We start from the raw sequence: 121,896 nt of genomic DNA, 5'->3' as shown, positions 1-121,896 counted from the left end.
GGTAGAAGATGGGGTGCTGCCCAGGTCTTAGATGTCAGGCAGGGCGAAGCCCCAGGCTGCCATCATGACTGCTCAAGTCCACTGAGTGTCTGGAGAGGACCGGGGTCCTTACAGAGGAGGCTGGCCTGCTTCATGGCCCAGGGCTTGCCCCGCAAGTCCCACTTGCTGTTTCTGGGGAGTTACCCTTCTCCAGAGCCTCTCGCATGGACCTCAGCTCTTGCCTTTGGAGGCATGTGCTGACACACGCATTTCCTCCTGGTAGCCACTAAAGAGTTTCATTCTCTGAAGGCCAAGTGATGCTATATGCCCCAGACTCAAGGTAACTGTTCCTTCTGGGACCATCCGTGACACCCAGACAGAGCGGCGACACAAAGTGCAAGCTGTCCCTGCTCATATCTTTATTCATCCTGGACATGGCTGCCCACTCCACTGGAGCCACTTCTGAGGGTGTCCTGTGGCCAGCAGGGGCGCAGGCTGATAGCTCCAGAGACTTCAGGGAGTGGTGCTGTGGACAGGAGGGTTCTGAGCTACCAGACAGGGGCCGGGGTCCCTGAGGGGAGGCCAACAGGATACAGGAGAAGCACCGTGGAGACCTGGCTTCAGTACTCAAAAGTCACGGTCTTGACCCGCAGGTACTCATTCAGGGCTGCCTCTCCTGCAAGAAAGCACATGCTGTTAGGACATGCTGAGGCTGTGCATGGCTCCTCTCGGGGTATCCCTGAGATGAACACACCTGTGAGCAGCCTGGCTCTCTCCACAGAAGAGAAACCAAGGCCCTGGGGAAATCACATACCCAACCCAGGCCATTCCTGTAGTAAGCTACGGGCTTAGGCTCCAGTGCAGGCAGGGGAATGCAGAACAAGTCTGGGGCAGCCATTCTAGAACCTGTCCTGGCCCCTACTACATTGTGGTGGTAGAGGAGGTGGAATGGGTGCCCTGCTCACTATCAGCAGCCAAGAAGTATCTTCCTGCCCACCCTGTGACTGGAACCTCCTGTATATATTCTTTCCACTGCGGCCTGCTGTCTCAGGCCCAAGAGTGTCCCCCTCCCAGCAAGAACTGAGCAGCTACCAGTTATCTGGTTCAATGTGCCACTAGGGACAGAACCTGGCACTTGGTGACCTTTGACAGGAGTTTGCTGAATGAATACATGAAAGCAGACCCACTGACAGGGTTTGGTTACCCAGATCTTTGCCAAATCCCGACTGTTTGAATCCTCCGAAGGGTGCGGCCACATCAGTCTTGTTGTATGTGTTGACGAACACAGTGCCAGCCTGGAGTTTGTCACTGACATACAGGGCCTTGTTGATATCCCGGGTGAAGACACCAGAGGCCAGGCCAAACTCTGTGGCATTGGCCCGAGACAGCACGGCATCCACATCCCTGCGGGGGAAATCCAAGGACTCCCTGAGGCATGCTCCAAGCACCAAGTTTTGGCCTTGGGACATGGCAATGGGACATGGGACAATCAGAATCTGCTTCCCCAGAATCTGCTAACCCCTTGCTCCTCAGTCATGAGACCCTAAAAGGAAAAAAAACGTGCTGAGATCAGAGCAAGACTGGAGAAGGGGGCAGCAGAGAGGAGAGCAGAGACTAGGGGAACAGGGGCATATGTATTTCACAGAACAGAGCTGGGCATGGGGCCTCCTCATGCAGGAAGGGGGCCCAGAAAGGCAGCTTTGGGCAGAGGTGGACTGGACATTCAGCAGACATCAGACCTAAGAGCTGGGGTTGTGTCTGCTTGGCAGAGACAGTGAAGTCTAATGCAGTCAGCATAAGCTGGTGACAGTAGTCACATGGTGATAATCTGTTGGAAGAGGTGAAGACGAAGGCGTCATTTTGCCTGAAAAATGAGTCAGGAGAAGGTGTGACTCGTCAAATGTGTCCACAGAGGTACAGTCCCTCCACTGTGAGTGGACCCTTCCTTTTCTTTAACCTGATGGCCTGGGTGGCTCCTGGGCCAAAGGGTGTGTTCTGAGGCTAGCTCCTGAGGATCCTTGCTGCCTCCAGCTGGCTTCCGTGGGACCCAGGCTCCAGGCCAGTGACCTGAGACTGCCATAGAGAGATAGCCCAAGCCCAGATGAGCATAGCTTCTTCCTTTGTACCAGGCAAGGCCAGATGTAGCACAGAGCTGAGACAGGCTAGCTCCATCCAACCAACCTGACACATGGGCTCATTCATGAGTCAGACCCAATGCCACAGTTGTCCCAGGCCATTTGGTTAGGGTCAGGTTGGTACTCAGCAGGACACCATGAGAACAGGACCTGGCAGGCTGTAAGTAATACCAGAGAGATGGAGGGCAGACACAAGGAAGCAGGGACATAAAAAGAAATTGCCCTTTGCTCCTCTGGGCCTGGAGGCCATTCTGGCCCAGGGTAGGGAGGGCAAAGGGAGCCCCATGTGCTTCAAGAGGCCTCTGCAGGCAGCCCAGGCATTGTGTACAGGTTCTTCACTGACTCAGTTTCTTTCTCATGGACCATCTCTTAGAGCTGATGTCAAGACTCCAGGCACACAGAGAAAAAGCCCTGAGAAATCCATGCGGTGGATCACATACCCATCGGCAAACCGAGAGATGATCATGATGGGCCCAAAGGACTCCTCCTTAGCGATGTACATGTGGTCCTCCACGTTTGTGAAGACTGTTGGCTGAAAGAAGAAGCCTGTGGGGAGACAGCAGCCTGAGGCATGTAGGAGGTATAGGTCCCTGACTGTCTCCTCCCTACGCTGGCCAGGGCCTGGCTCACATAGCTCCCTGTTCAGCTCTGGTTCTAATAGGGGCACTATAGACCCAGGCGCCTTATCCTCTGCCTTTCAGGTAGAAATGGTCAAGAAGTGTCAGCCCTGATCTGTCCTGTTCTTGATTTGGATCTAGAAAATTCTCCACCCAATCGTTCAGAGAGCAGATGTGCTGCCCCCATGTTCCTGGGGGCTGCACGGGCCCCATTGGATCCCTCTCCCTGCTCTGTGAACAGTGCTTACCCCAAACTTTGCCATCCACCCCCTGCTATGGCTTGCCATACTGTTCCCAGCTTAAGGTACTCCCATGTTGGCAATACAGGGAAGTTTGTGTTTGAATGCCATTTCAGCTAAATGATAAGTTGTTCTCTGGGTGGGACATTGGGGAGCCATTTGCCAAGCTGAGGAGCAGCAAATACAGATGGCAGAAGATTAGAAGCATCTAGAGAGAGTACAAGAGATGATGGGTGGGGGTTAAGGACAAGTCACCCTGTTCACAAATGAGGCCAGGGAGGCAGTCAGGAAACTTGCCCCTGAAGCAGGAGGGCACTGTTGAGCACTGGAACCCAAGAGCTCCCAACAGGTGATAAACAAAAGGTCAGTGGCTCACGGGGACACTTGGCAGGATGAGGTGCAGAAGATGGCAGGGATGCAGGAGAGCCAAGGTATAAATGAGGTGCCAGTCTTAACAGAACCAGGAGGGAATTAAAATCAAGGGGCCAGAAAAAGGGGTGTGTCCTTTCTTCCCCTCTTCCATTCCAGCAGTCAATGAGAGCCTCTTCTGTGTGGGGTTCCTTACAGAGTGTAAAAGGCAGGCAGGGTGTGGAGCTGTGGTGTTGTGGGTAGGCAGCCCAAGGCTGTATCCATGTGGCTTCTGCTTTCCCATTTTCAGTGGCTAGAAGAACTAAGCAGATTCCAGAAAAGCAAGTGTGTCTGCGGTCAGACACTGCTGGTTTCAATGAGAATGGGCCCTGTAGGCTCATGTATTTGAATGCTTGGTCCCCAGCTGGTGGAACTGCTTGGGAAGGATTAGGAGGTGTGGCTTTGTTGAAGGAGGTGTGTATTTGGGGGCAGGCTGTAAGGTTTCAAAAGCTCATGCTATTCCCAGTTAGCTCATAGATGTTATCTCAAGATGTGAGCTCTCAGCTACTGCTCCAGAGCTAGGCCTGCCTGCTGCCATGCTCCCCGCATGGTGGCCATGGACTTGCCCTCTGAATCTGTAAGCCCCCAATAAACTCTTCAGTAAGTTGTCTTGGTCATAGTGTCTTCACAGCAATAGAAAAGTAACTAAGATGATGGTGTTGTGAGCTGATGTTGAAGCCAAGTGCCTGGGGCCATTCAGGTGGAAGTATCTAATGCTGGCTATGTCAAGAGCTCTGGATGGGTGACCTGAGCCATGTGTCTATGAAGATCTGTACCATCTCAAGGATTGCCTGCCCCAGGCAAAGGCTCACTCCTAGCTAAGGGAGCTGGCCATCACTGGAGGGACACTGTGGCATTTCCACCTGTTGCCTAGCTATTTCCTCTGAGCTAAAACACTCCTGGAGGGAGGACGGAGGTTCAAAACGCTCAAGAAGTGACACAAGATACATCAGCCCCCTGCCACCTGCTCACTAAGCCGTGAAAAGGGGGATGAGATGGCAGCCGGGCTGCATCCAAGTTGTTTGGGGGTGTTTCAGGACGCAGCTTTGGGGAGTTGTCACCCAGGTTCTGGTGCAATTGCTTTTGAACTATTCATACTGGCTCCCTAAGTAGACATGGGTGCTGTGGGATGTTCTGTATGGCAAATGTGTTGCTAATTAGTCAATAAATAAAATACTGATTGGCCATTGGCTAGGCAGGAAGTGTAGGCGGGACAAGGAGGAGAATAAAGCTGGGAAGTGGAAGGCTGAGTCAGAGAGACACTGCCAGTCGCCATGATGACAAACAGCATGTGAAGATGCCGGTAAGCCACAAGCTACATGGCAAGGTATAGATTAATGGAAATGGATTAATTTAAGCTGTAAGAACAGTTAGCAAGAAGCCTGCCACAGCCATACAGTTTGTAACCAATATAAGTCTCTGTGTTTACTTGGTCGGGTCTGAGCGTCTGTGGGACTGGCAGGTGATAGAGATTTGTCCTGACTGTGGGCCAGGCAGGAAAACTCTAGCTACATATGGGTAGGACTGTCTCTTTGGGGTGGTCACTGGTGCCCTCACTGGGGTGAGTAGGCATTAATTCATGTCTCCCCAGAAGTCACACAACCCCACAAAACAACTGTTCAGAAGAGAAACTTTGCAAGGAGGGAGAACCTTGACCTCCAGTCAGAGGAGACTGACACCATGGTAGAGTGACGCCAATAGCAACACCCTGCACAGCAGATTGTGCCGGCACTGAGGAATGTTCTGGACTCCTCATCTTTTCAGTTCCAGACCTGGGTCTAGAGGGTGACCAAACAGCCCATTACATCCAAGGTCCCAATTTGAGCTGGAGGCCTGGATCCTGACCACATAGGCTTTCAGCTATGTCCAGCTGGGGCTGGGCTGGAAACCAGAGGCCTAGTATTTGCTGCCTCAGTTTACCCAAGTGAGACGGAGAACTCTGACTGACCTGGCCTTGGGACTTGATTCCCACCACAGACCAGCGTGGCCCCTTCCTTCACACCACGCTGGCAATACTCCACCAGCTTCCTCAGGTGGGCCTCGTGGTTCTGCGGGCCGTGGTTGGTGTCTCTGTCCAGGGGGTTGCCGATTTTCATCTTCCCCACCTCCTCCACCTGCAGAAAGTCCTCGGTCAGGTCCTGCTCAGTGTCACCACAGTGTCTCACGACGGTCAGTGCTGGGACATCTCCCACCTTTCCAGTTTTATACTGACCACAGGGCCCTGAAGAAGGTATGGAAGGCATTTCCCAGCTAATGGGGCTTCCTCAGCCTGACTCCAAACCTATCTACTACAGTAGCCTCAGTGACAGACAGAGGAACACTGAACAGAGAGAAGAGTTCCGAGGCTCAAGTCTCCCGAGTTCTGCTTCCATTTTCCTCTGCTTCAACAAATCCTTTGAGAGTGGCCTCCCCTGGGAAGCCTTCCCTCTGCTTCAGCCAGCTTCAAAGTGAGTCGAGCTTTGTAGCTTAAAGATGCTGCCTGGGTGTCACCAGGCAGTGACAGAGGAGGTGATCTAGTGACTCTGGAGCTTGGATGCTAGGAGGACATAGAGTTAGGGGCTGGAGAGATGGCTCATGGGTTAAAAGCACTGGCTGCTCTTCCAGAGGACCAGGCTTGGTTCCTAGACACACACAGAGGCTACAATCATCTGTAACTCCAGGGGAATCATGCCATCTTCTGACCTCTGCAGACACCAAGCACGCACTGTACACATGCGGGAGAAACATGTATCTACATAAAATAATCTTTTTTTTTTAAAGTGAGTCAAGGTATAGGATGAAGTAAGGAAACACAGTTGGACAGAATCAACTGCCCATAAGGCAGATCTGTCGTCCTCTGGGAGAGCAGACCCAATCCCAATCTTGTATGGCCTGGCTCCCAGGTTTCTGACCTGGAGTCTTAGGATTGGGCAAATCTGTCTCACCCTCACTCAGTTCAGGCCTCACCCTAGTCTGGATGGATTGTGAGCCAGGTAAACTCAGCCACTGGGTGTTGGGTGTCATCTGTCACACAGCAAAGCTGCTTGGTCCTTTCCTGTCCTTGTCACCTTCATACTCAGACCCATTCCTGACTACTCCGGTTTGGCCCCGGTGTCCTCCCAAGGCCCATGTGTTGAAGGCCTGGTTGCCAGGCTTGGGGGTGCTGTTGGGATGTGGTGGGACCTTTAGGAGATGGGACACAGCAAGAGGGAGTAAGGTCACTGGAGTTGTTCCCTTGAAGGAGATAGTGGGACCCCGGCCCCTTCTTCTCTTCTGCTTTCCAGAGCCATGAAGTGAGTGTTTTCACTCTGTATTGCACGCTCTACCATGATCCTTTGCCTCACCACAGGCCCGACGCAATGGGGCCAAGCATCATGTACCCCGAAACTGTGAGACAGGACAAACCTTTCTTCCATATGAATAATTTATCTCAGGTATTCTGTAACACAGACCTTCCCCTCAGGAAATGCTCCTAAATGGCCATGCCACCTCATCCCTTTCTCAGGGTGTCCTAGCCACAGTGTACATAAAGTGGCAGGTAGACTCACCACCGCTACCTCTCAGCATCCCTGCACATTTCCATCGGGTTCCTGCCTGATCTCCAGGACCCAGGGTGGGCTTACAGTTACCCCAGGGACACTTCCAGCCTCAGATGCCATCGCCTTGACACCACTGTCTAGAGTGAGGATGGGTGGGGGCTCTGGCTGGGCCAACCTGTGTCCCTCCATAACTTTATTCCAACAGTTGGAGTTTTTTCCTCTCTGGTTAGGGACGTGTCGGTCTACCGATGTCAACCTCACATGATGAGGCTGGTCACAACGAAGCCAAGCCACTGAGAAACCCAAAAGTCAATAATTAAAGATATTCCTGGCTGGGGCTGGGCTCAGCGGCAGAGCAATCATCTCACTAGCCAAGGCCCTGGGCTCCAGCACCACAAACAGACAAACAAACAAACAAACAACAACCAAGACAGTCCTACAGCACCAAGAAGGCCCGCTTGTTCCTGAAGCCAGCCTCGGTCTGCCCTTTGAGGTTTTGTTAAGTTACCCAGTAACTCTAGTGGGAGCTGCTGCTTGGCACCTCTCTGGTCCCCAGAAACTGACAGTCTTGGGAGCTGGCAGAAGCTGCCCTCCTCACTCCATGGCCAGCTTGCAGCAACCACTGCCCAACACTGGAGCTGGGGCAAGACCTAGTCTCTTGATTTTGGGCACGTGCACAGGGTACTTCCTGCTCCAGGATGCTGCTAGGGGTCCGGAGGCCATGTCCTGTCCTCTCCTGGTCCCGCCTATGGCCTTACCTAAGGGGGGTCAGCCCTTGTGAATCCTGTACACTTGGTCCTCATCCTAGGCTCTGCTTTCGGAGAATGATCCTTTTTGGTGGTGCTGAGGATGGGGCCAAAGCCTGGGAAAGCGCTAGGCCACTGAGGTACCCTCAGCCCACAGGCCCTTCGGTTATGTCAATTTGAGCTAAAGACTCAAGAGAGTCCCCCAAGGATCCTCCGGTGGGTGGGACCCAGTGAGAGGAGCCCAGGCACCCCTCACTCAGCACTACCGCCTCTCTTGCAGCCTGCCCCTCCAGCTCAGACTCCAGCCTGGGACTTACCACTTTCTGCACAAACTGGTTATGGATGGAGTCCTCCACGAACAGCCGGCCTGCTGCAATGCAGTTCTCCCCTTTGTTGAAGAAAACGGAGCTCATGCCCTTCAGAGAAGCGCAGAAATGCCAGGTCACAGATCTCCAAGTGCTTCTGCCCCACTGCCCACCAGGACTGTTAACCCTTCTCAGGGAAGACGGGATGTGCCTGCATCCTGCCTTCCTCCCATGGGTCAGGCTTGATCAGCACTGGCCATATATGTCCTGTGCAATCCTCAGCCTGTAGAGGCAAGAGGTGGCAGTGGGAGGTGAGGACACGAGGCCACATGGTAGCCACACAGAGACCTCATTCCCAATGCCACACAAAAGGATGCTGTTCACATGACAAACAACAGAGGACAATATATGGAGTGAGCTTGAGCCTGTGTGGACACCCCAGCCCATGGGTAGGCTCACTGGGTGGCCCAAAAGGTACCAGGTTTTCTTGGGACCCGACTGGAGAGGTACCAGACTGCATGTTAGCAGGGGAAGAGAGAGGGGCTGAGAGGGACAGCCTGAGTTCTAGAGAAGGCCCTGAGGAGTGCAAGAAAGCTCCTAGAAGACTCTAGGAACCAAGAAGCCTATAGCAGGAGGCCAGGGGTGGGGTGCAGAGTCCAGTCCAGCTCTCCTGGTCTGCATGGTACAGCCCAACAGTTGCCACTGGCCTCCAGCTATGTTCGGGGGATCAGCAGCAGCATCACTTTGAACTGAGCCAAATCCTGGACTGTCGGGGGCTCATAGGGGACATGAATAAGGAAGGTCCTGGCCTCCCTCAGCTTCCATCGAGCAAAGCTGGACTCCCTCTTGGGACCCTGTTGGGTGTCATGCCCTCCTCCAAGGCAGAATGAGGCTTAGCCATGCTGCTAAGATAGTTGGAGACCTGGTTTAACGGGCCTGACTAATTTGCTCCCACGGGAGTGGGGAGGGGACCAAGGCATAGGAGTGACGGCACCAATGGCAAGAACCACTTCCATGGCACGTGCCACATGCAGTCACCGTCCTGAGTCCCCATTCATGCCAATCAAGAGACCACCAGAGATGGGTACTTTTCTGGCCCTGTGCACATGGGTGTGCTCAGGCCCAGCCTGTGGCTGCCCAGAGCATAGGTGGAGGGCCAGGCATGTGTGCCCAGGGTCATTGGCAGAGTGGGGGCTGCCAGTGGGGTCATGCTCGAGAAATCCAGGGATACTTGGCTTTCCACACATGCCAAGACAGGCAGCCTGTTCATTTTCCCAATCCATGTGGCTGGTTCAATGGTATGACAGTTAGGACATGCTGGGAACACACTGGAGGGCACATGCCATCCTTGCCCCAAGGGCGCCTCTTGCTATGCTACCTATACGTGTGGTGACATCATGGATGGCTATACGGGGTTAGGCTAACCATGGGAGCTGAGAGATCCTCCACACCCGTCCCTCTGCCTCTGGCCCAGTGCCTCTCACTCTTCCGCCCACCTGTTCCCATCCCCGCCCTGTCCCATGCCCAGCCTCACCATCTGCACAGCCTTGTTGAGGTCACAGTCCGCAAAGATGATAAGGGGCGACTTCCCGCCCAGCTCCAGGGAGACTTTCTTCACATTACTCAGGGCACAGCTGCAGGGAACAGAGGCCTCGGGCTAGTGTCAGGTGGCCTGGAGCACAGGGGCTTGCAGATGGTGGACTCCAAAGAGTAAACCAGACCCACCTTCTCCCCACAACCCACTCCCACCCCTTCTACCACTGGGCCCATTCCTGTTCCCGTCACACTCAGGCCAGGCCTGGTGGCCTCCTCTGCTCTATTCTATCCCCTTCTTAGGGCCATTTTCTGATCCTCCCATATAAAACCCCCACCTCCCTGTGTCTACCAGATGCTGTGTGTGTTCCACTGTGTATTTATGAATGACTCCATCTGTGAGAGGGCAGACCTCCACAAAGTAGCATGCATTTTTTTTTGGGGGGGGTCGGGATTCTATGACATCCCAGTGCCTAGCACATAGCTGGTGCTCCAGAAATGCAGATCGAGTACATCCTAAAGAGAATCATCCCTCGGTTGGGGTAGCTGAAGCCAAAGATGGATAGTTCAGGGTTTTAGTGACCAAGCAGAAGGATGCTGGGAACCACAGACATGTGCCCGTGGGCAAGACTTGAGTGATTCCACCCTCAAGTAGGCACCAAGCATGGCCTGGGAGAAGAGGTCTTCTTGTTCTGGGCCACCCAAGGGTATGGGCTCCCCTGTCCCAGCACGGCCCACAGGTGACTCAGAGGAGCCTTGTGGATACCAATGCCCTCATGCTGAGGCTCTGTCTGGACGACAATGTATATGCACAGAAGCTACACTCATCTACTTCACCCACAGCTCTCTCTACATGATATCAAGGCCTAACACCATGGAAGCATGCTGTGAATACTCGTATTGGCTAGGCAACTGTGAGATAAAGGTTTTATACATTCAGCACAAGCAAAATTGATTTTCTTCAAATATTTCCAATCTACAACTGTTTGAATTTGCCATGTGGAAACCATGGATACAGAAAGCCAATTATAATAGATTCCATTTAATCTAACTTATCAAAAACACTGCCAGGTCATCTTGTAATCAATATAAAAGTTATGAGTAAATACATTCTAGTACGTGCTGAGGCTTTAAAATCGGTGTCTTGTTCATAGTCATGCAATCTCAAGTCAGATCTGCTGACTTCTGGCACTGCTGGGTAGGAGGTGACATGGTACTGGAACCGTGCTGGGTTGTGTGGCCTCCACTGGGCAGCCCGACAGGCCTCTCAAGGGTTTGTGGAGAACTCAGCATCTGTATTAACATAGCTGCTGGGGGTGGCTATGCCCAAAATCCAAGAAGCAGGACCCAGCTTATGGGATACATCATCTATACCCAGATACCACAGCCTGAATGACCTCTCTCCCCATACCCCACCTACCTTTTCATGATGTGTTTTCCCACCTCTGTGGAACCTGTGAACCCTATTTTCCTCACGTCAGGGTGGTCTGAGAGTCTCTGGCCAACCAGCGAGCCTGTGGTAGGTAGGAGAGGTGAGGAAGGCAAGATCATCTCCGGGGTCTGGGCAAGGCACAGCTAGCAGTCCCCCCACACCCACTAGAGGGTGCTACATCATGTTCTCTACATGGTGAACCATGATGGGGGCTCATGGGGCCTTGCCCTGCTGTGGACTGAAATATGTCCCTCCAAATGCTAACGCTAAAGCACTAACCCCCGTGCCTCTGAATGTGAGTGCATCTGGAGGCAGGAGCTCTAAAGTGGTCAAAGGATGGACCCTACCCTATGTGACCATTGTCCTTATAAATAAGAAAAGGAAAACAGGGCACAGATCTACACAGAGGACGACCATGTGAGGGCACAGATACAAGGCAGGGAGAGAGGCAACGGAGGATACCGCCCATCCAACTCTTGGCTCTTGGCCTTGCAGACCCCAGGACCGTAACCACAGCTGTCTGATGAGGAAGGCCCAGGCTCAGCACTTCATCATGGCAGTACCAGAAGTTTCCCACACTTTGCATAAAGTGTGGGAATCAGAGGTGACTGGAGGTCACCTAAATTCAGTGGCTTTTAAATGTCAGAGTCAACACTTGGTGTGGTCCATGGTGGAGCATCACAGACTCAAAAGCCCACCCTTAGGATGCTGCTGGTCTAGAGTCGCTTGCACTGCTGAGTTCCCGCCCGCCCCACACTACACCTCCCTCCTTCATGCCCCTCAGCCTGGCCAATGGCCAAGTCTTTGATATCCCCCCTGGTCCCTGGTTCAGTGAGACCATAGGATGAGCTGCCCTGCAGCTGTCTTTTCTCGGGCTCAATTGAAACCCCCTCCCTCAAGCTCTCAGGTTCTTTTTTTGACATGGTTTCTGCTCTCATGTTCTCATTCCTGACTGTTCCTTCTCATCTCGGTCATTTATGTAACCTGTAAAAACCCAGGGCTAGCTTGGCCCTAGGCTCACACTTCTCAATTTACAGGGCTTCCTCAGCTGATCATGGCCAGACCTCCAAAGGCCACCCTTAGATACGTCACCTCTTCAATCTGCATCTCCTGCCAAACTCCCTGGAATCTAGAAGCATCTGTCATCCCTAGCCTACTCAGCCTCAAGCTTGGATGGTTTAGGGCCTCTCAAGTTCAATGCCTTTGAAGAGGTGCTTATAAGCTTCACCAGCCCTGGTCCCTGCCCCCAATCCCAGGGCTCTACTATGGTAAATCGGCTGCTCCATGCAGCAAGCTTATCCAAGGGGAGAACCTGGGAGTTGCTGACCTCGATGCTAATTCCAGTTTGACACCCCTGTTAAATCACTGCTTAGAGGAGAAAATGTTTGCAAAGACGTATGTGACAAAGGACTCATACCCAAAATATGCAAAAGTATTGAAAAAAACCCACTACAGTAAGAAAACAAACGACCCACTAAAAACCAGGCAAAAGATAAGCAGAGCTTCCTGCCCAACTACACAGAAAGAAGCAAGCATAAAATAACATTGCCATGGCAAGGTCTTGCTGGGTAGCCCAGGGTGGTCTCAAACTCAAAGTAAATCTCCTGGCTCAGCCTACCAAGCACTGAGCCTACAGTTGGTGCCAGCCCACAATGTGTCGTCAAAGAAATGCCCTAGTTCTGTGGCCTTCCCACAGCCATCATATCTGTGTACTTTGATAGTAACATAGGCAATGAGAAACTGTAGGAACAACAGTCTTTAAAAAACATACTTGGCACATTCTGGAATTGCTCTGTGTTTTACAGCAGTAAAGAGACGTTGGAATTGGGATGATCTCAAACTCAAGAATGACAAAACCACAACATGACAGAGCCGCAGAGATAGCTCAGTGGACAGAGGTGCCTGCTGCCAGGCCTGGCCACCTAAGCTCAGCTCCTGGTACTCGAGGGGCAGAAGCGGAGAAACGGCTCCTTAGTTGCTCTCTGACTTCCACATGCCGTGTTTCACTTGGCAGGTCGGCCACTTGGCAGCTATGACTGCGGGGTTGTGGCTCTCTTCTTCCTGAAGCCCTTTTAAAAGTGAATCCCCCAGAACATCATCTACCCTGCCCTGTTCCCTCACAGGACTTGGCATCTGAAGCCATGGCTCAGAGACTTGACCCGCAGGAAAGCTGTCTATCAGAACAGAGAACTCCAGCATTGCTGAAGGAGACCAACCTGAAAGGCGCTCTCACCAACAGAGATGTGAGGGTCCACCTCTTAGAAGGAGCAGGGGCTCCAGGAGGTAGGAAACTGTGGGTCACATGACACCCAAGAGGACAAAAGAGAAGCCCTGCAAACTCCAAAGGCTGGCATTAAGAATAACCCCTCCACAGGCTGGAGACATGGCTCAGCAAGTGAGAGTACCAGCTGCTTTTTCAGAGGACCTGAGGGGGATTTCCAGCACCCAGCTGGGTGTCTCACAACCATCTGTAACTCCAGCTTCAGGGGAATACACAGTTTCGGACCTCCACGGGCACCTACACTCCTGGGCATATACCCTCCACACACATAATGAAACATAATAAATTAAATCTTTAAAAAAATTACTCCTTTAGCTAGGTGGTGGCGGCACATGCCTTTAATCCCAGCACTTGGGAGGCAGGGGCAGGCGGATCTCTGAGCTCAAGACCAGCCTGGTCTAGAGAACAAGTAGACTACACAGAGAAACCCTGTCTAGAAAAACAAACACACAAACAACAACAACAACAACAACAAAATAACTCCTTCAAAGGGCTTAAAGTTGTAGGATAGTTTATTGCCATGGGGTTTTGTCAAAAAATGATGAGCAGGGGCTAAAGAGATGGCCCGTGGTTAAAAGTACTGGCTGACCCAAGTTTGATTCCAGCACCCACATGGTAGCTCACAACTGTCTGTAATTCCAGTTCCAGAAGATCTGATGCCCTCCTCTCGCCTCCTTGGGCACCAAGCATGCACATGGTACACTGACATATATACAAAGACCCGTGTGTGTGTGTGTGTGTGTGTGTGTGTGTGTGTGTGTGTGTGTGTATAAAATTTTACATGATGAGCACCTAGCCTGCAACCAATGGGCCAAATAGCTAAGTGACACTGACAGAGGAAGATGGCTTAACAGCAGCCAAGGAAACCGAGTCATGTGAACCCTGCCGAGACTGCTCTCCTGCCAGGAGGCTGTGGCTGCCAGGCTCCAGCTCAACCCTGTGAGGAATGATATCACAGCTACAAAATTTCATCGACAGTGTCTACTGAAGCCACTAAACAAGCAAGCAAAGAAAAACAAGCTTTGAAAAAGGAGGGAAACCAATATTCAAACTTCCTACAAAACATTGCTTAAAATGTTCACTTTCAGAAAAAAAAGAAAAAGAAAAGAAAAGAAAAATAGAAAGGAAGAAAAAGTCATGCAAAGAAACAACCGAGGTGCGTCACCAAGGAAGGGCAGGTGAGCCACAGAGCAAAGCGCAGGAGAAAACTAAAGGGCTCAACAGCAGATGAGTTGACAGAAGAACCAGTCGAGGTGGAAGCGGATCAACAGAGACGGCCTAAGCTAAAGAGCAGAGGGCAAAGGGGGTTGAGTGCTGTGGATATCGCTCTGTATAAATAAACACTGATTGGCCGGTAGCCAGACAGGAAGTATAGGCAGGACTAACAGAGAGGAGAATTGAGGGAACAGGAAGGCGGAGTGAGAGACTGGCTGGAGCCGCTGCCAGGACAAGGAAGATGTAAAGTACCGGTAAGCCACGAGCCACGTGGCAAAATAAAGATTAATAGAAATGGGCTAAATATAAGAGTAAGAGCTAGACAATGATAGGCCTGAGCTAATGGCCAAGCAGTTTAAATAATGTAAGAGTCTGTGTGTTTATTTTATAAGTGGGCTCCAGGACTGGCGGGACATGGTGGGACCCGCAGAGAAAAGCTCTCCAGCTACAGTTGATAAAAAAAAAAAAATGGCCAGAGCCTCTGGGAAAGCAGGGCACCGTTAGTTACAGCAACACACACGTCACAGGAATACCAAGAGGAGACGAGGAAGGAAAAGGCACAAAAAATGGTCATGAGTACGGCTGAACACTTACGAGAAAAACACTCATGTGTACATCTAATAGGCTGAAAGAGTTTCTAATAAGAAACGGACATGGCTGGCACACGCCTTTAATCCCAGCACTTGGGAGGGAGAGGCAGGTGGATCTCTGTGAGCTCGAGGCCAGCCTAGTCCACAGAGCAATTTCCAGGACAGCCAGAGCTACAGAGAAATCTTGTCTTGAAAAACCAAAAAAGAAAGAAAAGAATGGACACCATGAGATCCACACACAGACACACAAGGCAGAAATGCTGAGACACAAGGAAAGAAGGAGCCTTGGAAAGCAATGAGGAGGGAATGACCTGTCAGACACACAGGAATCCCAGTCAGACTAACAGCTGATTCTTATCAGAAACCAGAGGCCAGAGGCACATGGAGTGAGGGAAGGAACATGGGTGACAGGGAAGGCGTGTGGGGGTGACACACTGAAAATACTGCAAAAAGCCCAATTTGCAGCCAAGCGTTTCATGCCTAGCAAAGCCATCTACGTCTTCAAACAGTGGAGGAAAAGAAGGACATCACCACACAGACAACAACTGAGGGAAATGTGGAAACAGAAGAAATACTGAAGGAAGCTCCCAGAGATGAAAGAGGTGGTTTAGAATCAGTACCTGTCAGTGGTTAGGATTCACAGGGTGGGGTGGGGGCAAGAACCAAGAATACGGTTACTCAAATAGTATGGTGCACACGTCATTTCTCGGTCATCTTTTATGTGATTTAAAAGCAACCACAGAAAGCATCTCTACAGTTTCATTGTTGCATCTAAAATGGATAGAAATGTTCTGGTTTAGACACCAGTAACGGAAGCAGGAAGTAACTAGAGAAAGGGCTTGGCAGACCGCCTCAGATCCAGGAGAGAGAAAAAAGGGACAGACAGGAACTGCAGCAGCTGGGCCCCCTCCAACTTCATCATCAGACATGGAATGATGGAAGGTAATATCGGTATCTCTGTCAGTTGCCTCAGAACTTCACTAGTGATACAAATGTGTCTACACACAAGGTAACAGCACAGAATGAGGTCAAAGAGCTACATAGTGACTTTGTTTCCCCAGAGTCAGTATAAAGCAGATTTCTATGAATTAAGGAGTAAATGATAAGTCACAGAGTAGCTGCTAAGCAGAGAAGTAAAAGACATGTAACGGGCTAGAGAGAGGGCTCCGTGGTTAAGGTAAGAGCACTTGTTTTCTTGCAGAGGACCCAAGTTCAGTTCCCAGAACCCGGGCCTAGCGGCTCACAACCGCCATTAACTCCAGCTACAGGGAGATTCCATAGCTATGGCCTCCACGGGCACCTGTACTCATATGCACATACCCACACACCGATACAGAAACACATAATCAAAAAATAATTGATTCCAGCACTCAGGAGGCAGAGTCAGGCAATCTCTATGAGTTCCAGGCCAGCCTGGTCTAAACAGTGAGTTCCAAGCTAATCAGGATTATACAGTGAGACCCTGTCTCAAAACAAAAAGAAAAATAAATGCGCAAGTCTTACTTTTTTTAAAATCTTAAAAAAAAGTTTAACAAACACACACATATGTGTGTATGTACTTATATGTATGTACACACACACACATACACGGAACAAAAAAATCATTAACTAAAATGTCAGTCAGGTACAATGGTTCAAACCTATAGTTCCAGCACTCAAGAGGCTGAGACAGGAGGACCACTTGAGTCTAGGAGTTTTGAGACCACCTTTAGTAACACAGCACGATTCCATATTTTAAAAAAACCTAAAATATGGCATCATTCAATAAAGCAGTAAGAGAGAGATTGACAGAAGGCAGAAAGTAAAATGTAAAATGTCAAATCCAACTGTAGCAAAGTAACATTAAATGTAAATGGATTAAACTATCTATCAAAAAGCAAAGAACAGGGCTGGAGAGATGGTTCAGCAATTAAGAATACTTGCTGCTCTTCACAAGACCTGGGTTTGATTCCTAGCACCTATATGGTAGCTCACAATTGTCTATAACTCCAGTTCCAGGGGATCCAACACCTTCTTCTGGCCTCTATAGGCACTGCACACACGTTGCATAACATACATTCAGGTAAACACTCATACACATAAAATAAAAACAAATCTTGTTTTAAAGGATAAAAGAATGCAAGACTGGAAAAAAGAGCAACAGCCCTCAGATTTGATCACATATACTATCCTATGGAGCATGTTTAAGATTCAAAGGTACAAACAGGTTTAAAGTAAACCTGCAGGTAAGGAAGGTCATGAAATCATAGGCATCTCTATCAACACCAGACCAGACCTTAATTAGAAGGTACTGATTACAGGGAAAGACAAAGGAAATCACAATAAAAGGAGACAAAATGATAAAAGAATATCATATACAACTCTGCCAACAGATTTTTGAATCTTCACGATACAATTTTGCCTACAAAATAGACCACTAAACTAAGAGGCCAATGTAATACTGCGTTCCCAAGTGCTCTAAGCCTAGAACGTTCTACAGATGAATTCTCATATATGTCCAAGGGCAGACAGTTCCCAAGCCACATGATTACCCAGAGTGTAGGCAAGAACAAAACAGAAAGCACTGAAGGAGTTACGGCCCTTCAGGTGCTGTGTCTCCCCAGAGCATGTCCTCCTCCACCACAGCTCATCATGCGCACTGCCCTCCCCATGTTCCTCCGGCCATGTGTGTACCTGGATGCTGTGAGCCCCAGACCTTTCTCCACCCCTATCCTTACCGGATCCAGGGAGGATGTTGACCACGCCCTTGGGAATGCCAGCCTTCAGCGTCAGCTCGGCAAACTTTAAGGCTGTGAGTGGGGTCACCTGAAGGAGGAACAGGGAGGAAGTCTGAGTGTGGAGGAGTTTGGATGCAGGGTGCAGCTCCCTTCACAGCCTTCTCCCAGAAGCGAGCTGTCCGAATTAGGAAGAGGGAGCACTGTGTGGAACAGGAGGATGACCACAGGGAGGCCATGTCTGTGGCCAACCACAGGCACTGCCCACCCAGCTAGCATCCCCAACATCTCCCAGGAATGAGGTCTTGTAAGCCCCTAGTATGCTGGAGTCTCCTACTAGCAGCTCCTCAGCCAGGCCTGGATGTTTTCCACCCCATGCTGTCTCTTCTCGTGTGTTTACACTTAGCCCTGAAGCTGCAGTTTCAGACCCAGGCTAGCAGGCCCATCCTCAGAGGCTCAGCTCCCCCAGCAAGGTGACCCTCACCAGCCCCTCAGCATGAGACCAGCCTCTGCTCAGAGAACTGCAGGCATCAACCTACGGAGGGGCCCCTGGTGAAACTGTACTGCCACAGGGGCCCTGGTGACCAGCTCTCCACACCTCTGTGTAACTCTGCATACTGCTCCACTTCTGGAAACCAAAAGGGAGGCCATTTTCCAGCCCTTCCAGTTCCTAACATCCACCCCTCCTTCTGGTGCCTGCAAACTGATGGTTCAGTAGTTTCTTCCAATCAAGGTTAGGTCATTTCATATCCCCATGTAAACTCCGTCCTCTGCCCACTGAACAGTGGCACACACCAGCTTAGCCTCCAGGTCTCCACTACTGGTAACTGGGCACAGTCTGCTCAGCCATCTAGTGCTCATCCCTGACGTGTGTCTTCGTCCATGGCAAGCTGGGCTTTGAGGGCTAGCTCCTAACAGCAGTGTGGAGTAGGCAAAGGGTCCCCTGATAGAGTGGGTTCCCCATTCCCTTCATAGGCCACAGGCTGGTCCAGAGAGTATGTGCTTACCTGGGCAGGCTTGATCACCACAGTGTTCCCAGCAGCCAAGCAGGCTGCGGTCTTCCAGGATAGCATCATTAGGGGGTAGTTCCAGGGGATGACAATGCCACAGACCCTGCAAACAAAAGCAGAGGGCATTTGTTCCTCCTCAGCCAAGCTGCCCAGAGTGGACCCGCCAACGGTCGCTATCAAATGGTCCCGCTGAGGTAGCCCATCCCTCTCATGCTGCAGTATGGACTAGCTGGGGTGGGGGGGAGGTCAGTGTCTGAGGGGAGCTGCCTAGGGAGGAAGGGAAGCAGGGGGCAGGTACATTGAGCAGACATAGGTGTACACTCAGGCTAGGAGGTCATGAAAGCGTCATAGGTCAGCAGGGCCTGGGACAGGGTCCTTCTAAGTGTCAGGCTGGAGGCCAATCCTGCAGGAGGAAAAGATGGCATCTGTGTGGGAAGCCTGGTGAGGTCAGTCACCCCTGGGAACCTCTGGCTTGGCGTGTGAGCCTCACACTCAGATCAGTGGTAGCACAGACGTGGGGAGGGGGGAGCAGGTGTGCCGGCCACAGCTTAATCCTCTGTGGATCTGCCTCCCTTGGTTCCTATGCCACCATCACTACCATCGGGGGACCAGAAAACAGGCTTCTTAATTAGACCCAGGTACTGAGAAAGCACATGCAGAGGCCAGTGGACAGCATGACCGTGAGGCATCTCAAGGGAGGCACGGTAAGTGTCAGCCAGAGCCTGCGTGGAACAGGGCCAACAGAGAGCCTGCACATTACCCTGGGAGTGGTGGAAGGCACTGGGGTTAGGAATCTGCATCCCTTTGTCCAACAGACACCCAGCATAATAGAGGGTCTAGGTGGGTAGCAGAGAGCAGAGCCTGAGGCTGCTGGATGGTGGCCATGGGAAGAAGTGGGATTTTAGGGGATCCAAAGAAGGGAAATGTCAGAAGAGCTCCCCTAGTACAGGATGAATTATGTCCCCCTCCACAAACCTACACATCCAGAATCACAAAGGGAATGTGACATGGCCATGGAGACAGAGTCAGGGTGACAATTCTGTAAGAAATGCCAAAGGCCGTCAGCAGCTACTGGCATGCCACACAAATTTGGATTGCACATGTCCCCATGTGCGGAAGGGGCCTTGGCTGCCGTGAGGTGAGCAGCTTCCTATGCCCTGGGCTTTTGCTATGATGCTGGGCAGCCACAGGCCTGAAGCAATGGGGCCAAGTGGCCATGTGCCTCAGACCCATGGGGACGACAAGGCCTTCCCCTCATCTGTGTGCAGATGTCGACAGTGTGCGCGCAAATGTCAGCGACAGCTTCCCACACTAGGATATTTACAGCCTGAGGCTGCTCCCCTACAGAGGCCTCCCCTCCTCCTACTGAGATTAGCTAACCCTGCCTTCTTATTCAGCTGTATATATTAACCCCCCTCCTCAATTCAGATGTATAAAATGAATACACTGAGCTTCTGGTTTGCTGTTGACATGTCTCCATCAGAACACAAGGCCCACCCAATCCCAGCTTTTCTGCATGTGTACTACCATTTCTTCCTTCCCTGTCACCCAAGTGAGGTCAACCTCTAAGCCATGCAGGCCGTGGCGATTCTTAGTGGCTACTCTCGGTGGGAGGCCTCTTGCCTTTGGTTCTCCCAGTGATACCAGCTGCCCAGCGGTATCTGAATCCTCCCTCCCTCCCTCCCTCCCTCCCTCCCTCCCTCCCTCCCTCCCTTCCTCCCTGCCTTCCTCCCTCTATCCCTCCATCCCTCCCACTTCAGAGCTTCAGGAGAGCGTGTTAAGACCACGACAGTTTTTGATGGAGCCCCTACTCCTATAAAGCCATATGCAGGCTCCTAAGTCGCCCACACACCTGTGAGAGATTCCCTGTGCTTGTGACATGAGGATTCTGAATACTTACGGCCAAGATGACCCACCATGCTTTCTATTTTCCTCTATGCCTTGGGGTCCTCTATGTGTGAGAGGAGGTGCTGAGGGCCAGGCTTCCTCCGCAGCCCGCTTTTGCATTCCCCCGCCTGAGCTCTGCCCTGCAGCCTCACCATGGTTCACCCTGGCTCTGCATTTGACTGGAGTGAGAAACACTTAGGAAACTGGCTAAGTCATCCTTTGAGGAGTCATCCACTGAGCAGGGAAGCCACTCCCTGAACGTGGGTGGCAGCATCCACTGGGCTGGGGGGCTGTGCCACGTGTGACTCTTGTTCTGAGCCTTCCAGCTTCTCAGACTGAGTGGCCCTTGTCTCCCTGGACTTCCAGCTTGCAGGTGACCATGTGGCTATGGAGCCTCTGATGGTGGAGGCCAAGCCACCTGGCTCCTTAGTTATAGGTACATTCTGCTGGCTCTGTTCCTCTAGCTAACACCAACTCATTTGTATAACATAGTTCATTTTGGATGTAGACCTCTCCCATCCCCATTTATCATCATGGCTCTGATTGACAGTTACTGTACAGTTGAATAAAAGACAGTGGCCACAGCAGTGCCCGACAGAGTAGGTACTTTAGACGTGAATGGAATAGCTACCCACGGATATGTGCAGAGATGTCACAAGCTGCGGGCAGGTGTGTGGTGTCCCAGAACACACCTTGTCTCTGTGTGTCACTGTGTCTTGTCACTCACCCCACAGGTTCCTTCTTGGTCAAGGTCAGGTTGCGGTTGGGTCTAGCCTGGTTGATGGGGATAGTGGCACCCTAGAAGAAACACAGCGGTGTCACTGGGGTGGGGTGGGGGCATTCCCATCCTTTCTTCTTGGTCAGGCAGTCCCTGTAGGAGGCCCAGGAGAAGCAGGGTCTTGTTCAGGTACTGACTGTCCCATGATGAGCTGGGTAGGAGGCCAAAGCTGCCAGCCTACACTTGACAGGGACACGGCAGGAGTTCAGAGATGTCAGTTTGGACAAGCAGGAGGAGCAAAGCGAGTTCCATGTCGGGCACAGCCCTTGGGCATGAGGCTGGTCTTGGCAGGGACAAGGCTTCTTGCTCTGATATCTGAGCAGAGAAAGAATGAGGAGGCTTCTGGAGGCCAGGCTGCCCTAGACCCATTAGTGCTGAGGTGTCCCAGGGGGTCCAGGAAGAGGTGGCTCCAGAGAAGTCACAGGAGGCAGAATGGGGCATGGTGACTGACAGCCCACCTCACACATGGCCATCATGCTTCAGAGTTCTCAACCCCTAGTGGGGAGAAGAGCCTTGAGCCCTCCGCTCCCTGGGGAACCTTCCAAGATTGTGCGCTTGATCCCAAGGCAGGGCATGTGCATGATCTCACAGTGGACCTTAGGAGGTAGGGAGGACCATGCATGGGCCTAGAGGCACCACAGGCACCCCAGGACCACATTCCACAGAGGCAGAGACCCAAAATTCACAGATGACATGTTGTCATTGGGAGATGGAGGCCTCGAGCAAGGACTAGGGAGAGAGGCCCTTGCCTGCAGCCAGCACAGACATGGGCCCTGCAACACCAAGAACTGGACTCTGGCAACACTTGAATGGTCCTGGAGACAAGGCTCCCTCAGAGCCTCAAGGTGAGGCCCAGCCAGGCCATGCACTTGTCATAGTTGGACTTCGAGGGTCCCCCCAAAAGCCTGCACGCTAATGACTCATTCCCCAAAAGGGTACTACTGGGAGGTAGAGAAGTTCTTAAGAAGTGGGGCCTAGTGGGTGGAGGTTAGGTCTTGGGGGTGTCCTTCAAGGAGCCATTCCACGCCCCTCCCTTCCCCCCCTCATTTTCTTTGTAAGGCTCGCCTGCTGTGACATGAGCCATTTTGCTCTGTCACTCTTGTACCACGATGTGTGCTGACACACCCAGGAACAATGGAGTCAACAGACTGTGCGTGGGGACCCTCCAAACCCTGGGCCAACATTCACCCATTCCTTTTACAAGTTGACTCCCTAGGTATTCTTACTGCAACAGAAAGCTGAGGCACACTGTGAGACCCTGGCACAGAACTGGCCAAGCCTGCCGGACTCCCACCTGCAGAGTCTTGAGTTGCCAATGTTTTAAGCCGCCACTGTGGTAGCTGTTTGGCAGCATGCCTGGCAGGGCACCACCCTCCCAGTCACCTCCCCAGGAACCCGCCTGCCCACAAGTGAATGCACACATGGGAGATGGGAGTCCAAGCCCCACCTGGATTTTGTCACACCAGCCGGCAAAGTAGCGGAAAGTCTGGATGGACATGCCCACGTGCGTCTTCAGGGCCAGTGTGTAGACAGCACCTGCGTCCAGGGCCTCGATGGTGGCTAGCTCTTCCTGGTGCTGTTCCATGAGATCTGCCAACCTGGCCGATGACAAGAAAGGGGCAGGAGACTGGCTTAGGCTGGCCATGGTCTTACTTGCTCTTTCAATGCCATTCCTTATGGAGTGGAGGACTCCGCTCTCCACTACCAGAACTGTCATTCGGATGTGCTGGCCTCACTTTTCCCATCGTACAGATGGGACAATAAGGTCTACCTTTCTGGATGGGTGTGAGAATGACCCCCTCTGTCCCCTTCCTTTCCCCTCCCTTCCTGGGAGGCCTATGGGTTGACACCTTTACAATGTCCCCATGAAGTTGCTCTGAGGAGGTGTTCTTTTGTCCGTGGCTAGCAGCCAAGAGGCCACTGTCCTGAGAGGCCATCCTTCCTGTTTCTGGATAGCTTCAAAAGAGAGAAAGTACATCCAACCTGATGGATAGCTCAACTCAGTCATGTCCCTGAGGCTGAGGTCTAGAGGCTGAGAAGTGGCCCCAGCCCTATACGTAGGAGACACGTGTGGGGAAAGTGCTTTTCAGGCTGCTGTGCGTCTATGCTCATCAGCATCTGGTTATCCTGCTTCTGATGGCCACTGCAGGCAGCCTGGATAATGGTGTCCCTTTATTGTCAGGAGGGTTTCCTGCTAAGGGAGCAGACTTCAGTCTTGCAGAGGCACCAGGGTCCAAGTTCAAATAGATGATTGAAGCTGGCTGGTCAATTCCCACCCTGTGCCTTCTGCACACAGGCCTCGGCTGCTCCTAACAAAGACGCTGACACCCTCCAGGGCACCCCACAGTTACCCTCTTCTTAGGACATAGCTACAATCCATGTGTGGTAGGGTTGCCCTGAGATCCCGTACCAAGTTCCCTTCAGAGCTCCAGCTTCCTACCCCTTCCTGCTGGCCTTGTCTGTTACTCAGGTGACCCAGGCCTCCGACCTCAGGACCTTTGCCGGGGTACACACCAAGCCTGGGGATACTCTGCAGCTACTTCTCCAGAAGGACTGTTCTGCCTGCCTCAGGCATGCTGAGCTGAGCTGAGTTGGGCACACATACATCAGGGACCGCTGGAGATGTTTATAATGCCACAGGAGTAATAATTTCCTCTTGGGGCTGGCACTGTCATGGTGAGGAATCAGGGGTTATTATAACAGTGGCCACCAGGTGGCAGCAGATCATCTCAGGGAGGATGCTTCCAGTTGTCTAGAGTTTCACAGCTGAGACCATTGCCAGGTCTGGGAACCATGGGGTCCCTAGCTGACTCTTCCCTAAAACCTATGGCTTCTTCAGGGAGTCTGGAAACCTCATCCAGGCTGACCTCCTCAGCCTCGTCTGTCCCAACTCCACAGTCCATGCTATTCTGCATGCCACCCAGGGCTCTCTCTGGCTCCCCACTGCTGTGCCGCCTGGAATCTCTGGCTTCAGGAGCAGAGCCATGCTCTCCCGCCTGTCACCAGACAAACCTGGGCAGGCCACCATCAAAACTGGGCTCCACACTGTTCAGGGCCTCCTCAGGACACTGAGGAAAAAGTCAGGCAGATTCAACTGGCTTCCTCTGGGTCTGTTTGGCTCATCTTCCCATTACCTCCTGCTTCTGGAAATATTGCTCCCCAATTCAGAGTGTGAACTGAAATTCCCAGGGCCAGGGAAAAGCCATGCCAGATTGAATATTTTCCAAGGCAGATCGATTGATTAGAATGTGTGGTTGTGGAAGGTTGGAATGCTGCAGATCCCAAGTCAAACTGTCACAGACTAACTTTGGTCCCCTTGTTAGCCACTCACTGTCCACCTCTGTATCTGAGCTAACATTTCTGTGACTCTCAGGTGAAACCTTTTGAAATGTATGAATTTATCAGACCATTAGCTTCCACCAACCCCAAAGCTAGGGATGTCTTCAGACAGAATCTGGGATGTACCACAGAGATTTTCCCCTTTGCTCTGCCCCCGCCCTCTGCTGGTGCTTCTACTGCTGTGGGTTTTGTTCTTGTAAGATTTACTTATTTTTATTTTATGTGTATGTTTGTCTGTAGGTATGTAAGTGCACCATGTGTGTGCAATGCCTCCAGAGGCCAGAAGAGGGCATCAGACCCCAGGAATTAGAATTGCAGGTAGTTATGAGCTGCCATGTGGGTGCTGGGAACTGAACTTGGGTCTTCTGCAAGAGTAGCATGTGCTTTTAATGGCTGCGCCATTTGTCTGACTCTATTTCTGCATTTTTTAAAATGTCTTGATGTATGGCTTCCTGTTAGGCTATAGCTGTAAAACCTTATTAAGGGCTCAGTGCATATAAGTACAAGTGTGAGGACCTTAGTTCAGATCCCAGCAAGCCTGTGGTGAGATGGGAGGCAGAGGCAGGAGAGTTCCCAGGAGCTCAAGAGCCAGCTAGCCTGGCATATGCAACCATGAAATAACAAGAGATCCTGTCTCAAACAATGTATAAGACCAGGACTAACACTTGGTGTTGCCCTCTGACCTCCACCCACAAACACGTCACACACATGAACATGCACATACACCAACACACACACACACACACACACACACACACACACACACACACACACACTCACACACACACTTTTAAAGATTCATGGAACTGCTTTCATGTTGGGACATGTTATTTGGGGCATCTGGCCCCATTTTCCTCAGGATCACTCCTGTTAGCTCTCTTGCCCCTTAGGAAATGAGAGATATGTTTTGCATCAAGGGGGACTGCTGTGTCCCCTACACCATGGCCCATGGCTCTAGGGCCATCCAGGCTCCTCATACTCTCATTCTTTGGTCACAAGCTCAAGCAACCAGAAATCCAAGACTTTTCGCTGGCACTACAGGGAGAGGCCCCTTCCTCTTACTAAAACACATTATTAAGAGGAAGATGTGGGCTAGGGAGACGGCTCAGTGGCTAAAAGCCTTTGCTTGCAAGACCCACAGTCTGAGTTTGATCCCTGGAACCCACGGTAGGAGAGACCTGACTCTGGAAAGCTGTTCTTTGACCTCCATGTGCACACTGTGGCATAAGTATGCGCACATATACACACCACACACATACACAACACAACACACCATACACCACACACATCATACAACACCACACACATCACATACATACATACACACCACACACACATACACACCACACACCACACACAAACACACACACACACACACACACACACACACACACACACACACACACACACACACACTATAATAATAACAACAGTTTTTTTAAATCCTGAAAGAGGAGCTGACACCAGGCGGTCTCAGCTGCTAGGAGCCTGGCTGATGGTGAGAAGCAGACTGGACCGGCACATCTCCCCTTTGGTCCCCTGCTGGCAGGAGGCCCCAGTCCTTCTGGTTCCCATCTGAGCCAGGCCTCTCAGGCACCCCAGCCTGTGGCCCCCCTGGAGCCCAGCCTCACCTCTGCTGTTCTTCACTGCCCCCAGCAGCTTTCCTCTAAGGCCACAACTAGCTGTGGACACCTCACCCGCCTCTCCAACCCTTCCGGAAAACATCCAAGCCTTAGGCTGCAGTGTTCAGACCACTTCCCATGGCGGGACCCAGGCATAGAGCCCTCTGTAGGGTCTTTCCCAGGCCCTACTCCTAGCTGAAGGTGGTGAGGGCAGCAGGTGTTTCCTAACTCACCTGTACAGGAGCCGGCCCCGGTCACGTGCGTTAACCTTCCCCCACAGTCCGTTCTCAAAGGCCTCCTTCGCTGCCGCCACTGCCTTGTCAACATCACTCACCTGGGCCAGGGACACCTGGCAGATGACCTGTGGAAAGAACACAGACATGGCAGCCTCCCTTGGCTCCCCACCTCATCCTGAGGCCACCTGGAGGCAGGGTCCCCACCACATAGGCTGGCACTGAGGGAAGCACTGCCACTTGTGGCTAGGGAGGAATCAGCAGAGGAGGGTGGGGCCATGAGGAGGTCTCTGCACATCCCTCTCACATTCGAATGCATCTGAGGAGCCCAGGCAGTCTAGTGCTGTTCACACTGGAAGCCGAGATCCACTGGCTCTGTGAGCTGAGCCAGAAAGGCTTCTACACCCAGGGAGTCTGTATCCATGCCTCAGTCCCATTCCTGGTCTGATAGGTCCTGTGGGACGTGACTGTAGCCAAGGGGTGTCAGAGGGGCTGGACAGAGGAGTGAGGCAGCCTCTCCTTGTACACTACCATGAACAGGCTTGCCCTCCCCATCCAAGGCCTCGGGGCCTGACCATGTCACACCTGCAAGGTTGGCATCCTGGGAACACCATCCATCCTGACTGCCCCTTGGGATTTCCCTCTGTCAACTTCCCCCAGATGACCCATTTTAAGCTGCTCTATTTTCTGTGGGAATGAGTGGGTACCAGCAGATGGAAGGTCATCCCTGCGCCGGGTCTCATCTCGGAGACCCTCAGGTGTGTGGTCTTTTGTGTGATGTAGCACACGCGCTGGGTCATGACATGAGAGAGTCACAGTCAAGCGTGTTTGGCAAACACAGGGTTATATTTGAGGAAGACTTCGCTGCTGGCAGCCCTCATGCAGGAGGCTGCAGTGAGGAGGGAACCGTGGCTCTTAAGCATCCTGGGTCTCTAAAGCATATTCTGGTTCTTCAGTGCTTCCCTGCCTCCTCTCACCCTCGCCTCGTTGCCCTGTTCTCCCCTGCTCCTGTGGCTAGGCTGGAACCCTTCATGTCTGTAACAAAGACACATACATCCAGGCACAGGCCCTGGCCCGTGCCCTCTGAAGCCAGGCTGGAGGAGGGTAGGAAGGACGGGCTGCCGCCCACACTCACACTTCCGTCCGTTGGGTTGATGGTGTCATAGGTCTTGGAGCCCTCAGCATCCACGAACTCGCCCCCGATGAAGAGCTGGTGGGGCATTTGGAGAGTCAGCTTGTTCACCGCCCTTTCCACCTGGGAAGGAAGGCTCAGTGGTGATGGATGTCTCACACATAGGCCTCTGCGACAGGTACATGCCCAGGGACACACAGGGATGTACAGCCACATGAAGGCTGAGGCTCCAGGGGCTGTCCTGGACAGTGGGGTCACTGAGTGGTAAGGAGCGTCGAGGTACAGACTCAGGCGGTGTCAGGGCTGGAGGCCCAGCTCTGCCAGATCCTTGGGTGACCCTGGGCTAGGTGTGTGTATGTGGGGGGGGGGGGATCTAGATGGTAGCTGGCTATGGGTCGCAAGGTCCTTTCACCCTCAAACAGGTTTCCACTCCCACATTGTCTTCTTCACTCTGAACCCACGAGTCCCACGAACACCAGCCCCATCCTGAAATTTGTTCACTGGCTGTTTGTTCACTGTCCTGGCATCTGCCTTGGCCACCTGCACTTTCTCTGCTTTTATTCCAAACCACCAGGTGAACCAAGGACCCAGAAACCCACTCCTCTGGGGGTACTAGGCTGCCCAGCTACCCTAAGGGAGGCTGCTGAAGATCTTTTTCACAAACGGATTGACAGTCACTGTGGCACTGCCCTTTGTAAAGCTGCACACACAGGGTTGACCACCCTCCTCACTGGGCACAGAAGCCTCTCTTCTCTACCCCCTCAGGAGCTTCGGGATGTAGGCTTTGCCCATGCTTTATGCACTGGACAGCAATATTGTCTGTGGAAAGCGTTACCAGGGCTGGTGAGACTGGAGGGTGGTCACCAGGCTCCTGGCTTCCTGGTGCTCCAGTGCCCCGTGATGTCACAGCGGGTCTACAGGCCCAGGGGAGCACTCACGTAGTTAATGACACACTCGCTCTCGTCATCTTCCCCTCTCAGCTTCCTCACTAGGAGCTGGATGAAGTCCCCGAAGGTGGTAGCCATGTAAACGTCTTCGTTCTCTAACTCCAGCCCATCACACAGCTCCTTCACTTCCTCCACCAGCCTGAGGGGAAGAGAAGATGGTGGGCAGGGCTCAGCGGACCCTGTGGATCCTGTGTGAGAGGAGGTGGTCTGAACAGTCACCTTGCAGGGCTCATGAGCCCGGGACTAGGGTGGGGACCCAGGCTCTGGATGCAGAAGGTCTTGGTTTCAGACTCTCACTTGGTCGGGTACCTAACCATGGATGTTGAACGAAGGGCTGACTCATCTGAGCCTTTGATTTTACCATCCACAAAACAGAAACAATAATAGAACAGCCTTTCTCCGATTTTGTTGTTCCTATATCAATCAGACAGCACACTGAACGGCAGCTGATAAGTAATAGATTATTCATAACCTTCAAAGGACATAGTTTGGGAGAACGTGTGTCCAAACCAAGTATACAATAAAGGACTGGGGTTCAGACTATTTAGAGAACTTTCCACACCCAGTCCTCAGAAAGCAAAGCCCAGTTAGAAGCAGGCTGAAGCCTAGGGGGATATTTCACCAGAGCCGCAGCATGGGACAGATGCAGACCTGGTGAGGTGTTGGACATGTGAGCCACAAGGAGTCAGAGTGACGCACTTAGGGGAGTGTTTAAAAAGAAAAGGCCTGGGCCAGGACGCAGCTGGGGGTGGGGCAAGTGCGCTATCTAGTTTAGGCCCCGGGTTCAGTCCCCAGCATCACGGTTGCTGGTTAGTTCTTTGTTTGTTTTTGTCAATTAGACACAAGCTACAGTTGGGTGTGGTTTGAATGAGATGCTCCCCAATCGTCCCAGGCATTTGGACGCTTGGCCCCAACTGGTGGAACTATTCGGGAAGGGCTAGGCAGTGTGGCTTTGTGGTTTGGGATGTGAGCTCTCCGTTGTTACTGCCACCATGTCTCTGTTGGGCCACCACGGACTATTATTCCTCCGGAACCGAAAGCCCAAAATAAACCATCCTTCTATAAGTTGCTTTGGTCATGGTGTTTTTATCACAGCAACAGAAAAGTAACTAATACATTAGTTATTGGGAAGAGGAACCTCAACTGAGAAAATTCCTCCATCAGATTGGCCCGCAGGCAAGTCTGTGTGGGTTATTTTCTTGATCAAGGATTGATGTGAGAGAACCCAGCCCACAGTGCCACCCCTGGGCAGGAGGCCCTGGGTGTTATAAGAAAGAAAGCTGAGCAAGCCGTGGAAAGCAAGCCAGTAAGCAGAAGTCCCTCATGGCCTCTGCTTCAGTTCCTGCCTCTGGGTTCCTGCCTGGGATTCCCTCAGTGATAGAATATGACCTGTAAGCCAAATAAACCCTTCCCTCCCCAAGCTGCTTTTGTCATGGTGTTTATCACAGCAATAGAAATCCTGACCAAGACAACAGAGGAACAAAGAGTCAAATCTACAGGACTGTAAGTCCAAATCCCCTTAAAACACACACACACACACACACACACACACACACACACACACACACACACACACACAAAATCTTCCACAAGACACAAGACTCCCAACTCTGCCAAGCACAGGGACCCAATTCATCCCTAAAACATGTGCTAGACTGTGGGGGCAGACCAGGCAGTGCTGAAGCCCCACCCCTTCACTCCTGTTCTGCCCCTTCATTGATTGATGGAATCTCCTACCATTAGGGGGTTGGTTCCCTCCACTGATTGATGGAATCTCCTACCATTAGGGGGTTGGTTCCCTCCACTGATTGATGGAATCTCCTACCATTAAGGGGTTGGTTCCCTCCATTGGTTGATGGAATCTCCTACCATTAGGGGGTTGGTTTCCTACCCCTCGAAGCTGCACAGGTCCTGGGACACACTTCAACTGGCAGAACATGGTGGGACATGATGCGTCCACACTAAACTCTGTCTCCATGAACACTTCACACTTCTTCTGGTGCCTTCCTGTCACCAGCCCAGGAACAAGTGAGGACTGGTCTCTGTGGGCATCCCCAGCTGACCTGTTCATGAACCCTATGACGCTGGTCAAGCCTGTCCAAACCAGCTGAACCCAGGACAAACTCTGAACCAGGGATCAGGAGGCAAATAAGTGGTGTCAGTTTAAACCATGGTTAGGGGGTGACCTGCTACCCAGAAAATGGGTCTGGCATATGGCCCACTTCTCATGACATATAGTCTTCTTCACCCCTCTGTCCTGTTTCTACCCAGAACTTTCTTTTGGAAGACTCCAGTGGCCCCACCTTTCCCCGGAGTGCAGGTTTCAGAGACAGGGAAACCTCTAGGGTCGTCTCTCAACTGTGCCTATGCTCCCCCACTCCCTAGCCATGCCCCCACTCCCTAGCCATGCCCCCACTCCCTAGCCATGCCCCCACTCCCTAGCCATGCCCCCCACTCCCTAGCCATGCCCCCCACTCCCTAGCCATGCCCGCCACTCCCTAGCCATGCTCCTCCCTAGCCATGCCCCCCACTCCCTAGCCATGCCCCCCACTCCCTAGCCATGTCCTCACTCCCTAGCCATGCTCCCCACTCCCTAGCCATGCCCCCCACTCCCTAGCCATGTCCCCACTCCCTAGCCATGCTCCCCCACTCCCTAGCCATGCCCCCCACTCCCTAGCCATGCCCCCCACTCCCTAGCCATGCTCCCCCACTCCCTAGCCATGCCCCCCACTCCCTAGCCATGCCCCCCACTCCCTAGCCATGCCCCCCACTCCCTAGCCATGCTCCCCCACTCCCTAGCCATGCCCCCCCACTCCCTAGCCATGGCTTCTATGAAGGAAGTAATGGAGGAGCCCAGATGGTGCTTCCTGGAGACGTCTATGCACACAGCATTGAACACCACCCTCTTCCTCCTTTCTGTGCACAAGCTTTTCCCCACTTAAGCTCTTCATCTTCCTTGGAGCATTCTTCAAGATAAGCAACTCCTCCCTGAAGGTGACAGACAGCGCTGTTTCTGCTGCTTTGACCTGTATTTCCTTTTCACAAAAGCGCCTGCATTTCTCAACTGCAGGAAGAAGGCAGTCAACTCAACTCTTGCCCCCAGGGAGTGGTAGGCACACGATCCAGCCACGGCCAATCAACCTGTGCCTCTCCCTGGCCTGTAATGGGCTCTTACAGGGGTGTATGACTGCATAGAGCCAATAAAATTAACATTTGAAATGCGTTGAAGCCCCATGAAAGCAAATGCCCATTTCACTGGGACTCTAGCAAGATACAGGACCAGACTGCAGTGACCATACAGCTGTATTATCACCACGAAGACAAATCCTGCCTGAAAATGAGCCAGTGTCCAGCGTCCGGGAAAGAGACGGTGGCAGTGGGATATAATGCGAGCCTCTGTGGTCACTCAAGAACACTAACTGCGGATTTGCTGTTGTTTTCTTGTTTTATTTTTAAAGATCTGTTTTTATTTTATGTCTACGAGTGTCTGTCTGTCTGTGCACCATGTGTGTGCCTGGTGACTTCAGAAGGGGACATTGGATCCCCTGGAAGTGGAGTTACAGATGCCTGTGAGCCACCATGCGGGTTCTGGGGACTGAACCCAGGTCCTCTGCAAGGGCAGCCAGTGCCTTGAACTACCGCGTCATTTTTCTGGGTTCCTTAAGCCAATTTGGGTCACCTTACTGTTCTGGGGCTCACGCAGCATAGGCCAGCTTGAACTTGTTGTGTTGCCAAGACTGGCTTTGAAATCTCAATCCTCCTGCCCCCGCTCCACCGCTGCATGGTGCTAGGATTACCAGCGTGCTACCACCTCCAGAGCCTCAAGTTACTCTTCCTTACAAGCAAGGGCACAGTCATGCATCCTGCTTCCTTCCTTTTGTTATTGTCAGAACGTGCCACTGTTGAACAACAAGCAGGGCCACTACAGCAAAGTCAAAGGACAGGCAAGAGTCCAAGGGCAGATCCTTGGCTGGTCATGGAGGGCGGTTGCCACTTGTGGTGTGTATACTGCACCCTAGTGTTCGAAACAGCAATTGCACCTCCCCTCCCTAGCTACCACACCCTTGAACACACACACACACACACACACACACACACACACACACACACACACACACACGCAAGCACACAGGTGACTGTGAGCCTGGGATTATGTTCACATCCTCCTTTTTGGGGGAGAAGGGGTCAGCTCTCTGTCCCCACCCTTGGCTTGGGATGGCTGGCAATCATCCAGACAGCAGCTGTGACACAGTGAGCTTCCCGGGTCACTACATCTGCCTCCCTGGCTGGCACTAATGCTCTTGGGACTATGAGCCACCACATGTGAGTCCAAGTCCCCAGTCTGCCATAGCCAGCTGAATCAGCCAATGGTCAGCAATGACAGCTGGGCATCAGCTGCCCTTCTGGGATGAGAGACCCCTTGGGGCTAGATGTTTGGGCCCAGACTCTACAGTGGTTCCTCTCTGCCCATAGGGCCCTTTCTGATCTCCTCACGCATGATACATGAGGACAAACAACAGTGGCCTCGGTGGGCACACAGTGGATGCTTGGAAGAGACCTCGGTGCCCCTGGCCTCACCTCACAACATCTACTGATGCAGCCCCCGACTTGAAGAAGTCTGTAGAGTCTTCTACCTTGGGGACGTTGGGCAGGATTCGCATCCAAGAGCTCTGGAAGACAAAGGCCATGATGGTCAGAGGTGCTTGGTGAAGTAGGGTGCCATTTTCACTGTTGACTAAGGGTTCTACCTTCATGGTCTTCGAGGCACTGTATCTACTCTAGGGCCCAGAGTAGGCCACAGCTCTGGCCACCATGACACTAGGCTGCTGGCCTCCTGCCATGTGATTGGTCTCCCAGAATAGTGCAGGCAGGAGAAGATGAGTGGGTATCAGAAAGGCTCATGCCCGGCCTTGGTGCGGCTGTCAGTGTCCTGGTATCCCCAGCACAGCACTGATATGGCAGCATGGGATGCTTGTGACATGAAGGCCGGTCACAGTGAGGGCCTCGTGAACCTGAATCTTGTCTGCTCTGAGATACTGGCTGGCTAGCGCTCCTCTGACCTGGGACCTATGAAGTGTAACAGAAGCAACAACTGGCCTACTGGGCAAGTGAGATGTCAGAGCCACCAGCCCAGTGGCCAGCACTCCCATTTACAGAAGGCCAACCAGTGGGCATGGTAGGATGGCTGTGCCTAACAGATGCCAGACTGAACCGCCCAATCACAACATCCACCAGGAGGACTTCCACCCCCTCACACAGGCCTCCATGGTAGTCATCGTAAGCAAGCATCTTTGGCCCGGAGCCTGTTGGTCCAGCTGGCCTAGGAACCCCAGGTAGGCTCAAAGGCAGGGCCAGAGCCACAGCAGCTTCAGGAATATTCTGGAAATGTCTTTGTTTGCTTGGTTTCATGTTAAAGCTAGCGATGTGGAGCTCCTCTTTCCCTCCTCCCTTCTCTCCCAGACATTTACAGTGCCCAGAATTCCTAGGGAAGACACTGGCTCTCTGCTGTCCACGCAGCACTTCATGTCTGCCTCTTGTAGAATCTTGCTCTTTAGTGCTAAAACACCAAGGGTCCCAGCTGTGACCTGACCCTGCCCACCTCACGCAGCTCTTTCTCTTGTTCCTGGGTTATGGCAGTGGTAACCTCCTCAAAGACAGCTGTCTCCACACCTGTGGGGTCCCTGCACCTGTGGGGTCCTCACACCTGTGGGGTCCCTGCACCTGTGGCATCCCTGCACCTGTGGGGTCCCTGCACCTGTGGGGTCCTCACACATGTGGGATCCCCGCACCTGTGGTGTCCCTGCACCTGTGGGGTCCTCACACCTGTGGGGTCCTCACACCTGTGGGGTTCCCGCACCTGTGGTGTTCCTGCACCTGTGGGGTCCCCGCACCTGTGGGGTCCCTGCACCTGTAGGGTCCTCGCACCTGTGGGGTCCTCGCACCTGTGGGGTCCCTGCACCTGTGGGGTCCCTGCACCTGTGGGGTCCCCGCACCTGTGACATCCCTGCACCTGTGGGGTCCCCGCACCTGTGACATCCCTGCACCTGTGGGGTCCCTGCACCTGTGGGGTCCCTGCACCTGTGACATCCCTGCACCTGTGGTGTCCCCGCACCTGTGGGGTCCTCACACCTGTGGGGTTCCCGCACCTGTGGTGTTCCTGTACCTGTGGGGTCCCCGCACCTGTGGGGTCCCTGCACCTGTAGGGTCCTCGCACCTGTGGGGTCCCTGCACCTGTGGGGTCCCTGCACCTGTGGGGTCCCTGCACCTGTGGGGTCCCCGCACCTGTGACGTCCCTGCACCTGTGGGGTCCCCGCACCTGTGACATCCCTGCACCTGTGGGGTCCCCGCACCTGTGGTGTTCCTGCACCTGTGGGGTCCCTGCACCTGTGACATCCCTGCACCTGTGGTGTCCCCGCACCTGTGGGGTCCTCACACCTGTGGCATCCCTGCACCTGTGGGGTCCCTGCACCTGTGACATCCCTGCACCTGTGGTGACCCCGCACCTGTGGGGTCCTTGCACCTGTGGGGTCCTCACACCTGTGGCATCCCTGCACCTGTGGGGTCCCTGCACCTGTGACATCCCTGCACCTGTGGGGTCCCTGCACCTGTGGCGTCCCTGCACTTACACTCCTCTGCTCTAAAGTTTCTCCAGCTCTTTTCTCTGCACCCAGCTCTCAGCCTCCCTCCATCTAACGCCGACCCCAGCTCTGAGGCCTTGTCTCACAGCCCCGTTCTGTGCAGAGTGTCTCCCAAAGCTGTCCTACCATCTGTACCATGAGAGCTCTCCATGTACGGCAGCTTCACCCGGCCCTCCCACCCACTGCCTGGCCATCAGGAGGAGCTCAGCAAGTGTTCCTAAGTCCCTTAGCTTATGACGACTCACCACTCTCTTCTTCACGTGGTGTGAGGGCAGTACATGTTAGGGAAGGGAGACACATGGGTTCCTCGTGCTGTGAAGCTCGTGGAATTCAGCATTCGAGGCTTTTTTCTAGGCTACCCCTATGGTGGGATCCTCTCTCAATGCCTGGAGCGGGGTGAGCTGTAACTCCCAGGCAGCCCCATGGTCATACCAACCATGCTCCACTGCACATGCTGCGGCTGAGCTCTGCACGCTTAGCGCAGGTTCAATGTACAAGATGGGTTTATCTGGATAGAGCCCTCACAGGCAGGGGAGGGAGCAGCTGTCCTTGAACCCCTGACTAAATGGATGACTCAGCCAAAACCCCTCAGTGTCATGTGCTCACAAGGCTCAGTACCACACATGGCTCTAGGGACAGAAAGACAGAGTGTGAAGGGCCAGGAACAGACCCTGGGAAGTGGCCACTGACCCAGTTTCTGGCTAGACAACCAAGCTCAGAGAAGGAAGCTATCTCTAGACCATGTAGGGACTGAGCTGGAGGGGAACCTGACTATGAATCTTATGCTGATCACCGTTTAGGTGTTGCTGTGTTAGTACCCTCTCTGGGCCAGTTCCAGACCACACACTGATCACCGGTGATGGGGTTAAGCCCCTACCTCTTTTATTACAAAGCTGACAGTTTCATTTGTTAATTGTTGGGAGTGAGTCCCTAAAGAGCCAGATTCAGGGGACCCAGATCCCAGGGGCCCAGGGACATCAGAAAGTGGACAAAGTCAATGCCGTCTCCAAGGCCAGCATATATTCCCAACTCCAGGGAATGTGAACACACAAAACACGTGTGCAGCGAACAACCTTTTGACTGGATGGTGCCACTGGAGGTGTCTCTTACCCGCACAGCCTCTGCAGTGGCTAGCTCTGCCTCTGTCAGCTCCAGGGCACTGCTGGCAGACCCTTTGAAGAACTGGGAGGCTGGCATCATCTTGCCATCCTCCAGCTGGATGTTCTTCACCAGCAACTGCAAAAGAGAGAACTTCAGTAGGACGAAGGCAGGGTGGGGATCTGAGTAGGGCATTCACACTCTCCCTCCAACCCTCACCACCAAGAGGGAGCAGGGAGCCCAGGTAAATGACGGGAGTGTTTGGAGCTGAGACACACTGTCCTAGGGACATGGTAGAAGCCACACAGCCTGTGCCTGCCCTTTATCCTAATTGTCCATCACCTACCACATTGTGCCTGCTTCCTAGATTCTGTGTGTGCAGTGTGTGTGTGCAAGTGTGTGTGTGTGTGTGTGTGTGTGTGTGTGTGTGTGTGAGAGAGAGAGAGAGAGAGAGAGAGAGAGAGAGAGAGAGAGAGAGAGAGAGGGAGAGAGAGAGAGAGAGAGAGAGAGAGAGAGAGAGAGAGAGAGAGAGAAACAGAGACAGAGAGACAGAGACAGAGACAGACACCCAGGGTCTCCCTCATGTCAGGCAGGCCCTCATCACTGAGTGCCACAGGCCAGTTTCATTCTTTTATTGAGTGATGTTATTTCTATTAAAAGGACAGCTTCTTATCAGAAAAAAAAAATAGCTGCAGAACTATTGTGAAAGTCAACTGAGTAAAAGATGGATCATTAAGCCGGGCGGTGGTGGCGCACGCCTTTAATCCCAGCACTCGGGAGGCAGAGCCAGGCGGATCTCTGTGAGTTCAAGGCCAGCCTGGGCTACCAAGTGAGTTCCAGGAAAAGGCGCAAAGCTACACAGAGAAACCCTGTCTCGAAAAACCAAAAAAAAAAAAAAAAAAAAAAAAAAAAAAAAAAAAAAAAAGATGGATCATTAATCATGTGATCACTCCCAGAAGCCCACAGAAACATCTAGAGGACAAATGTCTGTCTGGGATGCAGGGGGAGAGAAGGAGAGTCCTATAAGCCTATCTATCGCCTGCACTCTTGTGGACAGCACTCCAGACAGAGCCTGGCTCTGGCTCTGTGGAGCTTGTGGAGAGTGTGCAAAGCCCACGGAGTCACCCTTCAATGGAGACATGCCAGCCTGCTGCCAGCACATCCAAAATTATTTATCTTGTCTCCCCGCTTCTAACATTTGTCAAACAATTATTTATGAGCTAACGTTCAAATAGCTCATACAATACATTATAAAATTTGGTAAATCTGAGGTAGATATAAGAATATTTTAGAGCCACATTCTGTACCTGTTCTAGTCCAGGCAACCAGGGCTGGATACAGACTATTAGGAGATGTTCTAGAACTTTTGGCAAGCAGAAGGGCAGCTAGACCCAGCAAGCAAGCCTGAGACATGCTTCCTGAAGGCTTCTGTGCTCTGATGTTTGTATGGCTACAGTGGCAGAAGCAGCCAGGGCCCTGGAACCTGCCCCTCCTGAACGTGAATACCAGCTTCAGCTGCTGCAAGGCACTGGCCACGGGCAGCGTACTGCACACTCCCCAGTTCCTGCACTGGATGGGAAAGCACCTGTGACCGGAGAGGCCAAGGACTCCACACTACCCCGAGGACCAGAACAACAGATGCTGGCTGATGTGTACACGTGCAGGGCCGAGACAAAGTCAATGTATCCTCAGAGACAGATCAGACAAGCCCATCCCTGACCTCATGACTGCTGAGCTTGTCCCTCATAGCCTCATGGGGTTTTCCCAGAATGTTTCTGAATAATCATTTGCGGGAGAATTACCCTCTTAGATGCTATTTCTAGGGACCTCAACATGAAGGAGAGCATCAGTCTAGACATACCCATCATGCACATCTGAATGCCCATCCTCTTTAAACAGAAGCTGTCACACAGCCTTGGCCTCTCTGGAGGCATAATACGGCATGTAAATGCTGAGAGAGAGCCACGTCGGTCAGCACAGTTCTGCACACTCCACGCTACCCACACCCACGCTGTCAAGGTTGCTAAGTGTTGGAGACCCTGCCTCTCCTCAGCCCAGCATCTCCTGTGAACAGAGTCTCAGGGTCACAACAGCCTCGGAGCCAGAATGTAGGCTCTGAAGCCCAGCTCTGCTACTGACTAGCTCGAGCGACCTTGGGCAAACTTTTCAAGTCTTTGCATTGTAATCTGCTCCTCTGGAATATGCAAATAATATTTATAATTATCTCATGGGGCTGTCTGGAAGATTAAATGTGGTGCCTATTTGTTGTTTTGAAACAGTGGTTGGTGCCTAAGTACACTCCATTCAATTCAGCTACTATTCTGATGTGCAAAGTCCAGTCATATCCACCAGAGCCCAGCAGCTGTCTGAACCAAGTCACTATGCCATCCCCATTCAGTGAGAGGGAAACTGAGGCCCAGGGGTTTAAAGACCTGGTCTTGATAACACATGCAAAGTCCAAGGCCAGGGCTACTCAAAAGGCCTTCTGTCACATGGGGTGTCCAGCCTGTCATTGAAAGCACAGCCCCACCCCACAGAGCCTGTGCTCAGATTGGGGCTGTTCCCTTGACTCTTGGTTCTTCCTGTTTCTTCCAGGGCAGCCTTGGGTCTTCCTGTAGGACAGCAGTGTGGGTGACCTTGACCCTGTGACACAGGCAAGTGACTCACAACAGTGTCCTGTCACCTTACCATTTTATCATCATTCCCGAACAGGATGAGTCCTGCTTTGGTGACCAGGCCTGGACGATGGGCTCCTGGGATGGGCAAAGGCTCTCCCTGGGCCACCAGGCCAGAAGTGTTGAGTGTTGAGTTGAAAAATGTCAGCTTCTGTGGGGTCAGAGAAGCCAAGAGACAACAGGTAAGACGAGGCCCTGCTGCCTGAAGCCTAGCTACAGCTCCATAGGGCTGAGAAGGCTAAGTGGTACCGGCAGGTGGGGTGGGGAGGCTGGTGTGACCCTAGAGTGTGCAAGGCTGACTGGGCCTAAGACCAGCCTCTGCGGGGAACAGAGAGACCTGGAGGAACTGTGATCGACACAGAAGGCTGAGTAGGTCCTAGACCCAGTCTTTGGGGCCACAGATGAGACCCAGAAAATCTGAGGACCTGGATACCTCAAGCCTCAGGCATCCTTGAGACCTTTGCACTGACTCAGTGCCTCAGACCTCAGGGGCACAGACCCCCAGGAAAATCTTCTCAAGGTACACCATGAGGCCACTGACCCTTGGTAACTGCTGGCCGCTGCTGCAGATACACCCACCAGAGCAAAGGGTCGGGTGTCAGTGCAGGAAGTGAAGAGACCTCTGCATTGTTTTGTAGGGAGCTGGGTCAGGGAACTGGACAGCAGATCGTGTGGACATCAGGCTGACCTTGAGGGGTGCATAAAACCTGCACCTCCCTATCCTAAGTCCAGCTGCTGCCCAGTCTAGCTCAAAGTAAGTTGTCTCTCCCCTAGGGCAAAGTCAAAGCCTGGCCTATGGCATCTGAGAGCACAGGGGTGAGGTTCAAGCTACTCAACAACCAATTCAGCAGGTCCAGGGCTGCAGCAGGTGCCTGGGGCCACCAATGGCTGCAGACATCGTATTTTAGCTCTGAATGGTCCAGGATCTCCTAGTCCTGGAGAAGGGGGCATTTGGGAGGAGGTAGAATTAGGATTATAGAATGTCTCAAGCATTTCAAACCTAGTGGGCAGCTTTCCAGCTGGCAGGGTGGCAGCATACAGCGTCTCCTGCTGAACACCAACCTCATGGGAACATACCTGCCCACAGGCCTCTGTCCAGGCACCTGGCACTTTGTCATTCCCACGGATCCAGTTGTGGATGGCCTCTGCTGGCTGGTCCCAGTTGATCTGTGGGGACCAAGGTTGTTGTATCCTCAGCCAGCCTTTCCTAGTCCCCTGAGGACTGCGGCACAGTGGGCCTAGCCTTGCAGATAGGGTCTGGGCTTCCTCCTAGACCTGGGCCTGAGTGCAGAGTGGGTGCCCTGGTTTGGGGCTCTGACCCCAGGTCTCTCCCAGGCTGCACAGCCTGTAGAATGGCTTTGGGAAGAGGCTATCTCCTGCTGTCAAGGTGGCTGAGGCCCCCACAGAGTCCCCAGGAAGAGTGCCCAGGCCCATCCTGCAGAGCCCCACCACAGCATCTTCATGTATACAGGGCTCACGCAGACCTCCTTACAGAGACAACCAGAACCAAGCAGAGGCAGCCACGGGACTGCTACCCACTGTGGCTCCAAGAAACGTCCCAGACAACGTCTTGGAGATGCTGACACTATGGCTGGTATATGCCCATAGCCCTAGGTCTTCTCCCTCCCTGGAGTGGTGCTTGCTCCTTAAAGAGAAACAGGACCTTGTTCCCTGCACGTCCAGGTGCTCCACTGTGACCCCACCCTCCACGGCTGTTTCTATCACTGTCAGCTGTACCCTGCTTCCCTGAGCCACTGCACTCCAGCCACTCACAGGCATGTTGGGTAGCTGGGGCTGCTACTCACCCTGGCCGTCTCCTTCTTCTGAATGCCCTCATAGGTGGCTCCTTCCTCAGGCTGGCGGACACGGGGGGCTGTGCCCTCTGCGATCAGCCGCACAGCCTGCACCTGCAAGGAGACTCCACAGTCAGCTTCCCCAGCCTCAGGGTCCTGCCCACACCAGCCCTGGTGCTCACACTGCGGGGACCCGGAAACCCTACAGCATGGACACAGGGTGTGGGCGACGGGGTTTGGGAGGTGGAATGACACACAGACCATCAGCAACACCTCACGGCCTTAGCTTACATCGACCTTCTAGATCTCTAGGTGAGGAAACTGCCAAGCTCCACCAGGGATAACAGATGCACAGCCTGTGTGCCGCTGTCCAGAACCATCTTGAAGAACAGATCCCGAGCCCTGATGTGGGCTTGGGCATCTGCAGTGAAGGAGCTTCTCTGGGGTCCGGACTGAGGAGTGACAAGGAGTCTGCAACCTACCCTGAGGGAGGACCCAGGGGAGCTGCTGTTGTCAAGAAACAGTGTCATGGGGCTCGAGAGGTGGCTCAGCAGTCATAAGCACCGGCTGCTGTTGCAGAATATGTTTCCACGGTGTGAAGATGTGTCACCGTGGTTGGTTTAATAGAGAACTGAATGGCCAATAGCTAGGCAGGAGAGGATAGGCGGGACTTCCGAGAAAGAACTCTGGGAAGAAGAGAGGCAGAGAGATGCCAGCGAGACTCTGTACTTGAGCAAGTTGGCTCAAGTACAGAGGAGCAGTAACCAAGCCACGTGGCGGAAAGTAGATTAATAGAAACAGGTTAATTTAAATTATAAGAGCTAGTTGCGAAAAAGCCTAAGCTAAAGGCCAACCTTTCATAATTAATAATAAGTCTCTGTGTCATTATTTGCAGGCTGGTGGTCCTGACGAAAAAGTACTATTTCAGGCTGCTCTTGTAAAAAGACCTGGGTTCAATTCCCAGCACTCCATGTGGCAGCTCACAACCTCCTGTAATTACCGTCTAGGGAATCTGATGCTCTCTTTTGATGTCCATGGTTCACATATACACATGCAGGCAAACACTCATATACACAAAATAAATCAATAGAAAAAAATTTAAAGAAAAGAAATAGGGTATAAGAAACCATAATGCAGGGCTGCATTGTGGAATATGCCATAGTGATTAACATGGGCTGTGTTTGCACAATCCTGTAAAATGGCCAGGAACCTGGGGACCGCAAAGATGTGTGTGTGTGTGTGTGTGTGTGTGTGTGTGTGTGTGTGTGTGTGTGTGTGCGATGCAGGGGATAGAACATGGGCTCTCCCTCATACAAAGAAATCACTGTACCACAGAGCTACCTCCTGTCCCTACGTTCCTATGGAAATTAATCATAATTAATTTAAATAGACACATGCGAGCAGTGGTAGCCATGGACACTCCAGTTCTAATGGCTATCTGAGCCATATGCTATGGATTGTGAAATCCTCTTGTTTCAGGCTCAGTATTTGATAAGGTAGCTTTGCTCACCACGACTTAACACAGTGAAAACATTAAAGGTGAAACGGCAGCTGATGTGAAAAAGGACCGAGGTGAGGGGACAGATGGCGCGGGGCTTGTCGTGGTGTCTGGTGACTGGCACCTTGCTCACTGCCATATGACAAGGCTTTTTGTCTGGAAACTTCCTGGCCCGAATATCAATGACTTTGGTCCTCTCTCACTAATGTGCCCTCCAGGCTGGAACAACAGCAGCCTGTGCAGATACACATGGCCTGTAGGATGTCCCTGGGGACACCGGCTACATGTGGCACCAGAAAATATTTTCACCAGATTGTGCTGTTCTTAAATATGCCTCAAATAAACGATTCGGGGTCAGACTCTCAACAATGGCTATTGAGTCACGTTTTTCCTTCTTGCCTCCCCGGATGGACATTCTGATGGCCATGGTGTTTGCCGAGACTTCCACAAATCAGAATACTCCATTGCCCCAGCCAGTGACTGGGTCAGGAAAACCACATGACCCTAAGCTGGCCAATCGGAGCCTTCCTTGATCTTTCCCCCTTGTATCTTGGAGGAGTGGGGTTTGCCGCCCATGGAATAGGGAACTGAAAACTTGGACTTAGGATTCAATGACCTTTCATCTCATGAAGGGCACCTGACCTGAGGATAAAATGAACTAAACAGGAAAGGGACCAAATTGTGGGGTGTGACAACCCAGTGACACAGAGGGAGCTTTGGGGCTCAACAACACCTGGCCTGATGCTGCTTCTGGCCTTGTCTAGTCAATGGCCCCAACCAAACATGCCCCTTTGGGCTAATGCCCTCTTGAGGTGGGCTCTGCTCACTCTGCCCACAGTTCCTTCAGGTTCATACCCCATCTCTTTGAGACCCTGAAGAGTTCCCCTTTCACGAGTCCTGAATTTGAGGGTGGGGTGCCTGGCCAGTGGGGATCAGTACCTACATCTAGGGAAGGTCAGGAGAGCCAAGAATGGAGAACCTGTGTCAGGGCAGGCATGAGATGGGAGGGCAGGTGTGGCCAGCCCTCAGCCTTACCATCCCTTTGATGCCCTCCGGGAAGAGGAAACGGTTGTACAGGGTGCTCACGGTGTCATCTGGAAGCACCTCACACTCCTTCTGGAGCAGAAGGTCCCCAGTGTCCAAGCCATCATCAGCCCAGAAGATGCTGAAGCCCCCTTTCTTATCCCCATGAATGAGGGTCCTGGAGGGCAGGAGGGAAATGTTAGTCTGATAGAAAGTGTCACAGAGGGCACCCTGGGAGCTGCCCCTTGGCTCCTGCCACCCTCCAGGAGGCCACCTCCTCCCCAGGAAGGGCTGACACCTGCTCCTAGAGGAAAGGGAAGAAAAGAAACTGTTTATGACCACCAAAAGCTGTGCTGCCTTAGGGAATAGCCCCACGACAGGGACAGGTGGGGTGAGCATACGGAGCCCTGCCCTCGGCAGCCTCCATGACATCCTAGTACAACCCCCCTTGCACCCTCTGTCCTGTCGCAGGTGTGGCACCAGCAGAGCTGTCCCCCCTGCTGCAGAGCATGTGGTCTCTTTTGTTTTCAAGACAGGGTTTCTCTATGTAGCACTGGCCATCCTGGGACTTGCTCTATATAGCCCAGGCTGGCCTCAAACTCACAGAGATCTGCCTCCTGAGTGCTGTGATTAAAGGTGCGAGCCACCCCCACCTGGCAAGCGTGCTGTCTTGACATGCCCCCACTGTGGTTCAGGGTGACACACGGCAGAGCAGGGCAGGCACCTGCGCCACGCCCTTGACCACCCTAGAGAGATGCGTCAGGCTGAGGAGGGTGACATGCCAGGCGGATGCAGTGGGTCCTGTCTTACCAGTTGATGGCCGAAGCCCCTCGGTGTCTGGGTAGCAGGGATGGGTGGTAGATTATGGAGCCGTGCTGGGGGGCATTGATGACTTCCATGGGGATGAACTGGCTGCAGAAGGGCAGCACGTTGAGCTCGGCACCCAGAGCCTGGTATTTGGCCACCACCTCGGGCAGAGCCTGCCCTCGAGCCCGCCACCGAGGGAACTTGAACACAGGCACGCCATCCTTCTCAGCCACCAGGCCTGCGGGGAGAGCAGGCAAGAAATTGTCTTCTCCGTGCTACCCACACACTGTCGGCTGTGCCCTCCCAGAGAAGTGGCTCCTGGCCTGTTCTTGGTGTCCTTTCCCTCCCTGTTCCCACTGCCCAGCCAGGTTCTACCAGGGTTCGGGTGGGGGACTGCTAGCCAAGGGTGAGTGATGGGCAGGGACTTTCCCGCCTGGATGCTGCCTCCTGCTGAGTACTAAGGCCTCCATGTGCCTCCCCTGCTCAGGCCCCACAGGTCCCCAGCAGCCACTGTCCTCACAGTCCTCTCCAGAGGCCCAGCCATGTCCAACACTGTGTCTTTCTCTGCTCCCTCACCGTCTCTCTTTTCCCTCCCTTCCCCTCCCTCTCCTCCTCAGATCGCTGTCTTGGACACTGGGGTCCCTGGGAGCCATAGTTCTGTCTTGTCAACTGTTCCCTCACCAGGAGGAGGTGAAGAGGCAGGAGGGAGGAGAACAAGAGGGCTGGGAAACGCTTGGTCCTTCCTGTGGGGATCCTGTCCTCTGGCCACCACCAGCCCGATGCCTCACCCCAGCCACAGGAGTCCCTTCCCAGAGCAGCCGCTGAATCCCTGTTCCCAGTCTGCAGTATATACATTCTGCTCCTCACACCTGTGGTCCAGAAGCCCAAGCCTGGCCTGCCGGGCCCCTCCTGCCTCCCGACAGGCCTGAATCATAGGCTCCACTTCCTATGCGGCCCCAGCCCCTTCTATCCTCAGCCTGGTGGTAGCAGCTGCCTCAGGAAGGCACAGCCCCAACCCTGCAGGACTTTTTTTGGCTTCAGTGCTTGTGAACGTCTTTCGCAAGTCTCTCGAGGGAACTCCCTTGACTGGCCTGACCCTGCTGTCTGTCCTCATCTCTGCCATCATGTCCTGACGTGAGGGCTGATCTTCATTGTCAAGGTCACTGGGTTTGGAATCAGTAGGAGGGTGCTTCCAGGGTGTTAACTGAAAAGAGGAGACTCCCCAGAATGTAGATACACCATCCCAGGTGTATGGTCCCAGGCTAAATAAAAAGGGGGTGAAAAAAGGAAGCCAGCTGAACACCAGGACGCATCTCTGTTCCCGATTCAGACGCAATGTGACCAGCTGTGAGGAGAGGAGGTCAGAACATACTTCCAAAGCAGCCTCACTGTGGCCAGTGAGACACTCCTGCAGGCCATGTGTGGTCCCAACCAGGCTTGGGCTGGTGCTGGAAGCAGGAATTGTCTAGTCACGGCTAGTGTCTGTTTGCAAAGCTCAGGCTGTGGGGTCATGTATACCATGCTGTGGGGTCATGTATATCATGCTGTGGGGTCATGTATATCATGCTGCGGTCAGGTGCAAGGCTGAGGCCAGGCAGGCCACAGCAGTGTTAGAGCAGAGTCCAGGGGGTCGGACTGCAGCTGCTTGGTCTGCCCTGGATCTGGCTGGCCCCTCAGAGCCTCCCTACTAACCTCAGTTTCCCATGTTAAGCTGTGCCCTACAGTCCTTCTCCATCAGGTCTGACAAGAGCTGATGAGTGGCTGGAAGGTCTGTTCACCATATGGAGGCCCCAGCATCCTGTGTATTGAGCGCCTGCTCCAAAGCAAGCGTTCAGGACTGTGATTCTCAACTGGCTCCTCCCCCAGGAGGTAGCAGCACCAGAAAGATGCTAAAATGGAAATCTCTTAGCTCCACCCACTTTACTGTACCAGGAACCCTCCAGTGGGGTTGAACCCTCAGGGCTAAGAGAGCCCCAGAAATGGCAACATGAAGCACATCCCCTGAGCCCTTGAGAGCCTAGATGCTTGGGGTCAGAGAAGTTCACAGAGGTACGTAGGACCAGATGGGCTTCTCCATGGCCCTTGCTCAGGACACAGATCCTACTCCACAGTCAAGTGTGTGTGGGTGGGGGGGTGTCACTTTATTGCAGGACAGTCCAGCAGCCACTTGGCATCTGTGTGGACAGAGTGGAAGGTGTGTAGGTTCTCTCCAGTAAGGGCTGCACCGTGAGACCCCACACTTTACCACCTGCCCACTATGGGGCCCCTGCCCAGCAGGTGGGCTTCCCTCCATCCTCCTCCTTGCCCCCGAGCTGTTACTCACCCAGGGGATCTGCTTTCCCATCCTTGTCAGGGATAGTGAAGACACCCACCACCTCATGGCCCTCCTTCCTTAGCTGGCAGTAAACCTCCTGGCCAAACAGGCTCTGCCCGATTACCGCGATCTTCATGGCAACAGAGGGGTGGACGGCACCTGTAGAAGGGGCAGCCGAAGAGTCAGAAAGGGCTCTCTGAAGTCAGGGGAAACCATCCAGGTTCCAGCAGGTATGTCCCCTGCCCTGGTCACCCTGGGGGCTCCATGACCAGCAGGCTGCTTCAGGAAGATTGCCACTGTGCAAGGAGTCGGGGGGACATGGACACAGGTAACCCTGACATCTGTGAATGTGGAGACTCTGATGACTGTAGCTTTAGGGGGTCCCTTCATTAATCCTGGCAAACTGTCACAAACCTGGTGCAAGTCCTAGGAGACATTTTAGAATATACTGTGGAAGTGACCAGTTCTGGGACCTTGATCCAGCCACATTAGCCTCTGTTCCCTCACGGTTAGTGAGAAAGCCACCATACTTCTCTTGAGGCTACACCAGGCTTATTGCAGAGACCCAGAAGCCACAAGAGGGGCAAAAAGGAGCCTTGCTTAACGTCAGCCTCCACAGCACAGGGTGACTGGGTTGGGAGGGGCTACCAACGGGACGGGCTGAAGAGAGGGGCGGATGGAATGAAGCAGAACTCAGGGTCAATGGCTACTAAGTTCAGCACCTTCCTGCCACTCATGTCTGTAAAATCTGAGGTACTTACTGGTATCTTTCCTTAAACTGTCCATTTACCACATCTGCATGGTTTAGGGAAAGTCTGCCGTGCAGACTTCTCACACTCAGAAGTGCAGAAACTACAGGGGTGAGGTAGCCTCATGAATTTCCACACGCACAGCACACTGCTGTGACCCAGAGATGCTGTTGCTCACTAAACACCCAGAACTCCGACAGCATGGAGCAGCGGCGCCTCTCTGTCTTGGCCAGCCTCACACGTGTGCCTTTCAGACCCAAAGCCATGCCTGCTTCCCTTCCCCTCCCAGGCCTGTGGGCGTGAACCTTCAGGGGTCAGTGTGTGGACATGTCATCAGAGGCCAGGCTGGCTCAAATGTTGCACAACCTTCATAATAATCAAGTCCAAATGGATCACAGACCTGAGGTTATAAACCTCTGAAAGATAAAAAAGAGGAACGTGGACAGCCTTGGATTCATCAATAACTTTCAAAGCACAGCCCAGGAGGGCTCATGAAAAGAAAATTTAAGTCCTACTTCAATCAGTTTAATATTTCTACTTTCAAAGAACTCCATCAAGAAAATAAAATGAGAATCCATAAACTGGGAGACCTGAGAGTGAACAACTGACCCTCCTGACTCAGTCAGGAGGGAAGACACTCAATTAAAATGTGAGCTAAGCCAGGAGTCCAGTCGGAGAGAAGAAGGATTCTATGAGCAAGGGGCATCAAGATCATGATGGGGAAACCTACGGAGACAACCAAACCAAGCCAGTGGGAACTCATGAACTTTAGACCAACAGCTGTGGAGCCTCCATGGGACTGGACTAGGTCCTCTGCATAAGTGAGACAGTTGTGTAGCTTGATCTGCTTAAGGGGCCTCCTGGCAGTAAGATCAGGATCCATCCCTGGATCATGAGCTGGCTTTTTGAGCCCACTACCTATGGTGGGACACCTTGCACAGCCTTGATGCAATGGGGGTGGGGGGCACTTGGACCTGCCTCTACTGAATGTACCAGGCTCTGCTGACTCCCCATGGGAGGCCTTACCTTGTCAGAGGAGGGAATGGGGGATGGGTTGGGGCAAGGGAAGCTGGTGAGTGGAAAGAGGGAAGAGAGGGGGATCTGTGGTTGGTATGTGAAATGAAAAAAAAATTTCTTAATAAAAAAATGAAATGTGAGTTAAAGATTTCAATCATCAAACTGCAGTGCCCATGGAGGCCAGAAGGTGGCATCAGATCCCCCTGAGGCTATAGCTGCAAGAGGTTGTGAGCTGCCCGGCTTGGGTGCTAGAAACAGAACTCAGGTTCTCTGCAAAAGCAGCAAGTGCTCCTGACCAGGAGCCACCTTTCCAGTCTCCAGCATTCTTGTTCTAATGCAAAGTTCATTTTAACCACCAGTTCCAGAAACCACTCTATGCTGGCTAGTTTTATGTCAACTTGACACAAGTTAGAATATTAAGGAAGAGGGAGCCTCATTTGAGAAAATGCCTCCATACTATCAGGCTTTGGCAAGACTATGGGGCATTTTCTCAATTAGTTATTGATGGGAGAGGGCCCAGCCCATTGTGGGTGGGGTCACCCCTGGGCAGGTGGTCCTGGGTTCTATAAGAAGGCAGGTTGAGCAAGCAATGAGGAGCAAGTCAGTAAGCAGCACCCCTCCATGGCCTCTGCATCAGTTCTTGCCTCCAAAGTTCTATCTGAGTTCCTGACTTCCTTCAATGATGAACAGTGACGAAGAAGCCTAAGTCAAATAAACCCGTTCTTCCCCAAGTTGCTATTGATGATGGCGTTTCATCCCAGCAACAGTAACCCTCACTAGGACACACTCTCATAGGTATTTCTTCAAGTGGACAGAAAACTAATGCCCACATACAAATGTTGATAGCAGTATTACTTAGAATTGTTCAAACCTGGAAGCAACCATGACACCCATTAGTGAGTGAATGGAAAAAAAAAAAAAACCCTGTGGTAATGGGGTTCAGATAATGGAACATAAGCCAGAATTGAGAGGACATGTGCTAGGAAGCTGTGAAAAGATACTCAGGAAACTTAAAGGCAAACCTCTGAGTGAAAGACTCTGCAAAGCTGCCATCCACTATGATCACAAGTGCTCAGCACTGGGAAAAGTCAACCCAGAGCATCAGATACAGTCAAGGATGAGTAGTTGCCAGGGCTGAGGGGAGACCCCCCCACCATGGCATCTAAGACTACAAGAGTGGAGACATGTCTTACAGACTGCGCACACATGAAGCTCACACACACACAGTGAGAGAGCCCACACACAGAACATGGATCTGAGGCCATCACACCGCACTGGCATCAGCTCACACAGTGTGGTAAATGTTTAACAAAGGAAGCACGGGCAGAATGAACATATGGGAACCTGGCTCTGCCCTCAGTTTTTCCACAAACCCAAAACAAACTCTGAAAGTTGATTATTAATTGAAAGAAACAAATATAGCTCTCCAGCCTACATTTTGCTCCAAAAAGTCCAACTGGGTTCAAAATAAACATTTTTACACCAGGTACAGGAAGAAAACATAATAAGGGTAAGGAGGTAGCTCAGTTGATCCAACGCCTGTCTAGCACGCTTGAAGCACCGGTTTCCATCACCTGCTCCACAGAGTCCAAGTGTGCTGGTGCAGGCGGTAAGCACAGCTCTCGGAGGCTGGAAGCAGGAAGATGGGAGTTCAAGGCCATCCTCGGCTACATAGAGGGTTTGAGGCCAGCCTGGGCTACATGAGAGCCTGCCTCAAAAATGGAGAAGAAAGAAGAGGAAGGGAAGGAGGAGGACACGGGGGAGAAGAGGGGGAGAGAAGGGGGACTATGTTAGAAAATACTGGTGAACAGTGGGCTTTACAGGCCTGGCTCCAACAGTGGAACGCAAATTAAACATGCTAACTTTTCACATATAAAGCACACTTTACTAAAAGGAAAAACTTACAGCCAACAGACAAAAACATGCTGCAGTCACAGCTAATGAAATTGGAACATTTCTCTAAAGGCAGAGGCAAACACAGTCCACAAACACAGTCCACATTCCTCCTGTAAAACTGACAGGTACTGAAGATAATATGGATATCCAGCACTGGTAAGGTTCTGGGAAAACAGCAGCAAGCGAAACTTCTCTGCCGGGAACATGAAAGATGGCTCGGCCCTGACTCGGTGTCTCTCTTATAAACCATGGGAGGACCAGAGGACAGCGGGTGGGTTTTACATTGCAGCGTGTTGGAATGCGTAGGCCATGCCATTAGGAAACTGCCATTGGCAAACTGTTGCTAGCTGGGAATATGTAAGCCAAGATGCTCCAGCAGATAACAGCCCACTGCAGTTTCCCAAAGCAGTGTCTGTGGTATGATGTGGTGTGTGTGTGTGCACATGTGTGTGCTGTGGTGTGTCTGTGGTATGATGTGGTGTGTGTGTGTGTGTGTGTGTGTATGTGTGTGTGTGTGTGTGTGTGTGTGTGTGTGTGTGCTTGCCTCTGTGTATTTGTTGTCTTCTTTCAAGGGAGTTTCAGTACATAGCACAGGCTGCCCTGGAATCTCTCCTCCCACCTCAGCCTCTTGAGCACGGAGATTTCAGATCTGTGCTACCACACCTGCCTCCTCCACCCCTGCTGAACAGCAATTATTTACAGAAATATTAAAGGAGTGAAATACAAGTCACCAAAACCAAACCCCACTTTAGGCTGCAGAGGGGCAGTCGGGATCACTGCAGATTGGCCATCATCACAGTTCAGGGACAAGGAGGTAGACGGAGGAACGCGAAGTGAGGACCCTCACTTAAAGTTTGCCTTTGGCCACAGAGACAACATGGGAGGGGCTGGAGGTCCTACCGAGCCCCAAGGATATGGACTGCCGTCTCTCAGCCCTGTCTTGTGTTGGGGCACAGGGGCTGCTGTGGCCTCAGACCTTCAGGGACTCAGAGGGCTCCTGCTCTGCAGGTCCCCACTTCCAGCCCCTGGGTCAGGACAGCAGCAGGGGCCCTTCGTTCTATAGCTTACTGCAATCCAGCCTGGGAGCAGACCGGTAGTGGTCATGGTTCACCCACATCTGCCCAAGGCCGACCCTACCCTCTCATATGACAGCGTCTTTGCCGAGGCTCCCAGCAGGGGATGGGCCAAGATCAATCAGACACTTCCGTGATCCTGGGTGTGGCTACAGGGTAAAGGTAGAGCAACCTGGCTCTCAAGCCTGCAGACTTCAGCTTAAGCCTGGGTGAACTGTCACCTTCCCTGGGTCTCAAGGGCCCAGGGAAAGTATGACTGTGATGTCTCCTGGGCATGGAGAACTTATCTAGACAGAAGACAGTCCCAACACTCACCACCAGCTGCCTAGGACCAGAATTCTCCAGCAACCTCAGGAGATGTACACTGCTGTGTCCCGTCTAATCCAGTCCTGTCTCTTCCTCCCCCGTTTTACAGACTAGAAGCCAAGATTTAGCAGCGCTCCAGAAACTTCCCAGGGCATGAGCAGGGCTTGGTAATGCACTCCTTTAATTCTAGCTCTCCGGAGGCAGAAGCAGACATATCTCTGAGTTCGAGGCCAGCCTGGTCTAGAGTGCTAGTAGCCAGGGCTACTCAGGAAAACCCTCCCTCCAAAAGAAAAGGAAAGAAAAAGAAACTTCCCAGGGCAGGAGCTATGGTTCCGGGGTTCAGCGCCTGCCTGCAGCGGAGAGGCTCTGGGTGCAGTGTTCAAAACAACAAAAGCAAAAAGAAACTTACCCAAGGTCAAAGAGGGGGAGTAGAGAGAACAGGGTCACCGGCCCAGAGCCCTGGGCTTGGAACCCAGCAGTACCTGCTAGCTGCGAGGGTCGGCACGGGGCAGCGAGCTCCCAGACCCGTGCTCAAGCTCCGGTCTACCGTGGAGCGGGTTGGGGTCAGGGCGCCTCCTCCACTCACAGAGGAGGGGCAGACACCGGGGACCCGCCCAGCCCGGACCTCTCCAATCACAGGACGCCCTCAGGCCAGGCCTCCAGATATGACCAATCAGAGGATCCTTCCCCAGTCCCAAGAATGGGGAGAGGGCTTTGGGAAAGGGACTAGCGAACACCCACAGGCGGTCCTTTCGCAGGTGCCCCGCTACCCAAAGGGCCCCAGCTTTCCCTTCTGCAAAATGGGCCGCCAACGCCTACAAAGCACCGTGCAGCCACGGGCTCATCCTCAAAGGGTTGAGTACCCTAGCTGGGTTGGAGAACTCCCCACCCCCAATTCAGGCTTGGGTTCCATGCCCAGCGTCTCCAGAGCTCAGCTGGTCACCCACTGTCCAGAGTCAGGCAGACCAGACCGCACGATGGGACCTCAGCGAGCCTCTGTCCCGGGACTGGAGATAGCACGGAGCGCACTGCTGGAAGAGGCAAGGAGGCGGGGCCCACCGCATGTAGTCTTGCACGCCTCAGGCCTAATCTGCTGGGGAGGGACCCATGGAAAATCCAGCTGGGTGGGGAGTCGAAAGGCTAGCCCTGGCTGCGTGGCCTGGTCCCTCTGTTCATGGTGACACGGGGCATCCATACCCCCTAGCATGTTAAAAGGGCTTTAGGTCATTTCCCTCACCCAAGAGTGATAAGCAAGGGTCACCCCTGCGCTGTGGACTGAGACAAGCAAGGTCACCCATCAGCTGTGGACTCGGGGCTGCGTCCTGGTGGGCCTGAGGTTCTGAATCTCGTGCCCTTCCCATCTCTTCACAGCCTCAGGGTTTCTTCTCAGAAGTTCTCTGCTGGCCCTTCCACCTTGTCTAGGTGCCACAGATCCCTCCCTGAGCAGGGTCACTGTCCTCCCAGTTGAGGTAAGTCAGAAGAAATACAGAGTGTTGTTGGTTGTTTCTTTACTCTTTGCTCTTTGACTCTCTTTTGGGGGCCCGCCACCCAGCTCCCAAAATAAATCACACACTGAGGCTTATTCTTACTTATGAATGCCCGGCCTTAGCTTGGCTTGTTGCTAGCCAGCTTTTCTTGAATTATCTCATCCACCCTTTTACCTTTCTCTTACTTCTGTAAATCTTACTTTCACTCTTACTCCGTGGCTGGATGGGTGGCTGGGTGGCTGGGTGACTGGGTGGCTGGGTGGCTGGGTGGCTGGGTGGCTGGCCCCTGGTGTCCTCCTCTCCTTGTTCTCTTGCTCTTTCTTCTTTTCCTCCCTGAGTTCTCCCTCTATTTATTCTTTCTACCTGCCAGACCCGCCTATCCTTTCCCCTGCCTTGCTATTGGCCGTTCAACTCTTTTAGACCATCATGTGTTTTAGACAGGCAAGGTAACCCAGCTTCACAGAGTTAAACAACTGCAACATAAACAAAAGTAACAGACCTTAAAGTAATATTCTACAACAATAGAGTCCCAGTAACATGCCCATCACTTCCTGGCCAAAGCTGTGTCCCGAAGGCTCCCTTCCCTGCATGCCCTCCACTGCCTGCCCTACCACTCAAACCACTTCTGAGACCCTTTTCTACCCAAGCTCCAGCCCCTGCCCCTTCAGTACACCAAGCTCACTCTAACCACAGCCTTTGCACTGGCTCTGCCTTGAGCAGACCCTTGGACTGCAATAGCAGGCACTTCTGTCTCTTATCAGTCAGCCACTATCAGGCTCTGGGTGCTGAGCCCAAACGTGCTGTACCCCTCCACACAACCTAAGGCGCGTCCTGAGCTCCTCCATGCCTGCCACCCTCAGTTACTGCCTGCAAAGTGCCCCTGGCACTCCCTGTCCTCTCTGTATCTGTCTCTCCAACCAGACTGTCAGCTCTCTGAGGGCAGGGACATAGTAGTTGCTCAACAAATGTTTGTTGAGTGATTTATTGCATATATTTTGCCCTTGTACCAGCATGGACAGGCAGGATTATGGTGGTTCCTGGTTGAGTCCTGTGGCCTTGTTTTCCAGGCTCCTACTGTCCCTCATATAAACCGACCTTCTGGACCCATACATGTCTTCTACAAGCTGTTTACTTTCCCCATGAGTTAGGATGCCTCCATTAACCTACCAGGTCTTCAGGAAGCTGTCCCCAGCTGCAGCGCCTGGGGTGGGCGTGGGCCTCTAATTTTCCTTTTTGATCCTCCAATTGCAACTTTATCAATCTTATGGCACCCACAGGAGGCCAGGATCCTGGCCTCCTGAAAATTCCCCAACACTGAGTGGCGTGCTTGTGTATAGAAGGGGCTTCATAAAACTTGCAGGTTACATGATTAAATACCAGGGTCTTAGTGAGCTCGGCACTCTGAAGCTGGAATGGGGTCAGCAGAAGGGCAGGTGATGGAATCCCCAAAGAGCAGCCTGGAAGTTGACTGTTCCAATGAGGTGTCAGGAAATCTGAGGGGATCCATCCTCTTAGAGGCACTGAATGGAAGTGGGGGACATAAGCAGAGTTCCCTGCAGTAATGGCGGGACCTCTATGTTACTTTTTTCATTTACATAAATGCCCAATAAAAGCCACATAAGAAGGGCCTACTAAGGCGCCTGGTTTGAGGGCCTGGTCCACTGTGACAGTGAAGACATGTGGCAGAAACGCGGGGCAGCAGGTCACATTGCATCTGCAGCCAGGAGGTAGAGAGAGATGGATTCTGGACTCAGCTCGCTCTCTCCTTTTTATTCAATATTGAACTTCACCCCCTGGGGTGGTGCCACCCACACACACTTAAGGTGGGTCTTCAGTTAACTTGAATCTAGAAACTCCTTCACAGACAGGCCCAGAGGTTTGTTTCCATGGAGATCTGAAATCCCATAAAGTTGACAATGGAGATCAGCTGCCCCGGTGAGGTTCATAAAAGACACACAAAGTTTTCAGAAGACTCATATTGGGGAGAAGGGCCAGCGAGGATGCACAGGGTCAGCAAGAGCACCAAAGCAAGACACTGTTGACTCCCCAAATTCAACTGGCAGGAATCTTCAGAGACTGGGTCGCTTGTCATGAGGGATGACAGGGGGCACAGGACTCACTTTCTCCTTCTCCATTCACTTTGAACAGGAGGCGCAGAGTGCTTGTCTTAGACCTGTCCCCATGGCTAGAATACCTGAGCCACGCTTGAGGGACTGCCCCAAGATGCTGGGTGTATCTGAGCCTTGAGTAGACGCAGGCTTGGGATATGAGGTGGATTTGGTCTTGCTCTCCGTCCTGCCCTTTGAGCTCCTCTCTCTGTCATCCTCTGTGGAAAGCACTCCAGGTTTGCATCTGCAACACTTCCTGCCAGTTGAGTGGGTTTTCAGGGACGTGAGGAGGGGTGAATGTCTGAGTTAAGGTTTCTCAGGCTGGCCTTGAACTGGGGAATCTTCCTGCTTCTGCCTCCCAACTGGGATGGTGGTTCACCTCACAGTGCCCAGCTGGGTGAGTTGATTCTGCCCAGGGGGGAAATGAAAATGATTGGGGCTGGTACACAGGCGATGACAGTTTAAAAAGCCTTGGGACCTGTGAGGTCTTTAGGGCCTGTGGCATCTCATTTCTTCCCATGAGTGTGGGCCGGGTGTACTGACTTGTTTCTAACAAATGAAAAGTGGTGGAAGGCACATTGTGTGGATTCTGGATCCAGGCCTTCACAGGTAGACAGAGAAACAGACTTGAGGGCAGAGAGTGGCAGAGCCACCCATGTATGGTACTCACTGAATGACCCCCACCCCAGTTCACCATGCCAGCAATGCCCTGCAGTTATATGGGGGTGGTGCATGTGTCTTAGCGTAAACCACACTCCAGTGTCACAGCTCCCACGCAGCTTTCTGTCTTTCTGTGGGAGCAGGGGAGGCACTCTTTTTCTCTTAAACCCACCATCTGTTAGAGGCATCATGGGGGTGTGGGTGGGCTGGAACTCTCTGCAGGATCCCGTGACTAGGTCCCCAGGAAGAATGGTATGTACTGGCCTGTCTCTAGGCTGCGGGTAAGGAGATGGAGGGAATGGAGGGGATGGGGGGATGGGGGGCATGAGGAGATGGTGGGATGAAGGGCTGCAGCTTAATCCTGAGGTAGTTAGGAGGGGCTGTCCGGCTCAGAGGCATGGGCGCAGGTGAGTAGATGGGCAGACTAGCTTTTCGTTTTGTTGTATAAGCATGATTCAGCTGGTTCTGGAACTCACCAAATACGAGGAAACATTAACCTAGCCAGGACTATGGCCTTGGGAAGTCAAGGTGAGCAGGGTAAGTGACCCAAACTTTGTTTGGTTTTGTGGAGACCATGTACGGCCAGGCTAGCCTGAACCTGGAGACTGATCCCTTAGCTCAGCTTCCTGAGAGTGGAATCTCAAGTATGTGTCACCAAGCCTGGCTAGGTATAAACTTGCTTTTTGAGGGCAGAGTTCTCCTCTCTTGGGACCTCCTGTTCAGACACCCACATCCCACCTTGTGAGCCACACCTTGCTGTGGATATCGCTCTGTATGCTGTGAATGTGTTGCTCTGATTGGTTAATAAATAAAGCGCTGATTGACCAGTAGCCAGGCAGGAAGTATAGTATAGGCGGGATAAGCAGAGAGGAGAATTCTGGGAACAGGAAGGGCTGAGTCAGGAGTCACCAGCCAGACACAGAGGAAGCAAGATGTGAAGGCAGAACTGGGAAAAAGTACCAAGCCACGTGGCTAAACATAAATAAGAATTATGGGTTACTTTAAGTGTAAGAGCTAGTCAGTAATAAGCTTGAGCTAATGGCCATACAGTTCATAAATAATATAAACCTCTGTGTGTTTACTTGGGTCTGAGTGGTTGCAGGACTGGTGGGTGAGAGATTTGTCCTGACCACCGGCAGGCTGGGACACAGGAATACTTTAGCTACAATATCTGACACCCCACTCCTTGGAACTTTTCTCTAGAGGTCACAGTGGTCCACTGCATTTCTCCCTGGAAGAGCCCAACCTGTGCTTAGACATAGAAGGTAAAAGGGGGTGTCAGCCTCAGGCCTCGCTGTAGCTCTGCCTTGAACCACAGCCATGTGACCACCCGAAAACACAACATCTCTCTTTCTGAAGAGATGAGGCGTGTTCAGGAAGTTCAAGGCCCTTCTCACACCATGCAGCCTTGGGCGGAGCCTGTGATCCACGCCAGGTCAAATCTCCGTGTTGTTCTGGACATCACAGTGCCTGAGAGAGCAGGAGGCCAGCAGATGACCCCGGAGGGCTGTCATGGAGAGGTAGGTGCTGCCTCCCCTACCCAAAGGGAAGATGGGAGGGGGTATACAGCAGGGGTTAAAGGGGAGAGGGGAGCTGCTGAGAGAGGGGTCTGCCTCACAGGTTTGGCAGGGCTGCAGTGAACGGAATCAAGAAGAAATGAGGACACCTCCGCCCGGGGGACAGAGAGAAGGGTTCAGGGTGCATGGAGGGAGGGGCGGGTCAGCTGGGAGGTTTGAAATCTAGCTCACCAGGCAGCAGTGGAGGAGCGGGAAAGGTCAGGGGTCACCAGCAACAGTGTCACTGGACCCTGTGTCCCAGTGGCAATACTTACTACAATTTTGTAAGATAGTTCGCAAAGCATCTCGGTAACTAACATTAGGTTCTCAATTTCCACCGACCATCACTTTAATTTCCTTAAGCAAACCAACCACTTGGCATTTAAAAAGAAAAAGCATAAAGGATCCATTTGACCTTGTACCTCCGCCCCTAGAGCAGAAACAGTGACAGAATCATGCAGGGGTAGAGGTAGGAACCTAGCAAGTAGAGACAAGATGTAGCACCAGCACAGGAGCCCAGGATGGCAGCCCATGCCAGAGCCAGGGGCAGAGCTGTGGTCTCCAGACCCCAAGGGGAGGCAGGAGCTTGGAGCATTAGTAGAACCCAGAGGACAGCCAAGTGACACAGGGGCCCCGGGGGACACTCAGCTCCCTCCTGCTCTGCTATAGGGTGTGTTCAAGGCTTGATCTTCAGAGTGGCAGCATTGGGAGGTGGTGGAACCGTTGTGAGGTGGACTCCTGTGGGAAGTCTAGAGACACTGGCTCAAAGAGGGCCCTGGGACCCATGTTTCCCTCTGCTCCCTGCCCCATGATTTGTGTTCTTTGTCCTCCTGTGCTCCTGCCATGCTGTGCTGCTCAGCCAAAGCCCAAACAAGGGGCCAAGTGATCACAGACCGAACCTTCCAAAGGAGTGAGCTGAAATAACCTTTCCTCTTTCTCAGTCAATTTCTTCCTTCCTGTGATGGCAGCTGGCCTGCCTAACACATCTTCCTCCCTCTCTCCTCTGATTAGCCAGGATTTTCTGTTGGACTCAGCTGCAGGCACAGGCCTTGCAGGTCAGACTCCTGGTACATGCCTAGGGCTAGGGATGGACATAGCACAGAGAACACCTTCAGGGTCAGGAGGGAGCCCAACCCCAGTGACACAATGGGGGAGCCTCACATGATGCTGTAGTGACAGGCATGTGGTAGAGTTAAGGAGATGATGACAGCAGGGAGCCAACCCCACCCACAGGCTGGACACTGCAGGATGAGGGACAAAGGACTTGGTGCAGGCAGACCCAGACATGCACCTGCTCTGTGACTCTGTGGTACAGCATTTATCTGGCACATGATGTCCTGGGAAGCAGGATCACCCATTCAACTCATTCTTCCTTACAAACTTGTGCAGCTATTTGAAGAAGAGAAAACAGAGTCTATACAACGATTCCATGTTTTGCTTTCCTTGTACATGTGATCCAACAAATTGGACCACCTAGTTTAAGTTAGTTGACTACTATTTTCCAAATTGTTTTGATTTAAAAATCTAAAATTTTAATTTATGGATGTTTTCCATCTGATATATACCTAGGTAAATATATACCTAGGAACACAATGTTTTTTGGAGAATTTATTATTTTTTTTTAGTATATATAAATATATATAAAAGAGATTTTCTATTCAACCACAGATTCCCCTCTCCTCCCTCCTCCTTCCCCCCAGCCTTCCCCCACCAACCCACCCCGCATTCCCACCTCCTCCAAGGCAAGGTCTCCCATGGGGAGTCAGCAGAGCCTGGTACATTCAGTTGAGGCAGGGCCATTTTCTTATATAACCCCGGACCACCTGCCCAAGGCTACTGTCTGCAGGGGGCTGAACCCCCACACATCAGCCAGGCCAATCTGATGGGGGTGTTTTTCAACTGAGGTTCCTGTTCCCAGATGACTCTAACTTGTGTCAAACTGATAGAAAAACAAAACAGAACAGGAAGGGAGGGAGAGAGGGAGGGAGGGAGGGAGGAGCGAGGGAGGGAGGGAGGGAGGAGCGAGGGAGGGAGGGAGGAGCCTGAACTGGCAGAGTAACAATCCTCAGGAGGCAAGAAGGGATTTTTGTTCAGTACAACTAAGTAGCTGGTGTTGGTTCAAACTTCTCGAGTCTGACCCTGAGCAGCTTATTTTAGGCATATTTAAGCACAGCACAGTTTTTCTGAGGATTAACTCAATCCCGTGTGCACAATAAAGCTTAAGATGTGAGCCTACTGAAACTTGGAAACCTTCCATAAAGATGTGTTCTACAGATTGAACACATCTGACACCTCCCATAAAGATGGGTTCTACAGATTGACCACATGTGACACCTTTCATAAAGATAGGTTCTATAGATTGCCAAACTCACAATAAGGATCTGGTGTGGTCTCAGCCACACAGATAGCACCAAGGACACCAGGCTATTAACCACATCTGCTCCCAGCCTTCTGAGGTGATAACAGGTTATGCGTCCCTCCCTTTGAAGGAACAACACTATGTGTTTCACATTCCCGGATCCCCTAGTGCTGATCTGTGGGCACAAGAGCCTCTGTGCCTCCCACACCGGTTGTGACCATCCTGAGGGGTCACAGGTGATACACACATGAGGGCTTATTTGAAGCTAATGACAACGGGTATGTGTTTGCGTTTGGCATTCCCTGAAATTGATGTTTGCCTGCTCCTGGACCAGCAGCCACATCTGTCTTCACTTGGGCCTTGAGCTTTATTTTCAGAATGTGTTGTTCTACATTATACATTTTATGCTGCTGTTTGGATGTGAAATTTCCCCCATAGGCTTATGTGTTCAACCATTTGGTCCCCAGTGGGTGGCGCTGTCTTGGAAGACTGCAGAACTTTTGGGAGGCAAAGCTTTGCTGGAGGAAGTAGGTAACTGGGAGCAGGGGCATAAGGTTTTATAGCCCTGTCCCACTTCCTGTTCACGCTCAGCTTCCTGACTGTACATGCAATGTGATCAGCCACCTAAGCCTCATCTTCCACGTCCTCTCCTCCATGGTCCCCCATGGCCAGGAGCCAAGATGGACCCCTAAGTTGTTATCATTGAGGTTTTTGTCACGGCAATAGAAAAGTAATGAACATTCATAATACTTACAGTCCTAGGTGTTTTACCCCAAATAAAGATAGACACCCATACGAACTCCTTCAAAGTGTCAGGAACAGGAATGGGGACGCCTTCAGCCAAGCCAGAGCCCAATGCTGTGTGTCCAGGTCCTGAGGCGGAACTAAAATAAGGGTGGGGACTAGAAGTGTGAGTTCAGTGTCACACGATCTGAAACTTTTTACAAGTTAAAACAAGGGTCGGTGAGATGCTCTGTAGGTAAGTGCTTACCATGTGTCTTAGGGTGTCTATTGCTGTGAAGCGACACCATGACCACGGCAACTCTTATAAAGGAAAACATTTAATTGGGGTGGCTCATTTATACTTCAGAGGTTTCGTGCATTATCTCCATGTATGGAAAGCAAGGCAGCATGCAGGCAGGTATCGTGCTGGAACTGAGAGTCCTACATCTTGATCCAAAGGCAACAGGAAGTGAACTGAGACACTGGGCATGGTTTGAGCATATATGAGACCTCAAAGCCTGCTTCCACAAAGACACACTTCCTCCAACAAGGCCATACCTATTCCAACAAAGCCACACCTAATAGTGCCCCTCCCTTTGGGGGCCATTTTTTTTTTTTCAAATCACCACACTATACAAGTCTGACAACCAGAGTTCAGTTCCCAAAGCAGACATAAAAAAACCACAGCAGGGCGCATCTACAATCCCAGCCCTTCTACAGTGAGACAGGAGGCGGAGCCTGCAGAATCAGCTAGTGGGCTAGTTGGCCTGGAGTGCACAGCATGGCAGAAACAACCTTAGAGGCCCTGCCTCAAAACAAGCTGGAGGGAGAGAACAGATTCACAGATGCCCTCTGACCTCCGCGCTCCACCACAGCATGTGTGCACTCACACTCGCACACAAGTGAAGGTTCAGGGACATTGTACTTCCCTGAAGATTCATGTGAGTGCCTTTGCTTCTCAGGGAACCCTGACTTGCGACCATCTTGACTTCCTTTCCAGACCATTCTGGTAAGAACCAGAGCCTTATTTAGTGGGCACTGACATGTGTGGCCACTTGCAATTTTTTTTGCCTGTGTACTGGTCAGTGCCTATCAGGCCTTTTAGGTAGGAGCTGGAGCAGCCTGAGGAGGGTCACCTTGCTTTACTGGAGACCTTTCCTGCTCGCTGGTTGTTCCCATGGTCTGGTTTAGAGACACTGTAGTAGTGAGCTTCCAGCCCCTGCAGGTGCAGAGTCCCTGCCTCAGCCCAGGGATTTGCCTGATGCCCCAGCAAGAGGTCAGTTGGCAGAGTGAAGGGTCTCCAACTGTCAAGGCAGCCACTGACCGTGGGGGATGGAGTGGGTAAACAGGTAGGACTTTCCAGGCCCTAGACGTGTAGACTCATTTCAAATGGCTCCTGAGAAGGTTCCACGGGATGAAGCACCAGCTGCAGGGCCCACTGCTATGAGCAGGCTGTTTCCTCTCTTCAGCTCTGTCATCATTTCAGTCCAATCCCAGGTGCCATGCTCTGTCCAGGATGGTGTGACCAGCCTTGTGGTTATACCCTCAGTTACTTGTCACTCATGAAGACCCCATTCCATGGGTATCACACATCCTTCAGCCCCTTCCCCACAGCGTCTTTCCTGGCCTGTCCCTCTCAGAGTAAATAACCCTTTCCTTTGCTAGTCTGTGTTCAGGCCCATCTACCATGTCTGATTGGGTGAGCAAACCCACCCTACAGGTACCGTTGGCTCCTTCTGCTCACCCTATCTCCCACACAGACCAGAGGTGCTGAAAGGAACTGGGCAGCTTGCCATGGGACTGATCCCTCAGAAAGCTATTTCTTAGCTAAAAGGCCTCTAGACTGATGCCAGCCATAGCCAGTATGAGGTCCTATTGGACAGTTCAGGGGCCACTCAACCATCTCTGCCTGGACTCTTGCCAGAGTTGCAAAGCTCGTGACTCAAATGCCCTTTGTGGGCTTCATTGTCCCGACCACAGGAGCTTCTCCACAGGCACGATCTGCCTCTTCTTTGAGTCCCATGAGGCATTAACATATTTATTGTATGTGAGGTGGTGGTGGTGGAGACATTTGCACCCCAAGCGACCAAATGCTTTCCCATATCTCCCTGGAAACCCCTTCTCCTCTCTAGTCCATCTTTGCCAGCAGCTCCGAGAATGTCCCTTCTGGGCGGAAGCATTTGAGGATGCCAACTCTGCACATTCCCTAACCCCCTCACTCCAACAGGCAGACTGTGGAGTCACAGAACCTTGCAGTAGGCAGTCCGTTGCATGGAAGGGCACTGTCCTGGAGAATCAGGACCCGAGACAGAGTAGAGCACGGAAACAAGCCACGGAGACCGGTGGATTCCTGTGTCACGTCATTCACTCTCGCCTCTCCGGACTGAGGGGACCTGGGTGGAAGGCCTGTGTCTAGAAGCCAGGGAGACAGCTCTTCAGATGTCGACTCCTCCTCGGCAAAGGGAGCCCAGAGGAGAACAAAGGCATCCAAGGAGACATGCAGGGTGGGAGTTGCCATGCGTCCTGTGGCTATTTACGAGCTGCCTGATTCATGATCCTCCCTCCTGTGGCAGAGCCCGGAAAGGGACGTTTATTAGCTTACCTCCGTCGCCATAACACCAGTGCCCTGCCTGCAGTAGGATGAACACATTCATTCTATAGATAGATGCCTGACCCCAGACAGCCCTCTGGGTCCCAGCAACTTAAAATGCTCCCAATTGCACACAGCTCTGAGGGTTGGCAGGCAGGATCCAGTTAGGCAAGGGCAGGACAACCCACCCCCGGTAGGCCCTGTTGGCTTGGGAAGCTAGGACTCAGTTGAGGAAGGGAGGGAGAGAGAGAGAGCGTGGCAGGCTCACCCGGGTAGCCCATGTTGAGCAGCCACTACTGCGTATCAAAGTCCCCGGGCTCTCCTGCTGCGTTTCTAAGGCTGTTCCAGTAAGGGTGGCTATGGGACCTCACTCCCTGTGTGGGAATCTGTAGGTTTCCTATGGAACTGGTGCTGTGGGCACATGGAATGTCATTGCTGGTCAGAGAGTGCAAGTCCAGTGACCTCACCCTCCAGGGAAACCGTGTTCACAGACTGACGTGGGAAGTTAGTTCCCCATGAGTGCTGGCCCCTGGGAGAACCTCTCCTGTTGTCACGGTCACCATGCTGTGGCAGACAGTATGGAAACAAGCCACCACTGTGGAAGAGGTGGGGCCCCTGTATTCCAGAAGCTTGGTGCAGAGGGGCGGGTTGTACCCAGATCCGTGTACTCTGGGTAAGCTCTGAGCACCCGTGACAGGCTGGCACTGCTTTGAGTTTGAAGATACAGTGAAGAACATATTTTCTAAAAAAAAGTAACCTTAAGGAACTCCTATGGCGGATCTGGATAAGGAACCGACTGTCGCCGGAGCTGTGGACCTGAGACAGAAGACAGACAGACAGCTGTGCTTTCACCAGGTGGTGAGGAGAGCATGGCAGCGAGAGCTGAGCAGAATCCTAAAGAAAGTTCAGAGCCAAGTGCCCCGGGGACGGGGGAACCTTTAGGAAGGGCGTGCCTGGGTAGAGGTCACTGGGTGAAAGGGGGCCTGGAGACGGGTGCACCTGGGGGAAGATGGAGCACCCCCAGGTAGAGACAAACTTGGGGAAACACACACCTGGGAGAAGGGTACACTCAATGGAAGACCACAGTGAGAGTAGGCTTGAAGGAGGCATTTGTCTGGAAAGCTCCAGAGCAGAAGGAGGGCACAGGGGAGTGATGGGCAGCATGGACTACGTGGGAGTTAGGATGCACTGCGTCCTGTCCAGGTGAGGATGAGGCATGGACTCCTCATTCCTCCCCTCCCATTGTATGGCTGTCACCGTCTGTTCTGACCTTTGGCAGCCAGCCTTCTGCGGAGGAGGGGCCCCACAGGGCTCTGGGGTGCTGTCTCTTCCCTCTGGTGCTTTGTGACTCCTCTCAGCTCTGAGCTCACGGGGTGAATCCTCAGGGAGGCCTCTAGACTGCTTTGACACGCGGCTTCTGCCCCCCCTGCCATACACCTTGGAACCGCCCTTCCTGCAACCTGCAGCCTGCAAGAATCCTGGTATTACCAAGCATTGTGGTGAACAGCTTTAATCCCAGCCCTGGGGAGGTGGAATCTCTGAGTTCAAGGCCAGCCTGGTCTATATCGTGAGTTCCAGACCAGCCAGGGCTTCATAGTGAGACCATATGCCCGAAAAAGAAGAAAAGGATACTGCGTGCTAATGACATGCTCTGACTCCATGCGGCAGGGTACCCGCTCCTAGAACAGCACTGGTGCACAGGGATGCTTGGTGAGTACCTCACTCTACCATATCTCCAGGAGTCTGTGTGTGTGAGAGAGAGAGAGAGGACATGTGCCCAGGAGGACAACACAGGCCCCCACTTGTCCCTCCCCTTCTCCTCCCCTTAAGTTCTGGAGGAAAAGGAAGCCTTCTGCCCACTATACGGTCTCAGGTGCTCAGGGACCTCTTTTCATCACTGCCTGTTCCCTCTCAGCCCACCCCTGGCACGTCCCGCTTGGTGTGGTCCTGGAAACCTGACCGGGGCGATGCAGGAACAAGGAAACGGCAGACGCGCATCCAGAAAAGCTGGGATGCGGTGGGCTGTGCTTGCTCTGATGGAGGGCACCTACTGCACAGCTCAGACACTTGGCCTTTATTACAAACAGCAGCACAGGGAAGAGGGCTTCGGCATTATCAGTGGGAAGTCTGTGGGGAGCAGTCTCAGGTTGCATCATCCTAGAGGAGGAAGATGTAGCTGCTAGCTTTTGCACCCACTGGTCCATAATTTGTAATCATTGGTATTTGGACCAGAGGAAGATGTTGTCATTCCTCTGAGCCTCACTGGGGGAAGGCTTTGCCATCCTTCTGGGTTTGATCTGTTCCACATACATCCCTCACTACAAATGCATCACCTCCATCTTAAATAAAAAAAAAAAAAAAACCTTCTTTTATTTTTGCCTCGCATCTTATCTCATGCCCCACCTTGTTTCAAACCTCTAACACAGACTCTTTTCCCCTTGGCTTTGGAGAGAAGACTCAGAATCAGGCTATTGTAATCTGTACTTGCTGAGCACATTGGAGGTTTTTTTCCTAGAGACAAGTAGCACCTGTAGATCACGTCTTCTCTCCAAAGGCTCGGGTACCTTTGCCTGGCCACCATCACTCACGAATGCAATGATTTACTAACATCTGTAGAGGAAGGGGTGGCCAGAGATCCTTGTCAGGCCAGTCAGGACCCTGGGGGCTGCCGGCCTCTCCTGGGAGGTTATCTGCCCGTCTGGGCTGGGCACTCAGGGCATACAGGCTTGGTAGAGCTGCCCACTGTCAGCTGTTCACATGAGCAGGACTGAGGCAACTCACTCACTTGGCATCGACACCGTTTTCCATTACTACCACCTTTGGCACAGAGCTGAGGTGACTCACTTGGCATTACGTTTCTCCACTGCCTCCATCACTGGCATGTCCTTGAAAGTCTCCCTTCCAGATCCACCAGACCAGCCACCCTACACTGCCGTTTTGTCTCCAGTTCAGTGCGAAGTGACGTTGCGACGGCACAGGAGAACATGTCCAGTCCTTCAGAAGCAGTGCCAAACTTGCAACTTTGCTGGAAATTTCTCAATACGCAAGGTCTGCCCATGAGCTCACTGTGGAGCCTCTCCCAGCCTCCCTGGAGGGCTGTGCCAGGAGCTGGATGTACCCAAAGAGTTGGTGCTGTTTCCAGACATTTTTGTTATTGTGGCTGCAAGAGGGATCTATACTCATTTATTTAAAGGATGGTTGCTAGGATATACAAATGAGTGCATCCTATGTGTACTGGTACCCCATCGCTGTCCACTGCTCTTATTGTGACTTGGGAATGCCTACTGCTTCTCTGAGGAAGGGCTATAATTCTCTGTCCTGAGGACACCAGTTCTCGGCCAGGAAACTGTGGCTTTATGCAGTTTCTCTAGGTGTCCACTTCTGTTTTTTTTTTTTTTTTAATTTTTCGAGACAGGGTTTCTCTGTGTAGATTTGTACCTTTTCTGGAACTCACTCTGTAAACCAGGCTGACCTTGAACTCACAAAGATCCACCTGCCTCTGCCTCCCGAGTGCTGGGATTAAAGGCGTGCACCACCACCGCCTGGCTTTTTTTGTTTGTTTGTTTGTTTTTTAGTTTTTCCACTCCTGGTTTTTAAACCATCCCTAAACATGGTGTTTTAAGCCTATGTGGGTAACTGATCGAACTTGCTCTTCCTTGAATCTCTCTTATGTTGTGGCAGTCAGTGGCTGCTGGGGTTGCCAATTAATTGGAGACATCTGGATGTCTTGAGATAGTTGGGTCACTGTCACTAGGAATCTCAGCCGACTCCTAACTCAGCCACTGTTGGGAGATCCAGGCAGGAACTGTGACCTGGCCTCAGAATGTCACTTCCACCTTGATCCATTGGCCAAGCAAGTCATTAAGGTCAGGACCAAGAAGCAAGGTATAAGGAACTGGGGTAACACGGGGAAGGAGCGGCAACAGAGGGGGGTGACCAGTGTTGGCATATTACATTGCACATGTGAAACAATTACACATCCACTAAAAATAAAGATGAGATGACAGGAAGGCATGCAGATTCCTCATTGATGTAGTTAACACATGACAGGCTCCAAAAACAGCCACATAACTCTGCTGTGCCGCTCACTTCATTACCGTGATTTGGAACTGAACCTGCAGTGTGGTGGAGGGCAGGCTCATGAGTATTTGGCTTTCATAAAGCCTTGCCTAGGTCTTGTTTTGTTTTTTAAATAATTTCATTGCCAAAACTTTCTCCATTCTAATCCTAATCCTCCACAAATTCACAATTCCCATCAAATATTGTCCCACTGGTAAGTATGCTATTTAAGGCTCCTGTTGGCTTGCTTATGCACAGTAGCCCTTGTTCACTGGTAGTCAGCAAGGCCAGAGAGGCATTTCCAGAAATGGTAAAAAGCACTTACTAGGGCTAGTGGAGAAAGATGGGAAGGGACCTCTTGCCTCAAGCAAGGTACCCTGCTAGGTGAGGTACAGCGGGCACGCTTAGCAGTACTGGCCACTAGGGGGAGCCCTGAGCTCTCCACCAGGTACGGGTGCTGGCCTCAGCAGCTATGAGGCTTCCAATCCAGTGAGAGTGAGAGAGAGAGAGAGAGAGAGAGAGAGGGGGGGGGGGGGGGGGGAGGGGGGAGGGGGAGGGGAGGGGGGAGGGGGAGGGGGAGAGGGAGAGGGAGAGGAAGAGAGCAGGGAGGGAGGGAGAGGGAGACAGGGAGGGAGGGAGAGGGAGACAGGGAGGGAGGGAGAGGGACAGGGAGGGAGGGAGGGAGGAAGGGAGGGAGGGGAGGGAGATTCAGACTCACATCTTGGGCATGCTAGGCAAGCTAAGTGAGGATTTACATCTCATACCTGAGTCCTCCATTTTTGTGGCATATTTTTATGTACCATAGGGAGAATATTATTAAGACTCCTTTAAATCAAATTACTGTGCATCATCGCTGAACATAGGAAACCAATTCACGTATCATAAACAGAAGGGAAATCAACTGCACAGCCCACTCCCATGTTCTTACAATGTCCTCTCAGGTCAGTTGTGAGCCAATGCTCCGACAGACTTCAACCCTCCAAGCCCCTGATTATCTGGAGTTTCTCTTTCGGCAACTTAAACATCCTAGGTCAGGTGTAGTGGTACCACCTGTATTTCTCAACAGCTTGGGGAGGGGGCAGAGGCAGGAGGATCGTGAATTTGCGGGCACATGTGGGGACACATCCCAAGGAGTCTGCTTCCCGGGCATGACATCGGGACCACCCCAGCTGTGCCTCCCTCCTACACTTGCGTCCGTTTGGGGGCTGAGTGGGCTGCTTACCCTCTCCCCAGTGCCTGGCTCCTAGCTGTCAATCTGGGCTCCACACATTGTATATGTCCACCCTAAACCTTGTCCTGAGCGGCAGAATCCTGCATCCAACCACACACCTGACAATGCCATTTGGAGATCCTACTGGCACCTCAGTTTTAGCATATTGACAACACAACTCTCCATCCTTGTAGCCTTTGCCCTGCAGCTCCTGTCTTCTCTGCGGATACAGTTTTTATTCCGTGGTCCTCAGGTGTGCAGAAATCATACCTAGCTGGTCACTGCTTAGTTTCTTCTGCATAGCTCGCTGCTTGCTCCACATACAGCTTACTCTGCTGTGCTGTGGTGACTGATATCCCCAAATCCCAGAGACTCGGAACAAATGTTTCCATCCTGCCCTTATTTATGTGGCCCTCAGCCCAGCTGGGTCTCTGTTTATACTGTCTTCATGCCAGAAGCAAAGTCAAAGTGCCAGTCCCTCCTGAGCTGCCAGGTCGTGGCAGGGAGGGTAAGAGCAGTCAGGGGCAACCCCCTACCAGCCCCTAAGCTTCCTCTGCGACAGCCAGGACCAAGCGCAGGCAGGCAGCTGGGTTCTTATGTCACTGGGGACAACAGCACCTACCTAAACTCTTCATAGATGTGTATGCAGTGTTGATGAAGCCATGGCCAGCCACAGCAGCTTCTCTCTGGATCTAGGATCTAAATGACTTACTTATGAGGGTCGAAAAGTAGTATCACGATGGAGGTGTTGTCTCAGTTACTTTTAAATTGTTGTGACAAGACACATTACCAAGGCAATTTATGGAAGAAAGAGCTTGGCAGAGGGTGAGTCCATGACTACCATGACAGGGAGCATGGCGGCAGGCAGGCAGGCATGATGCTGGAGCAGTAGCTGAGAGCTTACATGTTGAGACAACAACCATGAGGAAGAAGAAGACAGAGAGAGAGGGAGAGAGAGAGCGAGCGTGTGTGTGTGTGTGTGTGTGTGTGTGTGTGTGTGTGTGTGTGTGCTAACTGGGAATGGTATGGGCTTTTGAGACTTAAAAGTCCACCCCTGTGACATACATCTTCCAACAAGGCCACACCTCTTAATCCTTCTCAAACAGTTACACCAACTGGGGACCAAACATTCAAACATACAGCCTATTGGGGGGTTCATTCTCATTTAAACCACACAGATGTATGTGTGAATTTGGAAAATATAAAAAAAATAAAAGGGCTAGAGAGATGGCTCAGAGGTTAGGAGCACTTTCTGCTCTTGCAGATGCCCTGGGATTGATTCCCAGGATCCACATGGCAGCTCACACCAGTCTGTAACTATAGTCCCAGAGCATCTGAGGTCTTCTTCTGGCCCCTACAGGTACCTGGTACTCACAAGGCGCCCAGACATACATGCAGGCAAAACACCCATACACATTAAAACAAACAAAACAACAACAACAAAAAAACTCAATAAAATGAGGATCACATGACCTGTAGCCCAGGTAAATCCCTAGGGGGTGAGGCTGAAGATGTAGCTATGGTGGGAGAAAGTGGGCATGAGAAAACCAAACACACCCACAGTTCACCTCAAATTCCTACCAATAGGGTCTTGGTTTAAAAGCCCAGAGTGCACCATAGAGCACCACAGCTGTGCACAGCTCTCTAGGCAGCAAGGGAAGGCCTCTAGGGTAGAATGCTATGTTAAAAAAAAAATCCTTCTTGGATCAGGCCCTCTGGATAAGTGAGACAGTTGATTAGCTTGATCTGTTTGGGAGGCATCCAGGCAGTGGGACCGGGTCCTGTGCTCAGTGCATGAGTTGGCTGTTTAGAACCTGGGGCTTATACAGGGACGCTTGGCTCAGCCTGGGAGGAGGGGACTGGACCTGCCTGGACTGAGTCTACCAGGTTGAACTCAATCCTAGGGGGAGTCTTTGCCCTGGAGGAGATTGGAATGAGGGTGGGCTGGGGGGAAGGGGAGGGGGGGGGGCGGGAGGGGGGGAGAACAAGGGAATCCGTGGTTGATATGTAGAATTAAATTATATTGTAAAATAATAAAATAAATCCTTCTTGTGTGAAAGAGCAGAGAGGATACATATCTCCATTTGTTCTGTTTTGTCTTGCTTTAATGGTGTACGAATCACAAAAAGCTCATACACTCTCCTGTGGGAGCACAGGAGGACAGAGTGGAAGGGGGTGTGAATTTTTCAAACTTTTTTTTTTAGCATCTTGACTTTTGAACCACGTAAATGTATTACTTGTTCCTTCACCAGATGACTTAATTATAAAGAGAAAGATAGCATGCTGAGTTCACCTCATCAGACTTGGAATTTGCAGCAAGGAACAGTCCCCATGACAGCTCACCTCCACATCTTTCCTCTGCCATTTCTGTGTCTCTGCAGAGCAAACCGTCCCCCAATACACACACACACACACACACACACACACACACACACACACACACACCCCACAGACAACACACATTCACAGGCACACATGCACTCATGTGCACACTCATACACACATACACCATACACACACACACACACACACGCACACACACACGCACACACCCCCCACAGACAACACACATTCACAGGCACACATGCACTCATGTGCACATACATACACATACACCACACACACATACATACACATACACCACACACACATACATACACATACACCACACACACATACCACACACACACACACACACACACACACACACACACCCCACAGACAACACACATTCACAGGCACACATGCACTCATGTGCACACTCATACACACATACACCACACACACACACGCACACACACATATAACACACACACACACACCACACACACACACACACACACACACACACGCACCACAGCAACACACATTCACAGGCACACATGCACTCATGTGCACACTCATACACACATACACCACACACACACACACACACACACGCACACACACATATAACACACACACACATACACCACACACACACATACACCACAGACACAGACACACACACACACCACAGACAACACACATTCACAGGCACACATGCACTCGTGTGCACACACATACACACACACACACACACACACACCACAGACAACACACCACATACACCACACACACACACACACACACACACACACACTTCTAGGGAAGAATGACACTGGACTGAGATCGCCAGCCCCACAGGTCTTGGCAGAACCAAGCTGCAGGTCTAATTTGCATGGCAGGGGCATCCTGCTCCCTGGCCACAGTCCTGGCATGGCAGCTCTCCCAGGAAAGCAGAGACAAGGAGCTTTGTCCTGACAAAAATGGGGACACAAAGGCCCGGAAACTTGGGCTGACAGTAAGGAGGGGGCACCTGTGTGGCCATTTGGCCTGCCTGAGGACCCCTGCCTGAGGACCCCTGCCTGAGGACCCCTGCCTTTTGCCAAGAACCCTGTGGTCTCTCACCGGCCTGGCCCTGGGGACCGCATGCCCCAGGGTGCAGAAAGCTGTCGCTTTACAGCCAAGTGCACGCTGTCTTGACTCAAAAGAGCGGTCTCCAAGGAAATGGGCCTTCCTGCCCATGGACTCTGGTGTCTAAAGGGGACAGGAGGGAGAGGCCTAGTGGTTCTGAAAGGTTTCCACACGCTGTCCTCGCTGCTTGTAAGTGTGAGAGTGCAGAGGAGGGGCTCAGGGTGACCATCTCCCACAACTGTCCTTTCAAAATGTGGTGATGTGTGACACGTGCACACACGTTTGCTGTCCTGGCTGGGGGGAAAATCGGATACACACAGCACTGCAACCCTCTCACCCAGTCCTCTGACAGTGTGGCACTTCCAGTTCATCCCGCCACCCAAAGATGACAGGCACGAAGCTCCGGCTGTGTGTCGTTTTTGAGTGTGGCCACTGTGCTGATCTTTCTGTCGGCTGACATACTCACTGCATAGGTAAGCCAGGACTCCACCTTCCTGCATCCAGGGCCACTTGTCTGGCCCTGTTAACACTAATGCCACAAGGTGGTCCCCTAAGTTCCCTGACCTCTGCTGAGCACACACACACACACACACACACACACACACACACACACACACACACACATCTTCAGAGCCATCCTGGGAGTCCGTGACGCCAGCACTGTGTCCTTCACCACGTCTCTGTGACCCCTTCACCCCTCTACCTGAGCTCTGCACCTTCTTATTTACGGATTTCTTGGAGTTGGTCTTTTTGGCAGTCAGGCTTGTTTATTTAGCTAACTGGTTTTTCTATGTAGGCAGATGAGTCCACCTGATGTCAGGCATATGGCACGGCACCTGTCTTGGTTAGAAGTGCTTCCTGTGAGCTGTGACAATTTGTCTTCAAGTGCTATGTTTAGATTATTCATATCTGAAGTTATTATTGATGCTGGGCATGGTGGCACAGGCCTTTAATCCCAGCAGTTGGGAGGCAGAGGCAGGTGAAACCCTGAGACTTTGAGGCCAGCCTGGTCTGCACCGTGAGTTCCAAGCCAACCAGGGATGCATCAATAGACCCTGTCTCAAAAACAAAAAGTTATTATTATATAACTGGGTCAGTCCTGCTGTCCGATTCACTGTATTTTTCCTACTTTTTTCATTGTTAGTTTAATGTTTATATTAGTTCACTTTGTCTTCTTTCACAGGATATCCATATTTTCTTAAGTTAGTGACTGTCCTAGGACTTGGACAATATACTTTGCAACCATTTTAAAGGCACTGTGTTTTCTTGCAGTGCAAGATGAGACCCAGGGCCTTCGTGCACCAGGCAAGGGCTCTGCTGTGGAGTCACCCCAGCCCTGAAGTTGCACAGCTCCTCACTCCTGCCCACACCCATGGCAACACTCCCATTGCTCACCTGCACACACGCTGTAATCACACAACCAGCAAAGCTGTCGCCCAGTGAACAAGCGACCACCTATTCGTTCAGTGGGGAACAAGAAAATTAAACTTAGTAACTACCTTCGTCTAATCCTCCAGTGGTTGCCCTGGTTTCTGCACAGCAGTTTCTGACCAGTCTAATTTCCCTCCCGGAAGAACTTTTGACACTTCTTTTTTCTTTTTAGATTTATTTATCTTATGTGATGATTGTAAGCTACATGTGGGTGCTGGCAACTGAACCCAGGTCCCCTGCAAGAGCAACACGTGCTCTTAACCTCTGAGCCATCTCTCCAGTCCTCACCATTAACATTTCCGGCAGGACAAGTCTGCTGGCAATGCATTCCCTCAGCTTTTACCTGACAGAAACTTTCTCCTTTACTTCTGGAAAATAATTTTCTTTTATGTACAATTCAAGTCATGGCTGCACTTTCAACGTTTTAAATATTTACCCACTCTCTTATTTTTTTTACTTAAAGATTTACTTTTTAATTGAGGGTATGTTGTCTGCATCTGCGTGGGCATATGCCATGCAAGCACAGTGACCTTGGAAGCCAGCAGAGGGCGTTAGATCCTCTGGGGCTAGAGCTACAGGTGTTTGTGAGGTCAGACACAGATGCTGGGAACCAAACTCTGGAAGAGCAGTTCAGGATCTTAACCACTGAGCCATCTCTCCATTCCCTATCAACACTCCTTGCTCACATTGTCTCTAGGGGGAAATCATCAGTTCCTCCCCTGGTGAAGTAGTTTCCTCAGATTCTTTCTGGTTTCTCTCTCTGATTCTCTGCTAAAATGTGAAATGGCCACACAGGTGAGCTTCTGAATTCATCACATTGCTGTCCTCTGAGATTCCCGGCCCGGTTTACTCTGCTAATTTCAGAGAGTTCCAGCGATTGCTGCCTGGAGTGCTTCTCCCCTCTTCCTGTCTCTGCGGCATGCCCTACAGGAGTGCAGCACGCCCTACCTGATGGACCGTCTGAAGTGCAGCATGCCCTACCGGATGGACCGTCTGAAGCTCTTAGTCAATGTATCTGTAGCATGTTCTACCAGATGGACCGCCTGAAGTGCAGCATGCCCTACCGGATGGACCGTCTGAAGCTCCTAGACACTGTATTCTGTTTGTCTAGTCTGTTTTCCCCTCTCAATTGAAGAGTTGCTGTTGACCTTTGGCCACGTCCAGTCTGTGTTTTACCCACTGAGGACATCTGTCATTTAATGTTTATGGATTTCTAGTGTCTTGTTTTTGATGTTTGAGATCTCCCATCACACCGCTCCTTCTCTTGACTGCTGTCAGCTGTCTTCCCTCAGAATCTCTACAAATTCAGTCTATTCTGGCTCCCAGGTCAGCCACCTGAGTCATGTCCTGTCTGGGTATTTTCTTCATCCTTCAGACTATGCTTTTTCCTTTTAGGATATTTTGAAACTTTTTGCTGAAAGCCAGACATGAGGTATTGGTTAACAGAAGTGGAGTTCAGTGTTTAGTTTTATGGGAACCAGCTAGGAACTGAGCTGTGTTTAACATTTGCCGAGTGTCTTGGTCAGTGTTCTATTGCTGTGAAGAGACACCATGGCACCAGCAACTCTAGCAAAGGAAAACACTTCATTGGGGCTGGATTACAGGTTCAGAGGTTTAGTCCATTATCATCATGGAGGGGAATATGGAGGCATGCAGGCAGACATGGTGCTGGAGAGGTAGCTGAGAGTTCTACATACGGATCAGCAGGAAGAGAGTGACACTGGGCCTAGCTTGAGCCTCTGAAACCTCAAAGCCCATCCCCAGTGACACATTTTCTCCAACAAGGCCACACCTCCAACAGTGCTACTACTCCCTATGAGCCTATGGGGGGCATTTTCATTCAAATCATCATACCGAGGATGCCAGTGGCTTCAATTCTTCTCTCTCTCTCTCTCTCTCTCTCTCTCTCTCTCTCTCTCTCTCTCTCTCTTTCTCTGACTCAACAGTGTTTCTCTATGTAGCCCTGACTGTCCTGGAATTCACTGTGTAGACTGGGTTGGCATTGAACTCCTGTCTCTGCCTCCCAAGTGCTGAGATTAAAGGTGTGTGCCTCCACACCTGGCCACCCTGTTCTTTTGATTCCTCTTTATCTTGTGTTTCTCTGGGGATTTTTTTATTTAGAGTATGTATATGTGTGGGTGTACATTGTACCATGTGTGGGGCATGTAGAAGGTCAGAGGTCAGTTTGTGGGAGTCAGTTCTCTCCTTCCACTGTGTGGATCCAGGTATATCAACTTGGCAGTAAGCGCCACTGAGGCATCTCACCGCCCCCCAAAGCACTTTTGAAACAGAGTCTGTGTCTTGAAGATCCTTCAGCTGTGACCCCTGATCCCAGGCTGAAGCCTGCTTAGTGTGGGGGGACGACGTAGGCACAGGAGGCCTATATTCCCATAATTGAATCTGTCTCTGGGTGGATGTCCCTGGGTAATGGCCATCAGAGATCTTTCTGAAAAAATTCTGACCTCTTTCCAGCTTAGGTGAGATAGGAAGTCAGATTTGGGGGCTGGAAGGCTGGCTTTATTCTGTACAAGGCTACCGTCTGGCACACTCCCGGCCGAGCTGACTTCCATTATGGAGAATGCATTAGGTGGGTTTATAAATGGCTACTATTTTCCTCCCCCTGTCAAAGGCACAAGACTGTGTTTGTTTTGTTGAGACAGAGTCTCTTTTGTAGCCCAGATGCCTTGAACTTATAATCCAGCCTCAGGCTCCCAAGCCCTGGATGTATAGGCCTTTGCCACCCTGCCAGGCCACAAGGTAAACATTTTTATGGCTCATCACCATGAAAAACAGTGGCCTTCCTGGACATCAAAGTGTGGGGATTTTACCCATGACTGTGACTTAGGAGAGTCCCACCTTCAATTCCAGTGAGACATCAGAATGCCATGTGTTTTCAAAGGTCCACAGCCTCTGCCCAGGCTGAGCTGGCCTTGGCCATGTTTTTGCTGGTCCACAGTCTCCACTCTGGGTTTCTGTTTCTCTTTCCCAGGACGGCAGTAACAGAATGCTGCAAACCAAGCAGCTGGAAGCAGAAATGCATGCACTTGAAACCCTGAAGCTGGAAGTCCACAGAGGCAGTTGTGCATGGGACCTCACTGCTTCTGAGGCACGAGGAGAGAGTCCTTCTGGGGAGAGAGTCCTTCACCTTCTCCCAGCTTCCAGTGGGATCGTGCATCTTGGCTGGCCCTGGCTTGCAGCTGTGACCACCTGGCCTCTGCCTCCTTTGTCACATAGAACTCCCCCACCCCACCCCACTCTGTCCTGTGTCTCTTCTTTTCCTACAAGGACACCTTTCATCCTGGGTGGAGGGCTCAGCTCTGCTTTAATGTGACCTCATCTTAAGTAATTAAATAATTCTATATTCAGTACTGTTCTTCCCCCACGAGGCCATGTGCTGAGGTGCTGGGAACTAGTTCCTTTAGCCTAGCCTTGTGTGTGTGTGTGGGGGGGTGCTAACTCTGCAGCACTCCTTACTCACCTATCTGGGCAGATTTCGGACCCACAGCTTGCCCTCTTACCTACATCCTCAGTTCTTGGAGAGCTGGAAGAAAACTCAACATTGTGTGGTTTTGAGCACTGTAGAACGCAGGCAATGACCTCTGAGCTCTTTATTCGTGGAAGCAGAAGACGGATGGCAATTGCTGGGTTTGCAGGGCACAGTGTGATTTAACTCCCTATTTTATAAACTCTGAGTCCCAGGTGGAGTCAGCATGGAGGACCCCCTGAGTTGCACAGGCCCTGCACACTAACACCCGCTGTCTGCCCTTGACATTGGGTCTCTCATCAGGCACATGTGTGGCTGGCTGGACTCAGTCCAGCTACTCTGCATGTAGGAGAGGGCCACTGCTGTGGTGTTACACACTCTGGCATTTGCACAGTGTAAGCCAAGCACACGGTGGTAGAGTGTGATGATCAAGAAAAGGAAATGAAATCTGAGTTACTTTGACTCCATCATTTCACGTGACTCATTATCAGGGGATTTGTATAAAATTAAAAATGGGGAAACTGTTCTGCAAGCACAAGATGTAAGATCTTTGTTAAATGCAAACTGTAGTTCATTTGCAGAACTTACTACCAAACTTGTAAACTATATTTCATATTGATATTTGTTCTTTTCAAACTGTCTTAAAAGCAGGGAGGAGGGGGTAGAAAGGTTGCTCAGTGGTTAAGAGCACTTGTTGCTCTTGCAAAAATCCTAGGTTCATTTCCCAGCACTCACACTGAACAGCTTACAACTGCGTGAAATTCCAGTTCTTACACTCTCTTCTGGACTCCAGAGACACCTGCACTCACATGCACATATCCCCACATAGATATACACACATATACACACGTTATTTTAAAAATAATATGTCATGCCAGGCAGTGGTAGCACACTCCTTTAATCCCAACACTCAGGAGGTAGAGGCAGGCAGTTCCCTGAGTTTGGAGGCTGGCTTGGTCTACAGAGCAAGTTCCGGGACAGCCAGGACTACACAAAAAAACCCTGTCTCAAAAACCAAAAGACAAAACAAACAAACAAAAAAGTCTTTTAAAAATTGTTTCAGCCAGGCGGTGGTGGCGCACACCTTTAATCCCAGCACTCGGGAGGCAGAGCCAGGCGGATCTCTGTGAGTTCGAGGCCAGCCTGGTCTACTGAGCAAGATCTAGGACAGGCACCAAAACTACACAGAGAAACCCTGTCTTGAACCCCCCCCCCCAAAAAAAAAGAAAATTGTTTCAAAGGTAAAGTAAAATCATGATTAGTGCTTAAACTCATCAGTATTACAGAAACTAATGTTTTGTCATATAGACTACAGGAGAGGACCTCCTTGTATATAGTCACACTGTGCATATTAAACCACTGGCATGAATCTTGCCTGACTTTGACAAAGCTAGACTGAGAAAAAGCAAGTCTGGAAACTAAGAAAGGCAGAGAAGGAGGAGGTAACATGTGAGTGACAGCTGTCAGGTAAAGCAAGATTTCTGAGCCTTTACCTGCTTATGAGTCTTCTGCCCATAAGGATTTACATGGCTCCAGGAATGCAAATATATTAGAGAGCTGGGCAAATCAAACATAGCCTGATAACAAGTGGAAAACACGTTTCTTTTGAAACAACTTCTTGGTGTGCATTTGATCTCGTCATTTATTAAAGATTAAAGCAGATAAGCACATTAATGAGATGATGAGCTTGTTCCCTTTTAAACAATTAAATCTTGGCTGAATATGTGAGGGTACAGGGTACAGAGCAATTTTCAGAGTTGATTGATATTTTGATTTTATAATCACTAGTGCTGAGAATGCCACTTTGTATGAACATGTAAAGCAACTTGGCAGACATGTGTTTGGGGCTGTCTCCAACCTAGATGAAAACTGTCATAATCTCAAGCCAAAACTCATGTAATGCATTTTCATAAACTCAACTCAGCCACTCAAATAGCCGCTTTAAAAGACAAACACTTGAGGCTGGAGAGATGATTCGGCAGTTAAGAGCACTGGCTGCTCTCGCAGAGGACCCTGGTTCAATTCCCAGCACCCACCTGGTGGCTCACAACCATCGGTAACTTCAGTTCCAGGGGGATCTGATGCCCTCTTCTGGCCACCACAGACACTACACATACATAATGCACAAACATGCATGCAGGCAAAACACTGATACACGTAAAATAAAAATCAATATAAATCAGTCTTTCAAAATCAGCTTTAAACTCTTAAATCTTGTTTACTTACATTTGGGGAGTAGGTATTTCTTTTTTTTTCTGTTTAAAACTTAATTTATTTAGCCGGGCGGTGGTGGCGCACGCCTTTAATCCCAGCACTCGGGAGGCAGAGCCAGGCGGATCTCTGTGAGTTCGAGGCCAGCCTGGTCTCCAAAGCGAGTTCCAGGAAAGGCGCAAAGCTACACAGAGAAACCCTGTCTCGAAAAACCAAAAAAAAACAAAACAAAACTTAATTTATTTAAAAAAAAAACTTGGAAATGTAAAACATCACACGTCTAAATTAACCAGACCTAAAGTCAATATATCTCAATGATTCTATATGGTCTATATAGTTAGGACAGCTAGAACAGCCATTCTGAAGCTGTGGGGTCTCACATTTGATTCTTATTTTCTGAACTGAAAAATAAAATAGTATATATTTCCAGGGCATTGCTTGTAGGTGTGCAAAGGGATCCAGTCACTGTGGAAAACATTTGGTGTTTCATCAAAAAGTTAGACAAAGAGCCTCCTATAGCCCAGCAAATGCACCCACAGGTAATGCCCAAGAGAAGTGATAACCAAGAAGAGCTTTATACAGCTGAAGTAGCTGCTACTCCACCCTCCGTCAGTCAATCAATAGATAAACAAACCAGCCACACACAGAACAGTTTAGAGAGGACTGAGCCCACATGAAATGCCAAGTGCTGGGCTAAGGGGAAGAAGCCAGCATGAAGGCCACATCAAGTGGTTCCATGTCTATCTGAAACAGGTAAACCACAGACACAGGAAGCAACGGTGGTCGCTGGGTGTGGGCGAACAGGCGCAGATGGGGAAACATTTGGAGCTCACACTGGATTTTACCAAGTTACACACTTTATTAAAATGCATAAATAGCAGCATTGTATTGCTCAATAGCTAATTAGAAAGAATTTATGTTTTGATAAAGCTGTTTAAGAAACATCTGCTGTGAGGTTGGGGATTTGGCTCAGTGGTTAAGAGAACTGGCTGCTCTTATAGAAGACCTGGGTTCAAGTCTCAACACTCACATGGTGGCTCACTACTATCTGTAACTTCAATTCCAGAAGGTTTGTGTTGTTGTTTGTTTTTGCTCTTTTGGGGGCTCCACCACACAGCTCCCAAAAAAATAACACACACAGACACAGAGGCTTATTCTTAATTATAAATTCCTGGCCTTAGCTTGGCTTGTTGCTAGCCAGCTTTTCTTAACTTTAAATTATCCAGTCTATCTTTTTGCCTCTAGGCTTTTTACCTTTATCTATTCCTATATATCTTTCTTTATTTCTTACTCTGTGGCTTGCTGTGTAGCTGGGTGACTGGCCCCTGAAGTCCTCCTCCTTTCTCTTGCTCCTAGATCTCTCCTCCCAGATTTCTTTTATATATTCTCTCTGCCTATCCTTTCTCCTGCCTTGCTATTGGCTGTTCAGTCCTTTGTTACACTATCAGGTGTTTTAGACAGGTAAAGTATCACAGCTTCAGAGTTAAACAAATGCAACATAAACAAAAGTAACACATCTTAAAATAATATTCCCCAACAAGTCAGACATCCCTCTAGACCCTGGAGGCACTTCATATGCATGATGCACATGCATGCAACAAGCAGCCAAAACACTCATACACATAAACTAAAAATAAATAAATCTTAAAAAGCAGCCCCTGTACAGTGAACCAGAAAATTTAAGATGGGGGTGGTAGTGAGATGGCTTAACAGGTAAACAGTCACTGAGCAGATGTGGAGACCCGAGTTTAACCCCTGGAACCCACTTAAAGTTGGCCGGAGGGAGAAAAGAGTCTCCACAAAGTCTCTGACCTTTGCATACAAGCCACAGCACACGTGCCTCCCCCACACCATGCTGCTGTGGGATGGTCTTTCTGTATGCTGTGACTATGTGTTGCTACTATTGGTTAATACAGAAGCTGTTTTGGCCTATGGCACACCCAAGGAACAAGATGCCAGCAGACCGGTAATGCCATGGCCACGTGGCAAAATATAGATTAATAGAAATGGGTTAATTTAAGATGTCAGAGCTAGCTAGCAATAAGCCCAAGCCATAGACCAAACAGTTTGTAATTAATATTAAGCCTCTGAGTGATTATTTTATTAAAACGGCTGCTGCCCAGGTGGGACTGGAAAACTTCTGGTTACACTACACACACACACACACACACACACACACACACACACACACACGCACACTCACTCTAAGAATAAAAAAAAATTTAAGTTTAAAGAAAATTTAAGATAAGTACCATACACTAAATAAAGTTCTTTTCCTTGGAAGAATATTAAAAAAATGAATAAATTTATTTCATAAGACAATCACAGGACATTCAAAGAAAACTGCAAAGTTTCAGTAAAGGATACAGAAAAGAAATGTTTTCTCAATTGGAAAACTTAATAACATTAAGATTTAAAGTATTAATTAGCCTAAAATTAATGTAATGCTCTTTTGTTGGTTTGCAGACAGGATCTCACCACGTAGCCCATGCCAGCTCACACTGTGGGCAGTCTCCCTACCGCTTCCTCCCGGTGCGGCATTACAGGTGTGTGCCACCCAGCCCAGCTCAAGTCCACGCAATCCCTCTCAGCTAATGGAAGGTGAAGGGTGTCAGGGTGAAGGAGAGAAAGAAGCTCAAATACCAAGAATGGACAGGGAATGTTAAGAAAGCACCCAGAGCGCGGCTCTGTGGTCCAGTACACGCCCAGCGTGTGCTCTGAGTTGGGTCCCCAGATCCAACACACACTACTGAGTGACAGAAAAGATCAAGAGGGATAAGAGAATTTGCCTAAGGAACTGAAAGAAAACCAAAGTGCAGAGCTAGCGGAAGGCCACAGTAAGTCAATGCGGCCAAGCTGTAGGAACCAGGGTCAGACCAGACCAGGGACACCGAGGGAAGAATCAAGGTCCAGCACACAGAGGGCACCCAGGGGCTACCCCTCAGTGTGGTGGGAATGCGAGGAATTAAGTGTTTAATGATGTCCAGGCCCAGCTGGCTCTTCAACAGCAAAACACACATGCAAACTCATACCACATGCAAAAGGGAATCCCTGGTTGACTAATTAAATACAAAAGGCAAAATAATGAAGGCTGGAGCATATCCCAGCAGTAGAGTGTTCACTGTGAGCAACACCGAGTTCATTAACCCAGCACCAGTTTCCCCAGGAAGAGGAGGAAGAGGGGTGGGGGTGGGGGACAGTGAGAAGATCCATAGATCACATGAACAGTTTTTGGTTTTTTGCTTTCTTTTTTAGGTTTATTTTTGTTTTATGGGTATGAGTATTCACCTGCATGATATCTGTGCACCACAGATACGCAGTTTCCACAAAGGGCAGAAGAGGGCGGTGGAGTCTCTGGGACGGGAGTCATGTGGGTGCTGGAAGCCCAAGCTGGGTCCTCTGCGAGAGCAGTCAGTGCTCTTAACTCCTGTCATCTCTCCGGCCTGTGGGGAGAACTTAGCTAATGTAGAAGACTAACTGGTTATTTGTTCTAAAAGAAATACATTGGAAAATGCAAAGGAAAGGGCAGGGTAGGATTTTCTGTAAATGAAAGATGACATCCCATGAATAGATGCGTGCTAGATTTGAGAAAGTGAACACAGAGCCGTTCCCACAGAGATGCAGCACATTTTCGCGAGGTTAATGAGAAAGAACAATCCCACAGAAAAATAAGTGTTGCTGGGGGCAGATTGGCCTGTAAGCCCAACGCCAGCAAACACATCAAAAGACGATTAAGAGATCAGCAGGCAAGAAAACACAGGTCCAAAACGCAAGCAGGGGCTGGAGAGAAGGTTCAGCAGTTAAGAGCGCTTGCTGCTTTTGCAGAGGACCCAAGTGCTGCTCTCAGCCCCTCTATCAGGCAGTTCACGATTGTGTGTAACTCCAGCTCCAGGGGGACACCATGCCTCTGGCCTTCTTGGACACCTGTACTCACAAGAACACACCCATATACCTGCACACCTATACATAATTAAAAATTAATATTTTTTTAAAAACTAAAAAAAAAATTTTTGTTTTACTTCCAAACAGGTCACATTTTTGGTGTTTGCTTTGGGGGTTCCTTTTTATTTGTTGATGTGCTGTCCTGTTATGTCGTCTAGGCTGGCCTCGAACTCAACTCCACAGCCTCGGGAGTGTTATGACTACTTGTGGACCATGAAGCCTGACTTCTCAGGCCGTCCCTGAGAACAGCCTAAGCATCTACTGCAGGCAGAAATGCCAGGGCAGAGGAGCAAGACTACACGGGTGGGAGCAGCCCTCCCTCTGCAGAGCAGTGGGGTGACATGTTAACCTCCCACCACAACTACAGACAGAGTAGGTATCGACATTGGTGGGTACAGATGCCTTCATTGCAACATTTCTCATGGGGACAAAGGCTCAACAAACATGGGTGAGTGACTGCCACCTTCTCTAGTATCCTGCAGACTCAGCTGGGGATAGGCCAGGTGCCTTGGAAGCACCCACTGCCACAGCTCTCAAGAGATGATAATGTCTCGCTGTGGACAATTGAGCAATGGTAAGGAGACTGTGCATATGCACAGACGTCTGGGGGGTCAAGGAATGATATCCAAAATTTGACAGCTTTTGTCATGCTGAGCAACTGGATCTAATGGAAATTGAAAGCTTAAAAAACAAAAACAAAAGATAAACAAACAATAACAACCTCAGAGTCAAGGTCCTTCTCACCCTGAAAGAGCCTGGAGTCTCCTCTTGGAATTCACTAGTTCTGACTGCAGAGGGAGACCTAGACCTCTCACCCCCACCCTGAAGTCTATTATCTATTAGAAAAGCCATCTGAGAAATGTGACTACATCTGGATGGTCTTCTGTCACTAGCTGTGGATTCAGGTGCACACTAATGTCTGTCTCCAGGGCAACTTTCTCCCTTTGTAATCCTGTATGACCCCTCAAAGGCATCCTCACCCCCATCCTTCTCTTCCCCTGTAGACAATGAGGATGTTCTCTTCTGAAATATGTTCCACTGAGCATGGGAATAATTGTATTTTATGGCTGCCTTTGTGCACGTTATAAACTGGTATTGTTTTCTCAAATTAATCTATCTTAGACACCTTATTCAGCTAAACTTCAGCGGCTAGAGATGATGTTTTCCTTTGCCCAACAGTGCACGTGTGTGTGCATCCATATGTGCACACCTGGGTAAGTCTACACTGACCTTGGTTTATTACTTGAGAATGAACAAAAGTGGCCACTTGCCATCATAGGTGTATAACAGGCTGCAATATGGCCTCAGAAAGGATGAAACAGGAAAGTGTGGGTTGAAAAATCTGAAAAAGTACACTTCGGGGTTGAAGCAGGAAAATCATGACTTTGAGGCCCAAACTGGGCTACCTAAAGATATTCTATCCTAAAACACAACACCATCAAGATTGTGAACACAGTGAGTATAATATGCTCCCAGTGGCTCATGTATGAAACACTGTATAAGGCAAGCATGTGCCCTTGTGTCCAGTCTTCCAGGCAGGAGACAAGAGGACAGGGATGGCTGCAGAGGGTTCTGGTAACAGTTGCACACAGCCTGGTTCCTGACTTCAGGATGAGGGATGCGTCACACCCATCCCAGGTGGGACAGCTGTAAAAGTCCCTCCTCACTCACCACAGCAATGAGCCCAGAACAACGCTCAGTATTGCCAGGCTACAGCAGAGGAGGCTTCGCTCCTTGTTTTCTTCCTTTTAAATACAACAAGGTGAAAGAAAACCCAGCTTCTAAGTTCTTTATACAGTTTACAGGTCTGGAGAGGTGGGTCAGCAGTTAGAAGTGGCTGCTTTCCCAGAGGATGAGGGTTTGATTTCCAGCACCCACATGGCAGCTCACAACCATCTTTAACTCTAGTCCCAGGAATTCCGATGCCCTGTCCTGGCCTCTGCAGTCACTGTATACATGGCGTGCACATACATACATGCAGGTAAAATATTCATAAAAATTAATTAATTTAAAATTTATATATAACTTTAAATTATAATTTAGGTTTATATTTAATGAATCTTAAGAACTTGATCTAGGAAGATATTTTCGGATCACATTTTCCCAATTAGAGACATGTTGTCTTGACTGCATTTTCTTCCAGCACTACCACCTGACAGCTCCAAGTGAACTATCACCCCCTCAGAGAACACAGTGAGACTCCCCTCCTGTCTCTAGCAGAACAATTTGCTGGACAGAAGCAGTTAGAAACTTCCTTAGAGATTTTGGAATTTAAACTCTTCATGGCCTGTTGTGGAATATACGTTGAAAATGTGTTGCATTCATTTATGCCATAGAATATTTGTTTAATGATGCAAAGATATGTTGCATTCTATTATGTTGCATCTGTTTAACTCTGTGAAGCTGTGTTACCTTGCCTGTCCAAAGCACTTGATTGGTCTAATAAAGAGCTGAACTGAATGGCCAGTAGCAAGAAAGGAGAAAGAATAGGCAGAAAGAATAATTAGAAGGAAAAAAAGAGAAGAGGGGGGAGCGAAAAAAGGAGAGGAGAATTCTGAGGCCAGCCACACAGCCAGACACGGAATAAGAAGGAAAAAAAGATATATAGAAATAGAGAAAGGTAAAAGCCCAGAGGCAAAAGGTAGATGGGATAATTTAAGGTTAAAAAAAGCTGGCTAGAAACAAGCCAAGCTAAGGCTGGGCATTCAAAGAAAGAACAAGTCTCCATGTGATTATTTGGGAGCTGGGTGGTGGGCTCCCCAAAGAGTAAAGAGTAAAAAAATAAATACCAACTACAATGGCCCCCTACCTGGGGGTGCTGAGGAGGAGGAGCTTGTCAACGTGGAAGGAAAGACACAATATTGGTGAGAAAGGAACAACAAAGCAAACCAAAACAACAACAACAACAACAAACAAAACCCCGGCTGGATGCGTAGTGGGACATAAGGAGATAGTTCCGTTTTTGCTTTTTTTCTAAACCTTTAATTGCATCAAACACACACCCGGAGAGCAACACTGTAGAATTCAGTTGGCCCACTCTCTTCCTTACTGTGTATGGTGGAAACAGTAGTCCTGTGATCCCTCCTTGTAAAAGATAAGGGCAGTTGGCACCCCTGTGTGGGCATGGCTGTGGTGAAGTAACCCCACATCTTGTTTGTGCAAATAAAAAGCCACCATCTCTTTAGTGTAAACCGTGGCCCAGGGAGAGAGCATGTGAAACAAAACAGTACCACCTGTCAAGTTACATCAGGGACATGTAGGTGCAGTAAAGCTCTGTTGGACAAACCAGGCACATGAGCTTGCTGAGAGTACAAGACTTCAAACATGGGGACCACCTTGCCTGCGTCCATGCAGTGCCACCCGCACACCCACCATCAGACTGTCTCTGTGTGTGTGTCACAGGATCAGTTAGCTGATGGGTTCTTCACTGTCTCCAGGGCTTCGGCCCAGCACAGGCCCCATGCTTGATGTGGCCACTTGACTGGCACTGCCATCCATCTGTACCTGCATTGATATCTGGGTCCTGACTGGCTCTGGGCCTACGGTGTGTCACCCTCATCTGGTCATCTACAGAGAAGGGCGCTCTTGGAGTCCTACAGCTGCTCGAGCCCTCTCATTGCCATTTTGTGAGTATTTATCGCGTGAAATGGAATGTGTGCCCTATGAGTGGAGATTGTCAGCAGCCACGATATGAAGAGACCTCAGGAGTCCTTGTTGAATTACAGCCAATGAAATTAATATAGACCATAAATTATTTGATAGGTTCTGGCATGGCAAGAACACACATAGTGGACATATACAAACGTGTCTGTATTAATTACTTTGTTGCTGTTATAAAGCACCATGATCAGGGCAAGTTATAGAAGAAGGAAGGGTTTATTTGGTTTATGGTTCTAGAAGAACCCATCATGGTAGGGATGATTGACAGCAGGCAGCAGACATGGCAGCTGAGCAGGAAGCTGAGAGTTCTCATCTTCAGTCTCAATCATGAAGCAGAGATGGTGAAGTAGAAGTGGTGTAAGGCTTTATCTCCAAACCCACTCCCGTGACATCGCTTCTTGTGTTACTCAGGGGTCTGTAGAGGAACGGAACTTATAGAATGAATATTAAGTTATATTATATTATATTATTATGTTATTACACTGTATTATATCGGCTTACAGGCTGTGGTCTGGCTAGTCCAACATTGGCTGTCTATCAATGGAAGGTTCAAGAATCCAATAGTTGTTCAGTCCATGAGGCTGGATGTCTCAGCTGGTCTTCAGTATATGCCAGAATCCTGAAGAAGTAGGCTCTAATGCCAGTGAAGGAATGGACTTGCTAACCAGAGCAAGCAGGCAAAGAGCAAAAGCTTCCTTCTTTCATGACCTTTATACAGGATGCCAGAAGAAGGTGTGGCCCAAATTAAAGGTGGATCTTCCCACCTCAAAAGATCTGGATTAAAGCTGGGTCTTCCCACTTCAAGTGGTTTAGTTAAGAAAAATCCCTCACTGCTGTACCCAGCCACTTGGGTTTTAGTTAATTCCAGATGTGGACACATTGACAACCAAGAATAACCATCACAGTCGTCCAGCAAGGCTGCACCACCCAAAGCCCTTCACACAGCACCACCAACCAGGAATGTGTTCAAATGTCTGAGCCTATGGGGGACATTCCCGTTCAAATGTTCCTGACATAGCACACTCGGGACAAGTTGAGACTCATACTTCAAGCCCTCATATTTTGCACTACACCATCTCCTCACAGGAGTTGTTGAGTGTGGTTGTAACTGTTTCCTGCTGATCCTTTGGGCTATGTGAACCTCAGGTGAAGCCTCAGACATACATTCAGCTTGTCTCCTGACAGAGCACTATATTGTAGCAGGAATCTTAGAGAGTTCTTATTAATAAAATCAAACCCAGAGCCAAGTATTGGGGTGAAGTTGGAAGATCAGAGAGACAGAACAAGCCACATTTAACCTCACCTGGCCAACTTCTCAGCTGGTCTTGTTTCCTCAGACTGGAAGCCTCTGTGTTCTCATATCCGAATGGCTCTCAGCTGAACTGTTCTGCTAGAAGCCTGAAAGCTTAACCAGCCAAAAGCTTCTAGTTTCTGGTCCTCACGCCTTATATATCTTTCTGCCATCTACCACTATTCCCTGGGATTAAAGGCTCGCTTTCTGGGATTAAAGGCGTGTGTCACCATGCCTGGCCGTTTCCAATGTGGTCTTGAACTCAGAGATCCAGAGGGATTTCTACCTCTGGAATGCTAGGATTAAAGGTGTGAGTGCCACCATTTTCTAGTCTTTGTATCTAGTGGCTATTCTGTCTCTGACCCCAGATAAGTTTATTAGGGTGCACAATATTTTGGGGAACACAATACCACCACACTATATCACCATCATTACAGCTGACAGCAGCCACTCAGACATGCTCCCACACCTCTAGTCACCCATATTTTCAAGCTGCTCTGGCTATTGCTTGACCATCACAGGCTCTTAGTCTATTGGTCTAGAATAGTGCCTTCTGTCTTAAAAAACTTGACTTGAGCAGAGATCAGCTTTCTTGAGACAGGGTATCTTTTTCTTTTTTTCCAGAGCTGAGGACCGAACCCAGGGCCTTGTGCTTGCTAGGCAAGTGCTCTACCACTGAGCTAAATCCCCAACCCCAGTTTTCTTATAAAATGTCCCACATTATGATCTGTCTGTTTCTCCAAGTGAAACCACACACACACACACACAGAGGCAAGGGCACACATGCGTACACAAATATATATACATGTGCACACACACACTTGCACACACACACACTTGCACACACACAGGTCTTATAAACTGAAAATGAACTATTGAGGATTGAGTTCAAGGGAAGAATTTTTGGCAGGGGCACTTCACAGGACTTTGTTTGATATTTCCGTGTTCTAGCAGAGGCATGCAATATAAATGTCACTCCCCTGGTCACACTAAGTGCAGCCACCCAGTTAAGGTGACAACAGGCAGAACACTCTCTTTCACTGAGAAGAATGCGATATTCCCTTGGCATATGTTGGCAAAGGGGAGCTGGGTAGCTACCAGCACTGTCTTCAATCAACACTCACCAACGGATACTGCTTTAAAAGTGTAGGGTACCCACACACTACAACACCACACAGCTGTTAAGACACCTTAAGTGTGGGTCTGAGAGCACTTAATGCTTTACCAAAGGATCAGAGTTCTAATGCCAGAACCCAGGTCAAGTGGCTCATAAATGCCTGTAATTCTACCTCAAAAGATCTAATGCCCCCTTCTGGACTCCATAGCATCTTCACATGCACACACATGTATAGACACATACATAGACACACATATATCTAAACTAAACTAAATCTAATCTTTTTTAAAAGAAGACTTCTGTGGAGCAAAGTTTGAGCTCACAAGGAAAGGCCTTCCTAAGCATAAAAACAAAACCAGAATGTAGAAGTGAAAAGATTGATAGGCTTCACTGTTTGTTACATTATCCCAGGAATGCAAGGATTCAGCAGAAGGAAACCAATCACTGTAACAGACACTACCAGAATGAAGGGTAGGAAATGTGACCTTCTTAACAGACAGTGATAAAATATCTAAACCAGCCCAGGCCTCTCTGTAATAACACGTGTCACCCAGGAACTACAGACACATAGAAGGGAGTGTCCTCAACACCATAAGGGGCATTCTGAGCGCCCCACACTGACGTCACACACCAAGTGAGGGGCTGGCAGTGGCCCTTCTAAGATCAGGAGCAGGCCAGTGGAATCATGCAACATTATATTAGAAACTGTAGCCAGAGAAAGTAAGGAAGAAGAAGAAGGAGGAGGAGGAGGAGGAGGAGGAGGAGGAGGAGGAGGAGGAGGAGAAGAAGAAGAAGAAGAAGAAGTAAAAAGCATCAGGATAGCAGAAACTAAAGCAGCAGAAGAAAGAGGTAGAAACTTTCCGAGAACGGTGGCATGCATCTTTAATTTCAGTACAGGAGACAGAGACAGGAGGAGCTCTGTGAGCTGGAGGTCAGCCTGGTCTACACAGTGAGACTCTGTCTCAAAAGAAGGAGGAGGAGAGGGAGGAGAGGGAAGAGGAGAGGGAAGAAGAGGAGAGGGAGGAGGAGAGGGAGGGGGAGAAGAAGGAGGGGGAGGAGAGGGAGGGGGAGGGAGAGGAGGAGGAGGAGGGAAGGAGAGGGAAGAAGAAAGGGAGGAGGAAGAGTAGGAGGAGGGGAAGGAGAAAGAGGAGGGGAGGAGTGGGAGGAGGAGGAGGCATTCAAAAACTGCATTCAAGCTGGGCAGTGGTGGCACAGGCCTTAATCCCACACCTTTAATCGGGAGGCAATGCCAGGTGAATCTCTGCAAGTTCGAGGCCAGCATAATCTACAGAGTGAGATCCAGGACAGGCGCCAAAACTACACAGAGAAACCCTGTCTCAAAAAACAAAAACAGACAAACAACAACAACAACAACAACAAAACTGCATTCACAGGTGATAAGCCACAAGTCCCCTTGAGGCTCAAGCCTTGGGACTTGCATAAGGCCATGCTGGCACTTCTGTTCCTGGAAGTCCCCCAAATGCATAAAAGCTAATGAGCTCACCAAAGTTTCAGGATACGCAAGACTGCCAAGTAAGAACGACATTGTATTTTTAAATACCGGCAATGAAAATCTCACCAATCAATTAAGAAAACTGGGAGCAGATTAACAACAACTTCCTGCTGTGATAAAATATCTGATGAAACAACTTTAGGAAGAAAAGGGAGGGGGAGAGGGGAGGGGGAGGGAGAAGGAGCTCCTAGCAGACTTTTTTCACCTCAGGCAAGAGGCAAAAATGGCCCAAATCCATCCAAGGAAGCTGGCCCTGCTCTCTACACTGCATGGAGATTACAAGGCTCCCAGAGGGCCTGGGAAGACCAAAGCCACAAGTCCCCTTGAGCCTCAAGCCTTGGGACTTGCATAAGGCCATGCTGGCACTTTCTGTATTACAGGCTGGCCTAACTTCAAACAACAGAGAAATAAATCCCAGCCTGTGACATGCAGGGCAGCAAAGTCACATTGCGGAGAGGAGCAGGCTCTGTGGGTGTGACTCCTCTGTCCCCATCTGCACCACAAGTCGCTTCCCCTCTCTCTGGAAAGAAGGCCTGCTCACTTTCTGTTTTCTGCTCTAAGAACACTTGGTCATGGAAAGCCCACGCTCAGAGTCCCGTGTGCCGGCCACGCTGTCAGGCAGATCGGCAGAAGCACAGCTGCTCAGAGGCAGAGCCCACTCTTGAAGACCTGTGGATGTTCCTGACTTCCCTTCAGAGCTATCAGTCATGGGAGACTCCTTAGTGCAAAAGCGGCTCATTTCCTCCTTAAAACCCTCGACAACTCTATTCTTTCCCCAACCTTTTTGTTCTCGATGAGCATTAAGTAACATGCATCCTTTTAAAATTTTTTCGTAGGTCCCGTGTGGTGGAGCAACCATTTAATCTCAGGACTCAAGAGGCAGAGAGAGGGAGGCAGATTTCTGTGAACTCAAGGCCAGCCTGGTCTACAAAGTAAGTTCTGAGCCAGCCAGGGCTACATAGGGAGGCGCTGTCTCAGCAAACAGAACAGCTTCTCTTGACTGCTGGGGCAGGTGAGGGCAGCCTCACAGGGTCATATTACTTCTACAACCAGAGAAACTTAGAAACATAGGTACATGTTAGCATCAGAAGGCAGCTGAAGGCCTGGAGCAATCCTGTGCCTCAACATCTGCCCAGCAGGAGGAGAAATGCCACCATCAGGGTGCTGTGGGATGTCTGGACCACGGAGGTGGGAGTGGGGTAGGGTAGGGGATGGGGCGGGACCCGAGAAACTTACAGCTACACTGGGGTAGCTTTGCTTTTTTTTTATTTTGCTTTGTTTTTTGTTTTTTGTTTTTTGTTTTTTTAATTATTTAAACTGTTTGGCCTAATGGCTCAGGCTTCTTGCTATCTAGTTCTTTTTATTATTATTATTATTATTATTATTATTATTTAAACTGTTTGGCCTAATGGCTCAGGCTTCTTGCTATCTAGTTCTTTTTTTTAAATTTAATTTTATTTTATTTTATAATACAATTCAATTCTACATATCAGTCACGGATTCCTTTGTTCTCCCCCCTCCCACCCCCCTCCCCTTCCCCCCAGCCTACCCCCTATTCCCCCCTCCTCCAGGGCAAAGTCTCCCCCGAGGACTGAGATCAACCTGCTAGACTCAGTCCAGGCAGGTCTAGTCCCCTCCTCCCAGGCCGAGCCAAGTGACCCTGTATAAGCCCCAGGTTTCAAACAGCCAACTCATGCACTGAGCACAGGACCTGGTCCCACTGCCTGGATGCCTCCCAGACAGATCAAGCCAATTGACTATCTCACCCATTCAGAGGGCCTGATCCAGTTGGGGGCCCCTCAGCCATATATGCTTCTAATAATCCTAAGATTATTATTATTATCTCTGCCAGTCACATACTTCTCAGGGTGCAGAGGAAGGGACTTTTGTCACCAGACCCAAGGCTGGCTCCTTCCCTACCTTACTCAGAGGCCATGGAAGTAAAGACACACCCTACATGAAGACAGGGACAGGCTCTATGGATGATTCTGTCCTGCAGACAGCGGCATGAACTCACCTTCACCGACCTGTTTGGCCCCGGCCACTCACTGGCCATGGCCTCTTAGGATCATTAGAAGCAGCAAATGGGAGTCACAGGAAGCTGGACTGCCTGGCTGTTGCAGACTCCTGACAGTCAACTTAAAAAATAAATAAAAGCTCAGTGGCTAAAGAGCACTGGTTGCTCTTGCAGAAGACCCAGGTTCGATTCCGGCATCCACATGGTGGCTCACTGCTGTCCGAAAATAGGGATCCAATGGGATCTAATACCTTCTTCTGGCATTGCATACCCACGGTGCATAACATACAGGCAGGCAAAACTATCCGCATAAAATAAAAAGTAAAATGAAAAACAAACAAGATAAGACATAACCAGTTGGTTAGCCGCTCGTCATCACCACGGAATCTTCTGTAGTTTGTGTAACTGCGACTCTGCTTTCACGTGGCTGGCAGTGTGACAGACATGTTCACGCAAACACGGAGTAACACACAGAATTGTGACAGCCTGACATTTATGTGCTACTTGGGATGAGGGCTTCCTAGCTCCACCATAACCATACAGACCCTCAGGTGAACTTGTAAAGTGTAACCCGTATGCCTCACACCAGCTGCTTAGAGAAGGTCCCATCCCAGGGTTCTCTGGAGAGTGTTTCAGGCCTCCTGGTCACCATGCACAGGAGACCTCCAGGGATCCCACAGAACTGACCAGCGGGGGGCAGCATAGCGCTGCAGAGGAGCTGCGTCTATTGGAACCCTGCAGGGCAGATGGCAGTGCCCCAGGGTTCCAGCCCGGATCCCAGCAGAGCCAAGGCCAGGCTGGTCGAAAGCCCCACAGAAGAGGCCTAAGCGGCAGGCCACACCCAGAGCAGCAGGCCTGCAAAGTCAACAAGGTTTGGTTTTCCTCCACGGTTGGATCAGGTCACTATTTACTTAGCTCGATTGGGGACTTCAAGACCTTGTCCCAGGAGCTGCCACACCTATTTTTACCCAGCCGAGTCAGCCTCAGGGTGAGAGTTGGAGATTCAGGCTAAGAGTTTCCACCATCGCCACAGACTGTCAACTAGGAGAGCTCTCAGCAGGGACCTCCCCCTCCTCTCCCCTTCCTCCTTTCCCACCCCTCGCCATCACCCCCCCCCTTGCTTTTTCTGTCTGCCTTTTTCCTCCCTCCTAATCCTCCCCTCCCTTCCCACTCCTGAGCCCTGGTCTCTGCAGGAGCTAGGACTCTGCCTAGTGAAAAACCAAACACAAAAACAGCTTCTCATCCTCCTTTCTCTCGGAACCCCAAACTCTCCTCTCTGGGGTGTTTGACTTTGACACAGCTCCATGTGCAAGCGAGGCAAAGCCCTGCACCTCCCTGGGACCCTTCATCTCTGTTGAGCAACGGGGAATGGGTTGCGTCACCCCAGAGGCCCGGCCAGTGCACACTCAGCACATCACGGGGATTTCTGCCACCTCTCAAGGACCTGTCCTCTGGCAGGGCTGTGAGTGGTGTGAAGGGTGCTGACCTGCAGAGACCCCCTGCCAGGAGCAAAGCCTTAGACTGATCATTCCCAGCAGGTGGCCACTTCTCACTCCTCTTTCTCATCCCTCCCTCTGTCTGTTCAAACCAGACCACCAGTCTTGGGAAAGCTTGACCAGTCCTTTTCAGAGCAGGGGGTCCCAGGCCTCCTACTGCCCTTCCAGAGAGCTATGTTGAACTTGGACTCCTGGCTCAGCAGAGTAGTCTCAGGACTACTGGGGTACCCTGGCAGCTGACACTGAGTCCCGCTCAGGCCTACTTTAGAAATGAAACACAGGACAAAGGAAAAGATGATCAAATTAAAATGACAGCTTTTATTTAAGAACCCAGCACTTGACGGCTGGTGGGGGGAGGGGGCGGGCAAAACAGCTTGACCATACAGCTGCCATGACAGGCTTAGAGGCCCAGACGCAGCTTCTGGCAGGCAACACCTGGACCCAGGAAAAGCCATAAGCTGACCTCACCCAGTGGGACCTGCATCTAAGAGGAAATACCTGACATTCCAAACATTCCCTATATCCCCTAGACAAATGTCAGCCAATCAGGGTCCTGAATCCTGGAAGTCCCCTCACCCCAACCTCTGCTATGATAAATACCCCACCCTGCCTGGGCTCTGGGCTCTCTGCTCTCACCCCTGCGTAGGACAGAGAGACCAAGCTCTGAGCTTGAAAATAAAGGCTCATTGCTTTTACATACAGGATTCAGTCTCTATGGTGGTCTTTTGGGGGTCCCCACAATCTGGGCATAACATCTGGAGAGATGTCTCAGCAGTTAAGAGCACTGGCTGCTCTTCCAGAGGACCCGAGTTCAATTCCCAATACATACACACGGTGGCTAATGATGGTCTGTAACTCTAGTTCCGGGGGATCTGATGTCCTCTTCTGGCCTTTGTGGGCACTACATGTACACATGTGTATGCACATACATGCAGGCAAAACACTCATACAATTTTTAAAAGTAAATCTTTAAAAAAAACTCAGGACTTTGGTAGCCGTACACAACAAGGATGAATTCGAAGCCATAAAAGTTCACACACAATTTTAATGTGATTTATTGCCCTAATTAACCTTCCCATCTCAGGGAGATCTGGACTCCTACCCTTTAATACCCGTGTCTTAAATGGCTTCCCTATCACGCAGGTGAGTCCCACCGATATCAGTCGTTCTCAGCTGACCTCTGACCCCTGGGGGGGCTGATGCATACTTTCCACCCTTCCTCCCTGTGAGGGTCACCTCCTCAGCCCACCCCAGTGAATAGGTTTGCTCCATGACAAAGGAAGCCCAAGGTACGGTTACAGCTGCTCGTCAGGGGACCTTAGGCTCATCCTGGTTTACCTGGGTGGGCCCAAGCTATGACACAGAGACCCAGGCCGGTCAGTGGGGATGATCTGGGGTAGTGCTTAACTGACCACTGCCGGCTTTGAAGATGGAGGGAGGGGCCATGCTCCAAGAAGCTGGGAGAAGCCAGATGTCAGCCTTGCTAACGATTTGATTTCTGCTGCTGCACACATCCAAGCCCAGAACTGTGTAAGAGTTAGGTGTGTGGCCAGGCAGTGGTGGCGCACGCCTTTAATCCCATGCATTTAATCGGGAGGCAGAGCCAGGCAGATCTCTGTGAGTTCGAGGCCAGGCTGGTCTACAGAGTGAGATCCAGGAAAGGCACCAAAACTACACGGAGAAACCCTGTCTCGAAAAACAAAACAAAACAAAACAGAGTTAGGTCTGCATTGCTTTAAGCCACTGAGTTTCTGTTCATCTGATTTAATGGCCTGTAACGTGTCTTTTCTGTTACCTTTTCCATTGCTGTGACCACATACCTGACAAGGAGTACAGGGGGAGGGGCTTGTTTGGGCTGTAAGGGGAGCTTTAGGGGGCTGTAAAGGGGGCTCATTTAGGCTTTAAGGGGGGCCTTGTTTGGGCCATAAGGCGAGAGAGGCTTGTTCTGGCTCTGGGTTTGGGAGGTTTCAGTGCATGCTTCCACAGCTGTGCTGTTCCGGGCCTGTGCTGAGGTGGCACAGCATTGCAGGCCTCTGTGGCGGCTCCTGTACTCACACCACAGTGGGAGTCTCCATGACGCTCTCACAGACAGACGTCCTTCCACTAGGCCCCAACTCCAGGAGCACCACACGTGGGGACTCAGAAGCCTGTGGGGACATTCTACACCACAGTGCAGACATAAGTGACTAACGTGCTCTCGGCTTTGCAGAGGGGGAAACCGAGGCTCAGAGAGGGTGGGGAAGTATCCAAAGTCACTAGGCATATAAGTGGCAGGATTTCATGCAAACTGTGGCCAGGGAGACGGTGCCCGGGTCAGTTGAGCACTCTAGGCCTTGGTTCAGTCTTGCACCACACACAGGCCCGATCTGGAAGAAGTCAAAGTTTTACCAAACTCCAAGCAAAACTCAACCCCAGTGGTGTAAGCGCCAGTAAATAACAGAAACTTAGCAGACGGTTTGAAGGGGAAGAAACTGGTTTCTCCTCCACATGCCTTAGTCTGAGATCCCTGAGAAGACCTCCATGCTCCTGGCTGCCTTACTACTTACTGTGGACTTTCCCCAACTCCCCACCAGGAGTTTACTATTCCTCACGCCCACACCATCTCCTCCTGCAGTCAAGACTGTGCTTGCTCTCCATCCTGCAGAGCGGAGGGAGCTTTCATCTCCACACACTGAAATCACAGGACGCTTGGTAGGAGAACTTGCCCCTCCTGAGAAGGTAATTGTCAATCACCTTCCAGACCTGGCCAGTTCTGGGAAAACTTGAATGCACAGGGGTTGTTTCCAGCATGCCCTGGGTCCTAAGAGGACCTGTGATGCAGCTTTCTGTCTCTACCTCTCCTTATCTTGAATGAGCTGGCTTGAGCCCTGACCCACTGAGGACCTTCCATGGGCAGGGAACGTGGGAATAAGCCAAGACTGCATCTCCTTGACTCTAGCTAGGCTCACACGATCCATGCAGTGACTTTGGAAAGGAGGGTACAGCAATTGGGCCATCTCACACGCTGGAGGAGAGGCTGGGACATGACTCACCTCACAGCAAGCTACTCCTTCCTCCGTCATTCCCTAGGGCATGAGGTTGCAAAAGGTAGGCTCAGTACTGATCTTTTGTCATGGAGGAGGGGCTTAGACAGATGGGGCTAGAGGCCTGGGGTTCTGTTGCAGGGACCTGTCACCTTCAAGTGTACCTCTTACCCCTGAGTGCTGGGCAGAGGAGAAGGTGGTGCTAGAGGGGGCCTGGAGTTCTTCCTGGGGTCTTAACTGCCTCCCAAGGAGAGAAGGGCCAATGCCAATCAACCAAGACTTCACTTGTGCTTTGGGGGCACATGTCCCAGGTAGCCTGTCTTCCAGTACAGCATCCCTTCATTTCAAAAGCAGAGGTAATAGAGCTGGCAAGGGGGCTCCGCCAGTGAAGGTGCTTGATGACCCGAGTTCAATCCCACAGACCAGCATAAAGGGAGGAGAGAACAGCTTCTGACCTCTGACCCCTGCACCTGCATCAAGGCATGTGTGAACACCCACCCCTCCACTACAATGTAGGGGGAAAGTAGAGGTAATGATACTTTGAACTGACATGCTTCTGTATGTGCAGGGGACGGTCCCAGGGTGGAGAGGCTGGGTCCTGCGGATAACGTGGTGTTTGCTCGGGGCTTGTATGTCTTCCTGCGTATGTTATGTCATCCCTGGGTAATGTGTATGCTGTATAAACACTTGCTAGATTAGTTACAGGATAATGACAACTTTTAAATCAGTTGCAATTTCCCCTGAATATTTTCAGTCTCTGCTTTGTTTAGTCTGTGGATACAGAACCCATGAACACAGGCCCGACCGTATCCGTGACTGTGCTCCTAAGGTACTAGTTGGGTGTGAACTTTGTAGACTCAGGCCATACATGGGCAGGCTTTGGAGCAGAGAGGAGACAGAAGGGAGGAGACAGAAGGGTGGGTTGACACTCTCACAGATCCCACAAGGCCTGGATCACAACACACTTCGGAGGATGTGCTGGGTCCTCTCCTACAATTCCTGGGAGTTCCTACTGTCTAAGAGCAGCCTCAGCTTACCTGTGCCCACCTCTCTTAGAACACATTATGGTCCCTCCACTTAGCACTCTGAACTTGCCCTAACGTGCTATGACCTTTGACCTGGTTTCTGAAAAGACACACATAAATGCAGAGACAGGTAACGAGAGACAACTGTCCTTGTAACCCGGAAGACCCCAAAAAGAACGGACTGAGGGCCGAAGGAAGTGTGCCTGGGTCCAACAGAGAGCTGGACCTAAGGCAGCGACTGGATGTCCAACAGAAGAGACAGATGAGAGTCAACTGGAAGTTGTTAACTGGAAGCCACCGGTGACCTCAGGGTGGCGTGTAAGCAGGGAGGAGTGTGGGGATTCCGTGCTCTGTGGGCTGTGGGGCTCTGAGCTTTCTTCTATTGTAACTTTGAAGCCTGCAGGGCAGTTGGCAACTCGTCTCTCTCCGGGGCATGGAGACTAGGTGGCTTCTCTGGGCGTCTCAGGCTGAGCATCGGAGATAGTTCATCTGTACTCATTTGTGAGGAGCCCAGGAAGTTTCTATCTACTCTCTCAGCCTTTCTCCCATTCCATTTCAGTCACCATGAAGTTCTGTGTCAAGGGAAGACGGATGTGGGTAGGGGAGGCTCCTGGAGGGAACTGGTGCACCTCCTCCTCCGACTTCCAGTGTCCCACATAAAAGGTTGAACTATCCTGAAGAAGCTAGGGAGGGGTGGGGCAGAGGCCAGGGTGGGTGCTTGTGAGGAGGAGGCCCCAACCACGGGAACCTCTGAGGAGTGAGAAGGTGTAAACTCAAATACCAGCCCATTTTCAAAAAGGAAGAAAAGAGGGGGGCTGAGGGTGCAGTACGGTGGAAGAAGGTAAACACAGTGCATAGGAGGCCTGTGGTTCAAGCTCCAACACAGGCAGGAAATAAAAAGATGGACATCGGGATGGTTGTATGAAATAAAAAGTTTTAAAATCACTGCAACGCCAAAATGAGCTGTTTTGCGAGCTGGATGCCAGTGGAGGGCAAGAACCGGGGTCTTGACTGACAGCTGTACCTGCAGTATCTGACCTATCAAGAGGCACTCAGCAAAGAATTCCTAGAGGAATTAATGAATGGATGAGTGAGTGAATGAAAGGCCTGGCAGGATGCCCTGACTCCCATGGGGCCAGGAGGCCTATGTTTACCCCATATCCTGTGGGAGAACACAGTGTCCACAGGGACTATGCTGTAGAGATGCTGAATTGGCATGGACACTGGGGCTGGCCAGTGGCCATCCTTAGCCAGGAGCCGGGGTGGAGAAGGCCAGCCCTGCCGGTCAGATCCAGGGGCTCTGCTGTCACTCCCCTACTCCAGGCAAAGACTTCTAGTCTGTGAAACAAACAGACACACAAGCCAAGGAAGGACCCGAGGAAGGAGCCTGTGGCCCCACACCACCAACACTCTCTGAGGAGCTCTCCCAGCCCATACCATCAGTAAAATGCTCAGATCTGAGAGGACAGGCTGGGCACCCAGTGCGGTGCCAGAGAGAGAGGAATCAGCATCAATCTTCCCAGGGGGGGACAAGGCTGCCATTCTGTGTCCAGGACATTAGACCTCTGTGGATCCACCAGTCCTCTAAAGATATACAAACTGTGTTTGAGAGGGTTTTCAACAATGCATTCCTGTAGGTGCCCACTGTGCCATGGACACCCCCCCCCCGTTAATGTGGGTACACAGCCTGTACTAGGTGTGAACTCCGCTGCACCATCAGAGGGTGGATGGTGTGTTTCTCTGGTAGGTGAGTGCACAGCTCTGCATACGGACCCTGGCATATGCAACTTTTGGTGAAGAGCGTGGCGCTGGTGTGTCTGTGTGTGTCACCTGCAGTATCCCTAGACATGGATAGGAGGCTCTGTGTGCCCTTGTGTTCTCTGCTGGGGACACCTCTGTAAATGGTCTACGGCCCAGGCTTCCCCTGATGCTATGTGGGCTCCTGGCCTAGCTCACCTCTCTGCCAGGTGCCTGCCCCCTGAATCTCCCACGGTCAGTCCCTCAAGTGTCTGTTACAGACCAGAAGAGCTGCAATGGGCTCTCCAATCCCAGGCTGAAGGGCTGAAGGGCAGCCTTGGGTGGGGAGGTCGCCAGGGCCTGCGTTCCTGGCCCGAAGCTCACAGGCTGGAATTTGTACATTCCATTCATAACATTCCCCCGAAAGGGGGGGGGGGGCGGGGCAAAGCCCGAGTTAGTTATTAAGGGGGAATAAGAAAGAAGGGCTCCTCCAGCTCTAGGCCGTGTGTTCTGTTCACCCTGGCACAGGCCCCAGTGGCTAAAATGCAAGAAGCAGGCGAGCTGTGTACAGAGCAGCCTGGCGCTGGCCACCTCCTGAGCCTGCCCCAGAGGCAGCACCTGCCACCAGCTGAAGTTATCCTCTCCTGAGGGCTGAGTGAACTCAGGCTGAGACTTGGGGACTCCAGAAGGCAAACCTAGGCTCCCTGTCTCCAAGGTAGTTCCACAGCAGTGGCTGGGACAAAGGTCAGGCTGTAGAGGACACACGGAGACCAGGACAGTCGGGATAACCAGGGCTGCCTCTGTACAGGTGACAGAAACAAGCAGCATGGGCCGCCACTACTCCTCTGAACAAATGTAGACTCCGGGAGGTGAAGTCCAGGTGGTCATTCTTTCTCCATGCCGGGCACCAGAGCAGAAGAGAAGACAAAAAATTAAGGGGACACTGGAGGGAAGGAGGCTCCTCACCCTGGATCCAATTCCAATTTCTTGTTGGTGAGAAATCAGAAACTGATAAAAATCAAATTGCCTACAGATAATGTGTGTTTTCCTAAAGACACCCACACGAAGTTGTTCAAAACAACACGTGCTGTGTGCTAACCTAGGGACAGGATGTTGGTGACCTTGAAGTTTAGCATATTAGTATTCCCATCATCCCTAATCTAAATGCATGCCACAGACCTATTGTAATTTCAAATACACTGAGTAGTGACAAGTGTAACTCACACCTAAAAATGTGTCACCCACCTGTTTAATTCCAGCACTCAGGAGGCAGAGACAAGCAGATGGGTCTGTGGGAGGCCAGCCTAGTCTCTGTGAGAAGCCAGCCTGGTCTACATAGTTAGTTCCAGGCCACCTGGAGTTACAAAGTCAGCAAACAAATCAAAACCAACAGACAACAATAAAAACGAAATGAAAATCATCTCATCTGGGTCCTCATCAATGCGCAATTAAGAAAGTAAAGGGACCCTGAGATCTGGGAGTCTATTCTGAATTGGAATGCAAGTTCTGTCCCCGAAGCCTGAAGAGGCTGCTTTGAACAGGGCAACACTGCAATTTCCAAAGCCATACCTTTGCCCCAGGGCTACGAGGATCATAAGTGAGATACCCCAAACACAGCATGCTGCCCATACATGCCATGGGCAGATCCACACAACTCCCCGCATCGGCATCACTGAGTGCTGTCCCCCTATGGAAAGGCTGGCTCTACAGGCCCGTGGTGCCACAGGCTCTGAAGGGACTCTTAGCAGCTATTCAAAGTCCAGCAAACAAGAACAAGCCGAGCCCCTGCCTGTAGCATTCACCCAGCTTGGCACTTTCCCCAGACGGGCACCCAGCCATCTCCCTGAGCACACATTTTCCTACGTGTCCAAGGTGTGAGAAAAGCAACACTCTTGTGGCTGGGCTCACTGGAAAGGCTTGGTTTAAGCGCTGTGTGTTTTCAGCTCGATATGAAGTACATTCTGTAACTCCTGCCCAAAATACCAACTGACGTAAAGCGAGCTCCTTCACAAAAAAATATTTTGCTTGGAGATGGATCCCTGAATGCTCACAGAGGGTGAAGTATCTCTTTCCCGGGCTGTGGCGGGCTGTGGCATGAGGACCAGGAATGCGGAGGGTCAGTCAGCCTCCCCCCTACATCCCAGCATCTCCGCAAAAAGTCACTGCCACAAAAGGACACAGAAATAAGACATTCAAGGAAAGCCGCAGGGAAATGAGCCCTTCCAGCCGAAGAGTGCATTCAGTAAGGTGGCCAGTTACAAAATAAACACACAAACCCTGTGGCTTGCCAAACACCCCAAAATAGTTGTAACAAAATATACTGGGGGTAAAAAGGATCCCATTCACGATTCAGCCAGAGATGAGAAGTTCCTGGGAGTAAACTAGGCAAGGAAACACACAGCTCTTACCTGAAAAAAAATTCAGGGTTACTTAGCAAACAGAGAAACGGGGCCTGGGGTAGAGAGACGACCATTTTCCAGCAAGGAAACTAATCCTGAGTTATCTTATCAGACATTAAAGCTAAAATCTTTTGAACATTGAATTCCGGATATGGATACAAGAACAGAAGAGGAAATGTGTGTGTCAGCCCGAAGCACAAACATTAACACGTGAAAACATGACCTTTCAAGTCTGCTAAGGAAGTCCTAGGCTTTTGTCCAAGAAACCACTTGGGCTAGGGCTTGGGGTGCAGCGGTGGTTGAGGGCTTGCCCAGCCCCTGTGAGGTCCTGGGTTCCAGACCCAGCACCAAAGCAGGAAAAACTGGGCAATGGCCAGCCCTTGAAATGAAATGAAGTTAGATTCCTGTTTCTTGTTCGGATGGATTAGAGATTCAACAACGCAACATGAAACCACAAAAACATTCAGAGTGATTTCTCTGAAAATTTATATAATCTGGGAGGGGAGAGAGCATACTAAGCACAAGTCCAAAGGTTGAAACAATCAGGTAAAAGGTAAGTGATCTGTTTAGAAAAACAGTACAAATGTCTCTGTATCGATAAACACAAACACATCTCTGCACTAAAATTGGACTCTGTCAGAGGTGAGACGATGGCTCAGTGATTAAGAGCACTGGCTGCACTTTTAAAGGACAAGGGTTCGATTCCCAGCACCCACACAGCCACTCACAACCATCTGTAACTCCAGTTCCAGGTGATCTGATGCCCTCTTCTGGCCTCCATGGGCACTGTACACACATGCAGGTAAACATACTAGTACATACACGCAGGCAAACACACACATAAAAATAAATAATTAATTAGAAACAAAACAAAACAAACAAAACCAACGGACTCCACCTAGCAGCCCTTGCTGCAGCCCCCTGGCATCAGAAGACACAACTTTCTGTGTCCGTCTAGCCCTGAGGATGCATCTGGTGGGTGAGAACAAAGCCAGAGTCCCAGACTTAATGGGCTTCACAGTCCTTTGGCTCTGGATGTCCCCAGAGGCCACCTCTTAAAGGTCCCTAGATTGGTGCTGGTGGGAGGCAGGATTGCCTTTCAAAGGCTGAGCCTGACAAGAGGTCTTCAGGTCCTCAGAGACACGCTCTGGAAAGGGACTTCTATAACATGGGCAGTGTTGCAGCCCTCCCTCAAGGCAATAAGGTCAGCTGGCCATGGACTGAGACCTCTGAAAACGTGAGCCCAAACAAACCCTTCTTTCTAGCCAACTGTCTCAGAGTCTGCCATATAATGCAAGGCTGACTATAGAGTTGACATCTAGACAGCCTACAACAAACATAGACTGCCCATTGGAAGCCTGGCACAAGTGAGGGCCTGGGGAGGAAGCTTGGTGGGCAAAGTACCGCTACACAGTACTTTGGAATTTGGATCCCCAGCACTCAGGTCAATGTTTAGTGGGCCTGGAGGCTTGCCTGCAATTCCAGTGCTCAGAAGGCAAATACAGGGGACCCTTGGAGCAAGCTGGCTTGTTAGACTAATCACATCAGTGAGCTCAAGATTCGGTGAGAGATCCTGCCTCAGTGTATAATGTGGAGAGCAACCATGTAAGCTGGGCAATGGTCAACTGGCACTTAAATATACACACACATGAACATGCATATACACACCACACACACACATACAAATTCAAACACACACATGAAAGTGAGCCAGGAATGGAACTCATCCTATAATTCGAGCACTGGGACAGCTGAGGTGGGAGGACTGCTTTGAGTTTCAGGCCAGCCCGGGTGACAGGGTGAAATCCTGCTTCAAAAAACCAAAACCGCCAATGCAAACACCCCCAACAAATGCACACACAGCATTGGAGACACTACCAATGTCACTGCAGGTGGTGGGAAGAGGCAATTAACCTAGAGACTTTTCTGTAGGCTTCTGGAATCTTCTCTGGGACCTGACATGGATCCTTTTCAGGAGCCTCTTTCTTCTCTGCACTTAAAAAAAACAAAAACAAACAAACAAACAAAACAAAACAAAAAACAAAACCTCTTCAGCATTCCTTCATCATCTGAGTCAATTTTCTTTTGCTTGTACTATCAAAGAAATGCTGTTAAATCTTTTTTTTTTTTTAAACAGGACAATACTCAACAGTGCTGTGAAGGAACATTCCTAAATACAGGGACTGGGGGGCATGAGTAAACTGTCTACATTTGAACAGATTATTTAAAGTTAGCTAGAAAAGTATTGACTCTCTACTTAGGGAGAGATATGCAATTTTCTTTTAAGTAAATATATTTAAACAGAGAATTGATTTGGAGAGCATGGTTAAACACATGATACAGGGGATTCAAGAATATGGGAAGAATCGTGACCTCGACAAGGGAAATAGTGGCTGGGAGATGCTGCTACCAGCAAAGGACAGCCCCTGGGAGGGTGTGGTTCAGGGGATGAGAGACAGGGGTGCTGGGAAGAGGTCTGGATACAAGAGAAGCAGTGAGCTGAGCCTGAGACCAAAGCCTTGAAGGGCTGGGGATAGTCAAGTAGGCAGAGGTTCAGGATGGTCATGCCTTGGGGATACATTCCCCTGAAGAGGCCTTGGCCTCTGGCCAGGCTAGATGGAGGCAGTGGCTAGGGATACAGGCTCTGTTGCCAGGCTCCCAGGAATCAATCCAACTTTCTTCCCAGCCCTGTGTTCCCAGGCACATATCCACCAATGAGCCACTAGCCACCACTCAGCTTCCTTCTGCATAAAATGAGATATGAATAACCTGGGGCATTCAGGCATTGGATCCAAGATATAAGACACACAAAGCCATGTGTCTCAACTCTCCCTCTAGGGTAGTGCTTCTCAACCTGTGGGTTGCGACCCCTTGAGGGGGGGGTCACATATCAAATATCCTGCATATCAGGTATTTACATTACAATTCAAAACAGTAGCACAATTACAGTTATGAAGTAGTGATGGAATAATTGTATGGTTGGGGGTCACCACACCATGAGGAACTGTATTAAAGGTCGCAGCGTTAGGAAGGTTGAGAACCACTGCTGTAGGGTTTCCCACTCCGTCCCCACCCTCTCTGGGGAGTCATCTGAGTGACTTCTCCCTTGTCCTTTCAGACCTAAAGGGTGGTGGCTCGTATCTTGCCAGCCTGGGACCTCACTACCTCTCAGCTCCTCACCTGCTGTTTGTGCCCTGATCGTCTGCAGCCCCTTCCCAGGGCCTCCTCCTGGTTCTACTGGGCCTTTGACTGACCCCAGTTCCATGTGAGCCTTCTCTGTATCTAACAGAGCTCTGTGGTGTTTTCTTCTAGAACCTTCTCAGGGGTGTCAACCCCCTATCTAGAGGCTGAAAATCACCCCAGCCCCAGCATGACCTCTGATCTCTGGGAAGATGACTATGTCTTTGGGCCGATCTTCACGGCACTAGGTATCTTGAGCAAGATTCATGGTACCCTTGCATGGGAGACTGTACCCAATCCCCACTTCCCTTCCCATCCTGCCATGGGCATAGGGGGGCCTAGCCCTCAGTGGCCTGGAAACTGACAGGAAACTCTTGCTGATCTCTGTCCTGAAGCTAATGGCCTTTGCCATCTTAATGAGAATAGCTGGGGTGACCCACTAGAGACCCTCAACAAGATAGGGCCTTCTTGACATTCTCTCATGAAGGTGAGTAGGGCTAGGCAGGGTCATTAGACCATGACCAGAGGTCCCAGCCACTTCCACCTGTGTCCCCTCCCAGCTCGGTAATTCCACCCCACAGCTGCATCAGGTCTCAGGTGATACAAGGAAATAGAGTGTGGAAGGTCAGCTGGAAGGAGCGTTTGTGCAGCTGTGGGGAAGTCCTCATCCATGTTGAGCTGGAACATTCTGGTGGTACACTGCTTGGGGTCACACATGTTCCTGTCTGTAAGTGTGGTAACCTCGTCCCTTCTCCAGGTAGACTCGGGTGCCCCCCATTTTGCTCAGTTGTCAGTATCCTATCTGGAGGTGTGGATGTCTTACAGCTTCAGGAAAAGGTAACAGAGCAGAAGTAGACAGAAGACGTCCCAGCAAGTGAGGGTCCAAACATCCCTAACGGGGGAGAGGCTCAGATCCATGGCCTTGTCCCCCAGCCTTTCTGCCTCCTCCTCCATTCCCTGTCTCCTTCCGTCTATCCTCTCCTCCTCTTTCTAGTTACCTCCCTCCCCTTCTTCCTTCAATTCTTCTCATCTTCCTTCCTTCTTTCCTTCCTCTCTCCCTCCTACCTTCTCATTTTTTCTTTTCTGGGAGTCTGGGACACGGGGCTCTGAAAAAAAGCTATGGTTTAGCACTAAGACTGTAAGCAGACATCTTAGCGCAGTCTCCCCTGCTCAGACCTCGCAGGGTGATGCTTACGAAACATAGTAAAGTTTCCATGTTGCAAATGAGAAATATTGCCCAACAGCCCCTCAGAGGTTCCCTCAGCCAAGTGTGGGGAGTAAGCCAGCGATTTCGTGCCTTTTTACTCCCCCGACACCCACATTACCCTCCATCACCGCCTTAGGGACCCAATAAGAGCCTTCTGAGAAGTGGTAAGTGACACTCTGGGATGCCCAGGAGCCCCACGTGCATTCTTGTGTATGGTTGTTTTTTGGCAAGGAGTGCCTTACAGATTGCTATGAGCAGCAGGAAGCGCCCATCCTTCACAGAAGAACCGCAAAGACATGGGCACAGGAGTACAGAGGCTCAGACGCTGAATTCTCCAGGCCACCAGGAAGCTGGCAGGACAGGGTGGGCTCAGTAACTTCTCCACAAGTCAGGAGGAGAGCACAGGACACCAAACAGCAGGAGCAGCCGCTGGCTCTTGCTGTTCAGATCTGAGGAACCAGGAAAGAGACCAGAGAAAACGTCAAGTTGAGAGGAGAGAGAGGGAACGCTCAACCGTGGCAACATGGAGAAACTCTCGGGTACACACTCCGAGGGAAGCCACCTACCACCCAACAAAATGTGAACCCCAGAGAGCTGCAAAGCACTTTCAGAATAATTCTACAAAGTGGGTATTAACAAGGAACTAAGGTTAAATGGGAGATGATATGGTGCATACAGAAATAAAGAGGGATTCAGAATGATTTCAAACTTACAGGAAAAAAAGTAGGTGCATGAATAGTGTAAAAGGGCCATTTACTCTTACCCAGAATCACTTACTGTTCAGACTTCTGCTGCACTTTCTGTATACTCTGCCCACACATACACTCAAGCACACATATGCACACACATGAAAACACTCACACATGTATACATACACTACACACATACAAGCATACACATGTAATAAACACAGTACATACAGTAGCGCCCCCCCCCATTTCTGCTTCACTCTCCAGTTTCAATGACCTGCAACCAAATGTAGTCTGAAAATATTAAATGGAACATTCCAGAAATAAACAATTCTGGTAAGTTTCAAACTGCATGCTGTTCTGAGTAGTGTGATAAAATCTCTTGCTATTCACTTATTCCCACTGGGTACACGATTACCTCTTTGGCTACTGGTCCACAGTACATGCTACCCACTCTTTAGTCACTGTGATGGCCAGCCTTAAATGTTAACTGGAGTGAAAGACACTTAGAAATTTGGTAAAGAGCAATGTTGGGCATGTCTGGGATGCTCACTGGTCAACGAATGAGTGGGTCACTGAACGTGAGTGGTACCATGGGCGGGGATCTCCATGGAACACGGAGCTGAAGGAAGCATGGGCTGGCACTTCTTGAGGCAGGTGTGTGTGTTGGTGTTGCTATTGCCTGTGGACTCAGAAGTCTGCAGGCTTTTCCACACCAGCGACTCCCCAGGGAGCTCCCTGGCCTCCAGCCTCAGACAGGGCTGCTTTCATGGTCCTCTCTCGTTCTAACAGCTCCAGTCTCCTGGAGCTTTCCAGATTGCAGAGGACCACGGTAATCCCATAAGCCAAGCCGACGGACCCCTCTGGTAATTATCCATACATTCTGTGGTTCTTGTTCCTCTAGGGAACCCTGGCCAGCCCTATCACTTAGTGTCACAAAGGTTATCCGACTAACCATCTTGGCATCAGGGTCTTGTCTTGTGTAGACTTTCTCCTGAAGCCCAGCACTGAGCCTCAAGACTGTGGCATATCACCCACTCCATCTCAGTGCAAGGGCCAGCCTCCTCTCCTGCCACCCTCAGGAGACAGTATAATGTGGTGTTTTCAGAGGGAGAGCAAGACCATGTTTGTGTACATTTTGTTACAGTACACTGATGCTTATTATAGTCAACTTCTCACTGTTTTTTGTTTGTTTGTTTGTTTGTTTTTTTGAGACAGGGTTTCTCTGTGTAGCTTTGCGCCTTTCCTGGAACTAACTCTGTAGCCCAGGTTGGCCTCAGACTCACAGAGATCTGCCTGCCTCTGCCTCCCGAGTGCTGGGATTAAAGGCGTGTGCCACCACCATCCGGCAACTTCTCACTGTTTTAATTGATAAACTTTTTCATAGCTACATCCAGAAAAGAATAATATCCAATCTGCATCAGTCTTGCTGTGGAGATTGCAAATCGATTTGTAGGGCACTAACATTTCTGAGGAATCCAGCTCCTTTCTTTGGTCTGATGGAGCAGTTCTTGCTTGATTTTTCAATTCAGACTATTTGTTCTGGGATGGATGCTCAGAAGCATGTCCAGCTTGAGAACATCTTATCTATAGGTACAGAAGGTCCAGTCCCTTCTCACTGGGATTCTAACAGTGACTCTGCATCAAATGTTGGGATGGACTGTTTTCAAGAGTTCCTGAACCAAGAGCTCTGGCTAGTGTGTATCCTCCTCCTTCCTGGTCTCCCTCTCTGCCACCCCCTGCTAATTAAAGTGACACCAATGTCCACACAATGTCCCAGACTGAGCGTCACTTGTTTCCCCTCCCTCTGAGAAAGCAACACTTCTTACGGAAGGAGAAGACAGCCTTTTGGAAGATGGGGGAAGGTATTCCTAAGATTCCTGGGCCCGCCAGGTGTTCTGGGGGAACATACCCAGTTATGTGCAACACTCTCTTGGGATGGAGACAGCATGCCAGTGGTTACCAGTCCTTAGCTAACCACGAATATTCATCATTAAGGCTATTACAGCTGTAGTCAATTTTGTTTGAGTTTTCCTCTGAGAGTTCAGCTCAGCTCAGCTCAGCTTTTTTTTTTTTTTTTTTTTTTTTTCTGACAGGTAGTTATAAGCCAAATGTATATTTTCAGAGCCTGGTGGAATTGGAGGAGCAGATGAGGGGCAGTGGCTGAAATGCGGGCTGTATATGTGTGGCTCCTGGGTGCTTCACAGAATCCCTGTGGTTGACAGGGGAGATGGGAGTGAGGCTGGAAGTCAGAGGTTTGGCACCACACCCCAAGTCATATGGATGCGGCAGGTATCCAGTGTGGGTGTGGCCTTGTTTCCACCCTGTCCTCACTCCACCTGTGGTATTTCCCCCTCCCCATCCCGGAAGATGCTGAGGAAAGGGTGTTAACTGATGATCCCACAGTGAGCACACAGGTGGAGAATGAGAGGGAATCTCCCAAGCTTTGCACATCGCCCTTGGCAGTCTTATGGCAACTGACTTGGAACCTAGTGGAGGGACTCCCTGGGTGATGTTTCTGCGAACACTTCATCTCCCTGGGTCCTGGGATGTCATGCACATCTCTGCCTAGATGAGCCAGTGTTTAAAAATGCAGATGAATGCACCCCAACTTAAGATGAGATTCTGTCCTAACAAAGACTCCAAAAGTGCATTCCACACAACCAACCTGGATTTCATATTTATTTTTCACATTTATTTATTTAGAGTGTGTATGTATGTGCCATGTCACAAGTGGAAAGCAGAGGACAACTTTCAGGAGTCAGTTCTCTCCTTTCGTGTGGGTTCTGGGAGTTGAACTCAGGTCATAAGGCTTGGTAACAATCCTGTTTTCCGGCTGAGCCACCTCACCTGCATGAATCCACATTTATTTCTAAATCATTTCTATGTTTTGTTGTCACAGGGAGCAGAATTTGGCTCCCTCCCTTTTGTCTTATGGTTGTTTTTTTATTAATATGATTATTAATTAATCATATTAAGCAATATGATTTATTATGATTAATAATTATGATGATTAATATTTTGAGTTTACTGAACAACTTTTTAAAAATAATTTTATGTGATTTTTATTTTATGTGTATGAATGTTTTGCCCGCATGTATCTGTGTACCATGTTGTGCGGTGCCTACGGAGGCCAGAAGAGGGCGTCATATCCCCTGGAACTGGAGTTATAGATGGCTGTGATAGGCTGGGAACCAAACCCAGATCCTCTGGAAGAGCAGCAAGCTCTCTTAACCACTAAGCCACCTCTCCTGCCCCTACTGGACACATCTTAGCTTTAGTAGTTTCCACATGCCCAAGGCCCTGGGTTCGAACCCTAGCTCTGGAAGGAAAAAAAAAGCATTCACTTGCAAAAATGATCCTTATCTTTACTGTTAATATTTATAGCTTTGATAGTTTCTAACCATATCATTGGCTAGGATCTCTGATACACTATGAAATAGTCATAGATTAGACAAGAATTTTTATTCTATTTCATAAAACATGCGACTCCTTTGAATGCTAGCCAACCACTAAGCTGTTTTATAAGGCAAGACCTTTGCAGCATTGAGATTGTTTCATCCTCCTGGCAACAGTGGGGATCAAGCTCCAGCGTGAGCCAAGGTTAAGGAAGCTGGAGCAAGGTGAGCAAGATAAGGGGACCGTCTGCAGCTACAAGACAGAGCTGGGCTATACCGTTGATGTGCGCTGTTCTGACATCCTCCCATCATTCAGTGAGCTTCAAGCCCCCGCACGATTGGTACAAAACTTAGAATACATGCCCACATGTTTATTTCTGTGGGGAGAAAGCACACTGAATACTTAATGGTCTGAATATTTCCCTGGGAGTGCTTATCCCTAGTGGTCCTAGGCAGGTTTTCTATCAGGAGACAAAAAAACCTGGCATGGGAACACGAAAGGAGAAGACATCGTGGCTTCTACAGTCAGAAGTTTGAGTCTACCATCACTTGGCTCCACTTTCTGGGCCTGGCGTGAGGTGAGTCCATCCTGGCAGAAGGGTGATGTGGATGGAAGCCGCTCACTTCATGGCAGTCAGGGAAGGACAGAAAGACCAGGGCAAGATATAACCCAAGGGCATGCCCCCAGTGACCTACTTCCTGCCCTTCAGCCCTGCCTCCTAGAATTTCTACCACCTCTCAAAATAGCATCACCAGCTGAGGACCCAGGCTTCAACACTTGGGCCCATGGGGACTCTTCATGTGCAGCCAGAATATGACTGTTCTCATAAAATTCTTTGTTTCATGCACACAGTTGTGTTTGATGAAACACTTACTGAGCATCTATTGAGGTGTCTGTTTCTCACTGTGTCTAGTAGTCTAATGGGGTACACTGGTCAATTTTGTAATGACTGGCATCACGTTCTTTAGAGGTCGTTAATTTTATCGCAGTGGATTGTTTTCATATTCTGCTACGTTTGTTTTCCTGGGAGGTGAGATTTCTCAGGTTCTACATTATTTACGTTTTAAGTTTCTTGAGTCCTTGGCAGTTCTTTTAAAAAATTATTTTGCTTTGAGATATTTAAATGTCCCTATTCTTCTTTCGTGTGGTAAGAAGGGTAAATCTTCTTTACCATGTTTTTCCTTCTGGCCTCTTTTGCATGACAACCCTGACATGTCACCAAGACTCTTATTCCCCCCTCCCCTTTAGTTGGGACTAGGGCTACCACTGTGACCACGGAAGCAATGGGGAGACCTGGGGTGGTGGCAGGGGCTGTGGAGAGTCCTGGTTTCTCAGACAGGAGAGGCTGAGCCACTTGCAGTCTGTGTGAACCTGGTAAGTCTGCCTCCCTGTTCGGGTCCTTCTCCCTTTTCCCAGAGAAAGAGAGGCTGCAAAGGGGCGCTCCCAGATCACCCACTTCATTATCTTGAGCCTGGCTGGTTCTCAACCCCAGGCCTGGGGGGAGACAGAGGGCCTTTGAGCTCAGACTGGCACGCAGGAGGGTCCGAGTCCTGGGCTACCAGAGTGTCAAAGAGAGAATGCTTTGAAGAGTCCCCGCCCTTCCTGGGGCCAAGGCTCAGCTCCTGTCATCTGTCAGGGACTCAGCTGTGGTGGGATGGGGGGATTCTTGCCAGCTGCTTGTGTGTGCTTTCTCCTTTCCTTTACCCCCCTCTGTCCATTTCCTCCACAGCCCCTTGTATAAGCTCACTGGAGCTACAGAAAGAGGCATTGTTTGGTATGGAGCCAACACAAACTCTTGCTTGCTCTGAAGCCTCTGTCCCCACTTCAGACTTGACCAATCAGTCTGAGCATGGGAACCACTCTTGAGGGACCCTCAGCCTCTGGCTCGGAGATGCCGGTCACAACCCTAGCCACTGCTGTGCTGAGATAGCCCAATCTCACGAAAGGGGAGTGGGGGCTCAGCACTGAAATTCTTCCCACTCGCTCACTCTTTACCCTAAATGCCACATACAGAAGCATTCATTCCTGCCCTCCAGGCAGTCCCCCACCCCCTAGTCCTCACTTTCCACCCCTTCTCTGTCCTGCCTCAGACCTCCCAACACTCAGAGAAGACTCCCTACTACCCAGCTAGGTCCACACTAGTTAATGGCTCACTGTGCGTGGCTCCCCAGGAATGCTGCGTGGGTCTCTGCTCCCACTCACCCTCATTTACGGGTAGGAAGAATTCTACTGGTGTGGACAAAGTGGGGATTGCCATGTGACCTCTTAAGTCACATGAGGTTTTCTCCCAAACCTCAGCCTCAGGGCCACCAAGTTCCATGGCCATCTTCCCATTCCAGGGAACCTCTGGGGAAGGTGAGTATGGGGGACAGGAAGGAGGTGCGGGCCAGAGCAGGGGCACAAAGCAATGTGTGAGTGGTTATGCAGGTGGCAGGGGGAACGGGAGAGTGGGCCATGGGGAAAGGGACGGGGATCACTGATGCATTGCAAGGAGAGGGCTAAGCTGAGATTTGAGGGGCTCAGAAGTCTTCCGTGTGCTTGAATAGTCAGTGATGGAGACATTGAAACGGCTCTGCTTGAGGATAGCTTTTGGAGGCAGAGCTAGCAAGAACAGCGGAGAAAATACCAAAATGGCCTGTGGTTTCAGGGCCTGTTGCTGAGCTGGGAAAGGAGGAGGAGGAACAGGCTTGGTGTGACCAGAAGAATCTCAGGAAGAAGGTGGTTGTCTTAGGACAACAACTGGTGCAATGAAACACCATGACCAAAGCAACTTGGGGAAGAAAGGGTTTATCTGACTTACACATCCACATCACTGTTTGTCATCACAGGAAGTCAGGACAGGAACTCAAACAGGGCAGGAAGCTGGAGGCAGGAGCTGATGCCAAAGCCATGGAAGAGTGCTGCGTACTGGCTTGCTCCTCATGACTTGCTCGGCCTGCTTTCTTGTAGAACATAGAACCGCCTGTCCAAGGGTGGCCCCACCTACCATGGGCTGGGCTCTACCCCATCAATCACTAGTTAAGAAAATGCCTTACAGCTGGATCTTACGGAGGCCTTTTCTCAATTGAGGTTCCCTTCTTTCAAGTGACTCTAGCTTGTGTCAAGTTGACAGAAAACTGACCAGGACAGTAGGCTTGGGTGGGTGGAATTTTGGAACTCATCTTCACCATAGATGCTCTTCCCCAGACCTGGGAGAGGATGGAAGAGGTGGGCATGTTTGCATGGTTGACACATCCTGTCCCTCAGTCCTGGCTTTCTGGGTGACTCCAGCCAGGCTCAGTGACTCTTCCCCTTTGGCGCCCTCGGGAGGTCGGAGAAGCGATCCTGCCTCGGGAGGTCAGGGTGTGCAGCCCTGACCGCTGAATGGCTTGCAGTCCCTGAAGTGCAGCCCTGCGGAGACCACTGACCACACCCGCAGTCTCACACACTGTTCCTTGCCTCCTTCTCACAGTGAGCCCACTTTAGAAAACGCTCATCCTGAGACCGGTTAGACCACCAGACAGTCTGCAGGTGCAGCACAGAGAGCTAGCTCCTTTACAGCCATCACCCTCCAAGCAGCCTCTACCTGTGGGTGGGGTGGGGGTGAGTGGGGGTGGGGGTCTATAAGCGGACAGCTTCTGCTGCCCCAGCCTAGGAAGTAGGGGACAGACTTGTTCTGACTGTGTGCCTACCAGGGCCCCACTCTGCCCAAGATCAGACCAGGCTCCCACCCAGGCTTTGTTATCAGGTGTCCCTGGGCCCTGGCTGTGTCACGGCCTCGGCCCTCCCTTGTCTGCCAGAATACTCCTGCTCTGCCACCTGTCCCACCCGTTCTCAGATTGACATCATGCATTTTCATCAGGTCTGAGGCAATGTCCTCACAGTATCATATCAGCAGGTACATGATGTCATCAAGCCTTGAACCCAGTGATATCATCCTTGATCTCTCAGTGAAGGTGAGGCCAGGTCAGGAGTCGCCATTATAAACTTACTTCATAATTACCAAATATTTAGGGGTGACCCTCTGGGAGCCTACAGTGACTCCCCTGCTTATGCTTGTACCTGTTAACACTTCTGGGCACCCCTTCCCTGCAGCTCCGCATCTGCGGTCTTCTGGTGGGCAGCTTGCTCTTTCTTCGTCCCTTCCATATTTATTAATGGGAACTGCTCAGTGGGGAAGAGTTAAACGTCAATAATTAAGCCCCACACCAGCCAGCAGGGCACAGAGGAAGAGCAAAGACTGCCCAGTCACTGTTTAACCGTTACCTCTCTCTGCCCGTGACCTGACCTGTGGTTACCTTTGCCCTTGCTGGCTCTGCCCCATCTCTGCTGCTGAGGTCAGCAGCTTGGCTTAGGCCTCCAGGACCTTCAGCACAGCTTCTCCAGAAGCAACATCCAGCTCCTCCTCTCCTTCGGAGCCTCTTCACTCTCTGTCCTTCCCAAGAGGAAACCTCACCTCAGAGCTCCCTTTCTAGCACCCAGGCCCCCGCTGTCCCCCCAAACACACACCACAAGTTCACACAGGTGCACACACTTGTTTACAGATACACATTCATACATATATACAAACATGCACAGACACACATGCATTTATTCATAGATATACACATATACACATACTCACATACATATATATGTATTTATGCATATGTAAATAGCCATACACACACTCACATATACATATAGAAACATATAGATGTATGCCTATACATATATGTGTGCTTTTAGGCATATATAGACATACATGCACAGATACATACATAACTGAATCCCAGATGTTTGCTCCTGGTATTAAAAGCTGACAGTGACACCTGGTCCTCTGCAGCTCCCTTGGTGCTCAGTGCAACTGAAAGGACAGGTACTGTGCTTGGCCTGCTCCCCCAGGAAACCCCTCCTGCTCCCTTAGGTGTGTATCCTGGGGGTGGCGTGTCTGGAGTTCTTGGCCTATTCTCTGTACTACCACAACATCCCAAAGGGTCTGCATGCCCTCCACCCAGGGGCTCTCTCCTCCATCCAGAGAGGTGGCCAGCTTCAGATATCTGCCAACCACAAGTGAGGCTGCTTGTACCCTGATAGAGAGTTTCTGTTTGGCCAAGCTTTAGTGGGATTCTGAACTGTCTCCAAGGTCCGTCTGTGCACTTGTAAATGCAACTTTAGCAAGATGAAACATGGTCATTTTACCAAGAACCTTGCCCTCTGTGTCTGCTCACCCTCAGCGATGTTTCACTAGGCTCCCCCTCCTCCTCCGCCTCCAGGGGACATCTGACCACCTGGCTGGGCTCCAGCACGACCAGAATCCCCCTTACGCCTGAAGTCTCTTTGTCATTTTCCCTCTGCTGACTCTAACTTGTGCCTTCAGAGTGGAGACCAATGTCTCTTCCTGGTGTTGTGGTCCCTGTCCCCATGGCAATGTCCTTGTAATAGGCCTGGCAGAAATGAAGATACTCTAAAGAGATACTTGTGTCTCTCCATCTGACTACTGAAACAGTGGCCTCCCCTAAAATGGGGGTTTCCACCGGAATCTCATGCTGGGAGAAGGAAAGGGGAACTTGTCTGCCAGAAAGAGATTTCACCCACGGTTCTAATAGCCTGTCAGTTACATTACAGGATGAGACTGAAGCCTAGACAGTCAATGGTGGGCGGGACCAAACCTGCTTAGATGTGCATATCCTTGGCCCTCTAAACTTTGATCTTACTTCAGGACCTGGAAGATGGACTTGAGACAGTTCCTGCTCTGGATCTGAGTTCTCTCTCTAATAGGACCACGTTAAATAAATCTCCTTTTCCAGCTTTCCACTTTTATTTATTTATCTTTTGATTTTTTGAGACAGAGTTTCTCTGTGTAGGCCCTGGCTGTTCTGGAACTTGATCTGTAGACCAGGCTGGCCTCGATCTCACAGAGATCTGTCTGCCTCTGCCTCCCGAGTGCTGAGATTGAAGGTGAGGGCCGCCATCACCGGTGCCGGGCCTGCTTTCCACTTTTAATTTGGCTCCTTTAATGGGCTTATTGAGGATGAGCAGGTGGATCTGACTCGGGGCACAGGTTGTGAGTCCTCAAGTTTAATAATATCCTGATGAAGCTTTGCCGTGATCACTGTGTCATTTTCAACACCTCACAGGCCACGGCGTGGTGCTACCTATGTGCTGTGGTTCTCAGCCTGAGTAGATGCAAAAGCTCCTAGCTCTGCTTTCCATGTATTAAGTTTGTGTGCATTTAAGCTTACTTTGTGTTAAATATTTAAGTCATATTTTAAAACAATATTTATGTCTCTCCCTGCCTCCATGAGAGGGTGCCCAGCTCAAGGACTGGTGCCCAGCTCTGGGATGCCAGGCATGACCTTGGAACTTGGGCTACATTCTCTGGTGTACATCCCACCAAAAGCCCATGTTTTAAAGGCTCAGCTTCAGCTTGGGGGCACGATTAGGAGATGGTAGAAACGAAGTGACATAGCCTCGTGGCAAGTCTGAGGGACACTCGGGGAGAGCCCTCGAAGGGGATCAAGGGACCCTGGAATCGCCCCCTCTCTCATTTCCCGGCAGAGGTCAGAGCGTTTGGTCTGCAGCCACCCCTTGCCAGGAGGAACTGTTTTGCAATGAGACCGACCATCATGACCAGAAACCTCTGAGATCAAGAGCCAAGATAAACCCGTTATCGGTTGATTATCCAGGGTGTAGAGGAAGTCAAACAGACTCTCTGACCTCATCTGAAGAGCCTGAAAATTGTGCATGAAGGCAGACGCCACCACCAAGCCAGATGATGGATTCCATCACATTGCTTGATGTAAGTTTCAGGTGGTTTTTTTTTTTTTAATCCTCTTGGTTCAACTATGTTGTACATGTCCAGAATTTTTATCTATTTCTTCTAAATTTTACAATGTATTAATATACAGCTTTCCAAAATAATCACTAATGGAATCTAATAGAATCACTAATAGAAATCACTGGATTTCTGTAAAGTCTCCTAACAAAGAGAAGCCCAGCCCTGGATGGTACCATTGCTGGATTTCACAGACAAGCTATCAACAATATTCCTAAAGTGATTCTGTAGAGGGAGCCTTCCTTCGACAAGGCTTTATTTACCCTGTTACCGAAACCTGACAAAGGCATAACAAAACAAGAAAACTGCAGACCTATGTTCATGGCACTGGGGACACTGGCCACCCACATGCTCAAGGTTTAAATTGAGAGAATAGATCCCCATTTCTCACCCTAAGCAAAAATAAACTCAAAATGGAACAGAGACATTAATGTGAGTCCACGGGGTCTAAAACTACCAGGAAAAACAGAGGGGAAAGACATCAAAATATTGGCACAGCAACAGTTTTCTGAGGAGGGCTTCAAAAGCACAGAAAACAGAAACAAGACCTGACAAATCGGATTACAGCAATTAAACAGTTTCTTCAAATCCGAGGAAATAATCAACAAAGAGACGGTCCATTTAAAGAGAGCAGATCTTTGCCAGATACTCATAGGATAGAACGTGAATGTCCAGAATATATAAAGAACTACAAAAAGTCAACAACAACAAAAAAACAGGTAAGTCAATTGAAAATGGGTAAATTGCCAGGTGTGGTGTAATCCCAGCTCAGGAGGCTGGGGCAAGAAGACTGAGTTCTAGGCCAGCCTAAGCTACATAGTGAAGTTGTGTCACATGCATACACACAGACAGATGCACATATAGAGAGAGGGGGTTCTGAAAATATGAAATCCAGAAAGCCAGAATATGCAAACATGCTCAATATCACCAGCCATCAGGAAAACAAATCAAAATTGCAATGGGATTCTAGACCAAAAGGAATCTTCCCTTACATCATTGGTAGGAATGTAAATCAGAACATAGTTATTATGGAAAATCATATGAAAAGTCCTCAAAAGACTAAAAATAAAACCATCATATGATTTGACTCTCCCACTTCTGGATATTTATCCGAGGAAATGAAGTCAGCATACAAAAGAGACGCCTTTGTATCCATGTGTATTGCTGCTCTACTCACATAGCTAAGTTATAGAGTGAGCAGAGCCACCTGCACACAGATGAATAAAAGAGAAAGTATGACCCTTCTTAGTTAGGGTTTCTATTGCTGTGAAGAGACACCATGACCACGGCAACTCTTATAAAGGAAAACATTTAACTGGGGCTGGCTTACAGTTTCAGAGGTTTAATCCATTATCGCCATGGCAGGAAGCATGGCAGTGTGCAGGCAGACAAGGAACTGAGAGTTAGTTCTACATCTTGATCTGAAGGCAATAAGAAGTGAATTCTGTGTGCCATACTGGGCGTAGCTTCAGCACATATATGAGACCTCCAAGCCCACTTCCACAGTGACATACTTCCTCTAAGGCCACACCTACTCCAACAAGCTCACACCTCCTAATAGTGCCACTCCCTATGGGCCAAGCATTCAAACATATGAGTCTGTGGGGGCCATACCTATTCAAACCACCACAGGCATATTTAGACAATGGAGTATTGTCCAGTGTTATGGTTTGAATATTGTCTTAGTTTGCTTTCTATGGCTGTGATAAAACTGACCAAAAGCAACTTGGAGATGAAAGAGTTTGTTTCAATCTTCAGTTCAGGTAAGAGTTCATTACCGTGGGAAACCAAGGCAGGAACCTGAAGGCTTGCTCAGCCTGCTTATGGAATCCAGGACCACCTGTCCAGAGATGGAACAGCCCACAGTAGGCTAGACCCTCCTACGTCAGTCAGTAATCAAAACAATGCCCCACAGACCTGTCTGCAGACAAATCTGGAGGGGGCATTTTCTCAGTCCAGGCTCTGTCTTCCAGATGAGCTTAGCTCGAGTCAAGCTGACAAACACGCAAACCTACCCAGCACGAATATGAACCATCTCCACAGGAGCATGCTTTAAGCACGTGATTTCCAGCTGGTGGCACTTTCTTGAGAGGTTGTAAGAACTCTGGGACCTAGCTGGAGAAAGTGGGTCGCCCGAGTGTGCCTTGGACGGTCACGCCATGTCTTCCATCCCGTCCTCTGCCCACTGTGATTTGGGCTGCTAGGCCACGTCTTCCCCTTCATGATGGTTTGAACCTTCTGCCACTAGGAGCCAAAAAGAGCCTTTCATCAGTTAGTTTCTTCTCTTAAGCATTCTGGCTACTGAGGAGCAGCCAGTGCTTTCGGGTCACAAAAAAGAATATAATATTCACTTGCAGGGAAAGCATGAAATGGGGAAAAAACATAGTAAGCAAAATAAGCCAGATACAAAGACAAGTTTGGTGTGTTTCCTGTAGCATGGGGAAACTTGTGCATGAGCAGAATTACTAGCAACTGGGGATGGGGGCCCAGCTGGAGAAGAGGTAGATGGGCATGAATGTATGATGTATATATGAATATACAGAACCATCACAGCAAATCCTTCCCCCAGAAGAACAGTCTAGGCCATGAAAAGACAGCCCACAGAGTGGGGGAACCCTGTAATTTATGTCTCTAGCAAGGGGTTATAGAAACATCTCCCAGAGGGCCTGGAGAGAGAGCTCGGTGGTTAAGATGGCTAAGAACCTATACTGCTCTTGCAGAGGACCCGAGCTTGGTTCCCAGAACCCTCACTGGGTGGCTCAGTCACTCACAGCTCCAGCTCCAGATCTGATGGGCTCCTCTGGCACCACATGTAGTGGGCATACATAAATGCAGCCAAATGCTCATTAAAAGATTTGCTGAAGTTTGCAGTTGGAAAAGTGGTTTATACAATAAATGTTATGTTTTTGGTTATTAGACCAGCATTTGAGAAAACACACACACACACACACACACACACACACACACACACACACACACACACACACACACACACAAATGACCAACAACCAGCTGTTTCCAGAACTGATCCCTATCAACACTTCATGTAAACCATTAACCTTGATTCCCCAAAGCTGATTTCCCAAACCCCAGCACAAAACCAGGCTAAGATCCCAACAGTCTTTGACTCAAGAAGGGCAACTAGGGTGTGGGTAAGAGAGGAGTCCCGTGGAGGTGGACACTCTGTCTCCCAGAGACTGCTCACCCAGGCATCCCATGCTGGCATCCTGGACACCTTCTGGAATGGTCACGGATCCCCCAGGGCAGTTGAATCCCTGGGCTCCCTTTCCATGCCCTACTGGCTTCCTGAGGTATAGGCTCTTGGTAGCACACGCAGAAGCCAAAGGAGGCAGGTGGAGGGTGGGCGGGCTCCTCCTGGAGCTTACTTAGGTGCACATGCGATGGGTGTGACCATGAGCAGGTCTCAGGCAGAATGTAGCCCATGTGGACCTTAGGTAAGCACCCCTGAACTCCAGGATGAACTGAGGGCCACCTGTGCTGGCTGCAAGCTGATTTGGGGTTCACAGTGGTAAGGATATTGGCATTTCATGCCACACTCAAAATAAGCTACTTGACCTTATTTTCTTCTGTGAAACTCAGTGTTGGTAAAAGCACAGGTCCACGGCTGAAGAGAAGGCTCAGCAGTTAAGAGCACCTATTTTGGTACTGCTGTGGTAGTTATCTGTTAGAACACACCCTGAGGGGGTCATTGGTGACAGCTGTTCTCCATCTCCACACATCTTTCTACAGAGTATAGGTGGGTTCTGGGGAAGGAGGGTGATGAACAGGGATGCCATGTAACACTCCCCCACCCCCAAACTCAGTGGGATCAGGGTGGGTTTGTCATTGCTTCTTTTGAACTTGGGTAAAGCTTAATGGCCAGAATACAGTGGAAGAGCCTGACCCTGTTCGTCTGAGCGGTACCAGGTCACCACTGTGCACTTCTCCCTCAGGTAGCTAGAGAACTCGGGGTTGGAATACAGCAGCAAGGAAGCCATGCTAGTCCATGCTGTGAAGCCCATGGTGAGGTCCCATGGAGGTGTCGTGACCTTCATGCCAGCTGCCCAAAGTGAATGAAGACATGTCTGCTCACAAGGTTTCTGCAGCTTTCAATCTTCCAGGATCCTTAGGCACTGATGGGCACGTGAGTGCACTCAGCTGCAGCAGACACAGCCAACCAGCTTCCTGGGAGGCCAGTGGCCCCTTGGGTGTTCTTGAGAGGGTCCGATGGGTTAAGCTAACAACCACTAATGCCTAAAGGGGTCACAGGGGCCACCTGTGGTGTGCATTCGGGTTGAAGCTCTGACCACAGCACCTGAGAATTCATCTTACACTTTTAACTGGGTTCTTTACGGAGGCCACTGGTAGGGATCAGAGAGACACCTGGTGCAGAGCTTCCTGCCCGCTGTAGGGCTCTCTCTGACATTGGAGTTCAGGCCCTCAGGACAAAGAGCAGACTGTTGGCAGTTTTCTGTGTGCAGCAGCTGTACAAGAAACAAAACCCCAGCTTTGAGGAAGCTCCGG

At 50.5% G+C, this 121,896-nt stretch overlaps 1 protein-coding gene and 1 long non-coding RNA gene across 4 annotated transcripts; one reads left to right on the top strand and one right to left on the bottom strand.

Annotated features, from left to right (window-relative positions):
- Window positions 1-376: 376 nt before the first annotated feature.
- Window positions 377-52,127, bottom strand: Aldh1l1 (aldehyde dehydrogenase 1 family member L1). Its single transcript, XM_052720669.1, has 23 exons — window positions 51,957-52,127; window positions 46,516-46,665; window positions 44,196-44,430; window positions 43,398-43,563; window positions 40,877-40,978; window positions 40,149-40,238; window positions 39,085-39,222; window positions 36,409-36,534; window positions 33,239-33,330; window positions 28,652-28,799; window positions 27,717-27,836; window positions 26,582-26,709; window positions 22,835-22,985; window positions 21,337-21,407; window positions 18,720-18,825; window positions 17,716-17,803; window positions 10,901-10,994; window positions 9,482-9,581; window positions 7,960-8,058; window positions 5,327-5,492; window positions 2,555-2,660; window positions 1,184-1,383; window positions 377-655 (listed from the first exon to the last, which is right to left on the bottom strand). The coding sequence occupies exons 2-23, from the start codon at window positions 46,640-46,642 to the stop codon at window positions 600-602; spliced, it is 2,709 nt and encodes a 902-aa protein (XP_052576629.1). The 5' UTR covers window positions 46,643-46,665; window positions 51,957-52,127; the 3' UTR covers window positions 377-599.
- Window positions 52,128-52,916: 789 nt separating this feature from the next.
- LOC128099231 (uncharacterized) lies at window positions 52,917-67,585 on the top strand. 3 transcript variants are annotated; one of them, XR_008214463.1, is made up of 5 exons: window positions 52,917-53,016; window positions 55,183-55,378; window positions 57,006-57,067; window positions 57,162-57,322; window positions 63,423-67,585. It is a non-coding gene; the product is annotated as an uncharacterized LOC128099231 (long non-coding RNA). The 3 variants fall into 3 exon arrangements; XR_008214462.1 differs by lacking the exon at window positions 55,183-55,378; XR_008214464.1 differs by lacking the exons at window positions 55,183-55,378; window positions 57,006-57,067 and having other exon boundaries at window positions 57,209-57,322.
- Window positions 67,586-121,896: the final 54,311 nt, after the last annotated feature.

Source organism: Peromyscus californicus, unplaced genomic scaffold (genome assembly GCF_007827085.1).
Source record: "Peromyscus californicus insignis strain IS unplaced genomic scaffold, ASM782708v3 Scaffold_6__1_contigs__length_162567912, whole genome shotgun sequence".
Classification (NCBI taxonomy): domain Eukaryota; kingdom Metazoa; phylum Chordata; class Mammalia; order Rodentia; family Cricetidae; genus Peromyscus; species Peromyscus californicus.
Note: the sequence above shows the minus strand (reverse complement) of the source record. Positions and strands in the feature narration are given on the sequence as shown.

Excerpts from the sequence above, each read along its gene's own strand:
- Aldh1l1 (XM_052720669.1), bottom strand. The coding sequence starts at position 46,642 with ATGAAGATCGCGGTAATCGGGCAGAGCCTGTTTGGCCAGGAGGTTTAC. Across the intron at positions 27,837-28,651 it reads GCGAGTGTGTCATTAACTAC|GTGGAAAGGGCGGTGAACAA; the intron begins GTGAGTGCTCCC and ends CTTCCTTCCCAG. Across the intron at positions 8,059-9,481 it reads TCAACAAGGCTGTGCAGATG|GGCATGAGCTCCGTTTTCTT; the intron begins GTGAGGCTGGGC and ends GCTTCTCTGAAG.